The sequence below is a fragment of the Ptychodera flava genome, chromosome 8, assembly GCF_041260155.1.
Source record: "Ptychodera flava strain L36383 chromosome 8, AS_Pfla_20210202, whole genome shotgun sequence".
Taxonomy (NCBI): domain Eukaryota; kingdom Metazoa; phylum Hemichordata; class Enteropneusta; family Ptychoderidae; genus Ptychodera; species Ptychodera flava.
The window spans coordinates 32,121,558-32,265,736 of NC_091935.1; the positions used below are offsets into that span (position 1 = coordinate 32,121,558).

The 144,179-nt window shown below is 37.0% G+C and overlaps 5 protein-coding genes and 1 long non-coding RNA gene across 7 annotated transcripts; all 6 read right to left on the reverse strand.

Annotated features, from left to right (window-relative positions):
- Positions 1-12,951: 12,951 nt before the first annotated feature.
- On the reverse strand, positions 12,952-18,243 carry LOC139139099 (uncharacterized). 2 transcript variants are annotated; one of them, XM_070707881.1, is made up of 4 exons: positions 18,041-18,243; positions 16,633-16,895; positions 15,490-15,642; positions 12,952-15,138 (listed from the first exon to the last, which is right to left on the reverse strand). In XM_070707881.1, exons 1-4 carry the CDS (start codon positions 18,057-18,059, stop codon positions 15,004-15,006), a joined length of 570 nt encoding a protein of 189 aa, XP_070563982.1. In that variant the 5' UTR covers positions 18,060-18,243; the 3' UTR covers positions 12,952-15,003. The 2 variants fall into 2 exon arrangements, with proteins under 2 accessions (XP_070563982.1, XP_070563983.1); XM_070707882.1 differs by having other exon boundaries at positions 16,633-16,874; positions 18,041-18,239.
- A 12,455-nt stretch (positions 18,244-30,698) lies between these two features.
- LOC139138070 (receptor-type tyrosine-protein phosphatase alpha-like) lies at positions 30,699-51,882 on the reverse strand. Its single transcript, XM_070706294.1, has 26 exons — positions 51,867-51,882; positions 51,467-51,745; positions 50,866-51,177; positions 50,485-50,555; positions 49,324-49,567; positions 48,800-49,102; positions 47,975-48,213; positions 45,350-45,422; positions 44,225-44,339; positions 43,853-43,911; positions 43,186-43,484; positions 42,868-42,955; positions 42,408-42,484; positions 42,116-42,152; positions 41,834-41,931; positions 40,953-41,078; positions 40,608-40,762; positions 39,669-39,804; positions 38,472-38,618; positions 37,976-38,075; positions 37,245-37,324; positions 36,873-37,007; positions 36,619-36,747; positions 36,192-36,346; positions 34,346-34,481; positions 30,699-33,589 (listed from the first exon to the last, which is right to left on the reverse strand). The coding sequence occupies exons 1-26, from the start codon at positions 51,880-51,882 to the stop codon at positions 33,512-33,514; spliced, it is 3,687 nt and encodes a 1,228-aa protein (XP_070562395.1). The 3' UTR covers positions 30,699-33,511.
- Positions 51,883-52,554: 672 nt separating this feature from the next.
- LOC139139103 (uncharacterized) lies at positions 52,555-56,866 on the reverse strand. The gene is made up of 4 exons (XR_011553722.1): positions 56,732-56,866; positions 54,252-54,371; positions 53,450-53,557; positions 52,555-52,684 (listed from the first exon to the last, which is right to left on the reverse strand). It is a non-coding gene; the product is annotated as an uncharacterized lncRNA (long non-coding RNA).
- Positions 56,867-71,311: 14,445 nt separating this feature from the next.
- LOC139138071 (ephrin type-A receptor 4-A-like) lies at positions 71,312-77,347 on the reverse strand. Its single transcript, XM_070706295.1, has 5 exons — positions 77,051-77,347; positions 75,252-75,490; positions 73,525-73,597; positions 72,114-72,228; positions 71,312-71,426 (listed from the first exon to the last, which is right to left on the reverse strand). Exons 1-5 carry the CDS (start codon positions 77,316-77,318, stop codon positions 71,312-71,314), a joined length of 810 nt encoding a protein of 269 aa, XP_070562396.1. The 5' UTR covers positions 77,319-77,347.
- A 28,169-nt stretch (positions 77,348-105,516) lies between these two features.
- LOC139139101 (neogenin-like) lies at positions 105,517-114,551 on the reverse strand. The gene is made up of 9 exons (XM_070707883.1): positions 114,224-114,551; positions 113,871-113,941; positions 112,340-112,583; positions 111,808-112,110; positions 110,945-111,184; positions 108,947-109,019; positions 106,986-107,088; positions 106,510-106,562; positions 105,517-105,685 (listed from the first exon to the last, which is right to left on the reverse strand). The coding sequence occupies exons 1-5, from the start codon at positions 114,480-114,482 to the stop codon at positions 110,958-110,960; spliced, it is 1,104 nt and encodes a 367-aa protein (XP_070563984.1). The 5' UTR covers positions 114,483-114,551; the 3' UTR covers positions 105,517-105,685; positions 106,510-106,562; positions 106,986-107,088; positions 108,947-109,019; positions 110,945-110,957.
- Positions 114,552-115,966: 1,415 nt separating this feature from the next.
- On the reverse strand, positions 115,967-118,824 carry LOC139137952 (uncharacterized). The gene is made up of 4 exons (XM_070706189.1): positions 118,708-118,824; positions 118,244-118,354; positions 117,374-117,505; positions 115,967-116,604 (listed from the first exon to the last, which is right to left on the reverse strand). The coding sequence occupies exons 1-4, from the start codon at positions 118,783-118,785 to the stop codon at positions 116,587-116,589; spliced, it is 339 nt and encodes a 112-aa protein (XP_070562290.1). The 5' UTR covers positions 118,786-118,824; the 3' UTR covers positions 115,967-116,586.
- Positions 118,825-144,179: the final 25,355 nt, after the last annotated feature.

Sequence of the window (144,179 nt, forward strand, 5' to 3'; positions counted from 1 at the left end):
GACAAAAATCTGAAAAAAAATTTGACTCGGGTAGGTATATTCTATAAAGGTGACAAAAACTGATTTTGGCGCTCAAAGGGTTAATAGCTCACTTTCAGCTTGAATGTTATTTCGCATTGTAGAGACATAGAAACTGATATTTGTCCGACACACGTTATGTGAGAACGTGATATTCCGACTAAATCTTGAATAGTGAGACATCCGCCGCAAGGAATCTAGTATGTATGTTGAAGTTGACGATACCTAAAATTGGATTTGTAAAATATTAAGCATCCGAAAGCCACCTTGCAATCTGAGGTAACGACGTTGTGGACTATAACGTGAAGGAAATGAAAGGATTTACACACGATCTGACTTCAGAATATAGAGTTCAAAAATAGCCTGGTTATTTTTCATAAAGGGTTTCATTTCTTTGAACACGGGCATCGGAATACTTTTATTATGGATGTTGAGTTATAATTTAGAGAACTTTCTTGAGTTGGGGACGTTTCAGTTTGAAGTAGAAGGCAAACTACAATCAACGTAGTCAATGAAGTTAAGGCAGGGAACGGAAACTATAGAACTAATCCAACCTATGTTGAAATATTTTATACATTCGTCTTCCCAGTTTCGTTTAATACAAAGGAAAAAAAAACATCTTTTGTGCTTTGCATTCCTGCGTTACTGTTATCATCTGACTGACAAAAGCAACGACTTGATTCTCACTGGATGAGTAAATGGAGAATTCCAGATTCCTTCCTTGACGCCAGCTCCTGTCACTCCTGTAATTACGTACGCAACTAATGTAGTTGACCATTACACACAGATCCCCCGAAGAATATATAAGAATATATAAGATGCATATTAAGCAACTGACAGTTACTCGATACTATAAAATGGAACACACGTCACTGAACCAATTTGAAGACCATGAAGTAAATAATTATGAAAGAGGAATTAACTGAAACCGCACATTACTGCAAATTATCATAATGGCCTTGTCAACACCTTTGAAATTTGTGACGCCATACCCAAAATTATTATTGCGAATGCATCGGATTATCATGCATGATGGTGCCAGACGTTTTATTCATTGTCTTTTAAAACCTTTGTGCACAAATTTATATATTGGCCTTATGATACCCAGCTTGCATATTGGCCTCTTAATCAATGAAAAACAAAAATAATGAGAATTTCATCGCGTGCCTCAATCAATTTACACATGACAGAAAACCTACTGCTTGCATTGCCAACATCTTTATATGATTTGTTTGAGTGCGAAGTATTACTTCAGGTCTATGCCACAGCACATGGATACATAGTTATTTCATTTTGTAAAGATTGCCGTATTATGAGCTTTGCTGCACTTCAGAACATCTGGTAAACAATTCACAACTGAAGACAAAATTTTAACTGATAAGCAACTTGAAAGAGTGTAACTTTGCCAACTACCTTTCTATCTTCTTTTAATTATTTTTCACAATGAAACATCACAACTGCCACACTTTTATTCCTCTCACAACCGCCTGGTTAAAAAAACGTTGAATAATGTTCTTTCGTCGTTCATTTAATTTCCACACTAATATGGCGACATGCCTTTCATTGATGCCGCTAATTTTGTACTTGTGATGCATTTCTTTCAGATGTATAAATAAATGGAAATAATAGCAGAGACAAAATGAAGACCAGTTTGAATAATTCTGATCACAAGTATATTTTAACTGAAATTCATCAAAAGAAAGCTACAATCTCTATTGAAATTATTTGATCTCCGAAGATGACAATCCTTCAGACAGACCTGTTCAAAAAATGTTACTTGTAAATTAGTCTTTATACAAATTTGTACATTGACCATATGCATTACCAGAGTTGCATATTGGATTGGCATCCTAATAAAGTAAAAGAAAAAAATTGAGAAATACCGCATGTCATAATTAATTAACAAATGACAGACAAACTGTTGAATAATGTTTTGTCTAAACAAATTTTCCGAAAAAAGCAAAACAAAAACTCTGATTATATGAAAATGCTCTCCTGTCTTTTCCAATCAAATGAAAAAGTTACCCGCGTTGTATGTGACGCTTCTTTGGTGAAAATACAAGGTTAACATAATTATGACGTGTCAGATTTCACAAACCATTATGATACTCCTGGAGTGCTGCTTTTCTATAGTACTACATAGCCACCAACACCGAAGAGTTTCTGGTTTTGAACGCCTCAGCCGTAATTCTAAACCAGAAAGGCCGAGGGAGGCGGTCATTCGCAGAAGTCGTATAGACAGATGTTGAACAAGGACTGAGCAGATGTGAAATATCGACGCCGTTAAAAAAGAGACAGAACTTAAATACCGGAAAAAACCTGAAAATTTTTTATATATACTGCAAAATAGAGTAGAGTCTGAACAGCCTGCTAGATAGGGGAGCTGTCATTATTTACAGCCAGGGGGGTCGGAGGAATTTCATCGGAAACTAAGAAATTTCGAGTACCCACCCCCTTGCCAACCATGATGAATTTGAGTAACCCCCCTCTCTTACTCAGAAACTTTTACTGACCTCCTCACTTAGAAGAGTTAAATACCCATACATGTTTTTTGTAAAATTTACAAAAATACAGCAATAGTGAAGATCTTACAAATTCTGATGTACCTTGCTAGATTATTATTGGTTATGTCATGACGGTTGAAAAAGGTGAAACCAACAAAATGAAATTCAAAGTGACAACAAAATACAGATATAAAGCTCACGCTATAATGAGTATCACACCATATAGTATTGTTTAATTTGGATGGGTATCATGACAGGGTTTTCACTAGGATATCTGACTGGGTAGAATTTGAAAGTACATGGGAGAACACGCAAGAGGCTGAGGGGGAAGTGTCAAAAGGGGGTGCCCCTATCTTGCGTGGAAAATTTTGAGAAAATGATGTGTGCAATGGTACAGTCTGGTTCAATCTAAGAGGTGTTTTCAATTTGCTTTTTTACAAAGTAAACTGTTAGAACACCCAAGGGGGGGGTACGAGAGGAGGTGCCCCTCTCGCACAGACAAGTTTGATAAAATGGTGCAATTTGAGAGGTGTTTCGATTCATTTTGCACCAAAAATTGAGTAACCCCCCTTCTTCCTCTCCACATTTTGAGTAACCCCCTTGAAGTTTTCAATTTTTTGATTGACCTCCCCCCTCACTTTCGTCTGACTCCTCCAGACCGTAAATAATGACGGCCCCCCTAGGTTGTGACAAAATCGCCTGATCAGTGCTGACAAAATCGCCTGCTGGTTCCGACAGAAACACCGCAACGTGGAAATAAACACTGCTGAGAACAATACTCGGACGTAGGGGGTGTGGTTCCTTGAAAATGTCTTCGACACTTTTGAGCGGGACTTCATTCAGAAATCGCCGAAGGCTTTCAACTTTAATTTGGTATTTTTTGTAAATGGATTCTTATACACCACACCGATACTTCAAGGGGTGCTATCAATTATTGGAATGTCTCTGCCTTTTTAAAGCTCGAAAGTAGTGTTAGATAGAGTGACCCATTATATCCAAATTTTCGTGATAGCTGTAAAATCATTGCTATATCTCGTAAATCAATGTCGAAAATGAAGGTATCACTATAAATGACGAAGACGAATATCTACAAGGACACTATGATGACTAAAATTTATGTTCATGCTTTTTGACAGCTCTCATCAGTCCACAAAAAAAACCTTGACTGCGTTGGATAACTTTGCAGATTGATCTGCCCAATTATGATTCCACAAAAGCCATTTTAGACTCTACTTGACATTCTTGGATGCTCATGAAAACAAGTAGAAGGCCATGTTAGTGCATGAACCATTTGTTATCTTGAGTGATACATTCTATACTGATCTTGAAAATAAAGACTTGATTCAGATCAGGGAAAACGACTACTGGTACTTTTAGGAAAAATAACAGTAATAAAACGTAATCTTTGCCCAAATTACCTTATCTGTCTTCCCTGGTCTCTTGAGTCAGTGACGGGATTTACTAACCCAGAGAAACTTTAATTTCATTTCTAAAGAGTGGCAAACCACACAAGACCAGTCAGAAGAGAATTCAAGCGAATCTTAAAGATTGTGATCGAGAATGCAAGAACTGACGATCTTTTCCCATTCATTAAAAGCAGAGTTGATATACAACATTCGAGATTATACTAGCAAATGGAAAATTCTTTATAGTTGGAACGTACCTTTCAATATAAATTTACTTCATCTTTTGGTCGCTGTTGTATATTTTTGAGTAATATTTTAGCTTGCTTGGAAAGCATACCTGCTTATCTTAAAAGTTAAGACTATGTATATTTTAAGTAAAATAATAGCAATCATACCCATCCGTAATCCATAACACTAGGTCAAAATTTCACCCGTCCTCAGAATAGTGCTGTGCCAGTTTTTTAGAAGCCAATGTCTAACCCTTAAGGGGTATCTTATCTATAATTTTATTGACCATTTCTTATGAAAGTATATGAAGAATGAGGAATTCGAACATACATGTAAGTATGAAACATAATTAGATAACGTAGATTATTAGATATATATCCAAAACCTTTACCTTCAACCCTGTTTCACGGTGAGAACATCGTAACCAATTTTTCTTCTTGCTCGATCTCGTCCAAACTGTTTACCATTCCCGCCTTGCTGCCAACCTTTAAACATAGCAGCACACTGATGGGGAAATATGGGAATACATATTCATGAACAATCTGCAAATCACTTCCTCAACAAAAATCTCCTAGTTTCGTGCACAATACTCAAATTACTGTTCAGAAAATGTTGCAAAGGACCAACGTCTTGAGTACATGTGGGACTGATAAACATTCCTAGCATATACCGACTTCATGCATGGCCATCTATAAACATGTCTGCATAATTAACAAGCATTAGTAATTTATGTATCTAGAATTTAATGTAACTTAACAACAAAATGCCATTCTAAATCTCCGCTATCGAGAGGTGTTGCTTTCAACAATTATATTTATTTCACCGTAGGATAGCTTTGTTTTGAAACTCTATAAATACAAAACTAATACTAATGTTCTTGGGATTACCGATCCATGGTTAGACACACCATACGATCTAAAGACGAACAGATAAATAATCCTGAGGCACTGTGTAATTCACATTCACACATAAGCTTCATTTTTCTTGTTTAAAATATAAAAATATAATTCTTTATTTTTTAAAATATGCAGAGAAACAACAAGAATATATTCTTATTTATATATCGTGATCATTTTATTCTGGATAGCGGAGTGACGTCAGTAGGTGAAACGCACGTGAGCGAGATGAATGAGAGATCAGACGATACAGAAGCGTGAATAATACAGATATTGTGGGAAAACAGTAGACCTAAAAGTTATGTCATTTAAGTACGTTGAAACTTTAAACATTGGTTAGGTGGTTCAAAAATCCGAACTTCAATTATTTGTTTTCACCGCGTTGTGACGCAAATTGACGTAAGAACCCGCAATTATAACCCGGATGGTCTGCGATCGAAAATTGTTTCTAGACTTATCGTGACTATTTTATTTTTTCTTGTTTCATCGTGATCACTGTGATTGGAGGCATAGTCGTTCACAACACACAACCCCACCATTCAGAGTTACAAATTACCAAGATATTGTTAACGATCTACGGTTCTGTAGATAGTGTGCAGATAGCGATAGGAACACACTAACACAGTGCAAGCTTTTATATAATAAATAATTTCGATGGGAAATCGAATGGAATAGCATGTTTGACATAAGAGGTCGGACCCTCATCGATGCGATGCTGCATGAATTATTGTAAAGCAATTCGTTCAGGAATCTTTAAATGTTATAATCGTTTAAAATTTGTTCTCATTTGTTCATCAGTGTGGATGAATGACAGACGAAACTAATTTAATAATATTACCATAACAAAGGCAGTACACTGGTTTTTGCCCCTCCAGGACTTCAATCTTCAACTATGCGTAGATCATATTTCGTTTGTAAAGGACATTGAGACTTCACTTTATAATAATTGCAAACAGGTGCACATCCCTTTATTCTGTCAAGATATGGTTGCTGAAAAACAGATAATTTCGTTTCAAAAAGCCCTTCAGATAAACCTCTAATCAAATATTTCTTTCTCTCTTCGATATCAAAGTTTTCTGTGTAAGAGATCGTTCCAAAATTGAATGGCAATATTTTGAAACAAGTACTAGCCTTTCGCGGAGCTGCTTATGCTTTGCCAGTTTAAAAAAAATGATGTGTTTGTGCTCTGGCATGGATTTTACAAATGCAGAAATGAAGGAAAAGCTGTTTTCATGAAGTATTTAGTTGATCACAAATTTAACAACGGTTTATGGCCTTTTTACATCTTCCTTTTAAAATGCGGCTATCACAAGAAACATACTATTTTTAGCAATTTCAATCGAAGCTATTACTTGCCATCGAGGGACTAAATGCCTTCATTTTCTTAAAATCCTTTCTTCCCACCGATAGTGTACAAACATGCACATGATCAAGTGTCTCACACACAATGCCCAAACTGCAATTTGTAAGGCCCGAATAATTTGTAACCTTGATATGTGCAATACCGATGTATATCGGTCAGGTTTGCATCCTTAATCTTGTGTTGTTCCTCACGCATGAGCAAATGACAAAATCTTCAGTGGGCTACGTAAAAATACCAGAACGCATGAAATCTATCAGGGCCTTCTCAGATTTTGTTAGTTTGTAGCAGACGAAATTCCTTCATTTAGGAAGGAATTTCCTAAATTGTCCTGTTCCTCTTCATGTAGATACTACATGCGTGTTCACCATTTATGTCAATTACTGTCAGTTATTACGGACGGGGTTGGGGCAGTAAAATCCAATGGGGGTTGGCACCTTCAATTTTGAAACTGCAAAGGGAGGGGCGTCATGTATTTTTCAAACAGCACAGAGGGGGTCACTTGATTTTCACCGTATCAATCCCGTCAAAAGCAGCTTCAGTGTTCAAAAATATTCTGAAAAATAAAAATGAATCTCTGCGTGATTTCATTCTCTGAAGTCATTTCACTGTAATCCTGAACTAGAATAATCTGTCGCATGAAATATTGCCCTGGCAACTCTATACAGACTTGTCTTCTTGTAAATTCACCTCGCTGATGGCAATGAACAATTGCTATCAGCCTTTGGCTGAGGTAAGGCAAAGATTGGATGCAAGCTATATGTTAAACTGAAATCTGGCATACATTGTAAGGTCCCCTTTGTGCTGTTGCATACAATATAGTACTGCTGTAGATATCTGTCCAGTTTTCAAGAAATAGATGTACAAAATTTATCTGGATAGAAAATCACAAAGGCCAGAACATAAATGAAAAGTTTCAATTAATGTTTTTTCATGTCAACTAGCGATATTGGAGAAATACATGAATATACCTTTTGTTATCATAGCTCTCAGAATAAATATAAAATATGTGTATATATATACCATACATTAAAGTATGCTTAAGGTAGCATTATGGTATTGTGGCAAGAGTATTCCACTAAGGGGCATGTCCTTAATCAAGCACTTTAACTCACCTTGCTTCTCCTTACCCCACAAGCGATGGATACTTAGGCCTGCAAATTTGCTATTTGGCCCCTTCATGTCCTTAGGCTACATTCACAACACCTCTTGGGGGGGGGGGAAGAGAATCCAAAAACAGTTCACTATCATATCACAGAACCTAGCGTGTTCACTATTTATATGGATATGACTTTATACATCGCAAACTAATGGTATACCGCCATCTTGATTAGGGACTGGACACAAATTACGGGGGGGGGGGGGGAGGGCGGTGTTTTTTGGGAGTGGGTCGCCATTTTTCGCGCAAGCATTTTGAAGGGTCATAAAATTTTGTGCAAGCATATGGGGGAGGGTCACCTTTTTTATGCATCAAAGCTGAAATTGCATATGCACGTATTAAAGAATATGGAATACCGAAAAAAGAAAAAATGCCTCCTGGCACTTTCATTTTCTGTCGTTTCCATTTCGGCGCGCCCTTCGGGCGCAAGTTTAAGGGTATAATAAACAATATATTGATGATCCAAGCAGCCACATTGATTTAAGTTGTCATGATTTCTACTTATCCGACTCTTCTATTGTACATATAAACTGTCCCCTATAATGACGCTTTCAATAACACTTGGGAGATCACTTATTTGACATCATTCTCCCATTGACAATCCATTGGGTATAGGTCGGTGTCAAATGTTCATGAAGCTGTATGTACATTTTTCATTTTTTGAGGACATTGACAGAATACAAACTATTCAGAATAGTGCAAAATAACATCAGAATAGTGCAAATGCATTCAAGTCAACAACTTTTGAATAACAATTTAGGATCAGATAACCTACGAGCTATTTGTAGTTTCCTCATAGCCTACAATGTATAGTGAATCAACATTCGGTGAAATTCCAAAATCAAATTTCTTGCACAACCATTGACTTGAAACCACTCTAGTCTAATCATGAACATTAATATTAATAATTAGGTATACATAAATGCACAGATTTACCTAGTTTTGTATTGGAAAAAAATATTCATAGTTTCATCATAGGCTGCCATGCATAGTGAATGGACATTTCAGTGAAATTCCAAAATCAAATTCTTGCACAACCATTGACTTGAAACCACTCTAGTCTAATCATGAACATTAATACTAATAATTAGGTGTACATAAATGCACAGATTTACCTAGTTTTGTATTGGGAAAAAATATTCATAGTTTCATCACAGGCTGCAATGCATAGTGAATGGACATTATCAATGAAATATAAAAATTATATTTTTTGTACATGCATGCACTTTTTATCTGCCACTTCAAGCAAAGTATATTTACATGAATTATCACACACTTATGATTTGATATTTTTTGGACAAAGCATTAGATTGGCCGCATTTTGCCTTCCTTTTGGGAGGGAACTTCAAAAGTATAGCAAGTCAGAAGGAGGTATTGAACACTTTGCGGGCTTGTTTGAAGGGGGGGGGAGGTATTGAGTAACAGGGGAGGGTCACTTATTTTTATGCACGGATAAGGGGGAGGGTCATTAATTTTTGTACATGAACTTTTGAAGGGTCGCTATTTTTGATGCAGCGGTTTTTCGAAAAACACCAGCCCACCCCCTATAATTTATGTCCAGTCCCTTATCCGTACGTTTTTTCACTTTGCCAACTATGATGTCTTGCAATCTTTGCTCAACGTTTGCAAGAAACAAACACAGCTGCTGTCTACGCTACGCTTGTTTGCGTAAAACACTTCAATAGACCACAAACAGTGAAACACACTGAATGCTAAAAGCAGCGCAGAGCAAATTTACCCAATCGTTGTATACATATGCGCCTGCGTTCACGAATTTATAATCACGCATTTATAAGCGACTTTCGGAGATCACGCGTATATGATGATGCAATTAGAGAGGTTTAGTTACACGTAATTACGTTTGATCAGCACGCGTAGCATCTTTGTCACGTGATCACAGACATCGCGTACGTGTAGAACAGACGTTCGGAACGGCAAACGACACTTATGAACGTTGTCATAATTACGCGTAGTATTTATTTAGATATTCTTAATGATTTCGGCGAACTCAGACAAGAAACCTTGTAAAGTATTATTATAAATCAGCAAACATCTTTGATATCAGAATATTTCGTAGAGATTGCACCAGCACGAGAAGTATTGCAGGACCGCTATGATTTCCTGATATGAACGAAATGTTGTAGTCTCATTCCACTTTTTATCTGACGCCGCCGCAAACACTTCTCTAAAACCACATCGATAACTATATATATATATAATATATATATATATATATATATATATATATATATATATATATATATATATATATATGTATATATATATATATATCTATATCAAAGAAAATTGGTCGATTTTATTTGAGGATACAACGAGCTAGAATATTCCTCTCGTAGAGAAATTAATGTTTCTTAAAACTTACAAGAATTTGGCATATTTCTGAGAAAAAATGGAGCACAATTGTCGGGAACGCACAACGTAACCAAAAAATTCACAAGTGAGCACGTATACGCGCCGACAGACGTACACATAATTACGTGTATACGTAACTTAACCTCTCTACTGTGGCACTACCGATGATCTGATTTAATCTGTATTAAGGTAGCTTTGCTCAAACTTTCCTCGAGGAATATTTCAGTCGTTTTCTTTTAAAATCAAGAATAAAAGTCAGGGGTCACCGCGCAAATTTTAGTTCTAGCGAAACAAATTACCCAGTTAAATTTACCGATATTGGAAATTCAAAATGGCCGCCATCCCTCTTAACTCTATGGGGACAAATAAAATTTTCGATTTTCAAAAAACTAAGTTATTGAAAGTTTTTCTTTCTCCAAGGGCTTCAAAATGAGCCCTATGAGTGGAAGATCAGAAAAATTTGAAACTCCGAATATCTGTCAGCGAGGCGCACATTACCTTAAAGGGATTCGACAACGAGTTGTCATTTGTTATTGACTGCGACGGTTTACACAGAAAGAGTGAGACATTCTCAGAAGACCGCATCATTGATGGCATATGCACATGAAGGAAACACAGCAGATGCCATCGTGGATCATCACAGCAACTTCTGCCTAGATGGGAAATCAGAATATTAGGAGAACGCTGACTTTAGATTGACCACCTGTTTGTATATTAAAGGCACAGTGATTTGAACGCCTTTCATCTTTACAGTGGAGTATAAACCTCTGACTGGGATGTCAATAAATGTAACCGTGTATCCAACACGGATGAGAATTGACGATGCAGCAATTAAAGTTTCGAAGGACAGCAATAAGTAGACTTTGTCTTACAACCGTTTAGCAATCATACATAACACAAATTTTCAAAGAAATTTTATCCATCATTATTATCAGTTTGCGAGGCAACTCGTTGTTTATGAAAGCCGTAACATCTACCTATGATACACTTTAATATATATATATATATATATATATATATATATATATATATATATATATATATATATATATATATATATATATAATATATATATATATATATATATATATATATATATATATATATATATATATATATATATATATATATATATATATATATATTAATCAGCCATTTGCCCTGTGGATGCTTCGTTTTAAATCTATACGGTAGTCTGTTCGTTGTTAACAGTTTAATTGTCAATTTTGTGACTTGTGATGACGTCTGTCACTGATTGACAATGTCTACATAGTATAGCGGACGTGAAGAGGTTCTTCTCATTACATATTATCTTTAAAATCATTCAGATGCTAAATGGCTGAAACACTGGTCAACATCTTGAAATCGATTATAAGCCTTGCCATGAACACCTTGTTCATGTATTTCCAAAGAAAGGATGTAATTTGTTTTGCTTCCGTAATAATTCCGTAAGAGATGCTGGAACTGACAAGCGATATGTTGAAACGCTCCATGACGAATCCGATGCCTTAAACCCCCGTAAACTGAACACTTAATAAACGTAAATCTGTCTGTCTGTCTGTCTGTCTGTCTGTCTGTCTGTCTGTCTGTCTGTCAGTCAGTCAGTCAGTCACTGAGTTTGTTTCTTCGTTTTTCTTGTTCATCCCTCTGTTCGGAGATCTCAGTTACATTCAAGGGATTCAGGATAACATATCATTTTTTTTTAAAATGCGAAGGTGTATGAGCATATATTCTTCCTCCGGTTGTGGGAACTATAGATTACAAACGTGTCAACATACGTAAAATGTCAACCATGAAATGTGAAACTAATGTTTCTACCCTTGTCATTTCTAAAATTACCGAAAATGTATTGTGCCGAATCCTTACTCTAGCTAGATAAAAGCACGAGCTTCTGCCGCCCTCTGGCGAGGTTGTTGCAAAATATTCAAGAAGGTGCTGGCCTCGCTTCCCGCTGACACTGCTCGGGAAATACGCTTATGGCGTTTTCCTAATGCTTTCGATCGTACGTCGCGATACTACGCTGTCGTCTTGGCAACATAGCAGTTTTAAAGTCAACTGAACGTATCATTATAACCACTCTTTCCGCGTCAGTCGCGTTCGGAAGTGTGGGTGATGTTTATTGTATCAATTTTTTTTCCATGGTGTTTGTGAACTTCAGAAAGTTTTCGTCTTTTTCTGGCATTGAATTATAAGGTGACAATAAGAAGGAGTGCGGGGCAGCGGTGCTTGCTCGATACTCCTTGCACGTAAAGAGATTCAGAAAACACATCAAATCTATCATTTTTTATGATCGTACAGACATGAAACACAGCAACGTTTGTATATGTTCACCAAGCTTCTTTGAAAAATTATTATGATCAAAGCTATCAAACACGTAGGCAGACTCACCAGCTTTTTATTTCCATTATAGGATAATTATTTGCGAAATAAATGTAAAAAATACTGTGCAACACACGTCAAAAAGAAACAGCAATAAACTTGGGTACATTCATGACGCCAATGACAAAACAATATTGGAATACCACAATTTACAAGTGCTTCACACTGTGCCCTTTCGATTTTACCTGTGACATCGTCACGAGACGCTACTCAGATAATGTCATATCAGTTACAAAGGCATCCTAACCTCTGCTTTTCAAGAAGAAATATAAAATTATACTCCATTAAGGCCAAGAAAAAAAAATGTTTCTGGTCAGGTCTTTTTTTAAAAAATGGTGCGGCGACGCGAATTTTATTTATTTTTTATTTTTTTCCCTCAAGGGGAGGGAGGGTCAGTTTAATAGTTTTATCAATATAGTCACATATATACTGTTCATGCAGTCACTGATCATGCCCTCAAAGAATTTTCTCTTTCTCTTCAGCCATTTTGGTTTTGTGTCAGCCGCGGTCGCCGGCCAAAAACAGAAAAAAAGGGTGACGCGCTGTTGTTCAAGTGACGCGCGCGCTGACCAGAAACATTTCTCCTTTTTTTGGCCTAACCATGATCGGGAATTTCACGAAATTATGGTTAACCGGATTCTTAATGTGATTTATGAACAAAGTTCATAACTTTGAAAGAAGGAATTATAACAGTTTTTGTTGTTGTTGATAAAGTGACTTTTGCAATTTTGAAGCACGCCACCATGGTTGTGATGGCACGTGTCCGGACTGAAATCAACATCTCTAACTTGAATATAACATTCTATGATACGACAATTACATTCCTCCCTGGATATGTTACTTATAGAAAATCTATCTGTATTACCCTGATAGCTTTACCTTTGGACTATCGAAAGGTATACTTTTTCACTAATCAGTACAAATATGTAAAAATAAGAAAAGTAGAGACCATCTTCGTCGTAGGTAACTGATTATTTTTCATTTTGAAACTATATCCCTTCGAACAAAAAATAAATTGGTATTGGCTTTTAAATTTCAATTTATGAAAGGTTTATGTTTTCATCTATTTTGATGCTTCAACGACAGTAATAAGAGCTTGCTTGGTTGGTAACATTGCTAAAAAGCAGCTAGAAAAATTTGGGACGACTTAAGGATGTACGATCGGAAAAAGTAAAAGTAATGTCAATTTTTTCAAATGGGGATTTTTGAATACCTACATATGTGTATAGTCCAAAACTGGGAAAAAAAGATGGGGTCACCGCGCTTTTTTTTTTTTACAAAATGACATCAAAAATTCACGGTTTTTCACAAAATCACTAAAAATCAATAAAACAGGTCATCATTTTCATATTTATATCATGATTGCATTTTTCATGTTTACACTGTAAAGAATAAAGAAATAATATATAACCTAAGCTACTTTGAAGATTTTACTTACATTAAAATTGAGTTAAAAATTCATGATATTTATTTTTTAACCAAAATTGCAACAAATATGCCCCAAATTTTAGGAATGGGAGAGGGTAATTTATTAATTATTGATAGTTTCTACTAATGTCAATTTTCTCAAACTTTGCTAAATAATAGCTCTTTTTGTGAATTTTTCAAAACCACATTTTGTTTAGTAGGTCACCGAGCTCGATTATTCACAATTTTGCAAAATGTAACTAGGATTTACAGGTTCTGGCGATAAACCATGCTCTCCCGGGTTCGTCCCGCGAGGGCGCTCTTCAAATGCTGCTGACCTGCAGTGGCTACCTGCAGTGCAGTGCAGCTGCAGTGGCCTTGTCCAGGCATGGTCATGATTCAAGCCTACCTGTAAACTTTAATGAGAGGGAAATGACAGAACAAAGCAAAGACTTTAAGGTTCTTCTACTTTTTAGAGTCTATATATTAATACAGCATACAAAAAATCACGTAATATTTATTGCCGTGACGCTTATCGGTGGGGATTAGGTTGACTTCGCTGCAGGCTAAGTTGTCACACATTACGTGGAGCCAGGAGCCGAGGCCGTGTACTTGGCGTTTCCCCAATACACGATGACAATCGTAAACGCAAGCCCGCAACTGACACAAGTGTCAAGATTTTCGGCTAGTACACTCAAATCGACAATGCGACGGCCATTCTTCCATTCTCCGGTAGGTCTACTAGCGACACTATCATTTGGATTATAGGCCTAACCACGACCTCCTCTTGTATAGTGAATCAGACGTCACACTTCTGACTTACGCAGTACAGGCTACAGTCATGTTGCATTTTTTTATCTCTTTGCTGAATTCTCGTACCTTCCAGCGTGTTTTGAGGGCACGCTGAACATTTTCTCGGCGCGATTTTCCTTTACCTGCAGACGACATTTTGTACAGCGCAAAAACGTTCGGAACGTCACTAGGGGTCACTATGCGCGCGTGGTTACTATGGATACATTTCTGCGCGGAAATCGGCGCAGTACGCTTATATTTTTCCGATCGTACATCCTTAATGAAAAAACGTCATTTGTTTTGTCGAATTCTCGAAATGATAATTTACTTTTAAGTTACATGTATTTGGTAATAACTGGAACTGTTGTATTGCGAAATGGAATTATGGGTATTAGTTTGTGAATGTAGATACACCCATAAACGTTCTTAACAATTCTGTAAATTTGAAACGGCGATATGGTTTAACACGTTAACGGCCAGCTTAAACAAGGCAAATAATAAGGACGACCAACAATATGACACCAATTGTAGTCGCGATGGCCGATAACGTCAGCGAATATTTGGTATATCGATCTGCTGTGTCGTCAAGCCCTGGCTTTCCACGATAGGACAGTGCCTGAAAACGAATAAAACACATGTTAAGGCTGATTCTTTACCTAACTTTAAGGATTTAGTTGCTCATGTACAAACCACAGAAAAATCCTCAAGCGTGAGTAAAAAGCGCGGGAATATGATGAGTGCGTCCAATTGTTACGAATGTGTCTTTTTCAGCGACTTGTTGTATTCATAATGGGCCCTTTGCTACTTATAAAACCTCAAAATGTGAAAGCGGTTCCTACAGACTGTCACAGTATGATTTTAAACAAATCACTGGTCTGATGGTTATTCTCATGGAGAATTCAAACTTGAAGCCGCTCATAACAAATATAGCACGCGTTTACTCTATTGAGAACGAACAATTTCTTACCAAAGCAGAATATACGATTGCGACAATTGCAAGCGGCCAGAAGAAGAAGAGACATGCAAAGATGGAGTACGTCAAAGCTCCGATGTCCTTGCAGGAGGCCTGTTTTGGCGTTGGGTATTCCCGGTGTATGACAGTGACTTGAGGGTAGTGATGCTGTAATACCAGTCGTTACATATGAAAATAAAATCACAATAGAAAATATGACCATTTTGTGAACTTCAATAGCGTCAAATGCTTATTAATGAAAATGGAAGGGGAGACAATCAAACACCCCTTTGCTTTAAGGGAGTGTGCGCCTCGAAAGTGAAAGACTTGAACTTTTGCTCAAACTTTCCTCAATGAAACTTTCAACCTTTCCCTTACCAAATCAAGAGTAAAATCGGGGGTCACCATGCAAAAGTTGCTACTAGAGAGACAAGATTTCCCAAGAATTGAAATTTAAAATGTCCGCCAACTCTGTGTTAACTTTATGGGGGAAAATGAAATTTTCCATTTACGAAAAACTTAGACGGTGAAAACTTTTCTTAGACCAAGAGCTTTAAAATGAGCCCCAACAAGCGGTAGATCAGAACAGAATTGATTAAATTTGAAAGTCCGAATACCTGGTCCCGAGGCGCGGTCTGCCTTAAGCAATATGCATGTCGAACATAAACTAACAAGAGACTGACCGTTCATTCCTGAATCAACTGTAATCCAGAAATTTTGTCTTTGCTAGTTTTTTGTTGTATCATACAGTTGCAGTACAATAGTTGGCGTTTTGCACAACAAATTTGTTCCTGTCCTTAAATATCTGTCTTATATGTCTTGTTTTGCATATTGCGCTGTTTGCATATATGCTAAGTGCTCGATGTACTTTTATTGATCAAAGCCAACGAAAACTTTCGACTTGTGATCCATTGTTAAATTCTGAAGTCCAATTTTGAAGGCTATCAACTTTCTGAAGTCCTATTTTGAGACCCAGAATACTCAACTTGTCGATATAAGCAACAAAAGCATTCACTGGAGACAGTCCAACATTGGAAAATTTAAGCACCAATGAAATTCAAAACATTGCAGTCGTTTTGCTCAGTGCCAACAATTCAACATAAGCAGACAAGTGCACGGGCAAATAGAAATGATGACAGAAGCAAAGTGGTCGCTCACATTTTGCCATTGTGCATTTTGTCCGTACTGGTTGTATTCCATACTACCAGGCAAATAGTAGGCATACTGTTGATGACAGTTGACATCCAGGACGGCCGGGTCTGCGGTACCAAGAGGGATTTCCACTGGTATCGGTGGCTTTTCTGACACGTATTGACCGCCAACTGCACTGGGATCATAGTTGCCATCATACTGGTATTCAGGCGGTTGACTCGCTGTGGATATTGTTGGTTCGTTGTTGCCTTTGGACGTAAGCGAAAGGTCTTGAGATAAAACAAGAGTCGCATGTGTGAATTATTTCTGATTCAATGCTAGTGTTTATGCATACGCACTTGAATCCTCTCTTTTCTATGACCGTTTTTGACCAATAAACGAAGTGTCAGACGAATGTGGTTTAATTACCACAAGACTGATCGAAACATTTCCCAGCTTTCGTTGCACGAGATGGTGTAAAAACTGTTTGAACGATTGCGTCGTCCGCCCTATCGCTGCTTTACTTGAGAATGGAAGTAGCGATCAAAGTTTCCTGGGAGGGCGCTACATGAGTGCGTGAATTGTGCGGTGCATCCTCTGGAGGGCGCGCATACATTGATGTGAACATGAGACCACTACAAACGACAGACAAGCGTTTCTGTAGATCTAGAAAACAAGGAAGATAGGAGTTTAAATCAAATAGTACTGACTTACTGGTTGATGGATTTGCACACATTTGCCTGAAAAATTAAATTAGCATATGTGTGTCTATCTTTTTCCTGTCATATCTATTTAATGAACTCTCGTTTTAAACCTTTTGCTCAGCTCAGTTCAGTTCATTTTTTAAAAAGTTCATGTCGGTAAAATCGACGCCTGGTACTTCTGCAAAATTGTTTTTGGAAAGCGATTGTCAATAACTAAGAATCAGACAAACAGATGATAACAACTTGTGCAAAGAATTCATAATAAATGTGAAATGATATAAAATGGACAGCAAACTACCGGAAAAGGTCTTTCAATAGAGCAAACCCCCTGTCTCCTGTAGATAGCGCTAATCAACGGACAACTGTTTGGATTAGTCGTCAGGTTGTGTACCCGTCATCGTATTGCATTTAATCATTAACATTATCAGCACATTACAAAATATGTGTGGCCTTTTTTCACAAATTATACGTTGTACACGACGCTTTTATCAGACAAGTCAGTCTCAGGTCCGGTGCTTACCAAACACGGAACAAACACAATAAAATAATTCATTTATTGGAGCAAGAGTGAAGTGAATTGATCGAACCCTTTTACTTAAATTTTTATGCTTGGTAAAACACATTGGTGATACAGCACATTGTGAACACTCATAAAATGCCTAGATTTTCCATCCAGCGATACATTCTGTTCCATACAATAAATATCTGTAGGAGTATCAATGGAAACTCACCTTGGTTATCAGTATCCATGGTTACTGTACCACCACATGCAACCTCAACGTAGCCGGTGACCAAGCGTTTAAAATGGCGGATTATGTGTCAGACCCTATGCGTCAGGGTACTTCAAAGTCGGACTACAATGCTTCACACATTATGGTTAACTACATGTAGATAATTAACATCAACCTAAACCGTAACAACACTAATAATAAGAACCGCGCGTTTTTTTATTTGATCTCTGTGAGAGACCAGGACATGCAACGGACAACGGCTGTACTCCATGCATTCATATGCGAATGCCACAGCCAAGTCAGATTCTCTCAATCTGGTAAATTCACAGTCATCACTTAAAAATCGTAAAAATAATGGAAGGGAAAAAAGTCAAATGTTTACACTTGTACGATCATAGAAATCGAAAATGCAAGCTCGTTTTTGATCTCTAATTTTGCATTATTAGTATGTGTGCTTCGATGAGTACCTAAAAAGTTCATCGCACTTGCGAATGACGCATGTCGTTTGTTTTTTTATACATGACTATGACAAGACTTATCTCGCGGAGTTAATTTTTTACTGTTGCTGATTGGTTGCCAGGGACTATCCGCTTTTCTGCTTCCTTATAAATCCAAAATAAACGATTTTCATTCGAATCGATGAAAAACAATACCATCTCACGGATAAATACCAGACAATAGCAGAAGTGAAATATTTCGTGCTTAAAATGGTGTCTACACTAATAATAAAGGTAACGAACAACGCTCGATGACGGTTGCATTTGAAGAATGGGGGTTTTATGGAAAGATATGTTGTTTTTCCCTTTCAAATACAATTTTCAATGTTCATTTGCCAGTTTTAGCTGCTGTTCTGTCTAAATTAAAGAAACTGAGGTAGAGCCTTTGAGAATCAGGGTCGGAATTAGATAATAAAGAATCAAGAATAAGGCTAATATTAGCATCAAAGAATCAGACTCATATTAGCATAAAAGAGGAGGCTAATATTAGCATCAGATTCACATTCAAGACAATCCTGTAACTCTATCAGGGTACGTGTCCTTGCCGTTTTCTGTCGCATAATCTGCACTTGAAAATGCTCCCCTTGCGTGTGCTGTTTCCCAAGGAGTGAGAACGCTCCACAAGAAATGAAAAGCATCGAAAAATGCTATCAAAATTAGGGTCAAACTTTTGGTTTCAACATGAAAATCCACAATGACGTCATATGTTCAGCATAAATACCATTCAGCTCTAGTATTGTGGATATAACTGACATCACTACAACAACATTGTCTTTGAAAACATTGAGGGGAACAAAGGTTGAAGTGGTCTTATAACCTTTGAACAATAACATTCCGCTGTTATCTTACAGTGTACTTCGGTGTACCACAAGGAACCCTGGCACGCAAATGACTTTGAAATTAGATATTTGGCTGGCTACCAGTAATGGCAACGCAGGGATCTCATTAAATTAAAAAATCGCTTGATTCTCTCAATCTCTCCTTTACATGTTCATTGACTTTAATATACAGCTCTTCTTGCCTGGACTGAAGTGATGAACTCCAACACGAAGCAAAATGGTGATGAATAACTAAATGTAACTGTGTCTGGATTTGGACCTCAGAGCCCAGAGTCAAGGGATTTGAAGTGATGTAAACTGAATGTGAATCGAATGTCAATATCAGAGTGATTTCGCTGAATCTCCAATTAAGCTTGCTTACATTCTGCTGATTTTTCTTTGTTTAATCAACAAACCTTACATTGCGATATAACAGACAATTGTCATTTACATAAGTCAAGGCCCATAGCTCGTCAGGCTACTTCCTGGTCTGAAGCAGATAAGATTGCGTTATGCTACGATGACTCCATGACGACGATGATAATTGCGGCGACCCAGGAAGACAAAGGCGAAGACGACAACAGCGGCGATGATGGCATTTAGCCATGGAATTTGAAAATGACAATAAACGGAGGATATTCAATTAAATACATTTACTTGGACCACCAGCATCAAGACGATTTCTCGCCCTATAAGTTTAAAAGAGATTTGGAATTCCCCGATGGGTGTGCATGATCTCTTTCTCATGGTGAGTCACATCTCCGCTGCGAAAGCGGACCGTTCTAAAATCGACAACATCAAAAAGCCGATTATTTACTCTAAAACGCCTAAGGCAGCTAAGGTATCGATAAATGTAATATAGAATACAGAATTTTAACAGACGTGACAGTTAGAGCCAAGAGATTAAATCGATTGTAATAGCGCTAAACTTCGCCCGTTTTCATCGGTGGCTATCTTTGTCATCGCTTTTGGCACCTCGAAATACACTACTGTGCCAGTTATCTTCATTGCAACGCCTGAAAATAGCGCTCTGAAATGAGTGTGCGCATGAGATAAAATCACCAACCTAAACATGTTTTGCTACTACCACAGTGAGTCTCGTGCCTTGCTTTGCATGTGAACACCTACAAACTTGCTTTGCGTATATGAATAAAATATCACGACTGTCTAAAACGATTTTGGATTTTCAGCGTAATGTTTCTTATTTCTCGTGACTTACTTTTTTGGAAGAGTTAAAATTTATTCACGAAAATAAACTGTAACAGCAGAACATGTCAAGCATGTATAATATGTAAATCAAACGGACAATATGCGAAGGAATGGTCCGAAACAGACAGCGTGTGAGAGAAAAATAAAAATAGTGCAATGAGCCTTGAAGGTCTATCCATTACTTTGATATCTCACTAGGCTTGGAAATTCACCCACTAAGTCATAAATTTGTTGTTCATTACAAAGGCAAAGTAAAAAAAATATTCAAGCATGAAGAAAGATAGCATTTTAGTGCGTTGCCTGTGATTGAAAATTGATCTTAATTGGAAATGAAAACATTTACCATGATACTTACCATGCCGGCCTATTTGAATGAACGACCGAATACAAAAGTGCAAGCGTTTCTGACCGAGTCCATTTTTGTCTAGTTTGACCCTTGATTTCATACCATATCTTGTCAACTCATTCCCATCACAGTAACCAATTGGTTTTGACACCTTGGTATGTCAGACCATAGTCTTTTGAGACAAAGGTATGGACAATTTCTTCATTTTGTATATTTTATGCACTTAATTCTTTAAATCTTGGGTAAAATTTAGTAGTGCTGCACATAATATTCTGTCTCAATTTTTCCTCTTGTTTTCTGTTTGTACCTTCTTGTTTTTGCAATTATATCCTACTATGTACTTTCACCCATGGTTCCTTCAGTATCATTATCTTATTTTGCGAGAAATGTTCATGGATAAGATTATTTCTCTCATTCCTAATTGACATCCCGTAGTAATGCGACAGGATAAAACGCTCTTACATTGGTGCAGTATTTTTCAGTATCGCGCCAAACTCGGTTGCCCATGTTTTGACGAACGCGCCCTATTTCAGAGCTATTTTGTTATTAAAACCACTGACATGATAACGACAAGCATGGTCTAAAGGAGTTTATTTATAAACTTTTATATTTGAATGAAATTTGATGGAAATCTGTCAATTGGGAATGATATCATAGAACAAATTTCTTGTGCTAGCTATTTAGGGGTTACAATAGATTCATCTTTGTCATGGAAATATCATATAAGGAAGGTTATTGAAGTAATTACACCCAAATTGGGCACGACTGAGACACTATGTTCCAAAATCCATTCTCATTCAACTATATAATGCGTTCATCTTACCTCATATAATGTACTGTTTGGAAATCTGGGACACACTTTTCCAGCTACTTAGAGCCAATCTTTCGCCTTCAGAAACTGTTCGCCCAATTACTTTTCTCATTTTATTGCAGCTCATTCCGAACCTCTGTTTTACAAACTGAATATTTTAGATATCTACTAACTGAGTAAATATTGTACTTGTATATTTGTCTATGATTTGAAAAATAGCAATCTTCCTCATACAGTTGAACACTATTTTGAGATTCCAAAGCACTCGAATCCAACACGCTTAACACAAGTTGAAAATTTTCGTATCCAAAGCTAAAATTTCACAGTCTCACAACATAATATTATGTATGCAGCTGTGAAACACTAGAATTCTCTGCCTGGCTATCTCAAACAATTGTCAAGTAGACAATATTTCTTTCAAGTCCGCATTGAAACATAATTTACTGAATCTGCATTAAAACTGTGTACGTGTATGTTTCCATCCTCCATCACACTTAAGCTTGTATTGAATAATTATTAGTATACTCAGGGACCATGAACTCAACTAGTTATATTCGACTTCATAATCCCCACCTGCAATGTTCTTTCTTTTTGATTTTGTACAGCTTTAGTAAGACACCTTTTTTTTTCATTTTTATTATTGACCATACTGTGCAACATCTGGTGAAATAAAGCACTCACGCATTAATATTTGAATTTGATATTTTTGGCAGTGGATAGCTTAAAGTAAATTCACGCAGAAAGGCAAATATTTACGTGGTGATACTATTTACAAATTATATTTATTATATCGATGATTTTACCTGTGCGGGTATAGTATTTGGAATGTCAGAAAGAGTCGATAAATGAAATCGCAATGTAAGTCTCGCATCTCAAAACATATATATTCCAGTCATATATAGTATCGTCCGTAACGTAGCGCCCTCTGTCGTAAGGCTGAAGTGCGTCTATAGGTTGGGCCACTCCACCTTACGACCTCGGGCACCAAATCACATATCGGTTACGTGTAGATTTGATGTGGGATAACAATCAACAATAGTATGTATACTTGATTTGAGTGTGGCGACAACGCCCAGAAAATTCCCCATTTCACAGTCCAAACTGTACCGTCGTAGATCTTGTCCTTATCGATACGGCGATGTCACATGCTGTATTCTATCTTTGTTGAATAGTATTGAACCTATTTTATGTTGAAATATAAGCCTATTCGAGGATTTCAATACGTCTCAGCAAAGTATAACCTAAGATTATTCCGTTGCAAGAAAGTGATAAATCAGCGTTTTTCAATGATTCCGACATTTTAACGACATTGCCCCGATTCACTTGTTACTCAATCGAGATGTTGTTTATAAAGTAAACAAAGTTCCACCCCTTTTCTCTTGCTCTGTGGATTTTAATGTGAGAATACGTACTTTTTCAATTTCCGCGTTCATGGGGGCAGTAACCAGAAACCCATGGCAACTTATCAACAAGTGTTTTGCCCGTGTCAGTTCGTGACCGATATATAAAAAATGACAAAATTATCAACGTAAAGAATGCCACGGATGGGTTTAAAATGACAACATGGGCCAGGGTCGTCTAAATTTAGACTAAAGTTTATCAATACTCTGTTTTGTGATAAATCAAAAGAAAAGAAATACTTGCATAGCTGTGGCTCTATCATCAGCGATAAACATTCTTACCTAGCACGGTAGAGCGTCACAACGACCGGACTAGCTTAATACATCACTGCCAAAACAGAGATTGCTTTGTGCGTTGACTGCGATTTTGTTCCATGTAACTCATGAATGAGCGTTTGACAGAAAAAATCCCAGTGTAAACATTTAACAGGTTGAGCAGGAGTCTAAAGCCCCTGATCCTCGCATTAGCACTCATTGACATTGACTTTGTACGTAGTTTTAAGTCCTTTATTCTCCTATGAAAGCCGAGTCCAGGTAATCAACATGTCCAGAGGTAAAGCTGAAAAAATCCTCTCCTTTTAAAGTGAATGTATTAAATTCTAATATTTGTGACTATTTTTTCAGTATTTTCGTTCTCAGACGGTGTATCAACTTTCCTTTCATTTTAGACTTCCAAAGGCGAGACGGAATTCCAGTTTTCAGTATAACTACAAAGTCCATACGTACGTGTACAATGAGCGTTATTGTTGTCGACAAATCAATTAAGGCACTTAATCCATTTGCATTAAAAAACAATGGTTGTTACACAGTACACGCACAGATTTTGTTGACAAGAAGCGCGCTGCATGTTGGTTGCACAAGAAACTCAGTACAGTGGATACACAGAATAAATCATACTTGGAAAAAAGCCAAAATCTAGATATACTGTTCCTTTGGCTTTGAAACATATTTGCACGATCGCTGCACGTCTCCCTGATGACGATAACGGAGTTGTCATATGAAGCAGTGCTGCAAGTCAAGGCGATCCCCGGCAGTCACGGTGTCGTGCTAGCCGTTCATTCAGGGATGGTCATTTCGGTACGGGGAGGTGTCCTTAAAATTGAAAGAAAAATGTTTTGAATAAAATTTGCCGGACTGTTTGTTTATTTATTTCAGATTATTCACATGACATCGAAATTTAAAATGATGAGAAATATTGGTCAAAAGTAATGTTTTATACTCTGGCTACTTTGTAAAATATTTCAAAGTTTGGAAGGTGGAAACATTGGTGCATTACGGTGTCCTGACAACCCCTTTAAGATCAAATGGGAAATCCCTTACTTCGTTGAATCATAGCTCCTCTTTAAGTCTGATTCTCTCATCAGCACCAAAATACTTTATTTGCCGCCATTTACATATTGTATTCCCATTCTCGTACCCCGTAGATCCATACTAGGGAAGTAACAAATACACGGCCAGTTTATCTCGGACAAACTTGTCAATATAACATTCTTGTACTTCTCCATTAGTGCAAAGTACAAGTAGATGTCTAAAGCGGCTTACTGCTCGAATAGTTAGACTGGTTAGCTGCAACGTGCCTTTGTAGATGTGTAAGTCTTTTTACCTGTGTACGACTATGTACTGTCGGTCAAATTTGCACTTCTTATTTACATGCGAATCGTAATAACATAACTGTAATGTTGGTATGATTTTCAATTTTAACGATACGAGGATTGCCTCAACCATTTCATACAATAAATGCTTATCAAGGTCGCCAAGCAGGAAGTCACCATCAGTATAAAACTATGACTGTTTGGCTGTTCAAATACTTCAACGCCCCCTGAATTAGCTGTGTAATGTGCAACTTGTTGGAAATTAAATATCTGCATACAGGCCTCATTTGTTCAAATGCCGTGTTAGTTCTTTCTTTCATCGACAGGATCTGGCATGAATAAGTCACGTGGTGTGATGATGGTGCTTGGAGACTGGAACTTTCCGTAAGCGTAAACTAATATTTTTGTCGAAAAAAAAATTTCAACATTTAACTGTTTCTGCTACTGGATCAATCTAAATAAATAGTTGATGCATTAATACATACTAGCCCTGGTCTGATCATTGCAGCGAGAGGTAAAGGTGTCACACTTATATTCAGGAAGTCAAAGATATGACGGATCCAATTTAAAAAAAGTCTCTAGATATTAATCAGTGTTCTTCGATGGCGGCAGTCTTCACGATGATCACACCAAACACCGAAATATTGTACGCCAGTATGACGTCCTGCGATAGTGATGTAAGAATTGTGAGATCAAATACGACCAATGTGATTCTGAAAAGTATTTAAGATTATCAAACACACGACGTGGCATGCTACAGTTCTGTTGTTCCAAACCAACGCCATGATTAAATCAAAATGATATTTAAATAGCTCAACATGACAAGTGTTATACAAAGGTTAATTTGCATAACTAAGATGCAACATTAAAAATACACAACGGAAATTAAAGAGTCGAAAGAAAGTATAGAATACAACATAATGTAGATTAAATTCCACTTTCGAGACCACACTGAATCGTGAAACATTATATTGTGCTTATGAGGGTGTGACATTTGGCAGTGTGGTCGAGCCGGCTGTTACCCTACACACTACGAGATCTCACACAATGAAATCACACCAAATGCCAATGTGCCAATCAGCAACAGATGCAAAGACTTAAGACAAGCTACGTATCAGTGGCTGGGCCATGGGGCTCAGCCATGGTTCCGTATTCAATAAACAAGTTAAAGTTCTATGTCATCACTCAGCCTCAGTTCCAGAGTCTTCCTTCAATATTTTCTCAGGGAATTACGACAATTACACCAGACGAGCAGAACACAGGCAAGTGAAGACAATTATAACTCTTATCTGACAACAAAACGGTCGGACAGATTTACTGATATCCAAATACTGAGATATATAACATTTGTTGACGGATGAAAAAATGTTAAGTATTAATTTGATGAGCAGGTGATGACATACAGATATTCACACAATCACGCCAGTATGGCCTTCCCTATCGTGTCGCAGTCATCGAACTTTGTCGACAAATCTCGAAATCTCGAAGCTGTGTACTCTTGAAATTTATAATTTCATCCGATCTGTGCTTGTATTTCGATCACAAAAACCCATTGGCAAGTATACACGACGATTTGAATGGATGAATTTTGCAATGTTTGCGTCACGAAGGTATATTATTAACCAGGTGTAGAATTTTACTTCAACATTTGGTTCTTTGACCACTGATTGCCTGAAGGTCATTTCTGTGACGCATGGATATCGAACAGGCTTCTTCCACATTGGGAGGGCCGTGTTTCTGACAACGGTCGATGTTCACCAAACATGAAATCAGTGCTTGTTCGTTCGGTAACCAAAGACCTTTGTACCCTTCCCCTGGTCGCAATTGTTACAAGTATTGATTTCTTTATGTCGACAAATACATGCTCGTCCATAAAATCGATATAGCTTGATTGGATGAACATTCTGAAATGCGACAATTGAAAATTGTATTTTTTAAAGTGGAAAGATTTTTATAAAATAAGTTTGGAAACACGTAAACACTCCCTTTTTCTCATCGCAGTCCTGAATAGTTGCAATTTTATATTAATCTCTGCATTTTACATATACATTATAGTATATGACAGGAGGTCGCTGTCCACAATGTCTCTTAATACTAATAATATGATACTTCTTTGTATTATGTGAACAGCCTATTCGTCGTGATATTAACACTTTTGTGTATATTATGCATCTCCTAAAGGCTGTATTCACAAACACGTCTGGAGGGGACAAGGGTATGTTGGGGGCCATTTGAAAACATTTGGGGTTTAAAAAGGGGACTTGACACAAAACTGTCTCTGATTGACATGAAATAGGTGTTGGGTTGTCAATTTATAGCTGTTAACGTTTGGCTGATGTTTAGGTGGTTTTGTTTTATTTATCCACTGCATTTTCTTGTTCTACTGCCTGAAACGTGATGAAAACCCAAGTTTCAGCTTATGCTTTTCAGCACAGCTATATGTGTACAGTCAGCATATTGTTATTACTTACAGTTGAATTCAAATCTTGACTGGAGTTCATTTGTCATCAATAGCAATAATTACGGTCTTTACATATACAGAATATTTGCAAAACATGATATTTGTTATTCTCACATGCTGTGAGGAGTAGAACAAGAAGCTGCAGTTGATACACAGAACAAAACATACATGAATGACTAAAAGGTACAGCTAACGTTCTTTTTATACAATTATGTTCATTAGTTTCTCCTGACAGGTGAGGAAAGTCATCCTCTTTCAAACCTAATTTATGTGATCACAAACGGACAATAGCTGTAATGTTTACCTTCATTTATAGTTTGGATAGTAATACTGCATAGAGCACTATTATTATTTATCAAAAACTCATTACAGAATTAAAGTCGATATTTACAACATTTAGGCCTACATGTAAATGCACAGATATAGCGAGTTTTCTCAGGGAAAATATTTAATAGTTTACCCACGGACTACCATGACAAGTAGATTCATATTTGAGGTGAAATTCCAAAAAGATATTTGTTGTCCAAATCTTCACTTTCAAACACTCTATTCTAATCAAGTACATTTATATCACTTGTCAAACACTTGTAAAAGCAGAGATTTAGCTAGTTTTGTGTTGTAAAAAATAATATTCATCGTTTTCTCCTAGACTGTCATGTATAGTGAATCAACATTTTCTGTGAAATCCAAAATCAAATTTCTTGTACACATGTCCACTTTTAGCCACCCTATTGTAAACAAATATATTTATATCAATTATCAAACGTCTATGGAAAAATTGTCCATAGTTTTCTCATAGACTACAATGTGTAATGGATCAACCGTGTATGATTATTAGTGAAATTCCAAAATCAAATTTCTTTAACACATATACACTTGTGACCACCCTATTCTAATCAAGTACATTTATGTCAATTATCAAACGTCTATAAAAGCACAGATATTGGAAAAGAAATATTCATAGTTTTCTATAGACTACCATGTAAAGTTGATCCACATTTTTTGTGAAATTCCAAAATAAAATTTCTTGTACACATGTATTCTTGTATCATCGTATTCTAATCAAGTACATTTGTATCAATGAACAAACGTCTATAAATATCCTGATATTGCTAGTTTTATATTGGAAAAATATTGTTCCTAGTTATCTCATAGACTTCCATGCGTAGTGAATCAACATTTTCGATGAAATCCAAAAGTCATATTTCTGGTAAACAAATGCACTTTTTACCACTCACTTAAAGGAAAGTGCATAAACACATTTTATCAAACATATGTAAATGTACAGATATAGCTTGTTTTAGGCAAAAATTGTTAATAGCTTGCCCAATAGAATCCCATGTATTATGAATGATATTTTTGGACGAGGCATTATATCGGCCACATATTGTCTTCTAATAGTAGCACAAAAAATGGTACCCCTCAAAGGTATGCGTGAAATTTCATGACCCTTCAAGAATCCTGGCGCAAAAAAATCACGACGCACCCCAAAAACACACGCCATCTCCCCCTGTTAATTCTGTACAGTCCCTTAGAGGGGATGTAAAGCAAGTCAGAAAGGGGCACTTGAACGCATTTTGATTTTATTAGGGGGATTTTTGAAAAAAATCAGACAACGTTTTTGGATTCTCCCGCCCTCTCCAGAGTTGTTTGTGAATGCAGACTAAAACCTGATTTAAGTCGTAAAGTATGATGTCAGTGAATGTCTTCTGTGACCTGACATAATTTGTGTCATATATGACTTTACAAATTTAAATGAAAAAGGTTTTCATTCCTTGTATAATTCTTAAAAAAATAGTTACATATTTGTGACCAGCAACAGGACTCGACGCAAATACACAGGTGCAGCCAACGGAGCTATTCATCGAAAAGGCTATTCCGAGAGCAAATTTTTGAGGGCAGGGGAAATTTAAATTTTGCTTGGGCATGGGACACAGTTTTAGCTGGCAGGAAGCAGATTTTAGTTTTGTTGTCGGGCAGGACAGATATCGGTTGATTGGCCTGGGACCGGGATGGGGAAAAAAGGAGAAGGGAAGTTACTTGTAAAACGGGGACAGGGGAAGTTGAGCCTATTTATAAAAGTAAATATGGGGAAAATCAACAGTTTTTACTTATCACAAGGCAGGGAAGCTTCATGTCTGCAGGGGAATGATAACATGTTAAGGGGATTTAGCCGACTGGTTCTGTCTCAGGCCTCTCAGCTAGGCGACTGATGCCGTATGTTGTGGGTTCGAATCCGATTGAAAACTATCCGTATTTTAAGGGCAGGGAAAATCAAAATGTTTTTTTTTCGCCACAGGGCAGGGAAGCTTCAAAATTCACGATTGGAGGGCGAACAGGCAAAAACATCTGGGGAGGGGGTAAAAATTAAGTTTGAGTGCCGGAGGATAAGTCGAAAAGTTTTCAGTCCTCTGGACTTAAAAATTAGTCACTTCACTTTACTTGTCCTGCACTATCCTGTCCTATCATAATAAGGACCCCTTTAAAAGTGCATTGTTTCTTGGCTGCACTGGATACAGTTGCAACGTTCAACAGCTAATTTTAATTGGTTCAAAGGTGGTACGGTAAGCCTCGCTATATCAACTTTGATTATGCAATCTTGTGACGTCATAGTTTACCATACCCTTCAACAAGGGGAAATTCACATTCGCAGTGTATAGTAGTAAATGATAGGCATGTTATCGTGCGAGGCAAAGCGCAAAAACGCGACAAGAGTATCGGAGATGATCACAGAAGAGCATACAGGTAGGCATAAGAGATTGAAGTAGGGACAGCAAACTGATAGTACCAAGCTGACATATTCAAACAGAAATATAGTTGCAAACGGAAATGAAAGAATATGTGCATCAAACTAGTTAATAATTTCTGAAATTAAACAGTCCGAACACATTTACACAACTTGTATGCTTATAGTATCACCTGATTTTTTTGAAAATCTTGTCTCTGAAACTATGCCCCTGGCAACCAATGTTCAAAAGATTTTGAAATCAAGTCCTAAAATATGTTATCCGCTTAATTTGGAAGTAAACACCATAGATTATCTCATCCTCAGGCGTGTATATTTAAAGTAAACTACGCCTCGAAGGAGACAGAAATTAAGACTCTCAACTTTTACCATTCTCTGCTAGTATGCTGCTTACGTATAAATGTCTGGACCCATTTTGAAGCTTGTGGAATAAATTTATATTCACCGCCTTGTTTTCGTGATGTTGAAAATTTAATTGCCCCATTAGCGTTAACAAAATGATAGAGGCCACTTTGAATCTCAAACATAGGAAAATTTTAAGGGGCTTTATTTCTCTAGCAGAATTTGCTTTATGACTCATTAATTTTTTATATATTTTCTTGATTTAAAAGAGAATGGTTAAAAGTTCCTTCGAGGATTAATTGGGCAAAGTTTAAATCTTACACTTTAGCGGCGCATACTAACTTAACAAATTGCACAAGTTGAACGACATCGTCAGACTCACACAAACTCTCTTGGTGGTTTTTGATTCCTTTTGATTATTGATAACGACTTCACGTCAATAAGATGCCATTTATTAAATAAAACGCCACGTGGCCTCATAGGTGATCTGATAGTTATTGAAGGAAATTGTTTGATACAGAATTACAATGTGATGGAAAAAAGCGTCTAGTGTAGATAATATCGCAAATATACAATCTTTGTAAAGAAGTAAAGAACTTGGTGTTTTATAACGGATATTATACCATGCCAATATATTGATGGCCCAAATACAGCGATCTGATTGGTCGAGGCGCGAAATGAACAGTGGTATATTGGTGATATACCACGGCTGGCATACGCACGAGCTCTCAGCTTGAGCAAATATCCGTTTATAATGTTCCACGGCAGAATTTCAATATACTGTTATGATATGATAGCTATAATTCACACCCAGCGACGGTATACCACTCGATTTTGACCAGTTCACTCGACATATATGCTCGTGCATATATGTCGTGAACTGGTCAAATCTCGTGGTATACCACCGCTGGGTGTGCTTTATTGCTTAAATATATCATGGAATATTGATATATGGTGTTTTGCGTATTCTAATTAATTGTTGAGCATGTCATTGAAGGAAGAAATCAGCTACCGAATGATTACATGACAGAAATAATGAATAGCGCTCGAAATTGTTGACAATCGACAAATATTTTACTTTAATCACAGACAAATAGAGAAAAGACTAGCAACGCGGCATGCCTTTTGTTCCATGGTCGTCTCGGTAGACTATGGCCTTTTCATATTAAAATGAGCTTCAAAGGTGTTTAACTTTTTGGAGACTTTGTTTGTGGTTGATAATTGCACGAGATTATGCAAAAATACGACGAGATGGCATCATGCAGCCAGTCGCGTAGCAACCAAAGTTACTTTGTGAGCTCTCAGGACAGAAACACTGTTTCACGCCAATCAAAACATAACACGCCAGCAGTTTCATAAACATGTCCTTTCTTGACGAACGTGTAAAAGACGGTATGACTGACCGTTAACCATTGAGTAAAACCAGACAGTATCGATAAAAGACTTTCAAATTTGGTTCAAACACACTAATAATATATTCATAAAAATATGAGAGGAATTTTTAAAATGGTAAAACCCACTTTCCTGAAGCTCAAGCACTCCCGTTTTCGCCAGCACGCCAATTCCGCTCAACACCACACGGCAGAAGCAACACAAACTTTGCCGAACATACTTTCGCTTAACAATTGGCGAAAATCCGAAAATTACCGAAGGATGCATGGTCGGAACTCTTCGGAAATTAGAGGCGAGAGCTACCTGAGGCGAGGCGAACATGGATGGGTTACATAACCGCTTCACGCCTTGAACAATACCCGTTGCTAGTCTGTTTCTCTATTTGTCTGTGGTTTAATGAAGTTACATAGTTTATCCTCACTAACAATATAACAGAGATTTAGCGTAAACCTTGTACCTGTTCTGCGTATTCTAGTGTTACATTGTGTTATTAAATGGAAGAAAAATATCTGATACTTAATTAGATATGATTATCGTACAGCACATAAGACATGCTATATTGATACATGTTGATATTCCTGTATTCCTTGTGAAGGTATGTACAAATGCACACATGAATTCCATAATCACTTACGTTACATGACAAGTTATAAATTCGCAACTCTAAAATTTCCAACAGTAGAAGCTAGGCGATGTTGCCGTGAGTGTGTGGGGGTTCGTATCCCGTTTGGGTTACAGTAAAATTTAAAAGTTTAAGAAGTTGCAGTAAAGGGCTGTACGACAATACGAGTTCACTTTGTGTAAATGCAAGTAAATAAATTCTAATAACTGTTCTTGAATAAAATAACGGCATTTCGAAATGAAATAAATTAAAATAGTCAAAAGTAAGAAACAAATTTCGAGTAAAGTTTCTTTACGGTAGAACGCGCCTCGGGGACAGATATTAGGACTCTCAAACTTTGACCATTGTTTTCTGACCTACCATTTGTGGGGGTTCATTTCAAGCTGTTGATGTAAGAAAACTTTTCATCGAGTTTTCCATAGAGTTAACACAGGTATGGCGTCCATTTTGAATTTTAAATATCGGTAAATCTAGGGTTATTTCTCTAGTACCAAAATTTGCACGATGACCCCGATTTTTATTTTTAATTTTGAAAGAGAATGGTTGAAAGATTTCTCAAGGAATTTTGATCAAAAGTTTAAGTCTTTCATTGTCGAGGCGTATACTTCCTGAATTCTCCCTGTGTGAAACGCTGATTATCCAAACATAACATCGGACGAAAATAACTCATGAGCATATCCGGAAATCAGATAGTAAAAACTGAAAACGGGAAATGGTTACTATTTACCAATAAACTACAGATTGGTAAAAATGTATTTAAATGTACATAATATCTGATGAATGCAAAATCGACATTACACACTACGAACGGGAATTGTGAAGCTGAAATACACTGACGTATATTAATAATGTAATTCAAGTTTTTTATTCCGTATGTATGTTTAAAATTTCTTTTAGACTTCCGTTTATTTATTTATTTATTTATTTATTTATTTATTTATTACACTTTCAATGAGCGGCCGAGTTACTCAATAAGTAATTTTCATCAAGGCTCATACATACAACAATGTTAATGATGTGAGAAAGTCTAGAAATATTAAATATGTTGTTCACAAAGGAAAATGCAGTTTATAAACTCTTTCAGTTTCATCTTAGAATGTACAATATTAGGAGCAAGTTTAGTTGAGGAAAGCTTAAGTAAGTACAACGAGATGCTCACAGACGTGGTTGTAACTGCTGTTGATTCTTTACAACAAAGGGGACTCCACATCAAAGTTGCATTCCTCATATGCTGTCTAACGTTCAAAATTTGAGTAAGCTGAAAACGAGTCCAGGTAGCTTAGAACAGCATCATAGCAGTACTGGTATTGTGTCTGGAAGTGCAGAAGATATAGAAAAGGTTAATGGAGAGAACATAATGACATGGCGGTTGATAATAAAGAATTAAGGGATACAGTAACCTAGATCAAGCATATACGTATGTATTCAATGTTTTATCCTTTCATTTTCATATCATAGAACTTCGTTAACATATTATTAACGTTGGGTTTTCACACTCAGACATAACTAGGAAATAAAGGCTATCAGCGGAATCTATAGCTGGACCACTTTGCCGCTAGAAATGCCACGTGTTTGGCAATGTAAGGCAAGGACAGCAATATTCGAGCAGGGGTGTTCTTGGGGGTTGAGCATTAAAAGGAAACTCATATGATTTATGATGATCTGGTCAATAGGTCAATTCGTGTCCTAACTTAAAAGGTTTGCAAACACGATAGCGTTTATGCTGACACTGCCTTATCGATGAAAATTTGTCATACTATAGAAATTTTTGTCTAGCATTCTTGATGTTGTACCTATAACTTCCATGTATATAAAAATTTATGCCACTGTTTAAACATTATTTTTTTAGATACGGGGTTCTTTGCTCTGGGTGAAACATCGTGTACACTTGGTGATTAAGAAGCTGACAGAATGAGATTAAAGTTAAAAGGGCAAGACACGACAGGATGCACTTCGTTCAAGTTCCGGTGAGTTCTTTGTGTTACAGAATAATGAAAACACACTGGCTTTGGGCTCCACGCAAACACGTCAGCACCAATGTGGATTCAGAAAGTACAAAACAAACATACCAATGTCTCCACCATGCCTGGTCGGTTATTTCTCAACGTTTTCACGGCTTGAAACACGTCGACCATCTGTTCAACTTTGATTTTCTCACAAACTGCGTAAAAGGCGCAGAATACACCACTTCTCCCGATACCATTTCTAGAATTGTAACAGATTACACATGTTTATGGCAGTAGTGGAATTAATTTAATCTCAGGGACGGTGTTGGAGAAACAGAGAATAAATTGTCAAAGCATTCTTCAATTTATTATGTCAGCTATTCGCAGTTTTTTTACTTTTTTGAACATCCTAAAAATGCATGGGGACAGAAAATCGAGAATTTGATTTCCCATCGTAGACTTAACAAAAAAGTTGGGCAATTTTGAATTTGAAACACCGATATACACAAGAAATTCGAATATTTAAATTTCCCTTACGGAAAGACAAGAACGAAAGATTAAAAAAATCTCATTTTTTTCATTCTTTTGCTCGTCCACTGTGTGCAAATCTTTCTGACAGAGACCTGCTTTTACATGTCAAAATTTCGGCATCAAGTAAATATAACTGAGGGTCATCGACTCATTCGGTACGAGCGAAAGCAAATCACCCATTATTTACCGACTCTAGAAAATTCACAAATTATTTACCGACTCTTGAAAATTCAAAATGGCGGCCAACCCTGTATTAACTCCATGAGGAAAAACAAAATCTTAAATTTTCACAGAAATGACCTAGTGAAAGCTATTCACTCCAAGAGATTCAAAATGAGCCCACAAGTTGTAGGTCAAAAAGTTTTGTAAAAATATTCGTCCCGAGGCTTATTCTACCTTAACTAGCGCAGTGTCGGAACAAAGGTCGGAGTTTAGACAAGTCGGGGTTTAATTGGAAAAATGCAACTGTTAGATACATAGAGACTATAAAAAAAGAAAATTAAACGCGTTGAACATGTAATTCTAGTTCGGCATAATTTGAATACTTGGCGTAATTATCAATATTCGCAGTTGTTCTCTTCCCAATGGCATGAGCGAATACACGTGCGACGTATCATAAGATAGTCTACGAGACTTTGTTCCTGGCTCTGGTTATCAATTCAACGACGCCAATTCATTTTCATAATGGGCTTTCTACTAGTTTGATGCTCAAACTGTAGAAAGCACTACTGTAAAAAATCGGAAACAATAAGTTGATGTCATACATAACTGGTTCAAAGGCGGTTGTACTATGAATTTTGGTAACATTAGCTGCATATAACATTTGCCATTTATGAATCGTTCATTGTACCGAACACTTCTGCACATTCACGTGAGATGTTTCATTGTTGTTTAGTGTTAATAATTAATGTCAGCCGACTTCACACACTATGTTGACGACGTTCGATGGCATTGTTCCAGAATGATAACAAAAATGGACATCGGAAAGTTCTTTTCACTGTTTACAATAACAGAGACTTCCGATCGCTTATCTTGATGATGGAGGAAACGAAACTCGGCCTTGGTCAAATATGATGACACTCCTTGCGCCTTATCTCATTCGTGATTATAAAGACCATATTCGTGTTTGCCGCATGCAGGAAGCGATGAATTTATGGTTAGTCAGTTTGTTTCGAAAACAACATGGCAGTCGATAAAACTCATAAAGTGTTTCATATTCTCTCAAATTGCTCTCCTAATCACTCGTACGGGTAGTTTAAAATTGATGATCTCAATCAAGCCCACCGTGAGTTAAACTGCTCCCATTACATGTGCTTGCAATTGCCAATGAATATGGGTAATAATGATGACATCAACTTGCAAAATTTCCAAGATTAGCGATAATCGAAAGGTATTTAACCTGGCACTTTATGACTACACCAAATATCAAACAGCGTACCTGCAGTGAACAGTGATTGGGTTGTCTCCGGATTGCTGTTGAGCTCGTTCTACTAAACTGATTAGATCAACCATAATGGAGTCAGAGGAGGGGACTTCCTTTCTCGCCGGCCAGTCAACTTGCAACTGTGTAATGGTGCGTGGTGCCTCCTTCCCCTGGGGGAAACAACACACACATATATGATTCGACAGACGTAAACGCAGCAGCGGATAAATCGATTCCAAGATAATTTGTCATTTTAAAAACATGCCATTTCAAAGACAAAAAAGAACCAGCAACAAGCTATTAAGTGGAATATTCAAGTGGCCATATTTTCCACACATCGACTGTTCCAGTGATCTAGGCCCGTATGGATCAAATGAAAATATGCGTCATAATAATTTGTTAGTCACACCATGATTACATACACGGGAAGTCATTCACTCACCGCCTTTGGGGTGTACGTCAACCGGAAGATGCGTTCTGTTATACCATTGTAACTCTCTGTCGCACTGACTTTAACGATGAACGGACCGAATCTGATGGGCTCATTTTCAGACCAATATTTCCCACTTTTCTGTCGGAAAATGTTTTAAAAGAATGTTGGTAATCTTTCATCAGCTTCTTAAGATAGAGTGAACTTTGCCAACATCATAGTGATTATAATTAAGAATATTTCATAATCAAACAAGAAATGTTTACCATTTCGTCTGTTTCCATGTCATTCAACATGACGATCGTGTTGGTCTTGTAATCATACACCATCCTCAAGAAATCCACAATAGTGTGTTCCATCGGCATCTGTGTGGCTATGAAAGCATCCTTTCGTGTGTATGCCTGTCGGAGAGACGAAGATAGAAGGAAAAGGTTTGACAATAAACTGAGATTTTGGTCCGTAAGGTGGGACATGGAAGGTAAAAATATATATTTCATCAATGTGTCTCGCCATTGTGTATGACATTTCCGGTCATAATCGTAAAACTCGTCTAAATCTGGCAGGTTGTATAAAGAGATATTATCTCTATTTTACAACGAAAGACTAAAATTCCTGAAACATGATGAAAGCTTGCTTACCGTGAGGAATGATGCGTTGATGTAGTCTGTAGCATCGTCACCTTCCCCTTGAGTTATCAAGAAGGGCGCGAATCTGTCAACTTAGAAGAGAAACAGTTTACTTCTGTAATTAGTGATCATAAATCAGTTTGAAGAAAATTGCAATTATAAAGAGACATAGCGTTGAGGAAATAACGTCACATAATTTGTGTGAGATCGGACTAATTTTACATTTTTAACAAGATGTGCTCTATTATTCTTGACATTCTGATGCGTTTAAAACGCATTAAGATGTCTAAATCGCCTTGCGCGTTTTCAGGTTCTTCGCCCTTTGATGGATAAAGGCTAAGGATATAACCAGTGCATATTATGTTCTACATTGCTAGGGGAAACACATGATCAGAAAAACGCGCTGTTGTTGTTTGAATTTTGATGAATAGCTAGCAATTGTATTAGAGCCACCCTAACTCGGTTATGGTAGCGAGCTTGAATCCACCAATGAATTATATAATTTTATGGTAAATTTAGATATTTGATTTCTTGTTCTTTTAACACGATTAGAACTAATTTGGGATAATTGGATTTTCATATTTTTCAAATTTCTCAAAAGTGTTAGGTGCCGTATAGTTGAATGTTGCACATAAAAACAAGTGTGTAATGTAAAAATAAAAGCAGATTTGTAGATTACATCGGCAATACTTCACTATCCAATTATCCCAATTTAGTTCCAATCGTTTTATTTTGTAACTTACTCGGTATAATGTCCCTGTCTCTGTTCTTGTGGAAGTTTTCGTCCCTTTTTCCTCTTTCGCAATCGTCAGCCGATGGCATATGGCATACCTTGGATAAAGACTGTTTCCCAGGAAAAAGGAAAACAGTGTACAGGATAATTGTAATACTCATATACACGGTATCCACCTCATGGAAGCATCGTTAGATTTTTGAAGTGGCTATTAACGATATGCAGTGTTTTGTCATACAGGAATTAATTTCTCAGGTCTGCAAAATCTAAAATCTCTCAACAAACGAAATGAATAATATATAATTTCTATTATTCAAAGTACTAGAAACAGACGTCTTTTTGTATCTTCTAAACGACAGTTCACGGCATTCGTGACTGTTATTTACTTAACGAATTTGTTAGTGGACGAGTGATGACTATTATAATACCAGAACAGCTATCATTAAACATTGCGTCGATCACAAGATGACTCTATAACTTCATCGATAAACGATACCACCCTTTACCTCAAATTCGTTTTCGATACCAGACTTTCCGCTTCCGTCATCAGCCTTGAGTTTCTGAAGTCTTATCCTTAAATCGGCTGCCGATATTTGTGTATCTCCGCATACGGTAGCCTCCAAAACAGCGGTGTAGATGAACTCATATTGTTCCTGTCAAGTAAAAATCGAAAACTGTGTTAACATTTTGATTCAGACATGATAGAATCAGAAATTTTTCTTTGTGTAAAAAGTCCGGTGAAAATATGACTGTGAAGAATAACGTCACACTTCGAACAGATATTACCATAAAGATACACGACCGATTTGTTCGCGATTTATCTTTGTTTTGCACAAGTCTCCATAAGAGCAAAAGTTAGCAATCTGTCAAAACCAGCTGATAATGAACGACCCAATTTCTGACAAATCATCATGTTTTAGATGGTGATTTTCAGTATAACTTTCAGCCGAATATAGATTCCTAAATTTGATTGGTTATACAAAAAGATGCCGTCCAACGATACTAACCTGCAAACAGGTCAGAGTTTGTGATGCCTGATTGCGTAGTCCGCATAAAATTGACAAAGACAACTAACTAGAACATAAAAACTATCTACTGTTGATTGACCAATCAGAGTGCTCAATTCAGGGTGTTTTATTTACTCATAAAGCCTTGGTCACCAAATTCCAGAAACGAATGACAGCGCTGTAGTAAAGTATTGCCCAATCAAAAGAGAACATGTCATATTCTGTAGACATCTGGTACGTTTTAATATTCAAATTTGGTAACACAGCGGAAACCAGCTGGAACACAAAATCTGCTGTGCCCTAGGGCATTTATATAATGTGGCCTAGGGCATTTATAGGATGTTCCATTACATTGGAAGGCTATTTCACAAATAAAAGTTTTAATTCATTTCCTAAACATGTTACATTGACAAAGGGGACGGTTGACGTAAACACATTGAAAACGAAAATATATCAGTTAGGGGCGATAGTTTTTAAGTCGGATAAAACCCTCGTACTTGGGCTCTTCTGGTATATAAAGTCCAACCCTACGATAAAATGTCTCGGCCTGCGGCCTCGACATTTTATTGTTGGGTTGGACTTTATACCAGAAGAGCCCTCGTACTCGGGCTTTATCCTATACATAATATACACATTCTTAGATTCGATTTCTATTAATGGTAATGACTATAGTGAATATTAAAGAACTAAACTTACCGGAACTTGAACAAAGTGCATCCTGTCGTGTCTTGCCTTTTTAACAAAATTGAATATATCAACCTGTCCCTCCGCTTCAGCCATCTCCAGCATTGAATCAATCGTTATAAAAGTCCCAGTGCGTCCAACTCCAGCACTATTATACGAACCAAGCAAACTTAGTGAGATCGAAATATTTTTTGCCCTTTCAAGCGTAGTAAATTAGTGATGAATGGATCATCATAATAAAGCTGTTCACATCTAACACGATTGTAACTGATTTGGGATAATTGGATGGTGAAGCAATGCCGATTTAATCTAAAAATATAATCTCATCTGCTTTTCTTTTTACATTACACAGTTGTTTATATGAGTAATTTGTATTATTGCAACATTCAACTATCTAACATGTATCACTTTTGAGAAATTAAAAAAATATGAAAATCCAATTATCCAAAATTAGTTCCAATCGTGTTGTCTATTTTCGACAGAAATATGTGGAGTCTTAAAGAGAAACAATTCACATTGTTATCAAAGTACGAAGTTTTAGCATATTCTCGATGTTGGTACAAGGTGGTGAACTGATGAATACGTATCTTGGAATAACCAATCATCATTCATCACAAAACGATAATAATCAAACACTCCAAAGGGATCAGTCGTCTGTCTCGGGGATTAACAACGACACGAAAACGTCTGTTGGCTTCCCATGACGTACTGATCACATACCGTCACACTTCAAAATATATTGATTCTGGTGTTATATATATCGTATTCTTAAGTGTTGCATTGACTTTTTTCAAATTGGCGCAGGACTTCTTGTCATAGCTTTGCGTAACTGCCCAATAAATCTTATGCTGTTCTCGAACTAGAGAAACATTCTGTTTTAAAGGTCGGTATACACACATGTAAAACTCTGTGTGCAAACGTACAATATCAGGGTTAAACCGTCCAACTGACCTACAATGCACGATGATAGGACCGGCATTCGGTAGAGTGTAATATTTGAAGCGTTGTAGGAATGATAACACACTAGATGGATACTGAGGCACTCCCATGTCTGGCCAAACAGTAAAATGGAAATGTTTGACTTCTCTTGACCTGGCTTCGCCTTCCTATGTCAACAAAGAATCACAACACACCGGTTAGATCAGGCAGCACTTGATAAGCAGGTTTAGGTCAATGACTGTTCTGCTTTCCGCAATTTTTAGACTCGACATTTTTTTATAAGTAAGAGAAACAACATGACACATCACTTGCTTCTCCCGGAGAAAAAAGTCAAAGTAAAAACAGAAGATTTGTTACCTTCTTGACGAAGAAGGTCCTGATGACTGAGTCAGCGAAGAGTTCTTCATTCATATTTTTCACACTGATTTTGCCATAATAGATTTCCCCCTCGCCCATATCTGGCCAATACTTAGCACACTTTTCCTGATAATACAAACACGAACATTACGTTTCATTATTTACTACATGGTGTACTTCGAAGCGCCCTAGCTCTGCTACAACATCATGTAGAAATGCTAACTCGGTTTGTCAAGACGGTTTATATATTTATTTATGTTGTTAGGCCTATATAAACGTGTTGACATGTTTGTACTGACCTGACTTCAACATTCATTCATTTCAAATAATGAGAATTAAGTGTTTCAATGTGATTCAGAGGAAACCTTGCGTGGAAAAATAAGTCGACAAATGGGACACAAGGGACACAACCACTTTTGACATAGTCAACAGTTCTTGTTACTGGTGCTACGAATGGAACGGTTGTCCGACTAACACCACCACCCTGTCTAAACAAAACACGGCACCCTTTGGTCCAGCATGAAACTAACAACACAAGTGGTAACATGTTTATTTCAGCGCTCAAAGCATCAGTTTTCAGTATTTCTGTGATATAAATTATATTTCTAGAACAAATAATTAACCAACTGCTATTGACCGTACCTGCATATCATGGTGTACGCCGCGCCTTGCAGATTAATTCGTATGCTTACATGAGCAATGACGTGTATTTTAGTCTACTATATCATTACTATATCATGGTGTTCTTGTGCACACCACTCTTTCATCTGGTTTCACGGCAGTGCATGTTGCAACCGATATATGCAAAATTTATAGCACAACATTATGCGGCAACAGTTTTGTTCATTTCTTCTGTAAAAACAAAAGTGAGCTTTCTTTACCTTGTTGTTCTCTTTCAAGTTCGTCGCCATCAGTATGGACGTGGACCGTTCCTGCCAAATCATTCTCCAGAGGTCATTTACCGTTGTAGTCTTCGGACCTTAATATGGAGCAATTTCAAATAGTGACGCATAGTCAGAACATTTATCTATATCACTACTGATATTCATTTGATTGAAAACGATATGCCATTCTGTCGACAAGAACAACATTAGACAGACTAAACTGACGACGATTCTCCATGCCCTACAAAATACGTACATTTTACACTGTTGTCTTCTTACCTTGTGTTGCAATATATGATTTTTTCTTCTTATAACCCTGTACGAAACAATTGGAAGTTATTGATATGTTGGCAGCTGCAATAAATTGGTTAAGCTGTGTTCCTGGCATTTTGAACTATATTCAAATCAAAATTTAGCCGAATATTGAAGACTTTTGTTGAGCTTTTATGATTGGCGATATACACAATAACATAATGGTTATCAGTTCTGTCAAGAGTGAATCAAGCTGAACAGTGTGCGTTATCACGCCATGATTTCAAATGAAATGAATAGCAATTGAAAAAAAACATACGTTGATGAACGATGCGTTGATGTAGTCTGAATTGGGATCGTCATCTAATGGCTCTAAAATCACTCGAGAATGGTCATCTGCGAAATGCAGTAAAGATCATAAAAAGGATTCATCATTGCATTCAGGCTACATTGATAAACAATAAACAGTACACGAGACACATAAAACGCCATTGTAGGTAAACAGAGTTTATAAGGCAAAGTACTGATGGATTGAACGCATCCTTGTTCTTCAATCAGTATTTTTTGTCGTACAAGTATATTCAAACGATGTACATATTCGAGACTTTAAAGAAATGGAAAGTTTGGACTGCATGCTTTATTTTCTAAGTGCATTTCTCGAAGATAGTTTGATCCACGAAGTGCCTTGCCATACTCAAAAAAATTGAAGTGTTCAAGAAAGACGACAAAGATCTTCAGAAATGGATTACATCGAGAAGAGAGAAATGCGGAAAGCTTACATGCAACAATGTTTTTGAATCTATTCTTTTGCCTGTTGAGATCTGTCACAGAGACTTCACAAGATCCAACTTGGTCTCCTGGTAAAAGCTGAAATGATATAGAAAACAATATAAACTTGTCGATAAGAAATTGTATACATTTTTGAAAATAATTTTGATCACGAGCATTTTTAGAAAACAAATGAATGAAGCACTTCTAGAGATGTACGGGAAACAAACGTTTGCTGTTCAATGAGATGTAGACTGGTGTATTAACTAAATTTTGATGATTCATGGATTTTAACACTTTCTCCTGATCCTGATTGGTTCCTTTATCACCTTGTATTCAGCATTCAATCCATCCCCTCCACCTGTCGATTTCTTCATTTTGATGTAATCAGCCAAATCCTCTACTCTGATTGGCTTAAAGTTATCACTCTTGTCAGTTTTATATTCTGTCCCGTTCGCGTCTTTGGTTTTCGGCATCGGTTTAGGTGCAAACACTGGATTTGCTTTGGTAGTGCTTCTCTTGCTGATTACTGGCTTCGGTGCTGGGATGGGTCGTGCACGTGGATTCATCATTTCTCTGTTGGCATACAGATATTCGTTGGTTGATGGGACTGCTGTACTTGTAAGATCTGTCAATATGGAAATTCAAAGTTTGACTGGACAAAAAGATCATGTGATTTGACCTTTCGTCCGTCGAGTCTCTGGTACTGTACAATAAATATATCACACGTACGAATACGACATCGACAAATATGACACTGATCCAGCTATAAGTGAGCCAAGAAAACTACTGTAGAAAGCCATTTTTAGATTTCATCATACATACATATACATTCTTCGGGAATGACTCGTGTCGTAAGTTATTAAGAGCGAACGATTTTACAAAGTTTTGATAAACACAAATACTGAGCAGTATTCGTTACCTATACATATGTATGATAACGTTTGTCAAACGACATTCATGTTCTAAATTACCTCTCTTATGATGGAAGTTTACCTGACAAATCCTCGTTACTTTCACTTTTTGAAAACATTTCTCTCCACGATTTTCCAGTGCTGAAAACACCCACACAGATTTAGATAAATAAATAAATAAATAATAAATAAATAAATAAATAAATAAACAAACAAACAAATGAATAAAGAAAGAAAGAAAGTAAGAAAGAAAGAAAATAATAGATAATAAAATAGCATGAATTGAAAAATTTTATATCTATATTTTTCAAACTTATCAGATGATCAAAACACTGGCAGATTTATCGTAATGATCATTATGTATTAAGTAATAAACATTATATTTATTTATTTATTGTACTTATTAAGGTAATGACAAGAAACAAACAAAACGATATACGAAGAAATGTCTTACCGTTTTGTGTATAGGTAACCGAGAAGGAACAAGATTAGAAGTATGAAAACTAGCGTCAAAGTAATTGAAGTAAATACAATAACGCCAACAGACGATCCGGAAGCAGGTGGTGTCGCTACAAGGAAACAGTACACCCATGAATTCCGTTTGTTTGACAGTCAACAAAATTGTCACTGCATTATAAGATTTGAATAACATTTGTCTCATTTTTATCGAGCGACATCAAAAACAAAATTCAGTACATTGTTTCTCGCATTAGCTTAATGTAGACCGATGGACGCGTCGGTTTTTAATTGTATCATCGTACAGCATGGGCGAGTTTATATACATCAAAGCAGTGGTTTTACAGTGGTTTGCGTTAAACCGTTTGCAAAACGTGTATTATCTAAATTGAGGAGTTGCCAACACTTCAAGGTGTACCTATCGTCTACAGGCAAGCAAAAGCGTCAGATATTTGTACAAACCGTCCTTACAAACGGTGTATTCTGAACGGGATGTGTTGACATAGTGATGATTCGACCACTCATAACCTCCTTCCAAACAATGTTCCCATATTTGCAGAGTTGATTTATTTGTTGTTGACTGACATGACCGCCGAGACTATAATTACGCCTCGACAGTGTTGGCAACTCCTTAATTTTTCGAGATTTCTTCGATTCTTTAAGGAAGTGCTATGATCACAGGGAATCTCGTGAGAATAATATGTAGAGAGACAGCAATCATGTGAAGCAAATTTGAAGCAATCTGTCACATGTCGGTGACATATCTGTATCATGTGAATAAACTTTGTGTGTTTGTGACTTTTATGCAATCCCCAACACCGTGTAATATGAACAACTTGTAGCGTGCCGTAAGTGGTACTATTTTAAACACGGCAGCCATAAAATTACGTAATATTTCACTGCTAGCTTATTAAGCTGAACACTCAAAAGGTGACATGTTTGTAGCAATATTTACACGTCTTATAAAATGCGTTTGTGACAATTTGTATACGTCTTATCAAATACGTTCGTGAAAGTTTGTACAAGTCTTACCAAATGACAATGTTTACACGTCTTATCAAATTTGTATATGTACTGATATGATCCGAGAAAAAAAACCATTTAAAACACATTAACTGCTTACCCTGTACAGTAATTGTGCATCCCTGAGCTGTGTCACTCCATGCACTAAAACAACAACCATTTTCAGCAGACACCTGGTTGAGAACATAATGTAAGAATAAAGTTATGACCGTATACACGGTGACATTATGCTACTGCTGAAGTTTGAAGGCTGTTAACGATGTTTATGGTTACAATATATATATATATATATATATATATATATATATATATATATATATATATATATAGATATATATATATATATATATACACACAAACACACAAACGTAGAAACACCGATAATTATTACAATTCATTGATTTCAAATTGGACTTGCACTTTCTTCTGAATGATTGAAACGAGGAACAATATTCAGCCTCTCCAGGTAAACTTTTCCTTATTTTATCCCCGTTGCATATAATGCGTCTTTTTTTTAAATCAAGTTCTTTGCCGAGGAATATACACATTCTCACTGTTTTCAGACCTGGTATTACGATTATGGATCTAATGAACTGCTAAGTAAAGATAGAACCAGTTATGAACTCAATGTGCTCATATGTTTTACAACAAGTTCATTAATAGTAGTATGCTTCACAGAATGTTCGATATCCAGTAAACAGGCCAGAAAATTTTAGCATTTACTCAACAGAACAACTTGACATGCTAATGTGACCCCTGAATGGAAGAAATGACATGTTATATGAATGACCTGTACAGATTTTGAGTTTGATAAAATTACAAACTTATTATCAAGCATTAAAATTGACTGCTGATGACTCGACATGTGGTGACATTTATCAGACACTAAGCTTACTGGACGCATGAAATAATACAGTATGACATGAATCACTGCGTACTTTTTGACTGTTATGAAGTTGCGTAAAACAATTGTACCTTTGACCTGTCTCATTTTGAAGTGACAAAGAAACGAGCAAGGAGATGTTACGCAACATTTGCAGACCTCAGGATAATCACTAACCAAAACACAAGAACAAAGATATTCTGACAGCAGTTCAATTGAGCACACGACGCGGAATGGAAGACAGACTTCTGATAAGACTAGATGTGTATACGGTCTACTGCCAGAGTAACTATCTCTGACGAGGATTTATTGTATTATGTTTTTCAATATTCCTGTCAATAAACCAAATTCATACCAATATAATCGACACCCGTGTGAGGCGTGTAATAAGAACAATCAGATATCTGTTATATCATTATATGTAGCAGGTTTCATCAACTTTCGCACAGTACTCTCAGAGTTAAATCACTAATTACAAAACTTTATTTAATATGTAAATGAGCTAATTATTAACTTGACACGCCCAATGCTTCTCAGTACAATTAAATATTTCTCAGATCAATATCTGTAGCAAATTTCATCAAATGTGATGATGTATTTTTGGAGTAATATCACAATTACAAAGTTCATTAAATATGCAAATGAACCCTAATTAACTCCACACAACTAAATGCTTTACACCAAAATTAGATATCTGTCGGATCAGTATCTGCAGCAGATTTCATCACATTTGGTGCAGTTATTTTGGAGTTATATGACTAATTACAAAACTTCATAAAATATGCAAATGAGCTATTGGTTAACTTGACACTGCCAAATGCTTGGCAGTACAATAAGATATTTATCAGATCAATATCTGTACCAGATTTCACCGACTTGGGTGCCCGTATTTTCAGAGTTATATACCTAATTACAAAGTTCATTAAATATGCAAATGAACCGCTACTAAGTGCTTTACACCACAGTTAGATATCTGTCAGATCGGTATCTGCAGCAGAATTCATCAAATTTGGTGCAGTTATATCGGAGTTATATGACATTATAAAACTTCATAAAATATACAAATGAGTTATTTATTAACTTGACACTGCCTGATGCTTCTAATTATAATTAGATATATATCAGATCAATATTTGTTGCACGTATCATCAAGTTTGGTGCAGGAATTTCAGAGTTATGTCACTAATAACAAAAGTTCATTAAATATGCAAATGAGCAGATAATTGACATGACACTCACAGTATCATCATGATGTTCTGAGATTGTCATCTGTGAAAAGTTTCATGAAATTTTGTGCAGTATTTCTTGATATATGCTGTCATACCGTCTCCATAGGGAAACCATTGTATGGAAAAAAATTATATCGCATAATTTTATTAATATGCAAGCCATACTAACCAATTGCAATTAGCATATGGTACCTGTGTACCAAATCTGACTTAAATCTGTTCAGGCGTTTTTGAGTTATCGTGTAAACAGACAGACAGACAGACAGACACACAGACAGACAGACAGACAGACACACTCACACACACACTTACGGACAGACGGACATCGCTATGACATTAGCCCACGTGTGTGAACACGTGAGCTAATAAAACGACGACGAGAAAAAAACAAAGACCATTTTGATCGATATACGATAATCCTTTACCATCTCATACGATAATCCTTTACCCCGTGCTAGTCATTACAACCATTGAGCTATTTTTCAAGGAATTAAAATCCACTTAATAGAACCTATTAATTACCAATGCAACCGTTAATCAGTGCTATAAGCAAAACAATGACATAATGCCTATGATGATGTTCATCATCATTACAATGATTATCATGTCGTACCTTTACACTGTAGTTAGTTTCAGGTTGCAGGTCGGCGATTACACAACTCAATGCGTCTGTAAAATTTGAACAAACTTGCGGTGCTGCAACAGCGTTTGTGATATTCCGATCGGTTGACTGCCAGTACAGAATGATGTATGATATCACAGTACCATTGGGACACCTAGGTGCAGTCCAGGCTACCTCTATTTCTGTTTCAGATACACCTTCTACAGATACGTTTCTCGGTTCAGAGGGAACTGAAAAAGGATGAATACGGTTTAGGCTTGACATTTCGTAAATGATTGTTTACTTATTGTCGCCTGCATAAGAAGTTTTTTCAATATTTCAGTACCGACTTTAGGGGTGACATTTAAGGGATTATATCTACAAAGAGATTAAGACTGCGACTCACAACATATTATGTCTAATTGTTAACAAGTCAAGTGACAATGAAGCTAGCTTCGTGCTGTCACACAAGAAGATCATGGTCCCAGTGGTAAAAGAGCAGTAAGTTAAGGGAGCCAAGTAAAGTCCGCGCACACGGCTATCCCATGATTCTACTACCAAAACCTCTAAGCCAGTGAAAAAGTTGACGCTCAATTCGGGCTGATTTCGCAATATTAAATGTACCGGGAATTAAAAAGGTGATAAAGGTGAATGCGTTTGTCAAAAGAAATCGAACGACAGGTTAGTACTAACGACTTCATAAAGTTTTACAACTTCATACAAATATATGAATAAAAAATTATCACTCGGCGTGGGAATCATTTTCATCTGAAACACCGGGACATGTTTGAGGTCGGGATAATTTTGAGGTCTTAAAATACGTGTCCAGATACTCACCGCCTTCGTGCGTTTCTTCTGTGACAGAGTTAGGGGGTCCTCCCCCACCGTTTGTATGTGCAGTTATTGTAGCTTTGTAACTGGTGAATGCATAAAGATCTGTTGCCAGGTATGCAAATTGAGTTTCGTCAAAGAACAAGCTTTGGAAATTCTGCTCTTCCCCACACTCATACGTAGTTTCCTGTTGAAAGTCCAGTCTATAACTTTCCAAGGGACAGTCTACAGTTGCCGGTTGTGACCAAGTTATATTAATATCTGATGACGATACTGCATCTGCTGAAAGCCATTCTACCTCCTGCGGAGCTGCGTACAAGAATCGAGAAAACTGTATTTGTCGAAAAGGAAAGAGTATTTTAAAGTACACATCTAGTTGTCCTACCATACTTGTTGATATAATGTATGTTACAAATTGAATGTCACAGTAACATAACAGTCTTCTTTACAAAATTTAGACAGCTTCCTTCAACTGTCTATGTATAAGCATATTTATACTTCAATGCAGTCAAATACGATCAGACACTTACTCGACGAAAGTGTTGTATTGAATACAGAATCACTGAATTGTCCATTTCCGGCCGCATTATCCATTGACAAGCTAATATCATATTCTGTGCAGGGATCAAGTCCATCGAGCAGAAAACTCGTCTCATCTGGCGCTACAACTCTCTGATCGAAGTCTGTTTGGGTTCCAGCAACTCGGTAATATACACTATATGACGTCACAGACACACATCGAAGAGTTTCTGTTTCCAAGTCGGCGTCGTCGACCTATCATGTTTAATACAGCCAGAAACGTTGCATGGTAAAATAGCTTACATTATTTGATGGAAATTAAGTATATAATCTTGCATCAACAGTATTGCCTCGTTTTCTCCCTGTCACAAAAGCTTACCAGAAACAGATGAAAAAAGGTTTTCTATGCAAAAATGTGGTTCGGAATCGATTTCCTAGCGAATTGGCGAGGCAGTTATATATTCTGTCCCTGTATTAGCTGGTGGCGAACGGGGGATTTTTGTTGTTCATTAGTAACGAGTAAATTTTCATTCTCTTGCTCGAGCAGTGAGTAAGACTGGTACTATCATGTAAGTGGGCAATAGGGAGCATTTTAATAAGGACAGGGCAGCTACATTGGAGAGTTTTGACGGGGGACAGGGAAAATAGAGAGAATACTTATCAGGAACCGAGAGGGGGAACTCTAATGGGAAGGAGATGGAATTTCCAAATCGTAGCGTTATGGCAGGTACAAACAGCGATTATTTCATCTCTCCAAAACATTTCTTTAAAAGTAGGAGTTATATGTACGCACATCTAATTACGTTTCTAAAAATCTGCTTGTCAACTTCGGCTGGCCTGTTTCTTTTGCGCAACATATTCAGTACTCGGGAGTTAGAGTCAGTTTCTTTAATTTTCTAACTCACACGGTTCACTGTCAAATGCACATTTGCGACAACAACTCATTTGCCGCTTAGGACCGATAGGCGTCTATTAACAACACGATTGACACTGCGTATAATACACCTCAACCTACCACGGTGTACAGCAAAGTACTCAAAGTCTAATTATAGTGATATGTGAATGATAGTTCACAATGGTAATGAATTAAGTCAGCCAGCGGCGACATCATTATATCTATACCTAATAGCATAATCATTATAGGGCTATTGTTGAAATATACATTTACATACCTCCCAAAATACCATTATTTCGTTTTCACTGATCGTCATGGCCGCTTCCACACTCGGTGTACCTAATGGATCTGATATTTTACATCATGTAAGAATCACTTCAAGACAAAGTACCATTACTATCACTTTGTCTATCATCGTTATGTCAGAAAAATATTGAATTTTTAAGGAAAATATTGAATCAACCCATATTAACTAGCAAAATTTTCCATATTAACTGCATTTGTTTCGAAATGCACAAAAATACGACCTGTACACATTACTTCTAATATGAGTTCGGTTTAAAATCGTTCTGAACTTAATCTTCTGTTACTATTCCTTTTTTTAAGGCCGGCATGGCACAATCTTTAAGCGTTATATCCAACGGATTAAGTTACCTACCATCACACAGTGTGTGCTCCGTTACATGAGGACCTAAATCGCCACCACCACCGTCACCAGGTCTGTATGTCTTCACAGCGAATGTGTACCTTGTATAGGCTGTCAACTCAGTGACAAGTATGGTCGTTTGCGGCGGGATTGTCGTGTCGTATTCCTCGAATTCATCATCACCAGTAACTTTATACCAAAGTTCATACTGCACTATTGGGTCATCTCCAATGTCATCAGAGCTGTCCCACTCATACCAATTTACCTTCATTTCATTTTCATTGATATCGGTTATCCACGGATCACTTGTTAAAACCGGTTGGGCTTATTGAAATGAAAAATATGCACATATCAAATCGTAAGTCGTGATTCTTTTCATTAATAAACAAGGAACTAACCAACTTACCGACCAACCAACCGACCAACCAACCTAACAATCAAACAAACTAATAAGTATATAAATGAGGTATCTGGACGTTAATATAAACCATTCTATACAAGTCATAGTTCTATGCAATGTAGGAACACGGTTTATATCAAACAAAGGGGAATGACGTTACAGAAATGTTGGTATCCCTGAACATACTGTTGCAAAATGTTGCCTTATACTTACTGTAGGCATCAGCATTAATTGAGTGTTGTTGATCACCCGGCGTCAATAAACATATAACAATTTCATCCTTTGTTACAACCACATCGTTGAAATTGTTGATAAATTCATAGTTTGGATGGGTGCCATGAGTAACATCGTCGGTGTATACGCTTGTTTGCGTGTGTAGTGAAACAACCATGTTTTCCTCGTTGGCCTGAACTGTACAAGTGAAGGTTGCAGCATATCTTGAATTGGGCTTTTCATCTTGAATGAATTCTTTTATCGTAGGGGTGCTTTCTCCTATGAGAGCAATGAAAGTAGTTCTTTAAATGTTAGTAAAGACTTTATGATTTTAAATTAGAATGCACCTCGGAGACAGACATTCAGAATCTCAAACAATGACAATTATTTTCTGATTTACCAATTGTGGTGCTCATTTTCAAGCTCTTGGAGTAAGAAAAAATCACCGTCAGTTTTTCGAAAATCGAGATTTTTAATTTCCCCATCAAGATAACAGGAATGTCGGCCATTTGGACTTTCAAATATCGATAAACGCAATTTGTTTCTCTGGTACCAAACTTGATGAGTTGGCCCCTAATTTTATACTTGATTAGGTATGAAATGGTTGTAAGTTTGATTTTGGAAAGCTAGTTTCAGCCAAAGTTTAAGTCTTATATTTTCGATGTACATAATGCCTCAAATTTTATTTGGAAATAAAGTTGTTGAAGGCAATAATACAAGGATGGTAAGATCACCATGCCACGAGTTTCAAGTCTTAGCGTTGATTAGGTAAATACAGTATAAATGGGGTGGCAGCAGCAGTAAATTTTGTAATGAAGTATTACGAAATATGAAACACCTCATGTGCTCACAGCAGTACTGGAAGTTACATTCGGGATATACAATGTACATTTCCAGGGTATATTCAAAGAAAGCCAGTGTTGTAAAACCTGTATTATTAAAATGCTATAAAGCGGTAAGGCCATTGAGAATTCTGTAAATGGATGTTTGTCTGTGTGGTCTATCGATTGTGCCGTGTGGCCAATGTTGCAACGTTTACTATGAGAGCAACTTTAATCAACAGCAATCATAACAATAAAATCACTTACCATCCTGCATGTACTACCAATGTATCCATATCGACAGTTACTGTCGCATTCACCGGTTGTCTTATCACATGGAGTATTACAGTTACACTGATGCAATCACCGTTTTCATAAAATGTGCCATCCGCACAACCTGTAACGAAGATAGAACATTGCACAAAAGAAGAACTAGAAGCCAGAAATTGAAAATCACAACGCAATGTGTAAACCACATTCCTAGTTTCTCTCAATAATTAATTATGCAGAAAAGAAGGATGTGTGTTACAATGACATTTCATTGAAAATCACAACACAATATATAAACTATAGTCCTAATGAAACGAACTCGTTGATTTTTACTTTTATTACGTTTCATCCATTTACAGCTATTTCGACTTTTCAAATAGCATTCTTTTTCGTTACCCTTACTCTGCTTCAAGATGAAATCATACTAAAAAAACAATCGCCATGGATTCCTAAATTGTTACATGTCAGACTATTTAAAATAAAAATACTTGTCTGCCATCCTTTAAAATTGTATCAAAAGAACAGTGTTTGATACAAGGCCAAAATAAGCACAATATCTTTTATGTTACCATCTGTAAAAAATGAATTTTTAACTTGGCATATAGAAATGTATTTGAAATACCATATGCAACACAAACTTGATGTACTAAACTTCTCAAAAACGGTTGATTTTTGATGAAGCATCTAAATTTTCCTCCTCAAAAATATAAATGACAAACATACTTTGCATTTATCGCGTGGTTTTTGGCAAATGGATGCACCATTATTCAAACCTGTTTGCTAATACCTGTCATTTCATTTGAGTCTTCAATAATAACGACTTGTTGAATGAGACAGATTCGATAACATACTCATAAAGGTTCCTATCCCTGAAAACTGTGAGATTACTCACCAATGGGATGAAAACATGTACCATCATAGCAACATCCATTTTCTAGACATTCCTCTCTAGATTTTGAACCACAGTTTATGCGGTCTCCGCTTGGGATGGAACACTGTGCTAAAGAGGTTCAATGACAGAAAAACAAACAATGTGATCGTACAATTACCGTGAAAGAATTTCCAACACTCCATTTTGTAGTATTGTATTAAATCGTATAATGGTGTACCTGTATTTGAAAAATAATATCATTTAATTCCCGTACTAGATACCATCACAGCTTCAATAGCAAAACAGTTTTAACGCTTTGAAATTTGCCTAATTTGACTGATTTTAATTTAACGAAATGAATTTTTGTGACAATTTATTTCTGACAGAACTATGTCCTTTCATTTTTTATGACATACGAGAATTAGATTTATTGATGATTGAGAATTGTCATGTACCAAGATGTCTTTTAGGCACTGGACAACGTAGTTTTCATTTCCGTGCCACGAAAGTTTGGAATTCATTACCGAGTGAAGTGAAAAATTTGACCAGTCTGTACACATTCAAATGTAAACTGAAAGAATATGTTAAAAGAAATGTTCCCCTTTAGTATACTTTTGTTTTCTAGTATTAACAGATGTATTTTTTCCTTTTTTCGAAAATTGTATGAGCCCCGATGAAAATTACTATTTCAGTAACTCGGCCGCCCAGTTAAAAGTGTAAATAAATAAATAAATAAGTAAATAAATAAATAAATGATTAGACAGAAATGTCAATTCGTTTCCTTTATTGCGATAATTACATTATTTCTCAAGGAGTAACTTACCATTGAGAAAACATTGACCTGGCGATGACCTCTCCCAGCAACATTCTCGATCCAAACAGTCATCAGCATTGTTAACATTTCCACAGTTAACCCTATCGTCTTGTTCTATTGAACAGTGTACTGCAATTAAAAACATGGGAAGTACCTAAGTGTATCCTGAGCGTTAAGCAAATACTTTGTGGATGAATGCCATGCCAATTGTAATATTTTAATCACTAGATATTCAAACAGTATCCAAGAAGTTTAGAACTCTTTATACGTTTATATGAATTTAATTGAAGTATATGAGTAGGAAATTGTATTGAAATATATTTCACTTTTGTGTAAATAGAGTATATACTATTTCTCCAATTCGTATGTCATTGGTCTTCATCAGTCCGACAAACGGTCCCTGAGTATGAACATTTGTGATGCACATCTCAGAAGGATTTATTCGGATGAAATGTGGCAATTTATAATGATGACAGATGATTCTGAGGAGTATGCAAGGCTAAGAGCGATAAATTGCATTTCCGTTGATGGTTTATTGCAAAATATCAGCAAACAAAAAACATAATTATATCTACTACTACTACTACTCAAATCATGCCTTTACTAAACATCACATTTGGATATAGTTTAGAATATGGTGAATACTTGGAGCTACTACAATGCAACAGATATAGAGATCTGTCTTAATCATTACTTTGAGTTAATACGAGGAAAGAGTATATGGCTATAGGAAATAAACATTTCGCTGCACATATGTCTCCACTGATTCATTGAAGTTACCAAAAGTACATTAACTTAAACATTAGTTAGGCTCCAAAATTTATTACAGACACTATCCACTTTTTTATGAAGCACTACGTCAAAATTGGCGTCATGTTCTGTTGTACTCACAAAAATTCATACAAATCCGTATACTTATAACCTGAGAATGTTGTTTTCTTCCACAAAACATTTGCTATTAATTGTTATATATATATATATATATATATATATATATATATATATATATATATATATATATATATGCTATTAAGTGTTATATATATATATATATATATATATATATATATATATATATATATTATATATATATATATATATATATATATACATATATATATATGTTTGCATGTCTCATCGCTATGTCCGCGAAGAGACTGAAGAATAACATTCTACTTTTTATTCGGCAGTTTTTGTCGTCGTCATTCGTCTCATCATAATACCCGAGTAAGCTGTGCGTCATCGCATGACATCTGTGCCTGTAAACTGAGAAGACTCTGAGAACGAATTTCTGGTCATTAGCCTTCATAAAAGTTGCAGCCAATAAATGGTACACACCAGCAATATATACATAATAGTGTCCGGATTTACCAATACTTTATTTATCACAAAATTAGTGCAATTTTTGTCAGGAAAGGCTGCATATAATCTGTAGTTGTTAGCAAGAGTTCTGTCACGCCATCATGGGCTTGTTACGCTTTGTGTTTGCATTACGACTACGGCTGCGTACACAAATGACGATGGGGGGGGGGGGGGTGGAGGAATCGCGATTAAAATCTTATGTTTCTTTCAGATACCCTCCTCAATACCCTAAAAATATGATCAAAATTTTTCAAGTACCCCCAACTATCACAAGGGCGTATATTTGTAAAGGATGTGCGCGCAGAAAAATAGACACGTATTGCGCCATTCCGGTCGCAGGTATTCAAAACTACCTGTTATTAGCACTTTGAAAGTTATATTCCTAAGGCAAGTTCTTCATTTTAAACGCATCAGTGAACTTTTTGGATTGATCGGTCTATGCAAACTCTGGCCAGGTCAGTTGCTCCTGCCGAAGAGCACACAAAATGATGATCATGAGAGAGTATGCAAATTGTGAATTCTGGCTAATTGCCATAGTGTAACAACCTGAGCACAGTGACCCAACAAAAAAATGTTGCAAAAGTACAAGACATATATAAATTAGATGCTACTCAAAATTTACAACACTGAAAAATTAAATATTCCATCAAATAAATATTTTAGTCTCTGAAATTTGGATGTACTAATGGCAAATTTGGTTAAAAAATAAATAATTCCATTTAGTCACATATTTTTTCATTTAGTCTTTACTGTTCAAGTTTTACTTTTGTATTATTTTATGACGTGAAAGTGAAAATGTATTAATCAAGCATGGTGACCCCATCTTTTTTTTTCTTTAATATTTGTTTATACTCACACGCCAGAATTCAAAAATGCCCGATAACATTTCAAGTCTCCTGGTCTTCCAGGTATTGCTGTCTGGCCTGACCTAGTGTCCAAGTACGTTTCACTATCATGTGCGTCACTTGACCCAAACTCTCTCTTCAACTACCATGTACATCAGCGTCAGAGCTGTCTCTGTCACTGTTCAGGTATGCAGAAACAGTTTTACATCGTACAGGTTGTCATAAAATGGGTTACACGTAATGCCAGCACACCCATTGAGTAATGGTCTAGCTCATACTCACCAGGAAATGTACACCATGGACGACCACTTGGTGCAGATTCATAGCAGCAATCGAGATCATCACACCCCGATGATCCACCACCCCCTTTTGGGTTACAGTCGATTCGATCAGGCTCGTGTGTAACACATTCTTGATCTGGAAAAGTGCAGGAATTATTTAACTGTTTTACCGTAAAATTTACAGCAAAGTTTTATCCGATAAAGCATGAAATCGTTTTAATTAGCATTGTAGTCCGGTTTTACAGTTTTAAAATATGTTCATACAGAGTAAACAAGGTAACATATCCTAATAAGTGCAATATATCAGATTTGTATGAAAATTAGAAACAACAACAGTTTGTATCTTCCATGACCGCATTGTATTCCCGACAATGCTACGAAAACTAAAAAAGTGGATCGAAATACTGTACGTTTACTGAGTTAGCCACAGAAAATAGTCAGTACAAATCATTGCATTAGATACAATACTCTTAATCTTGGTTCCTGAAACAGACCTACGGCGTATTCCTAAGTATACTAATTCAATAGCTGATTCAACAGCTATACTATATAACATACATGCAAAATGTCTGTCCGAGGATGTATTTTATGTTTATGTAGTGTAATTATCTGTAACTACCACAAACCAACAAGGACGTGTCCGCAGAGGATTTTGTTTATCTTTATGCCACATGCACATACTCTTACAGATTAGGGCGAAAAAGATGTCTCCGTTGACACCAATGTCTTGTCGATCAATGCATTGTCATATACCATTGACAGAAGAGGCCTGCCTGTAGAATGACATCGTAACAACTGCAGTTTTACTTTGCCTTCTGAATACTACATACAGTGCTAACATCCCAAACAAGGGCAGATCAGCGAGTACTCAAGTACGAAACTTTCGTGATCACACCACTCGTTACCTACTCACTCAAAATCATTCAAAATATAAGGACGAAAAACATGTAGTTTTGATACACATAACTTAATAACGGTATAAATATAACCACAGACAAAGATGGACTCAGGAAAACAAGGAAAGGGTGTGAAATATGTAAACATATAGGACTAATGAACTAACGCTGTTGATTTAACAATAAACTCTATTGTAGTATAGTTATGTGAAACAGCACGGCGTAAAATATGAAGTATTAATAGACCTCGTGGTTTTGTAGAATTTGACCTGAATGTGCCTTATATAGCATGTCAAATGGGTATGGAAGGAAAGTTGGAACGAACCAAAGTTGAACTTTCACAAGCCTTTTAGAGTGGCTTCACCGTACAGTTTGGTATACCCGAGTTATTGTAACATGAATGAAAACCAGTTAGAATTAATTTGCGATAAAAACTACTATTTTCGGGATCCGAGTATATGTCCCTCAGGCAGAAGGGCAATCTCACATGATGCGTTTGGTAACAGCATGGATACCAAACAAAGTACACTGGATATGGGATTACTTAAGTGATTTACATCTAGGCTGAAAACATATATATATATATATATATATATATATATATATATATATATATATATATATATATATATATATATATATATATATATATATATATATATATAATATACATAATTATAACACGCCACATGCTCATTCCGTGTCGCGATTCGCCAGAATACGTCACGTGACGAGAAAATAGATACGTCTAGTCCCCACCAAATCGACAAAAGTGACGTCAGAGAGTATTTTTTGAAAAGCTATTTCCCTAGGGAAATAGTTCTGACCAAATTTGGAAAAGTGCCTGGTCACGTGACCGTAGTGTCGTCTGCAGCTTTGCAACAATGGCGGGTGACTAGAACGTGATGTGCGTCCGGGATAGGTGACGACACATTCTCTAAAACAGATTTTCCAAAATTTTCCAACATTCCAACAGCGTAGGAACTTGAACAGCTCATCGACGGAAAAGATTAAAGTGCAACTAAGGATGTCGCTAGGTATGCTTTGAATATTTTTTGAAAGAAAGTTGTACCACGTTCAACTGAAAGCGCTGTGGAAACATCCTCGTGGCCGTGTGTTACCAGAAACACATCGCTATACCCCTCGGCCTACGGCCTCGGGAATAGCGATGTGTTTCTGGTAACACACGACCCCTCGGAGTAATAGACAGTCGCTATAGCCCTCATGACCAAGCAATAGGTGTTTAATATATATATATATAAGTGGTAGATCAGCATAGAATTGGCCGAATATCTGTCCCGATGTGCATTCTACCTTAGGTCGCGCCTACGATTCAATTAGTCGCATTGACTAGAGAATTGGACTTTTGATATCAGTTAAAACTACACATTTTTAAATTTTAAATAATGTTTGAACAATCGTAACATATGATGATATGGTCAAACAAGTGCTAATGTTGATTTCAGAAGCCTGAATTATATCAGCATAGCAGGGCGTGTGCGACGCCTTCCGTCGTTTGCGGTTTCCCCTGCACGAGATGCTTTGTCTTTGTTTAGTGCAAATCTGTAACCTTTTTGTTATCTTAGATAGCTGAAAATCTGACAGCTATCAATGAGAACAAAAACAACAATAGACCAGAGGAATGCTTGTATTGAACATCAAATCGACTCGGAAGTGAACGTAAAAATCGCCCTGGAAAAGATGTATATCAAAAGTGGCCATTTACTGGTGAAAACGACTGCCAATTTTTCACAAATGTCGTACAACATAAAATCATAGACAGTAAAGTGAAAGTATGATAAAATCAACTTGTTTGCCATTTCAAAGTCGTGCAATTCTGTCTTCAAAATGACAAGAGAACAATCACACGGCTTTACGTACCTCCGTTAGTTTTGAGGATTAAACTCCAAACCAGTACTGAAACAAGGGCAGATCCCTGGCCTTTACACGTCACCATCGCAGTGTAAACGAGCTGACCATACAGTATGTGAAATTGCCGTGATTTTTATCCAAAATAGTGACCAGCTATCACGTTACCGGAAAGCAGTGGTTATCATGTATTTACCAATCAGCTTTGCCATAACAGGAACGATAACTCCAGTTGACGTTGTTGGGAACTTTACAGGGAAACGGTTCCGGAAAACGTATGAGATGTTGTTAGAATAGTTCAGGCGAAGTTCTACACGATAAGCACGCAGGGGTCGTACCCTTTCCGCAATGTAATCAAACAGCGTCATCAACTGTTGTTCAAAGATTTTAGAGGGTAACGATGAACAAAAGAAATTCCTAGTGCTGACGTTGATGTCCAGTGACCAGCAAACGACATGCCTTAGAGGATTGAAGTCTTTTGACAATCATCTTTTTCTAACAATCAAGGCATTGATTCAAGTAAGTAATGTTTTCGTCCTGAGTAGGGCATTGAGATTGATTGCAAAAAAATAAAAGATAAAAACAACAGATTAAAATCCGTCGTCCTCCGTGTCGGGAAAGAACACACCTTGATATATTTGGTATGGACACAGACAAATACAGAAACAGACTAGCAACGCGGCATGCCTTTTGTTCCATGGTCGTCTCGGTAGACTATGGCCTTTTCATATTAAAATGAGCTTCAAAGGTGTTAAACATTTTGGAGACTTTGTTTGTGGTTGATAATTGCACGAGATTATGCGAAAAATACGCCAATCAAAACATAACACGCCAGCAGTTTCATAAACATGTCCTTCCTTGACGAACGTGTAAAAGGCGGTATGACTGACCGTAAACCATTGAGTAAAACCAGACAGTATCGATAAAAGACTTTCAAATTTGGTTCAAACACACTCATTATATATTCATAAAAATATGAGAGGAATTTTAAAATGGTAAAACTCACTTTCCTGAAGCTCAAAACACTCCCGTTTTCGCCAGCACGCCAATTCCGCTCAGCACCACACGACAACAACAACACAAACTTTGCCGAACATACTTTCGCTTGACAATTGGCGAAAATCCGAAAATTACCGAATGATGCATGGTCGGCACTCTTCGGAAAAGAGAGGCGAGAGCTACCTGAGGCGAGGCGAACATGGATGGGTTACGTAACCGCTTCACGCCTTGAACAATATCCGTTGCTAGTCTGTTTCTCTTTGTCTGTGGTATGGATGAAAACGAGTATACAATCCCTCACTTTCAGAGGATATTCTTGAATATTATCGTCATAGTTTGTCAGATAGTCGCTTTATTTGTTATGCCGTAAACAGGAAATCACGTATACTTTTCAACCTATGAAGTAGCTAGAGTTCTGATAAAAATGCCGGTCCGGTTTACAAGGGCGTTATGATTAAGTCTTTAAATTGATAAACAAAGTAAATTTGAACAATGTCTTGAGAAACAATAATCCATACTTCCCCGGTACTGTACAAATAAGCAAAACAACATCATTGCCTTAAGCAGACATGTGGGAACATAGTAATATTCGAGTTCATAAAATGCATATGGCCGTTTCGCTACGAAGAAATTGTTATCCCTTACAAATTTCTCTGATATGTTGTGTCGTCATTGTGCAGTATGCACATTGATGAAGGTTTGATTAGTTTATTAATCATGTTTAATTAATACTGGTGTAATGTAGATTGTTTCAAACTGAAATTCTGAAGTCCTGCCATGGGATCAAAGTTAATAAATATAATTATGTTGTCGCTTCCTTATCAGAACAACCCACGTGACTATACATCATATACACTATTAGAAGTTCGTATTTCCTGGTTCAAACAGTCGAATGTTCTTTTGCATTTCAAGTTACTCACACGCACTTTTATAAATTACCGTGATTAAAATGAAGTTCTTTTCAAATACTCTTTAACACTCCCATGATATATTTCCCTCTGCTATATAACTATTTCCTCCATTGTTAGAACGTCATTAATGTTTGTTTGCGTTCGACTCAAGTGATTTATGTAAGAATGTTAATTTGGTCGTCACAAACATTTTTGCTGCTTTTGGCGACTGAACATTAAATTGTGCGATCTGATAAATCATTAAAAAGGGCGTTACTCGCTATGAGCAGGGAAGTATAAACCTGTATGCGTGTTGTACAGTTGTTCACAAAGCTACCCTTCCCCACTTTCTGATCATTTGGGAATACTACGAGATCAATCGCAAGGCTTCACTTACCTCCAAAAGTAGTGAGGATCAAATTCCCAAGCAGTACTAATATGGTAGAAATCTCGGCCTTCGAAGTCACCATTCTGTAACATGTGAACGAGCTTGGCGAGCGCTATGTGCACTTGTCGTGATTTCAATCGAAATGTATGACTATATATCACGTGAGCAGGGACAAACATCGGTATTCCGATGTACGTACCTGGCAGCTTTGTCAACAACTGATAACAAGAGCATCTCCTGCTGATCTTGCGACCTTTACCGGGCAACGTTCGCAAGGTGTGTTAAATATAGCATTAATATCACACTAGGTCTGAGCCAATACGCTCGGGCAGCTATGTAATTTCAGTAAAGTGATAGTTCACTGTTAGTAATAGATGGGTTGTGGATAATGATCTTTTAAAGATACTCCTCTCCGTCACAGGTCTTAAATGATAGCCTCACGGCCTAGCTTGCGGAGACCCAACGACTGCTCAGCGCGCTGCAGCGTACTTTGTACCACAGCGGGGAACCTTGACACAGACGGATGCCAGCGTGCAGCGCTCGTACTGCTTACGCTGGAGAAGGGCGTGATATGTTTTATCCAAAATGTTAATATGTCTATGCCATTTATTGCATTTTAAATTTATTTGTAGTTACTTTAGTAGTTTTATAACTTTTATTGCTTTCTAATCTCGCTCAAAGAAGAATCTATTAAAACATGCCACATGGTCATTCCGTGTCGCGATTCGCCAGAATACGTCACGTGACGAGAAAATAGATACGTCTAGTCCAAAAAGTGACGTCAGAGATATTTTTGAAAAACTACTTCCCTAGGAAAATAGTACTATATGGCCTCGGGGAATAGCGATGTGATTTTGCGAACACAAGGCCCCTCGGGGTAATAAACGGGCGCTATAGCCCTCATGACCAGGCAATAGGTGTTAAAAGCTTGGCCGTGACGTGGATGACGCAATGACAAGAATCATGGGATTGCAATTGTGGCGACAATTCCGCCGACACTGCTCTTCGAATTGTGTTGACGCATGCATATAAGTGTGCCGCTTGCGGCAGCCTATGTTGGCCCACTATGTTTTTACAAACAGTTCCGACAACGTTTTGTTGGGTATTTTTGAAGGGTAATGAAGGGCACTTTATTGCCTTTGGTGAACAACAAACTTTTCTTGTGCTGACATTGGTGGCAAATGACCATAAAAAATATACAGATATACTCCAGTCGAGCCTTTGCAGTAATTGTCATTCGCATTGATTCTAGCCAGTAATATTTCTACGATAAAATCATCATCATCTTAATGAAACATGTTTTGTGTAAGGGATGCTTTTCATCATGAGTGAAAATTATCAAAACCAGCATGTGATTACTAAAAATGTTAGTATGCAAGTATAGTGATAACAGGAAAAATGAAATTCCTTATCGTTTCAATCGCACAATGTTCCTCTTTTAGGCTTAATTAAAATATTTTGTATTTCCTCGTATTACGCTATCGATGGGACCGTCACATTCGCAATGGGTATGGTTATACCCGATTGCGTGACCTAGCCCTACTTAAAGTAAGTTTGTTTAAACGGAAGGGCTTGCTTACGAGTAGAGTTATAAACGACTGTATCTCAACAAACAAGTGCTTATGTCAACAGTCCCTTCCAAGTGTCAAATAAATTTCAGAGCTTTTGAGCTTTTTTTTATACAGCACATGTAAAGGTTGGTACTTATATTGATTAATCTTGTAGATTTATCTTGTAGAAAGTTTGTGTAGTTTGGCTTCAAAAGTTGATGTGTCTAATATTTTTGCTCGTACGTATCGTTTCCGAGTCAAATTTATTACATAGCCTATACGTTAGATAGATAGACTCACTACATTACAAATCTGCCTTCCCGTAAAAATCTAGAGGAAATTCATATCTTCTGAAACCATGGCAACCAATAAAGCTTAGCGCTAAGCTGACTGATTTTAGAAGTAGGAGACAACAAATGTAGGAGTATTACAGAGACAACGTCGGGCAGTGGCTATGGTACCGGTATCGGTCGCACTATCTGAGGATAACGAGTTCGAGCATGTCGGCGTATAGTGAGTACGAGACTCCAGTACGGTGTTGTGCCCTTTAGCAAGGCACTTTATCCTCAGTGGTTCATTGGGTAGTGAGTTATGGGTACCTCATTCCGTAATTGAGAATCGCCTGTTGGATGATGGATTGAATAAAAATAAAAACAACAATAGCAACAGAGTAGGACAGTCTGAATCATTGAAATGTTTTTGATTGAATACGTCCTCATTTGGAGACAATTGTGAATCACACGAATCATTTCAGTCACAGTCTCACGCCTACTCACAGCACAGGCGGCCCAAAAACTATTACTGAGTTTTTCTCACTGTTTTCTCTATCATTTTCTCTCCTTTTCTTCATGCTCTGACTGATCGGAGTAAATAAAATAAATGGTTATATAACCTAACCTAGCCTCTGTGACTCTTTATTTATTTTACAACCCATTACAAGGACGTATATCTCTCATACACACATGTTGTAATTAATTAGTCAACACAACTAATTATGCTAATCCGTGGACTTATCAGGGATTTTACGGGTTGGTCAACATCGCGAAAGATAGGAAAGGTTTTTCATTTACATCTCTATCTTTGCAATGTTGACCAACCCTTGATAAGCCCACGGATTAGCATAATTAGTTGTGTTGACTTAATTAATTACAAGATGTGTATATGAGAGATAAACGTCCTTGTAATGGGGTATAAAATAAATAAAGAGTCAAGAGGCTATAGGTTAGGCTATATAGTCATTTATTTTATTTACTACGATCAGTCAGAGCATGAAGAAAAGGAGAGGGACTGACAGTTACATAGAAAACTGAGAAAAACTCAATATTTAGCTTATCAATAGTGTATGGGCCGCCTGTGCTCAAAACCTATGTTTATTCAAATCTTCTCCCGTGACGTATACAGTATTTTGTCTTTGTTATACGGCACCATATAACTTAATACGAGCAAATGCTTCGTTTGATTCGAGTCAGTCTTAACATGACAATGCGCAGTGATCCATGCGTCACACGCAAAGCCTAGTCGAAAATTTGAGAGAAAAACAGATCGGTAGGATGCAAATCACTATTGTGATTGTACCTATATGCGTGGTTAACGAATATTTTCGAAAACGCATAGTTTGCCTAAAGTTGATATTGTGACAATGAACTGGAAAGATGACAGATATTGAGTAAATTTTATTTATTAAACTCATCACTGTTTTGAAATTCACGAATTTCCTTATCAACTTTAAAAAGTTTCCCTAAGACAGTGTGAAATGCAGAGACGCAAAACTTTGACATTGCAAACTAAACGACGATTTGACTAATTAAATTTAACATTACAAGTTTGAATTATGTATTGTTTACTATGAACAGACAATAAAATACAAAAAGAAAAATGAATTAACCATCTTGTAAATCTCGACAAAATATAACTAAATTGCAACATGTCTCTGAATGTCAATGCAGCAGGTAAGCATCTAATTTGAAAGTTGTTGATGCATTAATGAAATGACAGTTTAAAATCGAAGTTTGCTATACAATTACCGCCGAAGAAGGATGGTCTAAATGCGAGACATCATTATTGTAAAATAAATTCATCGCTATAGACGCCTAATTACATAACTTGATGTGGATATTTTATCCATAGAACAAGAATTAATTACAATCATTGTAGAAAATCGAAAACTTCGGCGTTTCCTAAACTAATACGAAAAATATAGTACTGGTGACACTTTGTAAATATTGCTAAAATCTGTTATGATTCGATTTTTTATTTGTGTTGAAGGAAAGGGCGCCAAACTATCACTATCAAACTACATTGTTCAACGGAAAGGCTGTTACAAGATGCACAAGAAAGTGTAACATTTACTGTTATATACGTTAATTGTTACATTTAGAGTGAAAAAAGATCATTTACTCCCATTTTCCCCTGTTTTAAGTGACGTTGCATGAAGTCTATCTATAATCGTTCATTGCCTGCAGAAAAATTACATTTACTGTTAAAAGAGGTGTTTTCTGTCCTTCTTACTGAGTGAAGGCAGAATAGTAGGGACCAGAAAATTCAATTTTGCAGAAACAGCTAGCACAATATAAAGGATTTGATTTCTCCTAATGTCTACATTTTTGGATACATAAAATGTGACAACGTTTCACTTTTTCTCAACAATATTTTTTCTTAAAGAGTATTTACTCTCCAAATATTTCAGGGGACTCGGAGACCTTTACGGCACATATAGACAAGACCCAGTGCTAGTGACAATGTTAAAATATCAATTTTGAAAGACTGTGAAATAGAATGAAAATGGTCGATAAAAGACTATCTGGATACAGTTTTTCTGTAAACGAAATAATCGAGCCACTGTATCTTTAGAGAAATTAATCTATCCAAAAGATTTGTTTTATTGTCTTTACAAATTTCTAAGCAATCGAAAACAAAGTGGTTTCAAAGAAAATAATCTACCAATAAACAGCAAAAAGCCCCAAAATACAAATATGCAAATGCCACAACGATTTGAACAAACCTAATTGAGGTTACGCCAAGCAAGCTGCATATCAAATTTCAAAACAATCGGACATGCGTTTTCTGAGAAGAAGGCAATTGTTGACAGACGGCGGACTGAAAATGAGCCTGATTGATAAGGTCCGCGTCGCTAACAGCGGAGTTAGTACGAAGGTGCTGACATTGTGAGCGACGATCGGAAGGTAATGTAAAGTAAATATTCGGCAGTTTAAGAAATGTTTAAAATGTCCCTGCCATCTAAATATTGAATATTGTAATCATTGCTATATAGTTGCAACCTTGATAAGAAGAGAGTTTTCTGGTGACTTTTTAGGTAGCAGGAAATTCGTAGATGTCTTGGACTGTTAGCTTTTGAGATAAATACAAGTTAAAAGAATATATGATAAGGCAGATGACAGGTGCACTCTTAAACTCTAAAATAGGATAATATAGTGAATATAACCTTTATTATGGACATGACCCATTTATGTTAATGGTTCAGTAAAATCGTGATGAGAATGTCACTATAATATATAATAATTCCTGTTAAAAATGAATATACATTAAATCTTGTGTATATCAAGAACATACAAAGTTCTGTATACATTAATGAGACATCGATATTGGCAAGGGTCCCGCCAGTACGTTTCGCTGTTTTCTTAAAATCTCTCGTCGTTCAAAGAAGCAAGTGAAAATCGAAAAAGAACTCACTGGAGTGGGCTATTTTAGGAACTTTTAAAATTAGTGGCGGTTAAGCCGAATGGTCGTAAATGCTGACCTCTTCGCTCAGTCATTTAGTACCTTCTATTGCAAGCTAAAATGGGACAAAATACTGTTGCATTTTATCAAAATCCTGTAAAGCTTAAGAGAAATTCTGCATATTACAAACCACCTTCGCAGTGTCTGTATTGATTGCAGAAGTGTTCAAAGATGTATACTCCGACTCGCTTAGCTGTAATGAAACCGAGACTAATGTTATTTATGTAACACTAAAGCTTCGCCCTTCTAAAGTCAATATTCCAAGAACATTTATTGTAACTTGAACATTTATAAATGACAGTGATAGTGATTCAGCATTTTAATGCAAAATCATAAATATTGCGCAATATTGTCTCAGTGCGACCCTTGTACAATGATTCCTTATTGTCTGCTTGCTTGTCTTGAGGTTTAGAAGAGGACGTATTTAAAGATGTATACTCCGACTCGCTTTGCTGTAATGAAACCGATACTATGTTATTTTCTGGACACTGAACCTTCACTCCCTTAAGATCAATATTACCAAGAACGTTCACTGGAAAACACTTAGGAACGATACAAGTTAACAGGGAATCAGTGTTTTAATACAAAACAATAAATATTGCGAAATATCGACTCAGAACCATTGTAAGCAGTGCGATGTTCATTGCCGATCGGGACATGCAACATTTTGGTACGACATGGAAAGGCATGCCTGCTATCTATTCTGGCATGAGCTGATGTCCCTGAGCATGCATGACGAAATATGAGTATGATTACGTAACACCCACTAAGAAGTCTTACCGTTTCCCTTACGAGACCTGTGTACAATGATTCCTCATTGTCTGTTTGCTTGTTCTGAGGTTTTGAAGAGGGCGTAAATTCTGTCGATCGTTGCATTACGTCATCTATATCGGCATACTGAGCACTGACATCAGGAAATCCGCCTTGTGGCCTATCTTGTGTGTCTGCTGCAACAAAAGACATTAAAAGGTGTGATGACTTTAAGATAAATTTTAATGAAGATAAAGATTCAATTCTTATTTGTATAGTAGCTCATATTCAACAGCTATTGTCGAAATGAACATCCCCAGAGAATATGCTTCTATCAAGATCAAACTTTTACATATGTGACGGGAAGGGTAAAGCTGAAATTTTGATACATCGTATGTAGCATACGTAACAATCGGATTAACCGAGTCAGTCAATTAACTCAATCATTGTTGAATTCTGTCACCTATCGCGGCGAACTGGGTAGATTTCTACATGGACTCTTTTCACAATATTGAAACATTATTTTGTAAGAAAACATTCAAGTGATTGTTCCCTTTATAAGGCTATCATGGCTTTCAAAAAGACCTCGCATCTTTCAAAATTGGTGAAGCCCAAACGGACCCTTCGATCGCATGTAAAAAAGCTCAATAACGACTATATTGATGGTTTGTAGAGAACATGATGCTACATCAATTTGGGCTAGAGGACCAGTCGGTGTTCTGTGTTCATGTCTGTGAGTCCATCTATCTATCTGTCCCTACGTCAGTCGGTAGCTAGGCTTTGTTACGGTGTACAGAGCATAATCATGGAAAAACTAGAACTCATGATACTTTGGTTGGCGTGAATTTCATAGTTAATGGTAATTTACATCATTAATAATTTCTATTAATGGAGTATATCTTATTACAATGACTTACAACGGCTAATGCCAATGGCAAAACCATAAACCAACAAACTTTAAGGACCAATTGAAGACAACCAATGTCCCCGTTAAGGTTGATGATTTTATACGAGTTCATTAGAAAGCTATTAATATATAATACATAGAATGATGTGGGGACTGAATAATGCAGATTTTTACGCAAACACTTGCTGCAGAGTATACCAACGACCGTCCGCCTTGAACGAATTACTGATCAAAGTTTTCATCGCGATGTTAAAGGTTGACGATAGCCATAATGAAGTGCAGCTCAGAGAGACATCTGCTCAGTAAGAAATTGCTCTTGAATTTTGAACGATCGTGTATTCCAAAAAGTGGACCTAGCAATCAAAGCTCATTACAAGACGTTTGGTCAAGATCGACAAAACTTTGTCGATAACCGCTTTGTCACACATGTATATATTGGTAATGACAGTTTTTCTAGGACCCTGCGAAATTATGCAATGTATTCGTAGAAGGTTGGTCGCTAAAGAGCGATGGCGACAGTACCACTAATTGACATTATCCCTCAGTGACGCTGTTTTACTTCATAGAAGGAGTTGTGCGAGAATTTCAGAGCAAACAATTATTTAAATATTAAGTTGACGACACAGATTTTCACAATTTGAAGAACGTTTACATTTAAGTACGACACTAGTGGTAAAACGTGGGCTGGAAGGTATGATTGAGTGTTTTTCATTTTGTGAAAAAAATAACCGCAGCCCTTATCGAAAGTTATGAGGTTCGTCAAATATTGGGTCAAACTCTTCAAACGCTTTTGCAGCATGCCAGGCAGTACTCAAATGGCCTTGCAGAGTGACCACCTCTAATCTCTATGAATGCAATGTAGATATAGCAGCTGTCCAGTCATCTTATCTCCGAGAATACAGTTGCTCTTAGACGTTCCGTATGCCGAAGTTACTCTCTTAGAAAGGACTGGGACTTGACAACATGCTGATTACAACGTCGTAACTTTTTATTGTACATTTTGTTGCAGAACGAATAATATGTCAAAGGCATACACCACCCGCTCGTTGTATTTCGTTACTGAATTGCCTATAGATAGAAGATAAGATAGTCACTGAAGAACAATTGTTCTGTGTGTATCGCTTGATCATGCTATTCTATTATTCCTGACAACACTTTAAAATTGTTGATGTGCTGTTAGGTTGAACTTGACGGGACTTATCATGATAATATTATGTTCTGCCATACAGCATTGATGAAGATGATATTATACATTTGCGACTTTCAAAGTCCGATTACTTTAAGACTGAAAATTATGGGCATGCTTGAGAATTGAGATTTTTGTCTGTCACAATGTGATAATGGATAATCCGTCTTTAGCTGTAGTAAACAACCTATAGCCTGGTCTTTATTCGGGCTATAGCGCCTGTCTTTTTACCCCGAGGGGCCGTGTGTTAACAGAAACACATCGCTATTCCCCGAGGCCGTAGGCCGAGGGTATAGCGATGTGTTACTGGTAACACACGGCCACAAGGGGTAATAGACGAGCGCTATAGCCCGAATAAAGACCAGGCTATAGGTGTTTCATAACACAACACATGCTCATGTTGTATTGTTATATAGTTTTTAATGTGTTTTGATATTTTGCACGCCAACAATCCATTGTGACACGTTTTCTGGGCGATGTTTCCACAGCAGTTTCAGTTGTGCGCGGTACCACTTTCTTTCAAAAATATTCTAAGCATACCTAGCGACATCCTTAGTTTCACTTTAATCTTTTCCGTCGATGAGCTGTTCAAGTGCGTACGCCGTTGGAATGTTTGACATTGTTGGAAAATCTGTTTCAGAGAATGTGTCGTCGCCTATCCCGGACGCACATCACGTTCTAGTCACCCGCCATTGTTTGCAAAGCTGCAGACGACACTACGGTCACGTGACCCGGCACTTTTCTAAATTTGGTCAGAACTATTTCCTAGGGAGATAGCTTTTCAAGAAGTACCTCTGACGTCACTGTTTTCGATCCAGTTGGGACTAGACGTGTCTATTTTCTCATAACATCAAGTATTCTGGCGAATCGCTACACGAAATGAGCATGTTGCGTATTATAATAATTAATATGCCTAGTTAATACAGTTACTGATAGTTTTATCAGAAAGTTTTAATACTTTTACTAACGTTTTGAAGCCTGAATTTGTGCAGTAGTTGCTTGGTGTTGGACTTATCTATAACACAAACCAAACGAACAAAAACTGGTTTAATCGACTTATCTGTTTAGTTTTCAGGTGCTTTCTACATTTTCATTACGTGAGCAGATATTCCGACTGAGTCTCAGCAAAATTTACACTCAAATGTCATATGAAAACTTTGTTTTGCCTTTCGCCTTGCGAGAGGGGGATGCGCTCACCCTTATTCGTTGCTCTCACTCGCACCATTACCATCCTACTTATATTATTTACACTATTACATTTAAAACTAAGGACGGCACTGCACGACCGCAAAAGTTAGCAATCTGTCAAAATCCGCTGGCAATCAACAACCCATTTTGTGATCAATTTTCATGTTTTTGATGGAAATTTTCCGTATAACCCTCAGCCGAATGTAAATTTTATGATTGGTTATCCAAAAAAAGTAATGCCGTCGGTGCTAGGATCGATTGTGTTTGGAGATTCATCATTACTTCGTTGGCATACTGATAACTGTTGTTTGATGGGACTGCTGTACTTGTGAGATCTGTCAATATTGAAATATAAAGTTAGACTAAAGAAAAATATCATGTGATTTGACCATTTCGTCCGTTAAAGCTCTTGTATACTTTACAATAAATATAACGAATTCGACGAATGACAATGCTCCAGATATAAGTGTGTAAACTGTATTAGGCCGTTCATAGATTTTATCAGACAAATTATATGCTTTTTTTGGAAAAGACACGTGCCATGTTAATAGCGCATGATATTACAAACTTTTGATAAACATACCAAAAGTGATCTGTATTCGTTACCTATATATGTGTATCACAGGGTTTGTCAAACGACATTTATGTTCAAGAATACCTCTTTCATAATGGAGGTTTACCTGATACGTCCTCGTTACTTTTTAAAAACATTTCTTTCCACGATTTTCCAGTGCTGAAAAAACCCACACAGGATTAAATAAATAAATATATAAATGTATAAATAAATAAATAAATAAATAAATAAATAAATAAATAAATAAACAAATAAATAAATAAATAAATTTTATGAAAGATATACTCAATTTTCAAACTGGTCAGATGATCAAAACAATGGAAGATTTATCGTAATGATCATTATAGATTGGTTTGGAATGACAAGAAGTAAACCTATGTGGTTGATATTGTACTTCATGAAAAACTTACACGAAACAAACAAAACGACAGACAAAGAAGGGTCTTACCGTTTTTTGTATAGGTAACCAAGAAGGAACAAGACTACAAGTATGATAACAAGCGTCAAAGTAATTGAAGTAAATATAATTACGCCAACAGACGATCCGGAAGCAGGTGGTTTGGCTACAAGAAAATAGCACAATGGATACATTTTGTCGTACCGTTTGGTCTTAATATTTGTCTTCTTCTGTTTGTATGATAGTCAAAAGTTTTCTCTGTATTATACAATTTGAATAACTTTCAATAATTGTCTCATTTTATGATTGAACGACATAAAAATAAAATCCAGCATATTGTTTCTAGTATTAGCTTTTTGTACATCAGATGCACCAGTTTTTAACACAGGCGGCCCAGACGTATTGAGTTTTTCTCACTGTTTTATCTATCACTTCCTCTCCTTTTCTTCACGCTCTGACTGATCGGAGTAAATAAAATAAATGATTATATGACCTAACCTAGCCTCTTGACTTTTTTTTATTTTACACCTTATTACAAGACGTTTATCTCTCATATACCCATCTTGTAATTAATTAGTCAACACAACTAATTATACAAATCTATGGACTTATTAGAGATGTTATGGGTTGGTCAACATCGCGGAAGATAGGAAAAGTTACTAAAGGGGTTTCATTGACATATTTATCTTTCGCAATGTTGAACAACCAAGAAAATCCATGATAAGTTCACAGATTAGCAAAATTAGTTGTGTTGACTAATCAATTACAAGATGTGTATATGAGAGATAAACGTCCTTGTAATGGGTGTAAAATAAAAGAAGAGTCAAGAGGCTAGGTTAGGTTATATAATCATTTATTTTATTTACTCCGATCATCAGAGCGTGAAGAAAAGGAGAGGAAGTGATAGAGAAAACAGTGAGAAAAACTCAATACGTCTGGGCCGCCTGTGGTTTTTAATGGTATGCATTCTACAGTATGTGTGAGTGAGTTAATATATATACACCAATGCAGTGGTATTGAAGTGCGTATGAATCGAACGTTTGTCAAACTAATCGCCCTCACGACAAGACATACATGTATATACTTCGACCCTTAAAAGAAGTGCCCAACTAACTGTGAATCATGTGAACAAATTTGAAGCAATGTATCATATGACGGTGACATGTCTGTATCATGTGAATAAACTTTGTGTGTTTGTCACTTTTGTGCGACTGCTAATACCGTGTAATGTGAACAACTTGTATCGCGCTGTAGGTAATACTATTCTAACTCTCCATCCACGAAAATACGTCATATTGCACTGCTAATGTAGTGTAGTGACATGTCGTTGTGACAATTTGTACACGTTTTATCGACCACGTTTGTGACAATTTTGGCACGCCTTATCATAATCTGTCTATGTACTGACCCGACACCTTGGAATCTGCGTAAACAAACGTTTGAAAACACCTTAACTGCTTACCCTGTACAGTTAGTGTGCCTCCCTGAGCTGTGTCACTCCATTCACTGAAACAACAACCATTTTCAGCTGACACCTGGTTGAGAACGCAATGTAAGACTGATTATTTGCTAGTTATATTTGTTGTATAATAATTTACGTACATGTTTGGTATTAACAGTTTGAAATTAAAGTTCATAACAGTATGAGCAACTTGATGTAGTCTTGATGAAGTTTTTAGAATTCAAATTTAAAGACAACTGAAACAGGCTTGGATGATTTTGCGGCAAAAATAATTAAAGGATGAAGAATGATTAAAACCTTTTGCCTCAACAATGCCTGATTAAAATTTTGATATCGTTTGAAGAGCGGCTATCGATGTTATCATTTTGAAGACAAGGTGATCTAGCATTGTTTGTTATTAGAAGAAATGATGTTTCAATCCAAAACGAGAAAACAGATTATTACACCTCATAATTCCACATTCGAGTTTTGCCAGCATCTTTCAAGGGTCATATCGATACAGCAACATACTAAATCTCGAAACAATCCGACATTTTAGTATAATAAAAACGGGAAATGATGAAAAAGTTGGAATGATAGTTTCAAAATTGATCACATTCAACGTTTAATATTTTTCATAAGGCCTACTACAAATTTGGTAAATGTAGAATCGAAAGCGATCAGACGAGTGGTCATAGAGTAAATAATGTTGTGACAAGAAAGGAAAACTCGACTCTAAATGTCAAGTGAAAATGCTCTCTCGCTACAATGTATGTCGTGTACACCAGATTATCGTCATTAAATTCACACTTTCTTTTCTGCGACAATAAGCTTTTTTACTGTGATTAAGTTCATTGGCAATATCTGTTAGCTCTGAGCCAGTTATTTTTGAGATAATAGCAAAATTAGTTTAAAAAGTGTGTTAGTATGCAAATGACTTACCATTTAACACGACATAAAACTTCGACGTGCCTTTCAGTTAACTCATATATTGTTTGATGCAATATTCAAGTGTTCGAAGTTCATAAAATCTTGCCCTATCACCATTGATCTGTAGCTTCAATTCATGTAATGGGCAAATTAGCGGACACGAAACTGACATACGCGTGTTGCAAATTTGATCAATTCCGTTAAATCTTTCCTTATAATCATGACTTAATTGTGAATTATCTTTGAATTAGCGGTATCATTAATATATTAGATGTTGAATTTTTCCGCATATTACTGTGATCAATTTACAAATGAACATACAATCAAAATCCAAGAAACCTGATCAATCAAAATCTAATACCGGATTTGATTTTGTTAACACAAAGAAAATATGAATGTATATCTTCTTTGGATACTTTGTTACATATACAAAAACTAACACTGCTCGGTTCCGGGCACTCAATTTCAGGTGTCTAATCTACTTTCGCCTAATTGATGCTAAAACTACGAAAGAAATCAGTTTTAAAGACCAGAAGTACACATTTGATATAGGCCTAATTGAAGAACGAAAACCTCTACAGGCTGATAAACTCTCGATTTAGGCACACTCCGCTAGACGTTGAATTCGCCTAGTGGCTTGTACCGCTTTATGTCGCTCTTGGTACCCAAGTCTTGGGTGTACCTTATTTCGATGGGGTTAGTGCTAATATAATCACAATCACCATTTTGACTGCAACTACCGCAACCATTTCCACCACCACCACCGCCATCATGCCGCCACCACCATTATGATAACCATCATCAAGTGCGTCACTTACTTGTATACTATAGTTAGTTTCTGGTTGTAGCTCGCCAATTGAACAGCTGAATGCTTCTGTGTAATCTATGCAATCTTGAGGTGCCACGACAGCGTTTGTAATGTTCCCATATGTAGACTGCCAATAAAGAATCTTATATGAAATCACAGTACCATTGGGGCACATTGGCGCACTCCAGGTTACATTTATTTCAGTGTCTGAAATACCGTTGGCCAAAACGTCTCTCGGTTCAGTGGGAACTGTAACAGGCAGATGAAAGGGATAGTTAGTTTTCATTGAATTTAATCAAGTTGACTAAATGTCATGAACCAACATGGTCTGTAATTGTGAAAAAAAACGAAATTCAACATTTTTACTATCGCTTTATGGCAGTGTGATATGAAGGAGTATCTTTAAATTACCATGATGTAACTTTGTTGGAAGTATTTTTTTATCTTTACCATATTGTTCCAGGTATCCATTCTATGAAATATTCGGTGTAGTTTAACAAGTTTGTTTAATCATGAGGCGCAAGAAGAACTTACCGGTTCATCCCTGCCAAATAATTGAACGCTTATAGCTCTTTTACCGGTTTCATGATGCAGTGCACGCAAGGGTATACAGAGCGTGCGTTACTTCTATTGTCTATGGTTACTCACACAGCTGTCTAGCCGTACGTTATACATAGAACACTATGGAAGGTTACACCCTGAAATATATTTTCGTCGCCGATGGATACAAAATACACGAGGCATTTTTTGGTATCGTAAAGTTGTGTCAATTTTGTATAACAAATCGTTTTACAACACAAAATTAGTATGTTTTTGCTGTTTTGCGTGTGTATAAAGTGTTTGATACAGCCACAGCAATGCACTCTGGGATAACCGGGAAAATATCTATACATGAACAAACTGTGCTCAAAACCAAAGACGTTTGTCAACATATGCCGTACTCTATTTAATAAAAACAAAAAATAAGGCTATCTGACAACTCCCACGCATATCAGCCCTCTTTCAATGTCTTATTTCTTATTTTCATTTCACAAACAGATACAATACACATCAAATCAGGTCCAATAATCATTATCATTCAAGGTAACTATGAAAATTACCAGGTCCAAGGAATATGTCGAAAATGACAAGGCAATTTGGTCATCTTGAACCACGAAACAGTGATGGTACCAGGTGTCCGGAATGGGTAAGCGTACCCTGCCAGCTAGCCGCACCCGTCAAGATTGACCAAAAGCGACAAATCCATTGTTATTTTGGTGAATTCACCAAATTACTTTTGTGAGTCAAAATAAATGAATAATACAACAACAAGCGAGACAAAAGGAAGATTTCGACACATATATGGAGGTAAAAAACCAAAACGTAACGAATGGTCATAGAAAGCTCAACAAAGTGTGCTTATTTCATTGATAAAAGCCCGACTTTGTATTACAGCATCGTTACATGGTCCCGTCGTTCCGTGTGTGCATTAAGTATTTCTTTTCTCTTTACAGTAGGCTGAAAATATTGTAATTGATAAAATCGAATGGAATGTAGTTGGTCTTTTGAAATTGGAGTTATGTTATTTTGATATTATTTTCTGAATAAGGAGCATTTGAAAAGAACAATGGCCTCATTTCTCATGCAAACAATCAAGTAAACAAAGGAGGTCTTTCTAGTGATCTTAAATTGGAAACCTTCATACAGTACCTTCATATATGAAATTCCGTAACTATATAACTAGTGTTGTTCAGTTTTGCCATGGCATTATGTTACTTGTTCTTTACTTGGTTTTTGAAGAGCTTTACGAACATATCCGCACGCACTCACCGGTTTCATATGTCGTTTCAAGCACAGAGTCAGGAGGTCCTCCTCCACCATTCGTATAGGCAGTAACAGTAGCTCCGTATTCGGTAAACGCATAGAGATCTCTTACAACGTGTTCAAATTCGGTCGAGTTGAAGTAAATAACATCAAATATCTGAAGTTTTCCACATTCGTAATGAGAATCTTGATAAAAGTCAAGTCCATATCTTACAAGAGGACAGTCTACGGTATTTGGCTTTGCCCAGGTAACCTTAATCTCCGACGACGACATAGCTACTGCTGATAACTCCTCAACCTTCTGTGGGGCTGTTCATAAACATACATAATTATTCGTTCGTGTGTATATAGATATTAATTTATGCATAACGCTATTGATTTGTACGTTTTGTATACGGTGGATTAAATCGGGTTCGTTCTTACAACGTACGGTACCCAATCACCTAGCGGAGAAGCCACAGACAAAACCGCTTTGCCATATCCCCAATCTCAAAAAAGATTGGTTCAATAACCGAGCTAAGTTATTACAATTTTTCTGACTGCGACCCCTCAACACGCTGCGGAGTTCGTGAAGGACTCACGCTCGTACGCTCACTATCATATATCGCACACAAACTTTATCGAAGCGAAGCGATGAATACATCGCAATGAATGAATGAATGAATGAATGAATGAATGAATGAATGAATGAATGAATGAATGAATGAACGAATGAATGAATGAATCCAATATCATAACATATAATTATATTATAGATTTTATATACTTTATACAGTATAAGATACACTACTTCATAATGTATGTATGTATGTATGTATGTATGTATGTATGTATGTATGTATGTATGTATGTATGTATGTATGTATGTGTGTGTGTGTGTGTGTGTGTGTGTGTGTGTGTATGTATGTATGTGTGTGTGTGTGTGTGTGTGTGTGTGTGTGTGTGTGTGTGTGTGTATGTATGTATGTATGTATGTATGTATGTATGTATGTATGTATGTATGTATGTATGTTTATATGTCTGTATGTCTGTATGTATGTATGTATGTATGTATGTATGTATGTATGTATGTATGTATGTATGTATGTATGTATGTATGTATGTGTGTGTGTGAGTGTGTATGTATGTATGTATGTATGTATGTATGTATATGTATGTATGTATGTATGTATGTATGTTGTATGTATGTATGTATGTATGTATGTATGTATGTATGTATGTATGTATGTATGTATGTATGTATGTATGTATGTATGTCTGTATGTATGTATGTATGTATGTATGTATGTATGTATGTATGTATGTATGTATGTATGTATGTATGTATGTATGTCTGTCTGTATGTATCTATGTATGTATGTATGTATGTATGTATGTATGTATGTATTTATGTATCAACAATCGGAATTTTAGCCCAAACGAATGTTGAGTACTTACTTGTCGACGTAGTTGTATTGAAACTCGGGCTACTTAATTGTCCATGTCCAACATCATTATCCATAGACACGGAAATTTCATATTCAGTGCAGGGATATAGCCCACCAATAATTGTACTTGTCGTATCTGGGTCTGTTCGTTCCGTCTCGTAGGCTGAAGACGTTTCACTCACTCGATAATGTACCGTGTATGATGTCAGAGAGTCACATCGCAGAAAACCTGGCTCTAAGTCGGCTTCACTTATCTGGTATTATAATTTCAACAAGTAATGAGTTAGCCAAGTGATATGACATACCTGTCTATTGATAATCGTCACAAGGGTGAATAATTGCCTATTCCCTGGAAGCGAGCATTAAAATATGTGAAATGTTGAATCATGGTAAAATGACGGTAGCCGAATACAGTGGAGGAACGTAATATTTGTATGTCGAATATATTTATAAGCCAAGGAATATTACTCGTTTACGTTAATTTTTAAAACGATGAATTTTAGAAAAAAACCAATCAATCAATCAATAAGTCCATAAGTCAGTCAATCAGTAAATTAATTAAAAATGAATCGACTAATCAATCCAAATGTGTTCAGAAATCATCGCCTTATAATGATGTAGTCTCGAAGAAGAAAAAAAAAGTAATTGCAAAGACACAAAAACTGCAGATTTTGCATAAATTGTGCTTTGAAACTGAAAAATGATAAAGGAGTGCCTAGTTACCTTCCATGAAACTGAAATTTCTGTCTCGCTGAGAGTGTTTGCCTCTTCTATGCTTGGTTGTCCCAACGGAACTGGAGTAATTATACGAAAGAATGTTAGTTTCGACACATTAACGGAAGTTATTATGTCAAAACTAATACATTTAATGATCTATAGGTACAAATTAAAGGCACAAACCACGACAATGTCAAATTTGGACGAGATGAGTGCAGAAAGGTACACTCGTGACATGTATATATGGGTTCACATGTGACCAGAGAAACTTGTGAAATTCGGATAAAAACGTTCATTCATAGAAGTGTCACATTAAAAGCAAATATGGATCTCACAACAAACTAACTGTGAAGTCCTTGATAGTAAAATTTCTTGTACGGCTTGAAGATGGTTTTAACTTTCTCACCATCACAAAGTGTTTGGTTAGTGACTTCCGGACTTAGGTCACCCCCGCCACCCGCACCTGGTCTGTATGTCTTCACTGCGAATGTGTAACTTGTGTAGGGTGTCAGCGCTGTGACAAGTAGGGACGTTTGGTCTTCAGTTGTGTCGTATGAAGTGAGTCATTATCACCCGTCACTTTGAGCCAGACCTCATACAGCTCTATTGGCTCATCTCCAATGTCAAAAGAACTGTCCCAAGCATCCCAATGAACCGTCATGTGAGTCTTATCTATATCAGTTAACCACGGGCTACTCGTCAACACAGGTTGGACTTGACATTGATGTTGGTAGAAAAATAAAGAAGAAGTTGAATTACAATCATTTAGTTCGTCATGATGCGATTCTTTGGTTTAATTTCAAAATAAACAAGTGATATTAGTCAACTCTCTTTTCATTTTGTTTTCATGAAACAATTTGCGGATATCGATGAATAGCTTTAAACTAAACGTTCAGCATGATGCTTTGTCCATTGTATACGATAAGTAAACCCATGGTTTGGGATAAATATTGTTTGTCAATTTTGTATTGTACGGTTATATCGACAACAAAACGATGCACCTTGTACAAGTCAATGGGAAGTTCATTTGAAGCTAAGAAGAAAATTAAGATGTTTCAGAATGACAATACTCGGCAGATTTTTTTTAAGCACATGTGACCTTTTGACCGTATGGGTCACACTATATCGGATGATAGTGTGTATTTGTTCAGACGAATGTGGCCATGGCCACTTTAAACAAACAGCGACAAGTGTTAGGGACGTAAAAACATACAATTATAACACTTTAACGCTTTCTTGCATAACAACACACTTCGGAAAGTGCAGTATAGCAAGAACAAACTAAACATTGCATAAAACATTGTTGTCTATGTCTTTACCTGCAGCTGCTGGGGGGAAACATAGTGTTTGTAATATATTTCATGAGAGACAGCGTATCATCTGAAGTTAAAATGTACAAAAACTTATCTCTTTCATTTAAACTATCAAATATAGGATAATAAAACTTCATTGCAGAAAAGAGGAAAAGACAACTTCTCTATCACTATTATATTTTTGACACTTCATTAAATAGTGAAATTCATCCTCGACGGAAGACTTACAAAACTTACAAAATCAGCTTCCGGCGGAATTCTTGGTTTTGACCTTCTGCCTACCCACTCGATTTGTAAACAGTGATCAGAAATACGAAGTTTTGTCACCAAATAAATTATAGTAAATATGTCTTACTATAGGCGTTCGCTGTAATCTCCTTTTCAACATCACCAGGAGTAAGTATACATTTCACGGTTTCGTCTTTTTCAACAATTACGATGTCAAAGGTGTTTGCAAATTCGTAGTCTGGATGATCCCCGCTTGTGACGTCACCTTGATAAGACCCGGACTGAGCTGTTACTGTTACTTGCATTCCTGCTTCGTTAGCTGTGACACAGCACACAAATGTAGTTGGCTGACCAGAATTTTCCGTGTTGCTCTGAGTGAATTCATCGACAACGGGACTTTTGGCTGTAAAGAAATGTCGAACAATAACATGATTTTTATATGAGGAGGAATATATAGAAATCATGCTAGAGAGAAATATTTTTAAAGCATTTACAACGTGAACCATAGGTTCGAATTGAGCAATAACCCCCGCCGCAGGAGGGTATACACGAGATTTTGGTACAATGCGCGACATATAGCACGACCCATTGTTAGGGACTTTTTGTCAAAATCAGACCCATCGTTAGGGAATAATGCAGCGAGCAAAAAACAAATAAGCCGACCAGTTGTCAAGTAGAATACTAGCAAACAAAAGTATTAAAGGTCCGTAAGCTACAATGTCATTGAATTTGTTCAAGTTCAAATATTTTCAATAATGTCAGATATTAGTCTATTTCTACCAATAAAGTGATATTACCTAGCACTGTCATGAAAACAATAATGTGTTACCAATCAGCCAGGAATTTTTACATAGTTTAAGTTAATCTTAAATTTCCTGCAATTTCCCAATACTTCACATATTACATGGAAAATACAGAATACCTTGTGTCAGTGAAGTATATTCAATCCCTTGAGATCTATTGGAATGAATCATGTTGGTCTGTAGAAATTCTTATAGGTTTATGCACTGGTTTCACTGTCTGTTTGAAAATTCACATTGAGCGACCACATTTGGGTGTGGCACCACTTTATTATCTGGTTAAAGCTTACATATGTGCTCACATTCAGAGGTTCATGTAACTTATACTCAGAAAGTGTTGTCATTATATTTAAAAGTATACGGGTAATTTAAGAAAGTGGACCGGTGGACTGCGAGGGAGCGAAGCGGCCGAGGGGGAGAGCGAAAAATGAAATTTTGGACTGGAAATGGTGTTCTCTCGTGGCATCTGACGTGACATTTGACTAATAATTCATTGGACATTTAGCTGAGACTGAAACAGTACTTTTGTTGTGTGTCTTAGACATGGCTCACATACAACAAAACAAATGAATTTGTTATGAATTTGTCATGCTTTTCATATGCACTGCAGATTTCATAATGGTACACTTTCACCTAGCAAACATCAAGATATCGCAGACATATATCTCTGATTTATTAAAGTACGACGCCCGAAGGGCGTACTGAAAAATATGAAACATCCTGATATCCCTGATATATATGTCTTATATATATAAATCATGAGCTGGAAGGGCGTGCTGAAAATTAAGTAATGCGCTCAAAGAGCTCACTAAAAACATTGAACATACAGATATGATATATCTCTGATATATGTATGTCTGATATATTTAAGTTCGGTGTGTTGAAATTATGTCTGATATATTAAAGTCATGCAGCGGAAGGGCGTGCTGAAAAATGTCTGATATTATTAAGTAATGCACCCAAAAAGCCAACTGAAAAATATTGAACATACAGATATGACATATCTCTGATATATGTATGTCTGATATATTTAAGTTAGGTGTGCTGAAAAATTATGTATGATAATTAAAGTTGCGCCTGAAGGGCGTGCCGAAAAATGCAACTGAATGATGAAATCTGTGGCTGACGCAATACATTTTATGTAATCATGAGGCGTGTTAAAATCCAAAAACACGCAGACCCCTATTTGGCATTTCAAAAACATAGTGACCCCTATCACCAAATCAAACACGGGTGACCCCCCATGAATCAACCGCCCCCCTAGGCCGAAGAAACTGACCAGTCCCTTAATTATCATGCATGCAATGTCTTTATTGCTACTGTGCTATATAAGCCCCATTTCCACCAGTCATCAAAAAACAGAAATAGATTTTCACTGTGTAGCCTGAATCATTTTTGAGAATATGCGAAATGACAATAACTGCACAGTATATCCTCTGAGCTCGCTCGGCACAGCACATTTCATCTTTCCGGCTATGTCGACTGGAAGCCATGCCAAGGAAGCCATCCGCAGACGACAACATATGAATGAAATCAAATCCCGATAACTTTCACAGCTTCGTGCTGTTTTGTAACATTTTGAATAAAAGATCGAGATTTATTTCCTGGGGTTATTATAACTTAAACTATGGGAATTTTCTGGAAAAAACTGGAATCCTAACCTCAAATCTGTGAATGCCACAAGTAACACCTCCCGCACCAAAAGCCACCATGACAGATGACTTTCAAGGATCAGACGCACAGGAACTGACGACATTGGTTGCTAAGTAACAGTCTTTCAGTGGGGTCAACCTGGGTCACGTCATTGCAGAGAAGATTCCCCATCGAGAGTCTCGTCACCACATCACCGCATACGCGCATCGCCTATCACGGTCTGCGCGGCCGGCCCGAGGGATGGGTCTTGAGGATTTTATACCATTATTCTAATCCATGTAAAAAATTTAGGGACGTTCGCTGTGTTTCCGACCCATGTTTAGGGATTTTTCCAATGAAAAGTCGACCCATATTTAGGGATTTTTCCGCGAAAAAGTGACCCATTCGGGCGGCACATACCCGTTCACCTTTCTATGGGAGTACCCCCGGGCACTGCTCGTTGCATTTGATGTCAAATTAAGTCGCAGTCGCCAGGAGTCATCCCATTGTTATTTTGAACTTCTTGGTCTACATCGTTAGGACACCCCGGTCTGTTACAGCCCAAACTTTGGTAAAGAATATCTGACATACCGTTACTGTGAGGAAGTGTCAATTTATTTGTGTATGAACGAATACTATCTTCATTTTAAAGAGCGGTAGGATATATCGCGTCTCGACTCCCGCAATATCAAGCAAAGTTCACGGTGCGCTATGTCGCCCTAATATTTCTTGTGTGCATCACACCACGAATGGGCTGCTTCAGAGATGTATTTCATCATGTATCCCAACTTATTTACACCAAGAGGTGAGTTACCGACCCACACTTTATCTGTGTATCAAAATTCGATCTTCTGTCTTTGAAACAAAGTGGACTGTTTCGGTTTTTCTCGAGGGTCTATGGTTTAGATAGGTACGTTCAAATGCACCGACCGGGCAATTTTCGAAAATGCTGGTTTAGGGGCCCGCTATCAGTGCTAAAACAGTATTTTAGCATCGGTGGAATGAGCTCTCGTCCAATCAGAATGGCGAATGTAGCATGTTATAATGTAAATTGTAATAAGAAGCTAGGCTAGAAGTTTTTCAATCAGATAACTACACACTGAAGTGGTCGTGTCGCACAGATGAATTCATTTTTCAGGTAACGGATTTTCTCTATCGACGGAAAACGAACGCAATGCAGATTAAAAACCCATAAAATTAAAGATATTCAATCTATCTTGAGAAAACGTCAAACTCTTGAAGCTTAATATAATCGTGATAAGAGGTTTGATAATTTGTATTGTTTAAATTTGCATATGCTAGAAGTAGGTTATTGAGGGCCAAAGTCAACTGGGCGTGGGCCGGTTTTAAAGTTTCGTTCGAATTCTTCTTCTTGTTATCTCAGTATAATTCTTCAAAAGAGGGTGATCTTCAATAGCGTTTACTCTTGTTCTTTATGTCTGCAGTGCTACAGACGACCTTCTACACATATTTTAGGATGCTCTCGTGGTCGGACACTCAAAATCGTTATGACATAGAAATCAGCTGCAGGGAAAAGCTGAACATTTGCGTTTACACTTTACAAAATTTAGTTCAAATTACTAACAATCGACTCCTTGATACCATTTTGAAACTTCGCATAAACAGCGTGTTGTAGATCTTGAACTTGAGCAGGTAGATGGGAAAAATTAATGTAATCAGAACGCTTACCCGTACGTTTAAAACGAGAATGAGCTTTGTTCTTCTCGCATATATTTGTCGTATTTAAGTTATATAATTCTAAATGAAGTCAGACATCACTAATATTTATTCCCATTTATCCTTTGGTATTCCCAACCGCTTTCTGTATTCATCAGTTATCTCCCCTGTTTAGTCACTGATTATGAGTCATCGCTTTTGCAGTTTTTTCAGTTGTTGCTATTATTTTTTTCCACTGACCACTTCTTTATCCTGTATATCAGTGTTTGATCATCTGATAATACCGTTTATTTCTTAACATGTTTTTTTTCATGTTTTTCCGTCATTCCTGTTTGCGTTTTTGTCTGTAGAAATTAATTGTTTTGAAATGTACTTTTTTGTGTAGGACTTTGATTTTAGTGAAAATGTTCATTAAAAAAAAATTCTTCTTACTCTTAAATCTGCTTCCGATCCGAAATGTTTTTGTCATCTCACACAGACAAGTACGACCCCAATTGAAAACGTTTTAGATGATCTTGGATTACTATTGACCTATATCAGTAACTACAAGGGCTTGAGTTTTGGTTTTTATTGGATATAATGACCAGCATGAGACAAAATTGAGTCTCCAGCATTTGGGATGACCTTTAACCTACTTTTATATATCTCAGTAACTTTGAGGGGTAGGAGTTTCATTTCTTTTGTATCTTGTCCAGAGAGCAAAGAAAAGTTCCAAAAATTTTTAAATGACCTTAGATGATATTTGACCTACTTTCATATATCCTTGAAACTATAACGGCTTTGGTTTTTGTTCGACAATGACCAGTATATATGTGCCTTCTGATTTGCCTGACAACCTGTGTCTACCAACTGCGCATACTGGCCCCATTCACAAATTGAACGGACAGTTGACCGAATGTTTAGATACATGCAACAGCTGATTAAATACCAAGAACAGAAAAGAAGCATGCTACGTGTATTACATGTTATCGATAATAAGTGATGATAGGTCTATTAAAATGGCCTTGAGAGCAGTCAATAACGAAAATGACATCAGCAGTCTACATATGGCGAACACAGAGAAACGGCCTGCATAACGAGGGGGGGGGGGCACATACCTTCTTGGCAGTCTTCACTAATAAATCCATAATCACACCTTGAACCACAATTACCAGTGTTCTTATCACAAGGTGACTGGCAGTTACATTGAAGACACTACCATCCCGGTAAAAAGTACCATCAACGCAGCCTGTGAAAGATACGCAAGGCATTACATGTGATGTTGTTAGGCTAACGGCAACAAAACTATATCGCTTTTCTTCAAAAATTGCAAGTTGAAGAGTATCATATGCTTACATTTACAAAGGCGTTCACTTTACACCATATTTTGCCTCATATATCTTGTTTTGGCATAGTGGAACATCGGCATGCACACAGTAGATATAAAGAAAAGTATAGAAATTGAACGAAGTTCATGTATGTATCAGAAATATATAGAAGTGAGCTGAACGTTGCCCTTGCCAAACACAAACCTCATTGTACTGAGCAGTAAGGTTTCATTTATTAATAAAGCCATATCATGCATGTTCAACATTAGTAAAATTCATGTTTTATTTTCCAAAAATACTCCCAGAAATAAAACAATTCATTTCAGGATTAATTAATCGAATCTTAACTTCTGTACGGAAACAAGATGTATCATAGCAACAACCAGCATCCAAACAGTCAGTAGGAGAAGTATGAACACAATCTATGCGGTCACCGACAGGAACTACAGCACATGTCACTGTGAACAACGATGATTGAATAGAATCAATGAAGCTAGGTATTTCAAACTACTGTATAACCAAGGGAAAGTTGTAAAACCAAGGTTGTACGATAAATAAAATGGGCGTTAGAAATAAGAAAAGACTCCTAGCTTCTGTATAAGTGTAAATTGTGGTATTTGCGATAACAGTTATCAACAGCCACACTTAAAGTTTCAGACTTGAAGCAAAATTTTGGGGTGTATAGCAATTTTACTGTGAGACATTCGCAATTACGTTAGTGATGTAAGTCACTTGGAACTTTTACGCTCTTCAATTTCTAAAGGGACTATGTTTGAAAAAATATAATTCAATGAAAAGAAAAGGAAGAAAATGCCACCTAAGCCGACTGAAATAACTTTAGTAGCCTATTCAGGTGTTTCCCATAACTTCAAAGCACTAAGGCCAGTTAATGATAATACTTTGATATTGTGGCATAGTGATGATATCTGGAAATCGCCACTAAATATCGAACGAATCTCATGTGTCTACGTCAGTACATACATGGTAAAGATAAAGTATTCGCAATAATATCACTTGATATTTTTAAATTCATGTTTTTAGAATTGTATGTTTGACTATTTTTATGAGTGAGCAAAATCTTACTTGATAGAAAGCATTCATTTCCTCTTCTCTGTCATCGTTATCGGCGAAAAAACAACATCCGCGATCTAGGCAATCTGCCGATGTTCCAGAGTAAGTACAACTAACTCGATCCGCCTTTACGATTGAACATGGTTCTGTAAGGAAAATAGTTCACTGTTATGAAAGTTGTTTAATACTAAACGAGTTTAAATTTGTTTTATTATCTTGCAAAGTAAATCCTACATTATACGCCATTAGTAGCGCCCATTACATCGTCCGCATTATTGAGGGATTAAAATTATTATTGGGCTGAGAGTTGATGACTTGTGAATCATACAATAATTAAACGTCAAAATATTACATCGATGTAGGTATGTATTCCTTCCGCCCAAAGTAATGTTTTTGGTTCTCGTTAGTTAATAATAATAATAATAATAATAATAATAATAATAATAATAACAAGGCAGTATTGCTGAAGGCAATGAGTACTTGGGCCGTGATAGAGTAATTTTGAGGACAATATATACTACTATTCAAATATGGTCTTGAATTCCTCCTGTCAATTAGGCATTTGATTAACTGGTTATTAAACGAAGCAATGGCATGACAACGGCAAAATATGTCTAGCAACTTTTGTGGAGTTTGAGGCAGGGGTTCTTTATTTATAGTGAAAATTGCTTAAACTCCTTAAATATTCAAATTACAGCAAATTTCTTTTGTTCTCGATGGTAGATGTCTAATATTTAGATGGGCATATTTAGATTTCTACCCTATAGTTATTCCTATATACCAAAAATCGGACATCCAGCTCTATTGGCTTGCTCAGAATTAGATATGCGCATAATTAATGAGGTACAATATGTGGTGTCATAAGGTGTCCCATCATACCAAATATGAAGGGTGTAGCACTTGTGGTTACTGAGTTGTGGACAAATATATCTATTTGAGGTCAAAGGTCATTGAGGTCACGTGACATTTTGTCAAAATAATTGTATTGCTAAGTTATTCCTATATACCAAAAATCAGACCTCTAGCTCTATTGGCTCGCTCGCTTGAAAACAATATCATAAACCTGGCCATATGGGCAACTGTGTATTGGCAGCTGGATACTTGACTTCCCGGAGAAGGCGAGCTGTCACGTTCAAGCTCAGGATTATTTGTCGATCAAATTTCAGTAAATTTACCTTACCTAGATGAAATTTTGTCTATAGGCTGAAATTTCGCCGAATTTTGACGAAATTGCATCGATTTTTCAGGTTCCTATCCGACATTTTTGAGTTTTGAGTGCAGACAGAAATAAGTTTTGAGGCAACATGGCTGCGACCCCATGTTGACCCCGGTATCTGCTAAAGTGCGGGTTGCGGGCTGCGGGCTGCGGGTTTTTAGAATTATGGCTAGATTTCTAATATATGTAATATGGCATTTAGTATATAAGAAATAAAACCTTTAGAATGTGTCTATTATCAATAATGATGATCAGGTCTATCGTACAGAATCCCTTTTCCTGCGAAGTCCATATTTCACCATCAGGTCAAGATGGTTAAAATTAATGAAACACTACTATATGGTGTATTTTAACGTAATACTGTATATTTGAAGGCTGTTGAAAACATCAATGCTGTAAACTTGATTTTTTGGACTAAAGATGCTATAACAGACCAAACCAATGGGTGAAAATACGTCATGTTTCTGAAAAAAAATCAAAATCTGCTAAACTAAAAGCGGCGATTCCGAGGACCAATTTATTTATTCCGAGCTGCCTGGCCATTACAAATAATTAGGGATCTGAATCACTTTTCTTTCTTGCCATGGATGTGAGTGAGAAATATACGTAATACCAGACTGACAAAAAAAAATCGCGCCTCGGAAATGTCGCCACTTATCGCGGAATGAAAATTGTTACATTTCTAGTATCAGGCCATAGGAAGTAAATTCTCTGTAATGCATCCATTCACAATTCGGTTCCAGGGCAACTCATACAGAAAATTAAACAATGCCTAGTTAAATGCAATGCATAAGGAAAGATTTGACTTAAAAAAGCGTAGAAGTGATGAGTATTGTAAATGCCGTGTATTTTTCATGAAATCTTTAAAAAGAAAAAGACGTACAACAAAGGACTTAGTTTACTTTGCCGTTTCGGTTCAAGCGAGGTCGCGACCTCAGAGAACGACATTCTGCTAACATTTTACGCGAGAATTTCAGTGGGAAAAACACGCCGGTGCGTTGCCTTATTTCAGGAATCGATCTAATAGGAATATTTTTGGATGAGTTTGTGTTCTGCAGCTCTCAATAATTTATCTCCTAATATCATGAACGTATGACTTGCACCTGCAGTATGATAGTCGCTCCATGCCGGTATGCCCCCTTCAAGCATTTGATCCAGCGTGACTTTGAAAAATATCGCAATCATACCAATCCATAATCCAATAACACTAGGTCAAAATTTGTAAGACAATAGTTGTAAACATAGACACAAAACAGCACAGAACAGACAGTAAATAGACGGTACAAACAAAGTCAAATTCATGAAAGAAAGATATATGGACCTCTGGCCAAAAGACCAAGAAGTGATGTCAGGTGTTTCGAAAATAGTAAGCGCATCCTGCCCCACATGTGGCACCCGCCATATATCAATCTGTAAGTCAGATAGGTAGTGGTTTCCTAGGACTATAATCGTGTTCACCACAATAAAATTATTTGTAACGGCGTTGAAAACGATTTTGAAAATTGTGCTTTTATCGGCGGTTGAACTAATCTGAAGTGTGAGAAGGGCGAAAATGATATCAAAAAACACACATTTTTTCATGCCCGCAACCCGCAAAATAGCGCATCCGGTTGACCCTGCCTAGCCCTGCGTACGATGCTATGTGCTACAGCTAACACGCATCGTACGCAGGGCTAGCGAGAGAGTTGCCGACATCGACGGTTATTTACGAGAAGTGAATAAAAGACTGTCATTTTTGGAAGCGATCGAGTAGCTGAGGTAGGCTGGGATACGACTTGGGCCCAAGAACGCTGAATTTCGGCAGTAATTTGGCTTTTTACGTGAAGTCCCAAATGGATTTGAAGTCACCGACCCTATACGTACGGTCTTTGCAGGGCTGTGAGCGGGGCAATTAGCTGTAGCGGAACACACAGCATCGTACGCAGGGCTAATTGACCCCAAGTGAAAATGTGTTCGCGATCAAATCTTCCTATATTTTTTTCAGAATTTTCGACAAAATCATTGCTTCTTAAATCTTTTGTAAAATATAAAATACTAAATAAAAATGCGATGTGCCATGTCTCCAGATTTCTAAAACACATCGTTCGTTGACCGTTCGACGGAATACTCATTTCGCAAACTTGTGACGCAGTTGAAATTCAATACTGACCGCCAAATAATCTTAATGAGACGAGATCATTCTAGACCCCGGTTCTAGACATCCTCCAAATTATCCAACCATTCGCGTTAGAGTTCAGCTCGCTTAGAGTATCATAACATTCTTCGGCCTTCGTTTAGATCGACCCTAATCTCTCCCATTTAGGAAATAAATACACAAGCTACCTCGACAAAACTTCGTGCACCATCCAGGACCAAACGCACTACAAATCTGTCTTGACGTCATCATCTCCTTACATGGTAATCGGCATACCGTATTTTTTAGCAAAGGAGACACAGAATACGTCGGAGTATTCAGTTTCAAAACGTATTACATTGTGTGATGTTGTCAAAAAAAGGTAATGTTACTGCAGTGGTATAAATTACAAAACACAAAAGTTCAAATCAGTTTATTTTGGACTGGCTTTACCCAACATTTCATATTGTTTCTTATGCCAGATTTGACCACGTACTTACTGGCGACCCCTTTACATGCAAATTTTGTGTCAAATGGTGTGTTCTCCTGGAAAAACAAACGTACGATTTCTATATGAAGGAGGCGAAATTTGCCCTCAAAACTCGAAACCACCCCTTTATGGGTGTACCTAGCTATTTTGAACGAGCTTCTCGAATCTGCAGCTCTATTTCGAAATGATGGTCTGGTTTTCTCAGCTCAAGGATAAGTGTTCTCCATCGCTGTGGGCATTACTATTCTCAACTGGGGGTACAGTTTCCAGTCGTAATGTTTTTCATTGTGTCCGGGATATAAAACCTTTCCTTTCAAACTTTCACTTTGATTAACACTGGTCCACATCTTGTCAGTGATTAAACATGTTTCAAGTTTAAATGTTAAATTCTGGTCTCGAGCCCTCCTGTTCGACCAAACTGAAATTACCCCTCCCACTTTGGCTCGTCCAGTGGGTGTAGCAAGGGTCGTGCCATCGCTTAGGAAACGGAGGGTGCATTAATTGTTGCATTTCGATGCACATTTTGATTATATTCAGAAGATTTTGTGGCAAAAACTCAGATAGAGAAGCATTTATATTCACATCTCACTTATTCATGACTGGCTGAGAGCAGCACTTCCATTAAGTTAGCATCATTACGCCATTTATTATGCCAAGAAAGATGAAGCCAAGACATTTTGCCCTCCCTGGTCTCAGCAAGAAATGGTTATACCTTACAGAGTTTTTTCCCACGGAATGAAAACAAATGTACTTGGGCTGAGGCCCAAGTACAATAATAATAATAATAATTGGTTTATTTACCCGATTTGAAAAAAAAAGTTAATTACATGACACATGAACTCGAGAGGGAGAAAATAACAAAGTAGAGGGTAAATGGGGAGTCGGGAAATAGCTTACAGCTAGTCTAGCCCAAACCCCGTCATGGTAGCTTGTCTGAAAAAACAGTTAGCAAAGGGGGCTCATGATAACAATAACAAATAGTTCTTTAAGTAAATAAAAGAAAAGTGCTGAAATAATTACAATATCGTAGAAGATCACTAAATTACTACATGGCAAAAGTGAAATATGTTACTGATTGATCAAATATTGCCTAAAAGTGTGTTTGAAGTTATGTAGAGAGTTTGTGGACTTTATATGGAAAGGTATGTCATTCCAAACTCTTGCTCCAGAAAAAGAAACAGCAAACTGGCCTGAATTTGTCATTGCATGATATGGACGTAGGTTTTGAAGTTGACAATTTCTAGTATTATAGTCATGACAACTGACACTGAAGTAATCTGATAATGTATGTGGTGAATGCTTGTGAATCAAGCTGTAAACGAAGGTACCTAGAAGGAATTTATGGAGTTTAAAAACATCGAGAATATTAAGTTGAGTGAAACAAGGAGCTGAGTGGTCTGTAGTTGATTTGAACATCATCGTGCGAACAATCATTTTCTGGGCTGCTAAGATACAGTTTAAGTGTATAGATAACATACTTCCCCAGACTTCTCGGCCGTAGCTGATGTGGGGAAGCATAAATGCATGGTACAAAAGTAACAAAATGTGTAAAGGTAAAATGGATCCGAGTCTGTAAAAACTACCACATTTCTTCCGAATAATCTTATTTATCTTATCAATATGTTCAGACAAAGAGAGACGCTTATCCAACAAAATACCCACAAAAGAGGCAACATCAACTTCTCTGATTTGCTCGTTACGGATGTAAACAGAACCCGAGACATTCATTTCTTACGTCGGCCTCTAAATATAATAAAATTTGTCTTACTCCTATTTATTGTCAGTTTGTTGGAATCACACCACAATTGTATATCGTTTAAGTAAGATGATACAGCAGTAAGGTCTATAAAATCTGAACCAGCGTAAGTATGAAAAAGATTGGAGTCGTCAGCAAATAAACGGAAATAAAAAAGGACAAGCATTTGGAAGATCATTTATATATATTAAAATAAAGTCGGACCCAATACTGATCCTAATCTTACTACCGTTTCTAATTATTCTCTTAAGGGCAAGAATATGTATTATTATGGAAAGCCGTTGGGGACCCCTCTGCGAAAACTCTTTCCCCATGAAAATGCATAGGTCCATATATTATATATTTGTGTGTTTACTATATACAATTACATATATTTACTATCCATAATTTGATTTTCATTGTCACGACCAACCTAATATGTATATGTAGCTCTCTATATAAGGTACATTGTATTAATCGATGATAAATTGACAGAAAGAGTATTGCATTCACGAATCAATACTCTAAAATGACCTACACTTGCTATCATGATATTTCAAGTTTGTTACTGCTATGTTAAACCAAAGATTGGGTTCTATGGAAAATGAGAATCCTTATGGGTATTGAATATTGCTATTTCTTGCCAAATAGTTCTTTCAATGAAAAGCAGACAAGAAGGCAAAAGGGTGGAGAGACAATGGCAAGTAAACCTCATTGACTATAACATACATTCGTCCTTCATGGATATGTCAGTCGCTCGGACGCAGTATAAAATTTAATTTTGACATTATATCGGAACTTTTATTGTTCAAATTTGGGCTTTCTCGCAATGCGAGTCATGACAACATAACTTAAAATTTACTATTAGCATCTATGCATTTTTTGAAATCTGCCTATGTCGATCGGAGTTGACAGAACGTACTTATTGTCATGCCCTTAACCTCGAAGCTTACCGGGAAAACTGCACCAGACCGAACCTTCTTCTTTGAAGCAGCACTTTAGATTTTCGCACGCTGGCTGTCCTCCACCGTCTTTGTTACAGTTAACGCGATCATCCGATGGGTCGACAATGTCACATGTTTGATCTAAATGTTTTAGGCGAACGAAAAAAACAAAGTTAATAACAAGCTTGACAGGCTGTCTTTTCATTCCATTGGTACTATAAATCATTTTAATCACCACCAAAACAGATACATAGGACACTAACGACATGCCATCGGAAAGATATAGTGATATGTGATGCGAGGTTATTGAAGACGCCTTGCAGTTATCATGAGGGCGCGAGGACAATTGAGTATGTCCGTCGTGTAGTTATAACATACTACACTTCCTGTTAGAAAAACACGTGGCTATCCGTCTTAAATGCGGAGTTTTCCTAAATTCAAATGCAAAACTTTGGATGTGATTTACAAATCGAAGGAATTTAATTATCAGTTATTTCGTTCCATTCATCATCGTAAAATGCGCCTGAACAGTTTCTGTTGGATTTGAAACGCTACATGAAAGAACTTGATTCGTGATCAATTTATTCTTTATATGCAAGGGGAGTAAATACGACAACACTGTGAACTCGCAGAATTATTGCTTACGTGCCATCTACGCTGCACATTCTTCTTCAAGAACCCAATCTTAGGCTCATCAAACAAAGCTTGCATAAGACTTAATTGTATCGGTATCAACGAAATTTGAATTTAAGCCAGGGCTTAAAATAGGTCCAATCATACTGAAGAACAAAGCCACAGATAATGCTCTTGATAAACTAATAATCAGAAATATTGAGCTAGTAAGGCAACCATGCAATGAAAACATCAAAAAAGGCAAAAATGCCTTTGTATGATTTGAAACTACTGTTGTGGCTCTGACATTCATAACAATATAAGTTATTTCAAATATTTGAATACCTTCATTTCATTAATCCCTAACCTTTAGATGAACAATATCAATCTAACACACAGTACCGAGTGTCCTTCACTTGTCGTGTTATATTTTTAATCGACATGGGCCTAGCTAGCCTTACGGTAGGATATCCGTACATGTACATACATATACAAGCACGCGTTTTCCATTCTTGATATACACCATTACGTTCGTCTTCTATTTTCAGCATTTTTTTGCAATCACATGGCAACGAACATTTTAAATTTTAAATGTAGAGTATTCGTATCAAGTGGCCCTGATTCTTGTTTTCATCCCGATGGGTCTTACGGTGGAAAGGCTCTGTGACCATGCAATCTAAGCCATCAGTATGAACGGTTACCAAGGTCGTAAAATATTCAAACGACAGACTGGAATCAAAGAGGAAAATTCGAACGGTAATAGTAAACGCGTAACTTTAAGCAAGCAAACTGTTGGCATAGGCATACAAACAACTGAATCCTATGAGAAAACAGGTCATCGATAGTATTGGTAGTAACTTACATATCTATACAGGTTGTTGCGACGAAACGTTCCTTCGATAAGCGGACAATGGGAAGCACAGCAGGGAAGGCACTGCCGCGTACGCGCACACATAACGGTTTGAAAAGATTCGGTTTTAGGTAGTGTGCGCCTCGAAGGTGATAGACTTAAAGTTTAGCTCAAACTTTCCTCAATGAAACTTTCAACTATGATGCTATTACCAAATCAAGACTGAAAATCATGGGTGACCGTGGAAAGTTTGGAATAACAGATGCAGATTACCTAACATTTACCGATATTTGAAATTATAATTTGCCGCCATCCCTTTGCTGCTTCTATGGGGAAATTAAACTTTTGATATTCGAAAAACTTACTCAAAGAACTCGAAAATAAGGTCCCTTAAGTTGTAGATCAGAAGAGACTCGTTCTAATATATGTCCCCGGGGCGCATTCTGCCTTAGGTTGTTCTCACTCACAACCCGACTCACATAGTCGCATTGACTGGAGAATTTGGCTGTGATATCATTTACAAATCTGTATAATTATTTTCACACTGAAATGTATGTCAAAACAACCGTATATTATGATAGTCAAACAAATGTCAATGTTGATTTCAGAAGCCTGAATTATATCAGCAAGGCAGGGCGTGTGCGGCGTCTTTCCTCGTCTACGATTTCTTCTGCACAAGATGCATTATCTTTGTTCTGTGTAATTTTTTATCCTTTTTGTTACCAAAATATCTCAAAATCTAAAATCGATCAATTAGAATAGGAGCAACAACATGAACGTAAGAATCGGTCCAGGAAAAGATATCCATGAACAAAGGTCGTTTCACGCTGAAATCGACTGACCATTTTTCACAAATGTGTAGGCGTAAAGCATGAAATCCATAGACAGTAGAGGGATTCGAAGTATAAATTAGCCATTTTACAGTTCTGCAATTCAGTCTTCAAAATGACAAGAGGACAATCACAGGGCTTCACGTACCTCCGTCAGTTGTGAGGATTAAACTCCCAATTAGTACGAAAACAAAGGCAGATACCTGGCCTTTACAAGTCACCATCGCAGTGTAAACGAGCTGATCATGCAATATGTGAAATTGCCGTGATTTTTATCCAAATCAGTTACCAGCTCTCACGTTATCGGAAAGCAGTGGTAATCATGTATGTGTACCAATCAGCTTTGCCATAGCCTGATAACAAGAACTTCAGTCTTGCGAACTTTACAGGGAAACCTTTCGGGAAAACGTACGCGATGTTGTTAGAACATTTTAGGCTAAGTGCTACACGATAAGCATGCAGGGGTCGTACCCTTTCCGCATTGTAATCAAACAGCGTTATCAACTGTCGTCCAGCAGTGATTTTAAAGGTAACGACGAACAAAAGAAAATCCTAGTGTTGACGTTGATGTCCAGTAACCGGCAGTTGACATGCCTTAAAGGAATCAAGTCTTTGGACAATCAGCTTTCTCTAACAATCGGCATTGATTCGAGTAAGTAATGTTTTTGTTCTGAGTAGGGCATTGTAATTGATTGCAAACAATAATAAAACCAAGAGATTAAAATTCGTTTCCTCTATGTCGGGAAAGCACACAGCTCGATATACTGCTGAAATCACTAATGTATTCAAAACGTAAAAACAAAGACCCTGGAGCCAGCATGTCTGACTTCAACTTTTCCAGGCTGTCAGCAAGACTTGTCAACCGAAAACATGAACCCGCCAAATTCAAAACATCGACGCGCGAAACAGAAAAGTTTGACTGCCCAGACCAAAAACATAAAACCACGCCCACCTTCCAAACGCCGACTATCGCACACTTACACTGTGTTTGAAGAGTGTTTGTGCACAGCTTATCTTTCGATTTACTTACTGGTTCACTAGACTTGGTTCAAGTGCGTGATTTGTGAACGTCTGAGTTGAGAGAACGCTTGGAATGCAATGATTTATGTTCTGTTTTCATTTGAAACGTGTGAGAAGGATGATATGAACGCGTCGAGTGGGGTGAACACGATACAGGGGAGTTTAACCCGGCAGAAGCTACTACTGTAACTCACTACTGCTCGCTTCACAGACTAATTAAAAACGCGTTTGATGGCTACGAAAACCTGGCCTGCCAAATTTTACGCGAGGAACTTTTACAGATCATTTTATTTTTTGAAGATTCACCGACTTGAACAAAGTCTCTGGTTTACCTTCGTCCTGTGACACCCTAACGGCTCAAACGGAGATTTAGGAGTGGGAAGGCAATCGTGCCTGAGTTACAGGATTTGATTGTCATGAAAATCTTACTGCGTGGTGGAGATAAAGTTACTGGCGATTTTCTCGTCATGCAGAGAGGTGGCAAAAAGTTCCGTTTCAGCGATCGTGGGTTACAAAATTTATGGCAACGCTTTGTATCGTGTAAAGCGTTAGATATCTCTCAAAGAAAAAGAAAATGACGAACATGGCAATAGTGCAGAAGATGTCTCAACCAGTGCCATCGCACGAGGTGTGAGAAGCCGATGGTCAGTTTGGGAATGGACTTTTAAAAAACTGACGCCGCGCCAGTAGCCTATGAGAAATTCACCGATGAAAATATTGCTAGCTGTGATGAATATGTGAATTTTTTTTTCTGAACAACACCCAACAAAATCCAGTTCTTTGATTTCCAGTTCTTGCATATTTCACAAGTCCTAGTCCATGATTTCGGGACATGCTTCTTGTTGTTTCTCCCGCGCCGCGGCGTGTCGATGTTCTGTTCGGGTAAATCCTGTGCATCGTCTCACAATTTTACAATTTTCCAAAGATTAACAACAGAATGGCCGCCGGCCGCGCCAGTCGACAGGACCATAATGTCTGAACAACGTCTGAGAAAGTGGTTGATCGTGAAATTTGAGGTCAAAATGGAGGCGTGGTTTAACAGATTTGCTTTGGCGGGTACAACTTTTCTATTTCGCGCCACGATCTTTTGAGTTTGGCGGGTCGATGTTTTCACTTGACAAGTTGAGTGACAGCTGGGAATATCTTGCGGTAAGACGCGCTGGCGGCTGGGCCTTTGTTTTGACGTTTTGAACACATCAGTGATTTCAGCAGTATTTTGTATGGATGAAAGCCAGTTTACAATCTCTCACATGCAGAGGATATTCTTAAATGTTATTGTCATAGTTGTCTGAAATTCGATTTATTTGTTATGCCGTAAACAGGAAATTGCATTACGTATACTTTCCAACCTATGAAGTAGCCTAGACCTTCATGATAAAGCGAGGGTTCTTATAAAGTAACGCAGGTCTTGTTTACAAGGGCGTTATGATTTGAGAGGGTGTAATCCATACTTCCCCTGTACTGTACCAATAAGCAAAACATCATCATTGCCTCAAGCAGATATGTGGGAACATAGTAATACTCTGGTAAGTAAAATGCATTTGGGCAGTTTCAGTGTCCTGTGAATGCTTATTGTTTTTCCTTACAAATTTCTTTGCTATGATTTGTTGTCACTGTGCAGAGTGCAGGCTGTTTTTGATGAAGGTTTAATCAGTTAATTAATCATGTTTAATTAGTACTGATGTAATGTAGATTGTTTCAAAGAGAAATTCTGAAGTCCTACCACGGGATCGAAGTTCATAAATATAACGTGACAATATCATATACACGATTAGAACTTTGTATTTCCTGGTTCATAGAGTCAAATGTTGTTTTTCATTTCAGGTTACTCACAGACAGTTTTGCAAATCAATGTGATTAAAGTTAAGTTCTTTCCAAGTACTATTAACCATTCTCATGATATATTATCCTCTGCTGTGTAACTATTTCCTCCGTTGTTAGGACGTCATTACTGTTTGTTTGCGTCCGACTCAAGTGATTTATGTTCGAGTGTTTATTGGTCGTCACGAACGTTTTTGCTGCTTTTACCAAATAAACATTAAATTCTGCGATCTGATAATACGTGAATTAAAGGGACATTACTCGCAATGAGCAAAACGACAGAGTAAGCCAGGGAAGTATATACCTGTATGCGTGTTGTCTAAAAAGCTCCCCTTCCCCAGTTTCTGATCATTTGAGAATATGAAAAGAACAATTATAGAGCTTCACTTACCCCCAAAAGTTGCGAGGATCAAATTCGCGAGCAGTACTAGTATGGCAGAAACCTCGGCTTTAGAAATCACCATTCTGTAACAGTGTAAACGAGCTTGGCAAGCGCTAAGTCCGCTTTTCGTGATTTCAACCGAAATGTATGACTAGATACCACTTGAGCAGGGACAAACATCGGTATTCCGATGTACGTTCCTGCCAGCTTTGTCATCGACCGACAACAAGAACACCTGCTCTTGATCTTGCGACCTTTACCAGGCAACGTTCGCAAGGTGTGCTAAATATAACATTAATATTCCACTGTGACTGAGCCAATAAGCTTGCGCAGCTATGTAATTTCAGTAAAGTGATAGTTCACCGTGAGTAGTAGATGGGTTGTGGATAATGATTTTTTGAAGATACCCTCTTCGTCACAGGTCTTGAATGATATTCTCACGGCCTGGCTGGCTGGTGTCTTGCGGAGATCCACCGACTGCTCAGCGCGCTGCAGCGTGCTTTGTGCCACGGTGGGGTACCTTGACACAGACGGCTGCCAGCGTGCAGCGCTCGCACTGCTGACGCTGACGAAGGGCGTGGTATTTTATCCAATGCATTTATTTATACTTTTTCAATGCATTTTAATTTATTTTACATTTAATTTAGCCATTTCATAACTATGTTACTTGGAAATCTTGATCACGGTAAAATCTATTGAAGCTTGGCCGTGACGTGAGATGACGCAATCACAAGAATCATAGGATTGCAGTGGCGGCGACCATGCCGCCAGAACTGCTCATAGTACTGCAGTGACGCATGCATATCAGTGAGCCGCTTGCGTCCACCCATGACTCTCCATTGCGCGAGTTGTTAGGTTAGAATAGTTTTCATCACATGACAACCGATAGGTTTGTGGTCATACCTTTTTCCTTTCTACAAGCAGTTCCGTCAGCGATTTTCGGGTGATTTGGAAGGGCAATGAAGGGTTATTTATTGCCTTTGGTGAAACAAAAGACATTTTTGTGCTGACGTTGGTGGCACATGACCAACAAAAATATACAGATATTAATGAACTTGAGTTGAGCCTTTGCAGTCATTAACATTCGCATTGATTTTAGCCAGTAATAGTTCTACTTTAAGCACAGCAATTAAATAAAAAGACAAAGAGCATACATCAAATCAATGATCTGATACGACGCATCAACATGTTTTCCCGGTTTTACTTAGGTTCACTAGTAAATCATCTTAATGGCACATGCCTAGTGTAGTGAAAATGATCAACATCAGCATGTGATTACTAATAAAGTTAGTATGCAAGCATTTTGCTAATGAACAAAAAGGAAATTCCTTATCGTGCCAATCGCACAATGATCCTCGTTTAGGCCTAATTAAAATATTTTGTATTTCCTCGTGTTACGGTATCGATGGGACCGTCACATATCAAGAGTATGTTCATACCCGATTGCGTGACCTAGCCCTACTTGATAAGGTAAGGTTTTAAACGGAAGGGCTCGCATACGAGTAGAAGTGCATGTAAGCCAGACTGGTGTATCTCACCAAACAAATGCTTGTTTCAGCAGTTCGGTCCAAGTACCAAATACATTTCAAGGCTTTCTAACTTTTGTATACAGTACAATGTTAGATAACTTCTATAAATATGTAAAAGTTGGAATTTGTATTGATTAATCTTGTAATAAGTTAATGTGCTTTGGCTTCACGAGCTAAGTGTTTAATATTTTTGTTCGTACATATCCTTTCTGAGTCAAATTTATTGCACGCTTAGCCTATTGGTTACGTTAGATAATAGACTCATAACATTATATATATGCTTTCCCGTTAAATTGGAAATTCACTTTCTTTTGAACCATGGCAACTAATCAAAGTAAATGCCAATGATAGATATGATGGGTTTTAGGAATACCTGACTTTAAATGTAGAAGTATTACAAAGTCAATAGCCTGACTCATTGAATTGTTTGTGATCCAATATGTCCTTTATTTAGAGACGATTGTGAATCACACGCAATGTGGTTTAAACATAGCATCAATTTAGTCACACTCTGACTCACGTTCACAGCAATAACGCTTTCATTATTCAAATCTGCTCCTATGATGTATATTGTCTTTGTAATACAATATCACAGGACATCACATGAATATCGCACTGTAAAAGCAAATTCTGTGTTTCAATTGAGTAAGTCTTAAAGTGTCAAAGAGCAGTAATTCATGAGTCACTTGCCAAACCTGGTTGAAAGTTTGAGTGAGAACAGAATAGAAGGATGCAAATCACTACTATGCCAGTACCTACTAGTATCATCTGCGTCAGTACTGAATATTTTAGAAAACACAGTTCTGAAAGATGATATTTTTACGTCATGGTGAACCGGAAATATGACAGATATTGAGTAAAATTTGTTTATCAAGCTAGTTATTGTTTTTGAAATTCTCGAATTTTCTTACTCATACTTCCAAATTTTATCCAAGAAAGTGTGAAAAACAGAAAAAGAAGACGTTTAGAAGTGTAAATTTTACAACAAGATCCTGAATCATTAAATTTAAAGCCACACAGGACTATTTGAAGTATTTAATATTTCCTATGAACGGACAATATAATGCAAAAAAATGAATGTATTAACCATTGTGTAAAACAAAACAAAATCTGGCTAAATAGCAACATGTCTCTGAGTGTCAATGCAGAATGTAAGCATATCATTGAAAGTTATTGATGCATAAATGAAATGAGAGTATAAAGCCAAGCTTTGCTGTCCAATCAGGGTCAAAGAAAGGATGTTCAACTACACGCCTAACTTATCATAATCGTAAATTCATCACTATGCATATCTAGTTACATATCTATATAATAAATATTTTGTCCAAAAAGCAAGCGTTAATTACAGTAATTGTTGAATATCGAAAGTTCTTATGTTTCCCAAATGAAAACGAACTAGACAGTACCGCTGACTGTTTGTCATTACTGTAAAACACTTCCCCATATTTTGTTTTTGTAAGTGATGAAGGAAAGGGCAAAACTTTCATCTAAATATGTTTACAATGTAAATTGTTGCCCCAGTCTGTAACATATACTTGTAAGAGAGTGATGAAGACATACATTGTCTCCTTTGAGGTAAAGTAAAGAAGGCAAGAAATTATGCAAAAGACAATGCCATTGCTGTTGTATTATATTTGTTTGATGGGTAGTGGCCTCCGTCAATGTCTGCTGCATAGAGTAACCTGGCTGTATTTAAAAAGGTGGTTGGAAAGGCTATTTTTGCACCAATTCTTTTCTCAGAGTTAATGTCAAGTTTCAAGTGTTAGAATCAAGATATTTAGTTCAAATTTTCAGGGTAACTCCCTTAGTTAATATTTTCTCCAACGAATATAAAAATTGTATATTTGCAGCCATATGACACCAGTAAATATTAAAATGTATTTTTTCATATTTTTTTACATATTTGAATTTAATAATAATTTGATAGTATTAATATTACCAAATTAGTTATATGTTATCACTATTTATTGTAAGATTTGTACGGCAGGATTTGTAAACAAAATTTGTTTTTATGATTTTACATGGGTTTATATATCAAAAAATTATTAAAAATTCTTTCAAATTTCAAAATGTGATTTTTTAAAAAGTACTTAAAATACAGAAAAAATTGTGCCGCACAAATCTTATCTGTAACCTTGTTAATAGACTGTAAAAATTCCATGTCCATATCTCATTTCAAAGTTGGATTAAATTGGTATACAATTATGTAGGAAAACTGTTATTCTGTCAAAAATGTTGAAAACAAGCCATATTTGCACCCCTCGTTTGAAGTCATAGAGCAGTTGTTTGGTTAATCTCACTTTGACACCTCTTTGACACTCAAAGAATCTAAAAATGCATATACAATAGCAGTCACTCACTCTGAATGCCAGCACCGCCTTGTCAAACTTTCCTGAAAAACAGCAAATAATGACTTTCCCTTTTCAAACGTTTTATTAAAAGCTAGGGGACCTCTACCATAGTTAATACACTATGGACTCCCCAACTTCTTCTATTTGGTCAGTTTTTCAGAAGTTTTAACAGGCTATAACTCTGCAATGCCTTTGTGCCCAAATGTCTAGTTTTTTATTCCACAGAGAATGTTGACTACTTTTATATTTTAATAGTTTTGTTGAAATTTATAACTGACGCTCTAGCCTTTCCAACCACCTTAACAGTAGAGAGTTTAAAATATATAGGGCGCAGAATCGACATGTCTTGCACATGTGACCAGCATGTACATCACTTGAAGCACTAAGGAGCACTGACGGAGTGTTTACTACTCTTTTTCTGTTTAACAACAAAGCTGTTCAAATATGCACAAGGTGTAATATTTATCTTTAAATACGTTAATTTTAAATTCAATGTGAGAAAAGATCATTTAAGTGACGTTGCGTGAAGACTATGTACAATCGTTCATTGTCTGCTCAAATGTTCCCTTTACTCGTAGAAGAAGGGTTTTTATAACTGAGTAAAGACATAATAGCAGGGGCCAGAAAATAGTATTTTGCAGAAACAGCTAGCATAATAAGAAGGAATTGATGTCTCGTAATTTTTACATTTTCAGATACATAAAATAAGATAATCTTTCACTTTTTCTCACTCAACAACATTCTTTCTTTTGAAACAGTATTTACACTCCAAGTATGCATATTCTGTCAAGTCCTCTTAAGGTGATTCGGAAACCTTTACTTTACATATACACAAGACCCAGTGAAGAAATTAAAATATTCATTTTTAATATTGTGAAATAGAGTGTATTGGCCGAGGAAAGTTTTTTTTCTCGATAACAAAGAATGAACCTATTTTATCTTTGGAGAAATTAAACTATTCAACAGATTGGTTTTATTGCCTGTACAGATGAAAGCGCTCAGATTTCTGAAAACGTGTCAAGAAATGGTACCCCTGACTTTAATTTCCCACAAAATATCAGAGCCATAATTTAAGAATGACATTTCCATGATTCCGAATAAAAAATGAAACGAAATGGATCAATACAAGAGCGCAAATCAAGGGATACAAAATTAATAACCGTCGATAAAAAGTTAAACAGGGCGCGCACAGGAAACTGCAGTTCAATGTCTAACACAAAGTGGAAGACAGTGCCACTGGGATTTCGGTATAAACAAAACGTTCATTTGCTCACGAGTATGTCTATATACTAATCATGTCATCTTTTACATCGCTGTACTTTGAATTTACAATTCTAGTCATTGTTAGCACAGACATCGCCATTCAGAAGGGCCGCTACGTTTTATAATTCACTCGACATTGCAACAATTATCAGTGACTTTCAGCTTGTTCGAATCTTGGAACTGTTAAAACATTTCATTCAGGCATACCCTCACTGTGTTGCAATTGCAATTGACCCTGACATGATTATAAAGATATTATATTATGGGTAATTTTTGACAATTTGGTAATTTGGTAATTTGTGAACATAATATTTGTTAATGGATATTTTCCCATTTATGTCAATTGTTTAGTACAAAGCGAATAATCGCAACGAAAGTGTCATAATAAATTGCAATGAATTCTGTGTATGCGAAGAATACATTTAGTGCAGTCTGTATACATTAAAGAAACATGCCATCAATATTGGCAAGGGTCCCACCAGTACGTTTCACTGTTTACTGAAATATGTCGTCGAGAAGCAAACAAGCGGAAAAGCATAACTTACTCAGGTGAGTATTTTAGGAACTTTTAGGAGTGGCGAATTTTTCCAGAGTGTCGTAGATGCAGACCTCTTCGTTAAATGATTTAGTACCATCTATTGCAAGTTGAAATCTTGAATAAAATACAAGCATTAAATCAAAGACCTATTTCTTCATTTCATTTATGGTAAAATTATATTAAAGCTTATTATAAATTCTGCATTTAACAAACCACCTCTGCAGTGTCTTTGCTCTTTGCCGAATTGTTCAGGGATGTGTACTCCGACTCGCTCAGCTGTAATGAAACCGAGACTATGTTATTTTTTGAAACTCAATATTAACAAGAAGGATCATTGGTAAACGTTTATGAACGACAAAAGGGAATAGTGTCTCAGCATTTTAATACAAAATCATAAACATTGCGCCATATCGACCAAGGACTATTGTGACCAATGCGATATTCATTACCGAACAGGACATGCAACATTTTTGTATAACATAGTAGGACAAGCTTGCTATCTATTCGAAGGTATAGATTGATGTTCCCATGCATGCAGTGTGCCTTGGTATTCGGCCTTTTGACGAAATCTGAAATATTACGTAATACCCACTTAGAAATCTTACCGTTTCCCTTGCTAGTTCTGTGTACAATGATTTTTCATTGTCTATTTGCTTGTCCTGAGGTATTGAAGAGGACTTAAGTTCTGTCGATCGTTGCGTGACGTCATCTATATCGGCATATTGAGCATTGATGTCATCGGCAAAACTGTCTTGTGGCCTATTTTGTGTATCTTCTGCAACAAAAGACATTGTAAATCGAGAAAGAATGATAGAGATTACATTCCGTTGCGTATGTAGTATGCCATATTAAACAGCTATAATTAGAAGTATCCTGTACAATATAGGAATGAACATCTCAACAGAATACAATTCTATCAAGGTCATACACGCATTTCAAACATTCACAGTGTTACGGGCGTCGAGGATTATGCTGAAATTTTGATACATCATATATAGTATTATATAGCATCATAGTACCAAACAATTTGATAATTTGAGTCGGTCTACGAACTTGTTAATCATCGTTGACCGCAGTCTGTAATCGCGGCGAACACGGTAGACTTCTACAACCACTCTTTTCAAAATTTTGAAATATTATTCAGAAGTAAAATGTTCATTCAAGTGATTGGTCCCTTGAAACGCGTTCAGGGCCTAGCCTCCAAAAAGATCTCGCATCTGGCTTCCCAATGTAGCATATAAAAAGATAAACGATTGCTTATTGAACCATAGACGTGCGATATAGCGTGTGAGTGGGTATTTGTAATTATTCATATCTGCACCAATAGTTCAATCGCGCACATCGCCATTCGAATATTACAGAGCAGGCAAGACCTAGACATTGCTGATTCGATTTGGTTCGCGACTGTGTCACCATTATTATGGCAGACTATTCTTGTCTTCAAAAAGTAACGTTGCGGACATTGACAGGGATTTTGAAAATTTTTGCAGTTTTAAAAAATGTTTAGACTTTGTATCGAACCCCTAACAAATTAATTCGGAATACCTTTTAGTATTGAATTACCTTTGCTAACATACATTTGATATAAGAAAAACTTACCTGGCATGTCCTTTTTAGTTTTAGGAAATATTTCTTTCCATGATTTTCCAGTGCTGAAAAACACAGGTTAACTCAAATATGCAAATAAAGTGAAAACGAAACAAAAGAATAAATGAATACGTATATACAGAAATAAATATTATATTCGGTATTTCAAATGTATCTGATGGAGTTTTCTATAAAGTAAGATATTGCCAATTCCTTTCACAGAAATAAATATTATATTCGGTATTTCAAATGTATCTGATGGAGTTTTCTATAAAGTAAGATATTGCCAATTCCTTTCATTTCGTTATTTTAAGATTTGTAAATGTACAAATGTAATAAATGACCATTTATTTATCTCATATTGGTTTTACAGAACATGTATAACATGTAAGTTAGGTAATACGGTATTGTTAATATTTAACTTCGAAAAACTTACAGGAAATATAAACAACAATAGAGAAACAGAGATAATCTATTTTTGGTCTTACCGTTTGGTATACAGGTAACCGAGAAGGAACAGGGTTATAAGGAATATAAGAAGCGTCGATATAATGGAAGTAAACACTATTAATCCAACAGACGATCCAGGCACTGGAAGGGCAATGTGTGGAAATGACACGTCAAACCGTGACTGCAGACATATATCAAAATGATACTGTGTGGTCTGACAGTTTGTCTTCTTCTCCTCACTATGTTTGATAGTTTACAAGGACGTCTCTGTATCGTGTTATTTAGTAATTATTTACATATCACTCCGAAATATTTTTTTTCAGCTGAGGAGAATAACGTGACAAAATGATCGTGCGCCCCCAACGACAAAAATAACGGTCATTTCGTTACTGGTATTGTCCAAAGTGAACCAATAATAACATACTTGAACATACACATACCAGTTACTCATTATATTTCGCAAAAAGGAGTTTTCGCGAATAATACCGAGTTATTTTTTTAAATACTCCTTTGCAGTGCTATCAATATGCCACAGGCTAGTAATTAATTATTTTAAGGTGTCAATCCTGAGCAAAGAACCGCATTTGCGAGGCACATACTAATCAATGACTCAAAATGTACCTCCAATGGAGTTTTGCAAATTTCAAAGAAAGTACAGGCCCAGAAATGCACCGTAGACAAAGCTATTTTTTTTCAAAGGCAGAAAAAAATTAAAAACCCTCAATTTAATCTCGACGATGCGGCCACTGTCACGTCGTTTCAGCAAGCTACAACTGACACTCGAAGATCAAATGCAAGTTACAAGCAAAGCGTGTGAAACCCAATTTATGGCATATTTTATGATTAGTTCTGACTGTATATTTACTCTTACAGTGACGTAACTGTGTTTCCGAAAGATATAGGCTCATTAGTTTGTGCGGAGTATCGTCGCTGAGTCTATGAAAAATATTAATGCCATAACGACTTTTTGGTCAAAAGTGCGCTTTGGATTTTTATTGGATTGCAATGATCACGACTGATTTTCTCAAAATTTTAACGTCACTCAAAAACTTCGATCGTGCGACAAATACCGACCTCTATAGTGTTCGATTAAATTAAGCAGCTCTTGGAAGGTCGACGCAAAAGGTTCCTATATAACAACATCGATGGCATGGATGCGGTTGTTGTGAAGTACTACACCCAGGCTATAAATTCCATATTTTATATCACGAAAGGACAGACTTTGGATGTGTACACGATAGCGACTATTGTCATACGTAATCGTTTCTCGATTAACATAACCATATCCAGTACATAGCTTTGAGTACGATGACTCGGAGCTGAGTTTTTCAGTTGATTGTTGTGTACATTTTTATAATAGCAGCACAATATACATATCAAAGTAAATATTTTGACAAGATACAAATCGTCAGCTTTGAAAAGACCAATTTACTAAAAATGAAATGTGCTGCAGATCCACTTCATAATATCTACTGTGACATTTCATTAGATAAAGTATTTTTCGGCCATGTAAAACGAATGTTTACTTTAAATTTACACATCTTTATAGTTGGAATAACTGTTGAATTTCTGTGATTGAGAATTTTGTGTTACCTCGTACACCCTGGAAAAAACACTGTGGGCACGTTGACACTAATGTGTCCCAATAAGGCGCCGGCCTTCAAAAGCCACTACGGAAATACCTGATATTGCGCAGCTGTAGTATAACCCTAGTAAAATGTTGTCCATTTCTGAATGCATTTGTCTGCATTTGGATCTTTCTGTCAGATCGAGTGTGGACATAAATGAAGGACCAGCGATTTGTTCGAAACATGTCTCTTTGCTAATGCACACTGGAAGAAGAGAACTTTTCTGTACTTCAATGTCAATGCTTCCATGATGAACATGCGCCGTATTATTTCTGATCATGTTTGTTTTCAATTTGTCTTTGCACTTGACCGACAGCTTTAATTTCCAATGTAGTATACAAACGTTTATAAACGCATAAAATACTTCTTACCCTTTACGCGTAGAGTGCTTCCCTGAACTGTGTCACTCCATGCACTGAAACAACAACCATTTTCAGCTGACACCTGGTGAAGAAATTAATGTAAAACTCGAGTTGCAACCGTAGTACTTTGACTGTTTCAGGTTCTAAATAGTGTTTGTGTTCAGTATAACGAAAATACAGTAAGTTACTGGAATGTTTAATGATGTGCCTTAAAGCAAAATAACCGTTATAGTAAGGCGAATAACGTGATAACTGCACATGTCAAACTAATCAAGAAAACAAAGTATGGTGCCCTCCTATTACGAATTGTAATGAACAAATGAATGCTTTATAAAACGCTAGTACTATTCGTCATCTTCAATTCTAAATTAGTCCAGGGAACTTCATTCATGTCAAGATCGACTAAACAACGTTGAACGTGCATAAGATTCCGAAGGACAAAAGTCACCTTCAATTAGATGTCAAGGAGATGAATGATTGAAACAGGCTATATGGCAGCAAAAATAGCCCCGTTCGGGTTTTCCTTAGCCGAGAAACGAGATAATTGCCTGACTCTACCTGTTAATGGTACATGTATGGAACAAGACTTATAAAGAATATTAAAATTACAAGTACATCAGATCGTTATGACTTTAGCAACAACAGAGTCTGACTCGGTGCAAAGCACCTTAAAATTAATGCGAGAAAACAACAACAAAAACTTAAAAAGGCAAAAATAAAAACGATCTAAGACTAATTTTCATTAGATACAGAATATTTGCCCAATAACTTTAAATTTGAAAATTGTATTATACGAGCATCTCTGAGTGACGCAATCCCCAGAAACATATCTACCAACTTGCATTAGAGGAGGAGATATTTCCTCCAGAAATATGAAAACTGTATTGCCATTGCCATTGTTGCCGTTATTGAAATGTGAGACAATCATTTGCATGAATTTCGATAACAGACACCATTGAGTTATGAGTCACACATGTTTTTGCAGACATGTTTGACACGTGAATATTGGTCATGCTGTGGCATAGGTACCCTTAGGTACTTGTCAATGCTCAAGATCTCAAAGCTCTAGCTATGCATAGCCAGACAGACAGGTTCATTTTCAGAAAGAACGAGTTAATATTGGTATCAGTCTGTATGGCGGGAACCATTCACGATATGAAAAGAAGCAATTTTTTGTATATCTGATTTGAAGCTACACGGTAATATACAAAACCATGTATGCCATTACAATGATCAAGAGGTTTCAATGCGGGTAAAATCTACACAACTTAAGGTGGAGTTGCATGTAACCAACATGTTTTTCAAAGGAATATTTCTCGTGTAGGCTGACAAGGAAACCTCTTAATACTATATATTTTCAAAACGCAGCGAAACGTTTAGTATGGTAGTCATAGTTTGCTCGAAAAATGAAGGGGATATATATGTTTGGGACAGAAGACCTAAATATTGGTGTCAAAACTTGATTCTATTTTCTGAAACTTAAAGAGTATATGTAGAAAAAAACCCACTACAAACTTTATTTTGCATTATCTATCCTCATTCAAAAATGGCAGGAGTTGATAGGCTGACACTCCTAAAATCATGGTGCGAAAAATTTAAATCCTTTTATTCAATATGTAAGATGTAAAATAGTCTTTTCGTTATGTAGTATTTAAAAAAATAATTTGAAAATTTTACAGTTTGACCAAGCCAGAGTGGAGTTTAATTGTTTTGAAATCTTGAAATTGGGAAGAAAGTGAAGCCAGGAAATAGTGATTTGCATAATTTTGCATAATTGTACATTTTTTCTCATCCAACTTACGACAGCTTGACAAGCTAAACGGTGAATGAATCTTTGCACAAATGTTATTTTGAGCAAAATATGCTGCGTTGCGTGCAACTCCACCTTAAATTGACTTGTAAATAGATTTAAGATTAACATAAAAAAGATCAATAACGTTCGTAGTGGTCATCAGGGCAATCATCATCATCATCATCATCATCATTATCATCATCATCATCACTTACCTGAACGATATAATTAGTTTCTGGCTGCAGGTCGCCAATCACACAGCTGAATGCGTTTGTGTAATCTTAAACAATCTTGAGGTGCCGCAACAGCGTTTGTGATATTCTGATCGAGTGACTCCCAGTAAAGAAGAATGTATGAGTTCACAGTACCATTGGGACACCTAGGTGCTGTCCAAGTCACCTCTATTTTCATCTCAGACAGACCATTAGCCAATACGTCTCTAGGTGCGGTAGGAACTGGAAAAAGGTAGATAAATAGGAATAACGTGAATATTAACGGCTTGTATTGACATTTATGCCAACACATATTTGCCAATCATCACCTGCACTATTAGGTCATTCTTGTTGAACATTTATCGTGTGCACACTGGGTCCATTAAAACGATTCTGAAACGCCTCAGGTCAAATACTAGCATAAACAAATTATATGTGAACGGTCCTTTCAGCGGTGAAATTACTGATTTCAGTCTGCTCAGACTAAATGCTGAACTGAACATGCAGGGACAGCCATGTTTATAAAAAAGCTGAAATTATTTATGCAAAAGGAACTTAACCGAACAGCCGAGAGGGGGCAATTGAAAATCAAGTTGCTGCAACTCTGACACAAGGAAGAAGTAGACAGGAACAGATGAAGTGATACAGGGGATATCTTGATGTCTTTCTTCGAAGAACTGTCTAAAAACCGAAGACAAGCCACAACGACATTGATTACGCACACCATCTTGAAATGCTTTATGCTGGGTCATATGCACATTTTGAACTAAAGAGGGCCCATATAAAAGACCTGAAAAAAGATACAGCTTTTACACCGAAACTATGAAGTCCTAACACACTTTGTGCATGCCAATCAATATACTCACCACTTTCATGCGTTATTTCTATGGTAGAGCGAGGGATTCCTCCCCCGGCGTTTGTATATGCAGTAACTGTAGCTCGGTAAATAGAGAACGCATACAGATTTGTGACCAGGTATTCAAGTTGATTTGTGTCGAAGTAAATGCTTTCGAAAATCTGTCTATCCCCACATTCATACGTAGTTTCTTGTTGAAAGTCCAGTTTATTACTTTCCAGGGGACAGTCTACAGTTGCCGGTAGGGACCATCTTATTTTAATATCCGATGACGATATTGCATCTGCTGAAAGCCATTCTACCTCCTGCGGAGCTGTGTGTGAGAATCGAGAACACTGTATTTGCAGAAAGGGAAAGAGTAAGTAGACATCTATCTGTCGCCCTACACTTGTTGATAAAATGCATGTTACAAATTGAAATTCAAGGTCATATAAGGTACCTCTTTGCAAAATTATGTTCCCATTTACCATTAGCCATAGACAGTCTATGTATTAGCACAATCATGTAAGCTTCCCCTCAGTCAAATACGATCAGACACTTACTTGACGAAAGTGTTGTATTGAATACAGAATCACTCAATTGTCCATTTCCCGCCGCATTATCCATTGACATGCTAATTTCATATTCTGTGCAGGGATCAAGTCCATCGAGTAGGAAACTCGTCTCATCTGGCCCGACAATTATCTGATCGTAGTCTGTTTGAGTTCCAGCAACTCGGTAATATATAGTGTATGACGTCACAGACTCACATTGAAGAGTTTTCGGTTCCAAGTCCGTGTCGTCGACCTTTTAACGTTTAAGACGGTTGGAAGAAATTGCCTATTAAAATTAGCTTACATAAGTTGATTGCAAAAAGAGTACATGATATTGCATCAACAGCATTGCCTTTTGTTTTCTTCCTGTCACAAAACCTATTACATCAAAAAACAGGATGGTTGGACAGTTTCATATACATTACGTTTACTTTTTTGTACGTTCCACACAAGTTTGTAGATAACATTGTAGATAAAAAGAACCGACTCATTTGAGTGAAATACTAATCATGTAACTCTCCACCCCACTGTTTACCCTTGTGTGTCTATAAAAAACAGATTGGCATCACTACGTATACATTGCATTATGGTTTGTTTAGCCAGAGTGCTGTCCTAATTAACTTCAGTCTCTACTATCAACCAGATAACTAATTTAGAAATTCCCTTTGGTTCTATCCAGACACTCAAATGAGTCGGTTCTTTTTATCTACAATGTTATCTACAAAACTTGTGTGCCATGCACAAAAAAGTAAACGTAATGTATATGAGACTGACAACCATCCTGTTTTTTTTTGCTGTAGGAACAGATGACAAATATGGTCATGCAAAAAATGTGTTCAGAATCAATTTCCTTGCGAGTGAGCGAGCAGGGAGACGTATATTTTGCTCATTAGTAGCGGAAGAATTTTCATTCTCTTGCAATGCAGTAGAAAAGTGAGGACTGCTAATGGCTTGTAAACGGGGCAATAGGGAGGCATTTTAGTGAGAGGTAAGCTAGAGGGTTTTGACCAAGAGAAAGGGAAAGCGGAGAGATTTACTTCACGGCATTCGAAAGAGAGGAAAACAAACGAGAAAGAGGTGAAATTTTCACATTATGGTGGGAGGGCGCGTTCAAACAGTGATTATTCCCCCTCAAACTATTTCAAAATCTATAAAAGTAGCAGATTAAAATGTGAAGTAGATCTAATTACATTTATTAGATTCCTTGTTAACTGCGCCTGGTCTATTTCTTTTGTATAACGTATTTAACGTTTGAGACTTAGACTCAGTCAGTCTCTTTACATTCCGAGCTCGTACAGTCGCTGTCCAAATACACGTTTGCTACAAACGCAAACAGATAGGCTTCTGTCAGCAACACAAGTGACACTCAGTAATGTACCTCAACCTAACACGGTGCTCAGCAAAGGTATTCAAATACTATTCATGACAAGTTAATGATACTCAATACAATGGTAATGACTTAAGTCAGCTAACGGCGATATCACTTTACTTAATGGCATAATTATTACAGAGCTATTATTGAAAATATACATTTACATACCTCCCAAAATACCACAATTTCGTTTTTACTGATCGTCCTGGCCGTTTCCACAGTCGGCTTTCCTAATGGAACTGATATTTTACATCATGTAAGAATCACTCAAGACAAAAGCAACCGTTGCTATAACTTTTATCCATAATATTCAGTCAGGGAAATATTGAATTAATCTTTATTAACATGTAGTTTTTCTTTCGAAATTACACAAAAATATGATCCGCAGGTATTACCTTTTATATGATAATAGGTTTGGTTTAAATCATTCTGAAATTAATTTTCTGTTGCCATGATTTTTATTTTTAAGGCAAACAAGGCACAATTTCTTAGCGTGATATCCAAAGGATTAAGCCGCCTACCATCACACAGTGTTTGTTCTCTCACATCTGGACCTAACTCGCCACCGCCGCCTTCACCAGGTCTATATGTCTTCACAGCCAATGTGTAACTTGTATAGGGTGCCAACCCTGTGACAAGTATGGTCGTTTGCGGCGGGATTGTCGTGTCGTATTCCTCGAATTCATCATCGCCAGTAACTTTATACCAAAGTTCATACTGTTCTATTGGGTCATCTCCAATATCAACAGAGCTGTCCCAATCATACCAATTTACCTTCATTTCATTTTTATCGATATCGGTTATCCATGGGTCACGTGTTAACACCGGTTGGACTCATTGAAATGAAACATATATGGGCATACATAATAATCATAGTGTCATGATTCTTGTTAGTAAACAGGCAATAAACTGACTTACTAACTACTGCTGAAATCACTAATGTATTCAAAACGTAAAACAAAGACCCTGCCGTCAGCACGTCTGACCGCAACTTTTTCCGGCTGTCAGCAAGACTTGTCAACCGAAAACATGAACGCGCCAAATTCAAAACATCGACGCGCGAAACAGAAAAGTTTGACTGCCAAGACCAAAAACATAAAACCACGCCCACCTTCCAAACGCCGACCACCGCACACTTACACTGTGTTTGAAGCGTGTTTTGTGGACAGCTTTTCTTTCGATTTACTTACTGCTTTACTAGACATGGTTCAAGTTCATGATTTTTGAACGTGTGAGTTGGGTGAACCCTTGGAATGCAATGATTTGTGTTCTGTTTTCATGTGAAACGTGTTAATAGGATGATATGAACGCGTTGAGTGGGGTGAACGCGATACAGGGAAGTTTCACCCGGCACAAACTAACTCACTGTAGCTGCACAGACTAAATAAAAACGCGTTTGAACGCTACGAAAACCTGACCTGGCTGCCAAATTTTACACGATGAACTTTTACAGATCATTTTATTTTTTGAAAATTCACCGACTTGAACCAATTCTCTGGTTTACTTCGTCCTGTGACACCTAATGGCTCAAACGGAGATTTAGGAGTGGGAAGACAATCTTGCCGAGTTACAGGATTTGATTGTCATGGAAATCTTACTGCGTGGTGGGATAAAGTTACTGGCGATTTTCTCGTCATTCAGAGAGGTGGCGAAAAGTTTCGTTTCAGCGATCGTGGGTTACGAAATTTATGGTAACGCTTTTGTATCGTGTAAAGCGTTAGATATCTCTCAAAGAAAAAGAAAATGACGAATATGGCAATAGTGCAGAAGATGTCTCAACCAGTGCCGTCGCACGAGGTGTGAGAAGCCGATGGTCAGTTTGGGAATGGACTTTTAAAAAACTGACGCCGCGCCAGTAGCCTATGAGAAATTCACCGATGAAAATATTGCTAGCTGTGATGAATATGTGAATTTTTTTTCTGAACAACACCCAAACAAAATCCAGTTCTTTGATTTCCAGTTCTTGCATATTTCACAAAGTCCTAGTCCATGATTTCGGACATGCTTCTTGGTGTTTTTCCCGCGCCGCGGCGTGTCGATGTTCTGTTCGGGTAAATCCTGTGCATCGTCTCACAATTTTACAATTTTCCAAAGATGAACGACAGAATGGCCGCCGGCCGCGCCAGTCGACAGGACCATAATGTCTGAACAACGTCTGAGAAAGTGGTGATCGTGAAATTTGAGGTCAAAATTGGAGGCGTGGTTTAACAGATTTGCTTTGGCGGGTACAACTTTTCTATTTCGCGCCACGATCTTTTGAGTTTGGCGGGTCGATGTTTTCACTTGACAAGTTGAGTGACAGCTGGGAATATCTTGCGGTAAGACGCGCTGGCGGCTGCCGGCTGGGCCTTTGTTTGACGTTTTGAACACATCAGTGATTTCAGCAGTAACCCACCAACCAAACAAACGACCAAGCAAGCAAGCAAGCAAACACACAAACAAACAACCAAACAAAAAAAATAAACTCATACACTAGGTCTATGGACGCTAATATAAACTATTCTGTATAAGTCATAGCTCTATACAATATAGTAATACTGTATATATCAAACAAAGGGGAATGACGTTACAGAAATGTTGGTATCCCTGAACATATTGTTGCAAAATGTTGCCTTATACTTACTGTAGGCATCAGCATCCATTGACTGTTGTTGACCACCCGGCGTCAATGAACATGTAACATTTTCATCTTTTTTGACAAACACATTGTCGAAATTGTTAATAAATTCATAATTTGGATGGATACCATTCGTAACAGCGCCGGTGTACTGGCTCGTTTGTGTGTGTACTGAAACAACCATGTTTTCCTCGTTGGCCTGAACTGTACAAGTGAAGGTTGCAAAATATCCTGAATTGGGCTTTTCATCTTGAGTAAATTCTTTAATTACAGGTGTGCTTTCTCCTATGAAAGTAATGAAAGTAAGTCTTTTTAATTGTATTTATTCGCCGTAAAGACCTTATGATTTTAAGGTAGAATGCACCTTGCGACAGATATAGGACTCTCGAACGTTACCAGTTATTTATTATCTACCACTTGTGGGGTTCTTTTTAACGCTCTTGGGGTAAAAGGAAACTTCAGCGTTTCAGTTTTTCGAAAATCGATATTTTTATTTTCCCCATAAAGATAACACAGGAATGTCGGCCATTTTGAATTTCAAATAACGGTAAATGCAATTTGTTTCTCTTGTATCAAATGTAGCAAGGTGACCCCCGATTTTTATACTTGATTAGGTAAGAGAATCGTTTAAAGTTGGAAGTTTGGAAAGCTAGTTTCAGCCAAAGTTTAAGTGTTGACATATTTGGGAATTAAGCCGTGGAAGGCGAAAATGCAAGGACGGTCCCATGTCATGAAGTTCAAGGCTGGGTAATCGCAATATAAATCTTGCGGCAGCTGCCGTAATGTTGTAATGAAATACTTCGAGAAACATGCAATTACAGCAGTACTGGAGGTTGCATTCGGGATATACAATATAGATTTCCAGGGTATATTCAAAGAAATCCAACGTTATAGAGCCTTTACTATTAAAATGTTCCAAGAGGAAAGGCCGTCGAGAATTATGAAATGGATGTTTGTTTGTATAATCTATCGATAATGACGTAAAGCCCTTGTTGCAATGTTGACTATGAGCAACTTTAATATAACCTAGGATCATAACAATAAAATAATTTACCATCTTGGCATGTACTACCAATATATCCATACTGGCAGGAACTGTCGCATTCACCGGTTGTCTTTTTACAGGGTGTATTACAGTTACAGCTGATGCAATTGCCGTTTCCATAAAATGTGTTATCCTCACACACTGTGACGAAGATAGAACATTGCACAAAATAGCACATAGGTTACTTCTATGAAATGAAAATGAAAATCACAACACAATATATGTAAACCATAGTGACTGTCCTAGTTTCTTTCACTGATTAATTATGCTGAAAGAAACGTGTGTGTTACTTCTATGAAATGAAAATGAAAATGGCAACACAATATGTAAATGATACACCCAGTTTCACCAATAATTGATTTTTACTTTTATGACCCATTTATAGCTATTTCGACATTATTATCCTTTTTTTCGTTTCTGTTATCCTGCTTCGTGATAAAACACTAGAACAAAATAATGTGATGGATCCTCAAAACAGTTACATGCCAGACTATTGAAAAATACTGGTCTAACATCCTTTCAATTTGTGTCAAATGAACAGAATTTGAAGGCATATTATATTTATGTCACCATCTGTAAAAGAACTGAATTTCTAAGTTACGGGGCATACAGAAATTCATTTGAAATATCAAAATGCAAGACAAACTTGCTGCACACATATACTACACTTATCACAAACGATGGACGTTTCATGAAGCATCTAAATCCTACTCAAAAAATAGTCAATAGCAAACATACACTACACTTTTCGCGTGGTTTAGGTCAAAACAGATACACCATTATTAAAACTTGTGTTTTTACCGGTCAGTTTATATGAGTCTTCAATAACAACGACTTGTTGAATGAGATAGATTTTATGAAGACTGTAAAATTACTTACCAATTGGATGAAAACATATACCGTCATAGCAACATCCATTTGCTTGACATTCGTGTCTTGATTTTGAACCACAGTCAATGCGGTCTCCGCTTGGGATTTGACACTGAAGTGCTTAAGAAATTCAATGATAGAAAAACAATGTGATCGGACCATTACCGTGAAAGAATTTCCAATTCTGCATTATGTAGTTTTGTATCAAATCGTATATGGGTGTACCTGTATTTAAAAATCATTTAATAACCGTACAAGATATCATCGCAGCTTCAATAATTAAACAGTTTTTACGATTTTTAATTTTATGTTGTGGATTTTTGTGACAATTTATTTCTGAGAATGATAGAATTGTGTCTGTTCTCTTTTGTGATATACGAGAAGGCGGTTTTATTTGCTGATGATTAGACAGCAATATAAATTTCCGTTTCCTTTATTTCGATAATTGCTTCATTTCTTCAGTAGTAACTCACCACTAAGAAAACATTGTCCTTGCAATGAGCTCTCCCAGCAACATCCTCGATCCAAACAGTCATCAGCATTGTTAACATTTCCACAGTTAACCCTATCGCCTTGTGCTATTGAACAGTGTACTGCAATTACAAGCACGGGAAGTACCTAAGGGTATCGGGTGTGCTAAGTAAACATTTTGAGGATAAATGCCAATTGTAATTTATTTTAAATCAACAGATATTCAAGTAGTATTCAAGATGTTTACTGCTCTTTATACATTAATACGCATTAATAGAAGTAAACGAGCATGGAAGTCTATTGAAATATGTTTCATGTTTGTGTAAAGAGAATGATTTAAAATTTCCCCAATTCATATGCCATTTGTCTTCATCACTCTGACAAAGTCTTTGGGTGAAAAGATTTGTCTCAAACTAGGCAATTTCATGTGACCATTGTTGAGAATATGGTGAATACTTTCAGCTACTACAAATTCGACAAATATAAAGATCGGTCTTAATTATTACTTTGGATTTATACAGGAAAGAATTCTTGCCTATAGGAAGGAAATGTGAAATGTATGTCAGAAGCCTAGTACATGGCAAAATAAGAGCAAGGTTCCGTAGTACTAACATTAATTCATACAAATCCGCCTACTTCTAACCTTAAGATCTGGTTTAACCTCGATTTTTTTCGAAACATTTGCTGATAATGGGACATTGCCTGTTCTATTACCGATGTTTCACTGAACGAACGAATAAGACAGCTGTTTAGTCCCCACTGACACCGTGCGAGGGACTTATAGGTTTGGTCATGTCCGTCCGTCCGTCCGTTCACGCAGATATCTCAGAGATGCCTGGAGCGATTTCATTCAAACTTCGTACAAGGATTACTCCTTATATCATAGAAATGCACGTTTTTTTGTTACTAGATCTAATATGACGGATATTTTATTAAAAAAGAGGGGACTATGTCGTTAGCAATGACTTTGAAAAAGAGCTCTATTTCTAAAGCGACTGCACTAAATTGGATGACACTTTGTAAAGATGTACGTCACACAGAGCTCTGATAGCACATAGTCAGTACTGCATCAATTAGTTGCTAATTTGCATATTTTAGTGAATTTTTGTAATTAGGGTGATAAGTCTCGAAAGACTGCAGTAAATTTGATAAAACTTGGTTCAGATCTTTAGCACACAGTCTCATATTAGTGAACAAAGACACTTAGCAATGTCATGGGAATTAATTGCTAATTTGCATAATTTATGAACTTTCCAAATCAGCGTGCTATCTCAAGAACCATTGCATTAAATTTGATGAAACATGATACAGATGTTGATATCTCAGTACTGTAATACTGAATGAAGACATTCAGCGGTATCATGTCAATTAATTGCTCATTTTCATATTTGATGAACTTTCATAGTTAGTGTGATATGTCTCGAAATACTGCATCAAATTTGATGAAAAATGATACAGCCATTGATCTTTTGGTGGTGTAATGATGTGAATAGCTGCTAATTTGCATATTTAATTAAAGGCTGATATGTCAAGAAATGGTCATCAAATTTCATGAAACTTAGTGCAGATGTTGAGCTCACATTGTTTTAACATTTGAATGAAGAAATTTATTAGTGTCATTCAAATTAATTGTTAATTTACATATTGAAATGAACTTTCCTTATTATAGTGATTTGTCCAGAAACGTCATCAAATTTGATGTAATTTGGTACAGATTTAGATCTTTCAGTACTGTAGTACTGTGCAAAGACATTACGTAGTATAATGTCAATTGATTGCTAATTTGCATATTTTATGAACCTTTATAATTTGTGTGATATATCTAGAAATGCTGTATCAAATTTGATGAAAAGTGGTACAGATGTTGATCTTCAAGTAGTGTTTTGGCATGCAAAGATCAGTGTAGTATCATGTCAGTTAACTTCTGATTTGCATATTTAACGAATTTTCGTAATTTGGCTGATATGGCGAGAAACCATATATCAAATTTCATGAAACTTGGTACAGATGTTGAGCTAACATTGATTTAACATTGAATAAAGACACTTACCAGTGTCATGTTAATTAATTTTTAATTGACATATTTAATGAACTTTCCTAGTTAGAGTGATTTGTCCAGAAAAATGTCATACAAATTCATTAAACTGATCTAACAGTGCTGTGATTATATTCATTGATACAGTTTTATAATAGAATGCACAAATGTTTGGCAACATATTGTTGGTTAATTACTATTAAACTTATTTAATGACCTATTGTAATCACGGTGGCAGCCCACATTGGTTTTACGTTGTCATCACCATGCAACTCATCTTTAAACACAGACCCAATTAATGAACCGGATTCTATTCGCTCCAAGGACTTGTAATCAAAGTACCCGTTAACAAGTTGGGACTGTGTAATCGACGATGACTTGTTTCATCATGTTTAAAGCCATGTCAATGAACAGCTATAGTCATGTTTGCGTGTCTCATAGCTTTGTCGGCAAAGAGATTAGATAGTGACTGTCACATAACTACTTATTCCATAGGGTCAGAAGGCGTTATCAGTCATAGCAAGAGTGTAAAAAAATGATCATTATGAATACTGCCCGTAAGAATTATATATTTCTGTCATTATTGTATACTTTCAAAAAAACCCTGAATTGTGCAGGTTATAGGCTGTTTTGTCAATGATGTCAGCATACTTTATAAATTCTAATGATCAATCCACCTCACAAACGTCGTGAAAATGAGACGCGCAAATTTTGAATCTATGCAAATCAGATACGTTGCCGGCAAAGCGGGAGTACTTTGAAAATGGCCTGAACTCTCAACGATGCATCATTTCTCGACGTCGCACGGTTAAGGGTCTAAAACCAGGCCAGTTCGATTCCTGATCTATCGACTTGCCGCAGTGCAAGAGAAATTTTGAAAATCAACAAGTAGCAAGGAAGAAATCGTAAGTTATTTGAAGGCCTGTGCACTGCTTGGACGGTCAGAGTCAGCCCCCTTCTTATTATTTACTGTTCAGGGAGTCTGCAGAGGCAGTACTGTGACCTTGCATCAAGTTACTGCGCAATGCTGCTGCTGCAACTATCATTTGAGGGTCTGTGCTACAATTGTGTGAATTTAGCATAAATACTTATCGTCATTAGTATTCGAGTGTTGTAGGGTACTTTTGTAAGTATACAATAATGACAGAAATATTAATTTTTTATCAAGAATATTCATACTCGTACATTTAATAACAGGGTCTGTAGTACAACTGCGCAAATTTGGCATGAAAACTGGTAATCATTCAGGATTCGAATGCTGTAGGGCACTTTTACAATTATACAATAATGACAAATATTTCATTTTATAGAAAGTTTTCATGATCATAATTTATTAATATTTTTATACTCTTACTATAACCAATAATGCCTTGTGTCCCTGTGCTTGTTCATCAGTTTTTCTCGTCGTCATTCGTCTTATCATCATATTACCGGTATAAATCAATGCCACAAACCTGTGGGCATTTTACTTTGTTTATCATAATTCTTGTTAGAAAGGGTTCACCAAAAGCTGTAGTTTGCAAATAGGCTATCACGGCATGTTATGTTCTGGTTTTGCATCACGACAAAATTTTCAGTTAGAGAACTACGCGGGGAGGATGTGATCAAATTATGTTCAAAAACCTTTCGTGTTGTTACGTTTGATGAAGTATCATTATTTGAACGTATAGAATTATTGAGACCATTGACTCTATCATTTCTCTCTCAAACTAGGAAACGAAGAAATTTCGATAACAATAAAAATCTTGGGTCATAAAGCGTCTTTTAATTCCATTTCACTTCATAAAGGTTGTCATAAGGCGAGTTACATGAAATGTCATCACACCCATAACGTAATGGTCTGGCTTATACTCACCGGGAAATGTACACCATGGATAATCATATGGTGCTTCTTGAAAGCAGCAATCGATACTGTCACACGCCGGTTCTCCACCACCCATTGTGTTACAGTCGATTCGATCAGGCTCATGAGCAACACATTCTCGATCTGAAAAAGGGCAGGAATTATTTAGCTCTTTTACAGTAAAATTTACAGCAAAGTTTTCTCCCTGTAGAATAACGTGAAATAACAACGTAACTACCACAGTTTTACTCTGCCTTCTGTAGAAGTGCATACAGTATGTTCATACCGAACAAGAGCCGATCGGCGATTGCTCAAGATTCAGGTCTTCATGATCATCTTTTGCTATCACACCATTCGTTACTTACTCACTCAAAATCATTCAGGAAGGATGAAAATCATATAGTTTTGATACATATAATTTCAAAACGACAGAAACAAAACCAAAGACAAAGACATTTAGACTAGAGACGCAAAGAGATATCCGGAAAGTAGACTTCATATTGCGGTATTTTGGAATATAACACTTCTGAGTGACAGCATAGCTATGACTTGACAAACTTCATTAAATTGCATTACTCACAATTGTATCATTTTTTACTAATCCTGATGGCTGTGGAATGTAAGCAGGGAATCCCTACCCTCTCCAGATATCCGGTACTACCACTTACTGTGAGTATCTCCGGATGACCCAATTTAATGTTGTAAATAATATATTTTCAATGGTTCTTACAAGGTTTTACTTGGATTGGAAGTTTTAATGTCAAATGCAGTGTCTGCGGTTTTATATTTCCTAAACAAAGGAAGAATTTAGCTGGTGCTTCAGCCAGAGTTGGATGTGGCACATCTCTGCTGATAATGTGTAAACAGGTATTGGGATAGTTATCCTATTATTTAGATGTACTTCATATCGTGGCAAATGGTACTGCTCTATCTATAAAAATATATCTGCTGTAGAAAAGCAGGCCAACAGATCAGGTTTATCCTGTCAATAAAACAGGAACCCTTTACCGTTAGAGGTAGTGAAACAACTCTGACAGTGCCGTTGACAAATTGAAAGTCGATGAAAAAAATGTTAAAATACGGTGGCCCAAAACTACCTGTTCTCCGCATTTAAAGCCTGCGTCGCATTCAATTGTTTTTCTCTCACATATGTCTCCGCACTCAAAATCTGCGCCGCATTCAATTTTTTTTCTCTCACATTTGCTTATGTCTCCGCATTCAAAGTCTGCGTCGCATTCAATTGTTTTTCTCTCACATATGTCTCCGCATTCAAAGTCTGCGTTGCATTCAATTTTTTTCTCTCACATATGTCTCCGCATTCAAAGTCTGCGTCGCATTCAATTGTTTTTCTCTCACATATGTCTCCGCATTCAAAGTCTGCGTCGCAGTCAATTGTTTTTCTCTCACATAAGCTTATGTCTCTGCATTCAAATTCTGCGTCGCATTCAATTTTTTTCTCTCACATATGTCTCCGCATTCAAAGTCTGCGTCGCATTCAATTTTTTTTCTCTCACATATGTATCCGCATTCAAAGTCTGCGTCGCATTCAATTGTTTCTCTCTCACATATGTCTCCGCATTCAAAGTCTGCGTCGCATTCAATTGTTTCTCTCCTAGATGGGCGTCGCAGTCAGTGATTTTGTCACCAACACATGAGGGCGCTGGCAAGTTTTGGTGAGCGTGACCCTCGCTCCATGACCCATGATTGCATCCGGAAAAAGTATCACTCTTTCAGTGTTCGTGATCGCGAAAAGCTCATTGATTTCGAAGGTAAGTGACAAAGTTATTCATTGTATTGTAAGCTTATGGGGTTAATGATCTAGCCACCGTCTAGCCCTGGATGTATTGGCAGTTGTGGGACGGGCTGCCGTTTTACATCTGACGCTCATGTGGGACCCATAGGATGCGTCCATACTGGTGAGCAGCGTACCCCCTTGGCTAGATCATTAACCCCATAAGCTTACAATACAATGAATAACTTTGTCACTTACCTTCAAAAATGAGCTTTTCGCGATCATGAACACTAAACGAGTGATACTTTTTCCGGATACAATCATGGGTCATGGAGCGAGGGTCACGCTCACCAAAACTTGCCAGCGCCTTCATGTGTTTGTGACAAAATCATTGACTGCGACGACCATCCACAGGCGGCCCAATCACTATTAATAAAGCTTCTTATTGAGTTTTTCTCAGTTTTCTCTGTCACTGTCAGTCCCTCTCCTTTTCTTCATGCTCTGACTGATCGTAGTAAATAAAAGAAATGACTATATAGCCTAGCCTATAGGCACCTGACTCTTTATTTATTTTACACCCCATTACAAGGATGTTTATCTCTCATATACACATCTTGTAATAAATTAGTCAACACAACTAATTATGCTAATCCGTGGACTTATCAAGGGTTGGTCAACATTGGAAAGATAGAGATGTAAATGAAAAAGGAGTTTTAGTAACCTTTCCTATCTTTCGCGATGTTGACTAAACTATAAAATCCCTGATAAGTCCACGGATTAGCATAATTAGTCATGTTGACTAATTAATTACAAGATGTGTGTATATGAGAGATAAACGTCCTTGTAATGGGGTGTAAAATAAATAAAGAGTCAAGAGGCTAGGTTAGGCTGTAAAGTAATTTCTTTTTATTTACTACGATCAGTCAGAGCATGAAGAAAGGGAGAATAACTGATAGAGAAAACTGAGAAAAACTCAATAATAAGCTTATTAATAGTGTTTGGGCCGCCCGTGGCCCATCTAGGAGAGAAACAATTGACTGCGACGCAGACTTTGAATGCGGACACATATGTGAGAGAGAAACAATTGAATGCGACGCAGACTTTGAATGCGGAGACATATGTGAGAGAAAAACAATTGAATGCGATGCAGACTTTGAATGCGGAGACATATGTGAGAGAAAAACAATTGAATACGACGCAGACTTTGAATGCGGAGACATATGTGAGAGAAAAACAATTGAATGCGAGGCAGACTTTGAATGCGGAGACATAAGCTTATGTGAGAGAAAAAAAATGAATGCGACGCAAACTTTGAATGCGGAGAACAGGTAGTTTTGGGCCACCGTATTAAAAAGATGCAATGGCCTAAAACACGCATTGCTCACTTGCTCCACAAAGCACGACATATAAGCATGCCATCTATGGACAGCCGCGCAGACCCCTAATTGGGGTAGGTATATGTTAATACTTGCCACGCTGGATACCCTCTCTTAGATTACCGAAACTGAGAGGGTTCGTACTCTTTTACGTGCTGGAGTACGCTACATTACCGAATGAACCATCCAATTGGAGTGAGTATAATTGATATGCAGCAATTGCGATAAACAACAACGCGAAAATGATGTGAAATCAATTCACACATCAGGGCCTCAATCAAACATGCGATAACATATTGTGACGTAGCCACTCGATAGTTAATATTATATGATATTTTATGACTTGAATTTAGTTTGTATGACTGACAATGACTGTGACCTATAGTAACCCCTCTGCACGTGGTGCATCGTGAGAACGATTCCCTTGTTTATTTTCGTGACCTTTGAAGTAACCGTTCATCCGTCTTTAGTGAACGTATTGTTTTGACAACAGCTTAAGGGATGGACCATTAGACCTTGGGAGGGGGGGGGGTGGTCACAATGAAATTGTGAAAATTTTTTTTTTACTATTGTAAATTTCTGAAATTTTTTTTTTCAAATTGAGATTAGCTGTGCAAATTTTTTTTTTCAGAGTAAATTTTCAGATTTATATTTTTTTTTTAGTTCATCGCTGTCTGAAGATAAAGAGGGCAGCGGCCACGCAAGCGGTCACGGGGGGGGGGGGAGGTCAGGAGAGGGGTGTCCCCCTGCTGCTGTTGGAGCTTTTGAAAAATAGAGATTACAATGGTGTTATTTGGTGGCACTTGGGGAGTATTTTTGAAGGGGGAGGTCAGGAGGGGGGTGTGCCGTTGGAGCTTTTGAAAAATAGAGATTTAAATGGTGTTATTTGATGGCACTTGGGGAGTATTTTTTTGGGGGATGGTCAGGAGGGGTGTCCCCCTCCTGCTGTTGGAGCTTTTGAAAAATAGAGATTTAAATGGTGTTATTTGATGGCACTTGGGGAGTATTTTTGTGGGGGTGGTCAGGAGGGGGTGTCCCCTCCTGCCGTTGGAGCTTTTGAAAAATAGAGATTAAAATGGTGTTATTTGGTGGCACTTGGGGAGTATTTTTGCGGGGGGAGGTCAGGAGGGGGGTGTCCCCCCTCCTGCTGTTGGAGCTTTTGAAAAATAGAGATAAAAATGGTGTTATTTGTGGCACTTTGGGAGCATTTTTTCGGATTACACATCTTCCTCTGAAACATGGTCTTCTTGCTCCTCAGTAGCTTCCTATAGTTTTGAAAATTGACTATTTTGGTTTCCTGGCTTCCCTTTCTACTGCGTGGTGAAATGGCTACATGCACCCCACCAAACATCATGCATCTCATGATTCACAATTGATTTGACAAGCTGAGAAGCTAAAATAAGCTAAATAATATAGTTAAATTGCATATTGTGTTTTTAGAGCAATTGTTGAACTTTTTTGATCAAAACATCTATTTCTCTGTAGCAGCATGTCCAAATTGATTGGATGTGTATAGATGTGTTGAAATTTCAATATTTGTCTTTTTAGGCAATTTATGCCATTCATGGTCAAAAAATCTGTATTCTCTGAAAGGGCTTGTCCAATTTCTTTGAAATTTGCTACACAAAAACGATTATTCATGCAGATTTATTCAGTATTTGCTATCGAGAAACTTTCAAAGTTCAACCCTTTTGTGTGTTTTTGTGTTGGGATTTGTTGGATAGATGGCATTCTACGTAGTGTATTGTTGAATGTTAAAACATGTGTTGCTGTTGTTTTTTGAGGCTGTTTTTTGAGAAAAAAGAATTGAAAATGCCTTTTTAAAAGCAAAATAATACATAATGACTTGATATGGAAAGCCTCAGCTGCCTTAAGTTTACCGATAGTAGTATATTAGGAGGTTACATAATTATTTTATAACGAAAGAAAATCATTTTATGTGCCGACACTATATTTTTATGTGCATCAGACATTTCTCTATGTGCAAACATTAAGATATTGTGTGCTTCAAGTATTATTTAAGGTCAATTTACTATTATTTTATGTTCAAACACTATGATATTATGTGTCTATAGTATTATTTTATTTGCAAACATTACGATATTATGTGCTTCAAGTATTATTTTAGGTCAATTACTATTATTTATGTTCAAACACTATGATATTATGTGTCTATAATATTATTGTACTTGGGCCTCAGCCCAAGTACATTTGTTTTCATTCCGTGGGAAAAAACTCTGTAAGGTATAACCATTTCTGGCTGAGACCAGGGAGGGCAAAATGTCTTGGCTTCATCTTTCTTGGCATAATAAATGGCGTAATGATGTTAACTGAATGGAAGTGCTGCTCTCAGCCAGTCTTGAATAAGTGAGATGTGAATATTAATGCTTCTCTATCTGAGTTTTTGCCACAAAATCTTCTGAATATAATCAAAATGTGTATCGAAATGCAACAATTAATGCACCCTCCGTTTCCTAGGCGATGGCACGACCCTTGCTACACCCACTGGACGAGCCAAAGTGGGAGGGGTAATTCAGTTTGGTCGAACAAGAGGGCTCGAGACCAGAATTTAACACTTAAACTTGAAACATATTTAATCGCTGACAAGATGTGGACTAGTGTTAATCAAAGCAAAAGTGTAAAAAGGAAACGTTTTATATCCCGGACACAATGAAAAACATTACGCTGGAAACTGCACCCCCAGTTGAGAATAGTAATGCCCACAGCGATGGAGAACACTTATCCTTGAGCTGAGAAAACCAGACCATCATTTCGAAATAGAGCTGCCGATTCGAGAAGCTCGTTCAAAATAGCTAGGTACACCCCATAAAGGGGTGGTTTCGAGTTTTGAGGGCAAATTTCGCCTCCTTCATATAGAAATCGTACGTTTGTTTTTCCAGGAGAACACACCATTTGACACAAAATTTGCATGTAAAGGGGTCGCCAGTAAGCACGTGGTCAAATCTGGCATAAGAAACAATATGAAATGTTGGGTAAAGCCAGTCCAAATAAACTGATTTGAACTTTTGTGTTTTGTAATTTATACCACTGCAGTAACATTACCTTTTTTGGACAACATCACACAATGTAATACGTTAGAAACTGAATACTCCGACGTATTCTGTGTCTCCTTTGCTAAAAATACGGTATTCCGATTACCATGTAAGGAGATGATGACGTCAAGACAGATTTGTAGTGCGTTTGGTCCTGGATGGTGCACGAAGTTTTGTCAAGGTAGCTTGTGTGTATTTATTTCCTAAATGGAAGAGATTAGGGTCGATCTAAACGAAGGCCGAAGAATGTTATGATACTCTAAGCGAGCTGAACTCTAACGCGAATGGTTGGATAATTTGGAGGATGTCTAGAATGATCTCGTCTCATTAAGATTATTTGGCGGTCAGTATTGAATTTCAACTGCGTCACAAGTTTGCGAAATGAATATTCCGTCGAACGGTCAACGAACGATATTTTAGAAATCTGGAGACATGGCACATCGCATTTTTATTTTAGTATTTTATATTTTACAAAAGATTTAAGAAGCAATGATTTTGTCGAAAAATCTGAAAAAAATATAGGAAGATTTGATCGCGAACACATTTTCACTTGGGGTCAACTAGCCCTGCGTACGATGCTGTGTGTTCCGCTACAGCTAATCGCCCCGCTCACCACAGCCCTGCAAAGACCCGTACGCGTACGTAGGGTCGGTGACTTCAAATCCATTTTGGGACTTGACGTAAAAAGCCAAATTACTGCCGAAATTCAGCGTTCTTAGGCCCAAGTCGTATCCCAGCCTACCTCAGCTACTCGATCGCTTCCAAAAATGACAGTCTTTTATTCACTTCTCGTAAATAACCGTCGATGTCGGCAAAACTCTCGCTAGCCCTGCGTACGATGCTGTGTGTTAGCTGTAGCACATGGCATCGTACGCAGGGCTAGGGTCGGACATGGGTCGCAGCCATGTTGCCTCAAAACTTATTTCTGTCTGCACTCTAAACTCAAAAATGTCGGATATGAACCTGAAAAATCTATACAATTTTGTCAAACTTCGGCGAAATTTCAGCCTATAGACAAAATTTCATCTAGGTAAGGTAAATTTACTGAAATTTGATCGACAAATAATCCTGAGCTAATTGAACGTGACAGCTCGCCTTCTCCGGGAAGTCAAGCATCCAGCTAGCTGCACATACACAGTTGCCAGGTTTATGAGATTGTTTTCAAGCGACGGCGGCAGACCGTACGGGGCTCTGGATATGAACCTACCGCCGGTGTAGCTGTAATAACTGTTGCGTTGTTTTTAGTGCCACTGACGAAGTCCTGGGGGAGTTATAGGTTTGGTCATGTCAGTCCGTCCGTCCGTCCGTTCACGCAGATATCTCAGACATGCCCTGGTCAATTTCTTTCAAACTTTGCACAAGAATAGTACCAGACCCCATACAGATGCACGTCGATTTGTTCCACAATGCGATCGAATTTGGCCGTGTTAGAGGACTTTTTAGTTTACACCTCCATAGACTCCCATGTATAAGGCAGTTCTCCATAGACTCCCATGTATAAGGCCAAGAAAAATAAAAATTTAGTTTCTCATCGTATTCATATTGCCTAAAGGATGCAGTGACACAGTTTTTGTCCCCACGGATAAAGTCCAGGGGGCTTATAGATTGGGTCATATCCGTCCGTGAGTCCATCAGTGAGTCCATCGGTTCACGCAGATATCTCAGACCTCTTTGACAAAATATCATGTGACCTTGGTGACCTTTGACCTCAAATATACATTATTGTCCATAACTCAGTAACCACAAGTGCTAAGGCCAAAAAAAAAAGGAAATGTTTCTGGTCGGGTCTTCCTTTAAAAATGGTGCGGCGACGCGCATTTTATTTTATTTTATTTTATTTTTTTCCCTCAAGGGAGGGAGGAGGGTCAGTTTTATAGTTTTATCAATAAAGTCACATATATACCGTTCATGCAGTCACTGATCATGCCCCTCAAAGAATTTTCTCTTTCTCTTCAGCCGTTTTGGTTTGGTGTCAGCCACGGCCGCCGGCCACAAACAGAAAAAAAGGGTGACGCGCTGTTTTTCAAGTGACGCGCGCGCTGACCAGAAACATTTCTTTTTCTTTTTTTGGCCTAAACCTTTCATATTTAGTGTGATGGGACACCTTATGTGGCCACATATTGTACCTCATTAATTATGCGCATATCTAATTTTGAGCGAGCAAATAGAGCTAGAGGTCAGATTTTTGCTATATAGGGACAAGTTAACAATATGATTTGTTTGACAAAACGTCACGTGACCTCAATGACCTTTGACCTCAAATATACATATTTGTCCACAACTCAGTAACCACAAGTCCTACACCCTTCATATTTGGTATGATAGGACACCTTACACAGTACAATAAATTACCCACAATGCTGTTCGATTTGTACCAACGACGTTAGTTTTCTTATAACTTTTCAGTTCTGTATAAAAGCAATAATGTGAAGTCTCACGATAATTGAATAATTGTATTTATTAAAAGTACGTTGAAATATTGTAGTATAAATTTCAAAGAAACCATTCAATAACCATAAAAGTCACATTCTTCAGGTACTACAAATGTCACAGTTTTGGGAAGCAAGTTATTACCAACTGAAGGGGTCATTCTCTGAAAATAGTTAGCATGTAAATTTTTTGTCTTTTCTATTTGGAAAAAATCAATATCCTTTTGTTTCATAAAACAGGTGCAACTAGTCTCCCTACTTTCCATCACTTTATTCTGTATGGCTGAAGACACAATCAGTGGAAAATTTACAAAAATCCTTTCTCTTCTCTCAATCAAGCACAATTTTCTTAATCCTTTAAAATGGGAATTGAGAAGAAAGGTGTTTTTAAAAGTATGTTTTCAGAATTTTTACAACTAGTCCAGGAATTTGTCTACACATGGGAGACATGGTAGACTTCACACGGGGAATCTACGTTGGTACAAATAATGATGCATTATGGGAAATCTCTAGTACTGTGTGATGGGACAACCTATGACACCACATATTGTACCTCATTAATTATGCGCATATCTAATTTTGAGCGAGCCAATAGAGCTAGAGGTCTGATTTTTGGTATATAGGAATAACTTAGCAATACAATTATTTTGACAAAATGTCACGTGACCTCAATGACCTTTGACCTCAAATATATATATATTTGTTCACATCTCAGTAACCACAATTGCTACATCCTTCATATTTGGTATGATGGGACACCTTATGACACCACATATTGTACCTCATTAATTATGCGCATGTCTAATTCTGAGCAAGCCAATAGAGCTGGATGTCCGATTTTTGGTATATAGGGATAACTATAGGGTAGAAATCTAAATATGCCCATCTAAATATTTGACATCTACCATCGAGAACAAAAAAAATTTGCTGTAATTTGAATATTTAGGGAGTTTAAGCAATTTCCACTATAAATAAAGAACCCCTGCCTCAAACTCCACAAAAGTTGCTAGACATATTTTGCTGTTGTCATGCCATTGCTTCGTTTAATCAAATGCCTAATTGACAGGAGGAAATTCAAGACCATATTTGAATAGTAGTATATATTGTCCTCAAAATTACTCTATCACGGCCCAAGTACTCATTGCCTTCAGCAATACTGCCTTGTTTTATTTGCAAACATTACGATATTATGTGCTTCAAGTATTATTTTAGGTCAATTTACTATTATTTTATGTTCAAACACTATGATATTATGTGTCTATAGTATTATTTTATTTGCAAACATGAAGATATTATGTGCTTCAAGTATTATTTTAGGTCAATTTACTATTATTTTATGTTCAAACACTATGATATTATGTGTCTATAATATTATTTTATTTGCAAACATTACGATATTATGTGCTTCAAGTATTATTTTAGGTCAATTTACTATTATTTTATGTTCAAACACTATGATATTATGTGTCTATAGTATTATTTTATTTGCAAACATGAAGATATTATGTGCTTCAAGCATTATTTTAGGTCAATTTACTATTATTTTATGTTCAAACACTATGATGTGATGTGTCTATATGTGCAAATATAGCCTAAATCAGTGTGGAAACAATAAGTATATTACAAAGTTCCATGATGCAACATGATTAAACCGAGCATGTTCCATGCCCTTTGGCAAGTTCTTTGAGCTGTTGTCAATAAGCAGCAACAGGCAGTTTGAAATGGATAGTAATTGTTCATCATGGAAATGCAACGTTCTGCTACGGTCACCCTATTGTTTAGGCTTAATCTTGGCAATTTGGTTGACAAATATTTGTGAATTATCCATCGCTGACTTTCATTCAGTCGGTCTGCACAACTCCAAGGAAATGATGGCATTACGCACTTTGTGCACATCACACGGGTCAAAAGCTCCTGTTAAGGTGCCTCAAGGATGTGGTGCACCACAGTCTTTCATACCCAGAGACATACTACAAAACCACTTAGAAAAAGGATTCATGATATTTGAAATTGCATCCATGTCAGTATCGGAGAGAACTATCTACAGGAGAATGCAGACTTATAGACTCAGTAAGATGAACTTTTCCAGCATATCGGATGAGGATCTTGATTTGCATGTAGGCCTACATCAGTTAGCACAAGAATATCCTAGCTGTGGTGAGAACATGGTAAAATGTCTTCTAATGGAAAAATTTGGAGTAAAAGTTCAACATATTGCGACTTCGCAATAGCATACATAGAGTTGATAATGATGGAGTACATGCCGGGAAAAATAATCGGCTAAAGCGACGGGTAGGCCTATACAATGCGAAAGGGCCAAACCAATTGTGGCACGTGGACACAAATCACAAACTCATACGTTGGTGTTTGTCATAATTGGTGGCATTGATGGTTTCAGTCGGTTGCCTGTAATGTTGGAATGTAAAGATAACAACAAGGCAACCAAACGTACAATAATTTAATACTAACATGCCCTTTAGTAATCTTTCAATACTTGAGACTGATCTCGGCCAGTAAAATGGCAAAACTATAATCAAAGCATATGTAAACTATAAATGAATACTTCCTGACTTAAAAGACATATCACACATTTCCAAAATAGGCATTGGCAAATGCCATATCATACAGCCCAAAAAGAGTATCATTACTAGGAATCGGATGGCTGACAGGGTCTTGGCAGGTTAAGACTGTTGACACATGTATTAGCAGTTGGGAGGAATGATGACATAGCTTCAAATCAAATCTGATCAACTGTGCGTCCGTCATATCGAGGACCGTTTAAGGTTTGACTCTGTCAGCTAAAAACGTTCCGCCAACGCTGACGGATTTAACCTTTCAAGAATAGCTTCCATGTCTAATGAAAGTTGATTCTCACTGACACGTCAACATTCAATGGCTGCATTTCTATCCAAGAAAAAGTGCCCTCTAGTGGTTGAAAAGTGCGAGCTAATAATAATAATAACGAATGGTCTTAAAGGTATTAACGTAAAGCCTTAACACCATAACCAAACCAAATAAAATAATAACTACACACATAATACATAGCATTTGGTAATAAAATAATATTGTAGATACAAAATATTATTATTTTCCTCGTAAGATAATGCAATATGCACATAAAATCATAGTAATTGCACAACAACTAATTCTTTGTGCACGTAATATCATAAAGTTTGAACATAAAATACTACTGCATAACATAATATCATACAGTTTGAACTTTAATTAATAGTTTTGAATAATCAAATAATGCTTTATGCACAACATATCCTACTGTTTGCAAATAAAATAATACTGTAGACACATAATATCATAGTGTTTGAACATAAAATAATAGTAAATTGACCTTAAATAATAATTGAAGCACATAATATCTTAATGTTTGCAAATAAAATAATACTATAGACACGTAATATCATAGTGTGTGAACATAAAATAATAGTACATTGACCTTAAATAATACTTAAAGCACATAATATCTTAATGTTTGCAAATAAAATAATATTGTAGACATATAATATCATAGTATGTGAACATAAAATAATAGTGAATTGACTTAAAATAATACTTGAAGCACATATCTTAATATTTGCTAATAGAATGCTACTGTAGACACATATTATAGTGTTTGAACATGAAATAAATAGTAAATAAACTTAAAATAATAGTTGAAGCACATAATATCTTAATGTTTGCAAATAAAATAATACTGTACACACATAATATTATAGTGTTTGAACATAAAATAATAGTAAATTAACCTAAAATAATACTTTATGCGCATAATATCTTAATATTTGCTCATGACGTAATGCTTGATGCACATAAAAATATAGTGTCGGCACATAAAATAATTTTCTGTAGTTATAAAATAATCATGTACCGTCCTAATATACTACTAGCTGAAAACTTAAGTCAGCTGAGGCTTTCCATAACTTGATATGTTGTTTTATCATTAGTGACATGTTTCTACTTGTTCACCCATTCTTGCAGTCATCATTGCAATAAAATGCTGTGAAAAAAATGAAACTGATGTGGCCTGCATCTGTTTACCTTGATCTTAAAAGGCAAATACAACTTTCTGTCTTGACAACCATACCATAGTTTCAATGTTTTACCTAGTGTACCTGCTTGGTTTGTACGCAGGAAACAAGTAGAAAACAGGTTCTATAATTTCATAATTTTCAAGTGATCAGAATACAAAAGTCCTGAAAAGATAAGATAATCACAACTTCCAGTATAAGGGATACAGTCACTCTAAATGTATAAATTAAAATTAAAAATGTGCCGGGAGGATGTACTAAAAAATACAGAAAGTTGCTTTCTGTCGGTAAAATCTAAAAAAAATTCAAAATTTAAAGACTTTTGCAGATTTTTTTACGCCTTTGTCTTCTTATTTATTTTTTTTATTTTGCAGACTAGTTTGAAGATTTTTTTTTCGTAACTTTCTGCTCTGAAAATTTTTTTTTTCTGTTTTTGACCACCCCCCCCTCCCAAGATCTAATGGTCCGTCCCTAAGTCATTAACAGCGACCGGACACTTGAGCTGGACCTCCTGCGTTATGTTGACAGATGTACTGATGACAGCGACCTTCCTGTCCTTTGCATGTATGCCGACTGTCTTTAGTTAATTCTTTAGATAATTATAGACGCATACCAAAGTCAAGACAAAGCCAGATATTCACCCAATATCAACTGTGCATTTTAGTGTGTTAAAGTAGAAGCCGTTCAGAAGCTGTAGAACCTGTTTAGAACCTGTTGCGATGCTCGAGACGACGTTGACCGAGACAGACGCCTATTATCAGACTAGTGTGAGACATAGAAGTTTTACCGTGTAACTTTATGTTACTCAGCTGAATAAAGCGTTACGACTTAGAATATATATGTGTACCCGTTGCCGTGTCTACTGCCTGACGCCCTGCCACAGAGTGTACGCACCGATAATAGCTACACTCCAGCCACGCTACGTGACATATTTGGTTAGCAGCGGAAGGGATCGACTCAAGCCAGAAGCCTTCGCCGTTATTGCTTCATCGGTATGTATGCTGTTCGCTGTTCTACCGTTTGTTGTGTGCTATTCCCGAAGACAGAGATCAGATTGAACTTTTGTAATGGATGGAATCTTTTGATGAAGAACATTGACTAGATGGAAATGACAACTGATATGATTTCATGGCAGCAGAAATACGGACATTTAACGATCTGAGAATTTGTGATTATTACGAAGAGACATGTGAATGGGAACCTGTTATGGAACTGTTGATGTAATTGACATTATTACCAACAAAGGCGACTATGGCGCGTGTAGCAGTAGACAACAGTAGCTGTAGTAACTGGGTGATGATTCCAGCGCGCGGAGACGATCATCAGCCCACGTTCCGGTCTGTAGTGGACGAAGACCGACGTTCCGGCAGAGGCTTATTACTGTCAACCGACCACAGGAGGCGTTGACTTGAAGGTAATTTGTAATGCCGAGGAGATGTGTTTTGAATTTTCTGACGACGACGATGTTATTGCGTGTATAAAAGAAAACGGACAAGTGTAATATTGTAGTGACAATACAAGTATTTTCGGACTTAACGCACTGCCCTTATTATGTAAGTACATGCTTGCCATTGGACTGATAGAAGCGAATATAATCCACGTATGTGTGAGAGATAATTACACCGAAAACATCATCAATGACTCTGTAGTTATTGTTTACGAACAGACTCTGTGATATTGAATTTGAATCATCAGTTGAGAGTATTGACAACATTGAATTTAAAAGCGAATATACAGCGAACTCTTAAGAACTCTGAAAAATGATCGCAACTAAAGTGAACTCTAGTACATAGCGTTTTGTAACACTTGTTTTCATTGATTACTTTCTGTTGTATTCTTATGATTTTGGACTTTGCTGATTTTTGTTTTGTTTTGTTTATTGTTTTTGTTGATTTTTGATTTGTAGATCGAGCGAGGACGCCTTTCGATCTTGGTTGGGAGGTGTGACGTAGCCACTCGATAGTTAATATTATATGATATTTTATGACTTGAATTTAGTTTGTATGACTGACAATGACTGTGACCTATAGTAACCCCTCTGCACGTGGTGCATCGTGAGAACGATTCCCTTGTTTATTTTCGTGACCTTTGATGTAACCATTCATCCGTCTTTAGTGAACGTATTGTTTTGACAACAGCTTAAGTCATTAACAGCGACCGGACACTTGAGCTGGACCTCCTGCGTTATGTTGACAGATGTGTTGATGACAGCGACCTTCCTGTCCTTTGCATGTATGCCGACTGTCTTTAGTTAATTCTTTAGATAATGATAGACGCATACCAAAGTCATGACAAAGCCAGATATTCACCCAATATAAACTGTGCATTTTAGTGTGTTAAAGTAGAAGCCGTTCAGAAGCTGTAGAACCTGTTTAGAACCTGTTGCGACGCTCGAGACGACGTTGACCGAGACAGACGCCTATTATTAGACTAGTGTGAGACATAGAAGATTTACCGTGTAGCTTTATGTTACTCAGCTGAATAAAGTGCTACGACTTAGAATATATTTGTGTACCTGTTGCCGTGTCTACTGCCTGACGCTCTCTGCCACAGAGTGTACGCACCGATAATAGCTACATCACAACCACGCTACGTGACAATATATTTGATTACTCAAAAATAATTATAAAGTTCCCTGTGGCAATTTCAGTATGAGAGGACGAAAGGAGAGATGCGGAGATGTTAACCTTACATGCAAATTTGTCTGATTATGGTATTTGATTGCCACATTTCGCAATGTTTATTACATGGAAGAGTGAACGTGAATTATTCATGTAATGCCAATAGAAATAGAGTTTCCACAGATTTCCGACAGAATGTTAGTTCAGAGTTAATAACTTTTGAGTTAGACTCTCCTAGCGTTTTGAAAGAATGGTGTTTACTAGAGAGGTTGAGATTGCACGAGAAGGAAATAACATGGTTTGGTGTACGTGCACACTAAACGGTTTAAAAAAAAATTGTTTAAGGTAGTGTGCACCTAGGAAGAGAAAGACTTCAGTTTTAGCTCAAACTTTCCTAAATGAAACTTTCAACATTGCTTTTGCCAAATCAAGAATAAGCAGATGTGAACTGAATGTGCTCACGTGGTTTACAACAGGTCCATTACATGATAGAAGTACGCTTCACAGAAGAATCAGATATCTGTCAGATCATTATATGTAGCAGGTTTTATCAACATTCGCACTGTAGTCTCGGAGTTCAACGACTAATTACAAAACTTCATTTAATTTGCAAATGAGCTATTTTTTTACTTGACACTGCTCAATGCTTCATGGGACAATAAGATATCTATCAGATCAACATCTGTAGCACGTTTCATCAAATTTAATGATGTCATTACGGAGTTATATGAACAATTCAAAACTTCATTAATTATGCAACTGGACCCTTAATTCACTTGACACTGCTTAGTGCTTGACACGACAATTAGACACTTATAAGATCAATATCTGTAGCTGGTTTCACCAAATTTGGTTCAACAATTTCAGAGTTATATCACTATTTGCAAAGGTCATTAAATATGTAAATGCACCCTTAATTAAGTTCACACTGCTAAATGTTTTACAACACAGTCAGATAGCTGTCAGATGAGATCTGCAACAGATTTTATCAAATTTGGTGAAGCCATATGACTTATTACAAAACTTCATAAAATATGCAAATAACCTACTCATTAAGTTGACACCGCACAGTGCTTCACGCGACAATTACATATTTATCAGATGACTATCTGTAGCTGGTTTCACCAAATTTGGTGCCATAATTTCAGAGTTATATCACTAATTTTCGAAGTTCATTAAATATGCAGATTAATCCTCAAACAACTTCACACTACTAACGGCAATCCAACTTAGTTAGATATATGTCGGATCAGTATCTGCAGAATATTTCATCGAATTTGGTGCAGTTATATGACTAATTACAAAACTTCATTTAATATGGAAAATGTGCTGTTTCTTAATTTGACACGGCTTAATGCTTCTCAGTACAATAACATATCTGTCAGATCAATATTTGCAGCCGGTACCATCGAATTTGGTGTAGGAATTTAGGAGTTTCAGCACTAATTACAAAAGTTTATTGATAATGTGCAAATGAGCAGATAATTGACAGGACACTCACAGTATCATTTTAATGTTCTGAGATTGTCATCAGTGAAAAGTTTCATGATATTTTGTCGACACTGTCATTACTGGCTCCATAGGAAACCATTGCATGAAAAAATAATATTGCATGACTTCATTAGTATGCAAGCCTCACCAACCAAATCTAATTAGTCCTTGCAGTTAACTGGCATACAGTACCTGCTATCAAATCTGATATGAATCCGTTCAGGCGTTTTTGAGTTTCCGTGTAAACAGACGGTCAGACAGACAGTCACACACATACACGGACAGACAGACAGACAGACAGACAGACAGACTTTGCAACGACATTAGCTCACGTGTGTGAACACGATCAGGAGTTACCGTGAAAGTGAAAAGTTTGGAATTAAAGAAGCAGATTACCTAACACTTACCGATATTTGAAATTAAAAATGGTCGCCCTCGCCTTGTTGCCTCTATGGAGAAATAAAACTTTTGAATTTCGAAAAACTTCTTCCAAGAGCTCGACAATGAGGCCCCTTAAGTGGTATATTAGAAGAGAATTGTCAAAATATCTGTCCTTAAGCTAGGTGCATTTTACAGCGGTTCTGTCTGTGGCCTCTCAGCTAGGCGACTGATGCCGTATGTTGTGGGTTCGAATCCGATTGAAAACTATCCGTACTTACTCACATACCAGTCTCACATAGTCGCATTCACTGAAGAATTTGGCTTTGATGCAGTTTAAAACTTGAATACTTTCACACTTTAATGTAGGTCCGACTATCAGTATATGTCGATGATCAAACTAATATCAATGTTGTTTTTAGAAGCCTGAATTATATCAGCGAAGGAGGGTGTGCGCGCTGTTTGCCATCGTTTGCAATTTCCTCTGAACTAGATGCGTTGTCTTTGTTCTGTGTAATTTTTTATCCTTTTTGTTGCCAAAAATATCTCAAAATATGACATTGATCAATGAGAATAAGAGTAACAACATGAACGTAAAATCGCTCCCGGAAAAGATACACGACCATGAACAAAGGCAGTTTCAACGACTGACAAGTTTTCACAAATGTCGTAAAGAATAAAATCATAGACAACAGAGTGGAAGTATGATAAAATCAACGAATTTGCCCTTTCACAGTCTAGCAATTCAGTCTTCAAAATGACAAGAGAACAATCATAACGGCTTCCAGAACCTCAGTCAGTTGTGAGGATTAAACTCCAAACCAGTACTAAAACAAGGGCAGATACCTTGCATTTGAAGAAGTCATTATTGCTGTGTAACGAGCTGACCATGCAGTATGTGAAATTGCCATGATATTAATCAAAATATTGAATATATTAAATCAGTGATATTAAATCAGTGACCAGCTATCAGTAAGAAGCAGGCAGTAGTAATCATTTATGTGTCCAAACCAGTTTTGCAAGCGCCTGATAACAAGAAATTCAGTCGAGTTTCTTGCGAACTTTACAGGGAAACTATTCCGGAAAACGTACGCTATATAGTTAGCATAGTTTAGGCCGAGTTGTACTCGATAAGCACTTGGGGGTCGTTACCTTTCAAAATTGTAATCAAACAGCGTTATTAACAGTCGTTCGATGATTTTTAAGGGTAACGGACGAACGAAAGAAACTCCTAGTGCTGACGTTGATGTCAAGTAACCTGCTAATGACATGCCTTAAAAGAATTCAAACCTTTGGACAAACAGCTTTTTTAACAATTAAGGCATTGATTCAAATAAATAATTTTTTGTGACGAGTAGGGCATTGCAATAGATTGGAAACAAAACAAAATAAAGGAACAGATCGAAATCCGTTGTCCCTCTGTCGAGAAAGAACAAAGCTTGATATATTTGGCGTGGATGGAAACGAATTTACAGTCTGTGATATTCAGAGGATATTCTTGAATATTCATATTATTAGAGTTTGTCAGATAGTCGCTTTATTTGTTATGCCCTGAATAGGAAATTGCATCACGTATACTTTTCAACCTATGAAGTAGCCTAGACCTTCATGACAATGCGAGAGTTCAAATAAACTAATGCAGGTCTGGTTTACAAGGGCGATATGATAAAATATTTAAATTGGCAAACACAGTAAAGTTGAACAATAGACTTGACAGAGCGTAATCCATACTTCCCTGGTACTGTACCAATAAGCAAAACATCATTGCCTTAAGCAGACATGTGGGAACATAGTTATATTCGAGTTCATAAGATGCATATGGGCCATTATGGTATGAAGGAAATACTGAAAGTGTAAAAGCTGTGAATGCTCATTATTATCCCTTAAAACCTTACAAATGTCTCTGATATGCCGAGTTGTCACTGTGCAGTGTGCACATTCTATTTAATGAAGGTTTAATCAGTTTATAATCATGTTCAATAAGACTTAGTACAGATGTAATGAAGATTGTTTCAAAGAGAAACTCTGAAGCTCTACCATGGGATCAAAGTTCATAAAGATCGTTAATTTCTCGCTTCCTTGACAGAAAAGCCCGTGTAACAATAATATATGACGTCAACATAAACCCAATTACAAGGTAATAAAATTACATAAACACAAAAATTACAATTTCAGGAAAGACCATCTTGAACAACGAGTATAAGTAATACGTGGTGGTACTAGGTGTCCGGAATAGGTAAGCGTACCCCGCTTTATCTCATGTAATTAGAACTTCGCATTTCCTGGTTCAAAGAGTCAAATGTTGTTTGTCATTTCAAGTTTGTCACAGTCACACACACAGACACACACAGACACACAGACACGCAGACACACACACACACCACACACACACTTTTATAAATTATTGTTAAAATTAATAAAGCTCTTTCCAAATACTCTTAAAACATTCCCGATATCTTCTCTGCTATGTAACTATTTCCCCCCATTGTTATGACGTCATTGCTGTTTGCTTACGTCCGACTCAAGTGATATATGTACGCCGACTTTTAAGGAATGTTGCGCGGTCGTCACAAACACTTTTGCTGCTTTTACCAACTAAACATTAAATTGTGTGATCTAATAATGCAAATTAAAGAGATATTACTTGTGATGAGCGACACCACACGGGCTTGGAAGTAAGTATATACCTGTATGCGAGTTGGATAGTTTTCCATAAAACTCCTTTCCCGGTATCTACTCATTTACAAATATGAAGAGAGCAATCACAGGCCTTTACGTACCTCCAAACGTCACGAGGATTAAATTTCCGAGCAGAACTAATATGGTAGAAAACTCGGCTTTATAAGTCGCCATAGATGTAGCCAGTGTAAACGAGCTGGGCACACACTATTCAATCGAGATCTGTGCCTAGATACCACGTGAGTAGGGACAAACAATGGTGTTCCTATGTACATACCAGGCAACTTTGTCATCGACGGATAACAAGACCTCCTGCCGCTGATCTTGCCAAATTACCGGGCAAGGTTCGCACATTTTTATATCACACTAGGGCTGAGCCCATAAGCTCGCGCAGCTATGCAATTTCAATAAAGTGACAGTTAACTGTTGGTAATAAATAGTTTTAGAGAAAGATATTTTGAAGATACCGGGGAAGATACCCTCTTCGTCACAGATGTTTAATGATAGCTTCATAGCCTTGCACGCTAAATGTGTGGCAGCTTAGAGCGACCGACAACTCACTGCGATGCACAGTACTTTGTACCGCGGCGGTGACCCTTGACACAGACGGCTGCCAATGTACAGCCCGCCCACGGCAAGACAGACTAGAAACGGTTATGTTCAAGATTTGTAATTCCCTCCATGTACGCCTCGCCTCAGGAAGTTCTTGACTCTGCTTTCCGAAGAGTGTTTCCGAAGAGCCCCAAGAGCACACGAAGTAAGCATGTGTAATGATCTTATTTATTTGTTTCTGGGACGAGTTAATTAATTTGGAAGGCCTTGGTCTCGACTGGCCGTGGGTAAGTGGGGAGACAGAACTCTTAATGTGATCAATGTTATCAGCTGTCGTCCATACAACAGTAATCCAGGCACACACAGAAAATATAGTAATTCTCCTATTTATTCTAATTAAATATAAAGAAATATTAAGTTACAATAATAAGAAAAACTTATCTGACTCCTGTGCGTAAAAGGGGGGTAGGGGAGTAACGCGTAGTACAGTCTATGAGCTCTACAGTTGCCCGGGTTAAGTAAGCGTCCGTCTGCCGTGTCACTGTTCACTGTCCAGTCGAGCATACAACTCCTTGATCCGGTAACGTTAACACAGATCTCGTTCAAGTCCTTTCCCGTAGCACATATGCACAGTTGCTTGTCCTAGCACCAGAGGTCCCGCAATTCAAGCCTTGTACGGCAGTTCCGTAGGATGTCGAGATTGTCTCTGTTCAGGTACACTGGCCAAGTGTATGCACACCCAGTGCTTCTCTCGTAGTTCAGTCACTCTGCTCAATGGTGGGACCACAGTCTTGACACCGTAGAGTCCCGGCCTTCAGCACACACAGCAGGCTCACAGGGAGGAGTGCAGCGCAAGGAGGGAGGTGCAGCGCGAGGAGGAGAAGCTAGGAGTGAGCTTTCCAAGCTCAATCATACAGTTATATCCACTACGTATTGCATTTGACATTAAAGGTTTGGCCCTTGATAAATTGTCAAGGAGTGGACGCAAAGTCTGGTCTCAGCGTCATGGTCCGGCAAGTTCAGATCATATGTACGTACAGATGGTCTGTAATCCATCATATTTAGACACTAAGTAGGGTTTAATTGTGAGAAGGGGAAGCCATTCCCCAAATGTATATTTTGGCAACCTCCACCTAGAATCTGATCCAGGATGTAGCCATGCCCTTGTCAGGGTTAAAATGTATAAAATGTCTTCGTGGAAATGCGGCCGAGGTGCCGACACTTCAAGGTAATTTTGATAAG

Excerpts from the sequence above, each read along its gene's own strand:
- LOC139138070 (XM_070706294.1), bottom strand. Across the intron at positions 44,340-45,349 it reads ATGCACAATTACTGTACAGG|CGACACCACCTGCTTCCGGA; the intron begins GTAAGCAGTTAA and ends GTTTCCTTGTAG. Across the intron at positions 37,008-37,244 it reads TCAACGCATCATTCCTCACG|GCATACACACGAAAGGATGC; the intron begins GTAAGCAAGCTT and ends TCTCTCCGACAG.
- LOC139137952 (XM_070706189.1), bottom strand. The coding sequence starts at position 118,785 with ATGTTAACAATGCTGATGACTGTTTGGATCGAGGATGTTGCTGGGAGA. Across the intron at positions 118,355-118,707 it reads AGGACAATGTTTTCTTAGTG|CACTTCAGTGTCAAATCCCA; the intron begins GTGAGTTACTAC and ends GAATTTCTTAAG. Across the intron at positions 117,506-118,243 it reads TATATGTTTTCATCCAATTG|TGTGTGAGGATAACACATTT; the intron begins GTAAGTAATTTT and ends TCTTCGTCACAG.
- LOC139139099 (XM_070707881.1), bottom strand. Across the intron at positions 15,643-16,632 it reads AAAATGCACAATGGCAAAAT|CATCACTACCCTCAAGTCAC; the intron begins GTGAGCGACCAC and ends CTGGTATTACAG. Across the intron at positions 15,139-15,489 it reads CAATCGTATATTCTGCTTTG|GCACTGTCCTATCGTGGAAA; the intron begins GTAAGAAATTGT and ends ATTCGTTTTCAG.
- LOC139139101 (XM_070707883.1), bottom strand. The coding sequence starts at position 114,482 with ATGAAGGTAAATTGGTATGATTGGGACAGCTCTGTTGATATTGGAGAT. Across the intron at positions 113,942-114,223 it reads AGAACAAACACTGTGTGATG|TTCCATTAGGAAAGCCGACT; the intron begins GTAGGCGGCTTA and ends GTAAAATATCAG. Across the intron at positions 112,584-113,870 it reads AAATTGTGGTATTTTGGGAG|GTCGACGACACGGACTTGGA; the intron begins GTATGTAAATGT and ends AAACGTTAAAAG.
- LOC139138071 (XM_070706295.1), bottom strand. The coding sequence starts at position 77,318 with ATGTCGTCGTCGGAGATTAAGGTTACCTGGGCAAAGCCAAATACCGTA. Across the intron at positions 73,598-75,251 it reads AAACTAACTATAGTATACAA|GTGTCAGCTGAAAATGGTTG; the intron begins GTAAGTGACGCA and ends GTTCTCAACCAG. Across the intron at positions 71,427-72,113 it reads GGTTACCTATACAAAAAACG|ATCTCACAAGTACAGCAGTC; the intron begins GTAAGACCCTTC and ends CAATATTGACAG.